The sequence below is a fragment of the Vipera ursinii genome, assembly GCF_947247035.1.
Source record: "Vipera ursinii genome assembly, chromosome: Z".
NCBI classification, from domain to species: Eukaryota; Metazoa; Chordata; class Lepidosauria; order Squamata; family Viperidae; genus Vipera; species Vipera ursinii.
Window position 1 is genome coordinate 64033427 of NC_139517.1, and position 144179 is coordinate 64177605.

Genomic DNA, 144179 nt, shown 5'->3' on the forward strand with positions numbered 1-144179 from the left:
AGGTATATAAGGAGGCCAGGTAGCCTCATTCCCCAGTTCACTTCCCCTTCCAATAAAGAGCTGAACTCACACACCGGCTGGCGTCTCTCTTGCGTCGGACCCACTACACAATAGTAAGAATTAGATCCAAAATGGCTAATCCCCTAGTTCTTTTCTCTACTTTTTGGGTGACAAAGTTTTCTGCTAGGTTTTTCAGGAATCTGTTTGATCTTCCACTTGGTGAAGACTTTGTCTCCCAGTTGATGTCAGGGTAGTTAAAGTCCCCCATTACTATTGTGAATAGGTTCAAAAAATGGAAAGAGGGGGACATAACCAAGGCAGAATACCAATAAATAGCCCACATTTGCAAAGATGAAGTCAAGAAAGTTAAAGCTCAGAATGAACTAAGACTTGCAACAAATGTCAAAAATAATAATGAAAAAGTTTCTTTCAACAAATATTGGTCCACTAATGAGAGAAAATGGCAAGGAAGTAAAGATAGTAGAAAAAAAGCAGAGCTGCTTAATTCATTCTTGACATCTGCATTATCTGTCTATCAATGCATTCTTTGCAACAGTAGTACAGCCCAACCTAACAAAAACAAAACTGTAAAAGATAGGCTATACAAATTAAAATAAATAATAAACTGGTAAGAGAGCACCTGTCTGCTCTACATAAGTTCAAATTACCAGGACCCAACTGATTACATCCCAAAGATCTAAAGGACCTGGCAGATGTGATGTCAGAACTATTGAACCATACCTTTCAAAGATTCTGTAGCACCGGGGAATTATCAGAGAACTGGAAAAGGTTTTGTTTTCCATCTTCAAAAAAAAGGGGGGGGGAACATATCCAGGAAACTACAGACAATCAGCCTGACATCAATATCTGGGAAGATCCTGGAAAAGATAATTAAGCAACACCTCAAAGCTAGCAAAGTTATAAACAGTAGCCAACTTGGGTTTGTCAGAAGCAGATCAAGACAAACAAATTTATTTAATTCTTTCACAAAGTGACTAAAGTATTGGAACAGCGAAATGTAGTGGACATTGTATACTTGGATTTCAGGAAGACGTTTGACAATGTAGACCACAACCTACCTCTTGGTATACTAAAAAAATGTGAGATAGACAGCATCACCGCCAGATGGATTTATAATTTACTGACAAATTGCACTCAATGAATAGTTCTTAATGGAATGACATCTACATGGAGGAAAGTAAGCAGTGGGATACTGCAAGGTTTCATTTTAGGCCCACTATTCTTAAACATCTTCATAAATGACTTAGATGAGGAAATAAAGGGGGAAAATCAAATTTGAAAAGGACACTAAGCTGGCAGGAATAGCCAACACCCCAGAAGACAAGCTCAGGATCCAAAAAGATCTTGACAGACTTGAACAATGGGCCCTATCCAACAAAATAAAGTTTAATGTGGAGAAAACAAGATTTTACACTTAGGCAGGAAAAACTAAAGGCGTAAGTACAGATTAGGTGCAACCCAAACCTGGCTCAATAGCAGTAACTGTGAGAGGAATCGTTGAGTCCTACTGGACAATCACTTAAATATGAGCTAGCAGTGTGCAGCAACAGCAAAAAAGCAAATGCAAATCTAGGTTGCATTAATGGAAGGATAGAATCAAGATAATGTGAAGTATTAGTATCACTTTATAAAGCCTTAGTAAGAGGTTTTAGTCTTATAAAGTCTTAGTAAGATCACACTTACTACATCCAGTTTTGGTCACCATATTGTAAAATAGATGTTGAGACTCTAGGACAAGGGTTCCCAACCAGGGGTGCGAGATGATATTCAAGGGGGTGTGAAAACTTGGGTTTTCAAAATTATAGTGTATATTATTATTATTATTATTATTATTATTATTATTATTATTATTATTATTATTATTATTATTATTATTATTTATTGAACTTTTATACCGCCCTTCTCCCGTAGGACCCAGGGCGGTTCACAAGGCAATTAAAACAACATTACAATACAAAAAGTTAATAACAATTAAAATAGATTAAATTATCCTTGATTAAAAATCTAAAACCCCTATAACTCTGATTTAAAAAACCCCAATTACAATAAGTTAAAAATTAAAAAAATTCTCAGTCCTGGCCGGAAAGCTCAAAGAGCCAGGTCTTCAGGTCCCGGTGGAACGAACAAAAATCAGGGGCATTCCTGAGCTCTACAGGTAACTGGTTCCAAAGGGCAGGCGCGCCCACAGAGAAGGCCCTCCCCCTGGGCGTTGCTCGCCGGCAATCATTGCTGGCGGCATCCTGAGAAGGCCCTCCCTGTGGGAGCGCACAGGACGAAGGGAACTTAATGCCAGCAGCAGGTGTTTCCTCAGATATCCCGGACCCAAGCCATTTAGGGCTTTATAGGTCATCACCAGCACCTTGAATCTCACCCGGAGGGCAACCGGAAGCCAATGCAGCTTGCGGAGCAGAGGTGTTACATGGGAGTATCGGGAAGCCCATATCACAACTCACGCGGCTGCATTCTGCACCAGCTGAAGCCTCTGAGTGGTCCTCAATGAATGGCATAATTCATTGCCATTTTTTCATACTTTGAAATAAGTATGAAATACTTATGTGTGAGATATATCAGAAGCATTCTAGGGTTGTGGGGTATAGAAAAGGTTGGGAACCACTGCCCTAGGAAGAGTGCAGAAAAGGACAACAAATATGCTAAAACATATGAAAAATGGTTGTAGGAATTGGGTATGTCTAGTCTCAGTGGGTTAGGATGCTGAGCTTGTCAATCAGAAGGTTGGCAGTTTGGCGGGTCGAATCCCGAATGCTGAATGAGTAGGAAACAACTAGCACACATGTGCGGGGGAACCTTTACCTTTTTTAGTCTAGTGATAAGGAGGAATGGGGTAACATGATAGCAGTGTTCCAATATTTGAACTGCTGCCACAAAGAATAAGGGGTTTATCTACATTCCAAAGCACAAGACAAGAAACAATGGATGGAAACTAATCAAGGAGAGAAGCAACCTAAAACTAAGGAGAAATTTCTTAAAAGTAAGAACAATTAACCATTGGAAGGCCTTACCTTCAGAAGTTGAAAATAAAATTTGCTTCCTATGAATGTTTAGAAAGCAGGAATAAGAATATGTACATTTTTATCTTTATATATGAATGGTTTTAAAAGTTTTAAAACACAATAAAACCTCCTGCAACCATTATATGGAAGTTTTTAAAAGTTTTAAAACACAAAAAATCACCTGCAACCATTAAACTAACTATAACTATTCAACTATTCAACTCTGAACAGATATAGAGGCTCAGAGATGACAGTGTCAATGCTGCTAACATTGGATGTTTTTGCATTGACAACAGATGGAAATGTAACTGTCTTTTTGCTTTCACTTTTAGAATTAGATGATGCTGGGAGGGGGGATGTGAGTGAGAATTTAGCTAGAGGAATTTTGTCCATGGGGTCACAATGGGTCAGACATGACTTCCGCAGCTAACAACAACAAACAACACCGAAGTTGACATGAGAATCAAGGTTGTTAAATTCAGAGCTGATAAAGAATTGGTGGGCTGAAGAGCCAGAGAGGAAGCCTGCGCTTCAAGCTAATTGGGAATGTGATTTATGACTGTTAATTGGAGGAGGGAATTGTGCTTTGATATTATGTGCCTAGGGGAGGGGAGTTCAGTTTTTGGCTTCAATTATGCAGTGCCAATGTTATGTTACTTGAATAAAAGATTATTTAAGGTAAACAATGCCTCAAAGTTCTTTTAAAGAGTTTCATCTGTCGGAACCATTGATGATAAGTTACAAAAAGTCTTTCATCACTTAAGTCTCAAAAACCAACTTTCTTCTTAACACTGTGAACTATTTTATTAAAACCTAATTTAAAGCCATGAATGGTAAAGAAATAATTATCTAAAGTTAGACGTCTCCTTGAGGATAAGTATTACACATATGCATATTAAAAAGAAAAATTAACAGTCCCCTAACAGTTTGCTAACTGCTAATTGGCAACTGAAAACTACATACATTTTTTTTTAAAAAAAAAACTGTTTTCCCAAGATGGATAAACTATAAATAGAGGAGGGAGGACAATCTGAGGAAATGTTATAAAATTGGAAATGTAGCAAATATTAATCCTAACAGCAATCCGGATGAGATTAAATCATGACTCCTTATATCTAATTTATTCTGGGAAGTACTTTTTTTTTACTAATTCCAAGATCCATGAAAATCTTTGTTGAATATGTGAAATTCATTGAGCTCAACTGAAAAGCTAATGATGACTAAAACTATTTTGTATAACTCACGATTGTCTGAGCATGATTGGTCGTGCCTATGTTAAACTAATGGATGCATTGGAGATTTAGATAACCAATGGTCTAAAGCTGAATCTAGGTATTTGGTTATCAGCTCCAGGAAAAAACCCAAAACTTTTCTATCCTAGATGAGGTTGTGATGTTCCTGTAGGATCAGGAAGTATTATAATAGTAAATCTATAATTACAGCTAAAGACCCATGTCATATTTACCAATATTTAAAAGAGCCTTGGTGGAGCAGTGGGCTAATGCCTCCTTAAGTAACACCAGCTGCCTGCAATTAGTGCAGGTTTGCATCCCACCAGGCTCAAGGTTGACTCAGCCTTCCATCCTTCCGAGGTAGGTAAAATGAGGACCCAGATTGTTGGGGGCAATTAAGCTGACTTTGTAATAATGCCGCTGGGGTGTGTGTGAAAGCCCTAATAAGCAGGCATATACATAGAATGAAGGCTACTGCTAAGCTTGTAAGCCACCCTGAGTCTTCGGAGAAGGGCGGGATATAAATGGAATTAAAATAAAATAAAAAAATAAAATAAAAATGTACACTTAGAATCATAGAATGGAAAGATGGGAAGACATCTTGGGGTTCAGCTAGTCCAAACAAAAATCCATTATTACAGCATTCACAATAGATGATAACTCTAGCCTGGTATAGTGGTTAAGGCATCAGACAAGGAGACAATGAGCCTTAGGCAGAAAATCAGCAGATTCTCTCTCAGGCCTACTACAGGTGGCAGTCACTGGGAGTCAAAACTGACTCAAAGGCACTTTTTTCTTTTGATTAACAAAACCTTCCAGCAAAGATGAGTTTGCTTTCTTTAGAAACAGTATGTTCTACTATTGAACAGCTGTTACTGTTACCAAATGTTTCACCTTATTTAGTTTTCTCTTCAAAGATGATCCATAAGTTAGACCTAAAATGCAATCACACACTAAGATGATCAAAGGCCTGGAGACTAAAACATATGAAGAATGGCTGCAGGACTTGGGTTTGGCTAGTCTAAAGAAAAGAAGAAACAGGGGTGACATGCTAGCAGTATTCCAGTATTTGAGGGACTGCCACAAAGAAGAGGGGATCAAATTATCCTCCAAAGCACCAAAATGCAAGATGAGAAACAATGGTTGGAAACTGATCAGAGAGAAGCAACCTGGAATTAAGGAGAAACTTCCTAACAGTGAGGACACTTAACCAGTGGAAAAGCTTGCCTCCAGGAATCATGGGCATTCCATCACTAGAGGTTTTTAAGAAGAGACTAGCCAGTCACTTGTCTGAAATAGTATAAAGGTAAAGGTATGCTAGTTGTTTCCAACTCTAGGGGCTGGTGCTCATCTCCATTTCAAAGCCAAAGAGCCAGTGTTTGTCCAAGGATGTCTCCGTGGTCATGTGGCCGGCATGACTAGATGCCAAAGGTGCACGGAACACTGTTACCTTCCCACCGTAGTGGTCCCTATTTTTCTACTTGCATTTTTATGTGCTTTCAAACTGCTAGGTTGGCAGAAGTTGGGACAAGTAACAGGTCAGGGCTTTTCAACCTTTTCACCCATTGTACCACTTTTAGGATATGTCAATATCCGAGTACCACCAGTCCCCTAGCAAGGTGTCAAAAACATGTTGACAAAAAAAGGAAAAATGTGATGAAGTACAGGTAGTCCTCAACTTACAACAGTTCACTTTGAAGTTAAAATGGCACTGAAAAAAGTGCCCCCCAAGCCACAGCCGAGCAAGACACCTGCCTGCCCGCCCAGCAGTGCTCTTCCTCCTGTCCAAAGTTTTCATTGTTGTGAGCATTTCTGTTGAGGATCAGCAGTGGGGGTGGGGTGGGGGGTGTTTGGTTTTTATTTTCCCCCACACTCTGCTGGATGGTTGCAGCAGGTTTTGGTCACTTCACATGATCCTGGGACACTGTGACCATTATAAATATGAATCAGTTGCAAAGCATCTGAATGTAAATCACAAGACCTTGGAGATGCTGCAACATTCCAGCTGATCAGTCCTTCTTCTGGGCTCAGCAGAAGTGCCAGGATCAGTGCTGACCTCCAGCTGGAGCCTGGCGCTGATCCTGGCACTTCCGTTGAGCCCTGACAGTCCCGAACAAGTGCCTGTCAGCTGGAAAGTGGCATTGATCCTGCCGCTTTCGCTAAGCCCTGACAGCCCTGCAGCTCCAGCCATCTCTCGCTCAGGCTTCAGCTCATTCCCCTCCCCTGCTACCACTTTTCTAGGATGGTCGTGTACCACCTGCCAGGTGCCAATGTACCACAGGTGGTACCCATACCACTGGTTGAAAAGCCCTGGTATAGGTTCACATGCTTGTGCAGGGGGCTGGACTAGAAGACCTCCAACGTCCCTTCTAATTCTATTCTATTCTATTCTATTCTATTCTATTCTATTCTATTCTATTCTATTCTATTCTATTCTATTCTATTCTATTCTATTCTATTCTATTCTATTCTATTCTATTCTATTCTATTCTACTTTGTTCTGTTCTGTTCTGTTCTGTTCTGTTCCACATGGTTTTTTTGCTCTTTTCTTAGCTATGATTGTTGAAAGAAATGTGATGGCTGCTGATTTTCTATTGAGCCAGAATTAATGTTTTGGTATTAACAACATGAATCTGAGAAATTAGTTTTCTCTTACTGATCTGCAGGGCTTCCTCAAAGACCTTCCTGGAACCATCAGTAATAATAATGTGACATCAACCAAGAAGACCATCTTTTTTGTTATGACATTTTCTTTCACTTGAATTTTCTTATTAATTTGATGTAATCAATAAAATTCATGTCATTATTACCTTTTTACACATCTTCATATAGTTGACATATTATTTTTTATCTATGTACAATGAGAACTCCTCATTAATAAACAAAAATCTTATTGAACTCATATATCTTATAGCAATGAAATGGATGAAATTTATTAAATACCTCATCTTTTGAAAAGCGAAAAAAGAAATTTCAGGTTTTCCAAACAAATGAATAGATAGAGTAGAAGATATATTATTGGTCAAATCTAACTGCATTTCACAAATAAAATAATTCTTCATTTATAAACATTTTAAAAGTATTTGTCAAGTGAGGGATGGGTTCAAAAGTTATGCAGGAGGAAAATGTTTTTTATAATTAGATGAGACTACTTCTGATGAATCTGCATTATCTCAACTTCCAAGTGATAATTAAATAAGAATAGAACAGAACAGAACAAAACAGAATATAATAGAATCTGGAAAGCACCTTGGGGATCTTCTAGTCCAGCCCCCTGCTCAAGCAAAAGAACATATACCATCTCAGACAAGTCTCTTCCTAAAAACCTCCAGTGATGGGGCACCCACAATTTCTGGAGGCTTTTCCACTTGTTAAGTGTCCTCACTGTTAGGAAGTTTCTCCTTAATTCCAGGCTGCTTCTCTCTTTGATCAGTTTCCAACCACTGTTTCTTTTCCTGCCCTCTGGTGCTTTGTAGAAAAATTTGACCCTCTCTTCCTTGTGGCAGCCTCTCAAATACTGGAATATTGCTATAATATCGCCCCTGTTTCTTCTTTTCTTTAGACTAGCCAAACCCAAATCCTGCAGCTGTTCTTCATATGTTTTAGTCTCCAGAACTTTGATCATCTTATTGCTCTTCTCTGAACATTTTCCAAGGTCTCAACATCTTTTTTGTAGTATGGTAACCAAAATTGGTTGCAGTATTCCAGGTGTGATCTTACTAGTACTAATATTTTGTGTCATCTTGATTCTATGCCTCTGTTTATACAACCCAGGATTGTATTAATTTTTTTGACTGCTGCTGCACGTTGGTGGCTCATAATCAAGAGATCGTTCACTAGGACACCAAGTCCCTCTCACAATTATTGTTTTTGAGCCAGGTCTCACCTAATCTGTACTTATATCTTTGGTTTTTCCTGCCTAAATGTAAAACTTTGTTATTCTCCACATTAAAACTCATTTTGTTGGATAGGGCCTACTGTTCCAGATTGTCAAGATCTTTTTGAATCTTGAGCTTGTCTTTTGGAATGTTGGCTATCCCTGCCAGTTTAGTGTCATCTGCAGATCTGATGAGTTCCCCTTCAATTCCCTCATCTAAATTATTGATGAAGATATTGAAGAGTACTGGGCCTAAGATGGAGCCTTGTGGTACCCCACTGCTTACTTCTCTCCATGTGGATGTAGAACCATTGAGGACTATTCATTGAGCATGGTTTGTTAGTCAGCTACAAATCCATCTAGTGGTGATGTTGTCTATTCCACCTTTTTCCAGCTTAACAAGCAGTACAATTCTACTTTGTCGAATGCCTTACTGAAATGTAAGTGTACTATGTCAACAATGTTTTACTGGTCTACTAATTTGGTTACTTTATTAAAGAATGAAATAAGATTGGTTTGGCATGATCTGTTTTTGGCAAATCCATGCTGGCTACTGGTTATAACTTTGTGTGCTTCTAGTTGTTTACAGATCTGTTTTTTTATTATGTTTCCTGGATCTTCCCAGGTATTGATGCTAGACTGATTGGTCTGTGGTTTCCTAGATCTGTTTTTTCCCCTTGAACATGGGAACCACATCATTCTCTTCCAATCATCAGGTACTTCCCTGGTGTTCCAGGAGTTTTGAAAGATATGGTGCAAGGGTTCTGAGATAACATCTGACAGCTGCTTCAGAACTCTGGGATATAATCTGTTAAGTCCCAGTGATTTATATTCATCGAGTTTGGATAGGTGTTCTCTTACCATTTCTTGCTTATTTTAATTTTTGTTTTTTTTTCTTTTACAGTAGTTTTTTTTTGTATGTTGGGCTATAATTTCTTTTTGTGTGAGGACTAATGCAAAGAATGAGTTAAGCAGTTCTGCTTTCTCCCTACTGCCTATTACTTTCTTGCCATCTTCTCTGTTTAGTGGACCTACAGTTTCCTTCACTTTTTTCTTGTTATTAATATGTTGAAAGAAACAAAGTATCAGCATGTACGTAGTTGAACCCAAGGCTAAAGTTCCCTCCCCTTGATATGAAGTAACAGGTTGCAATTCCCATCCCAGAAAGGCTGTCATAAATTACATTCACCAATTATTCTAAAACATGGGCTTTCCTCCAAACTTTGCAATCTGCCAAAAATTTATCTAACATTGACCTTGGTCCTCACCCAGCTGTAAATGTTATGGCTAACTGAAAATGCTCAAGCATTTCCCCCTTCCCCCCTTCTACATCTGAGAATCCCAAATAACAGAAAAAAGCACAAGGAAAGCAAACGGTAAAATGGCTATAATTTCTCAATCGTTGCAGCGCTGACATCTGGTCCCCCTTAACAGAAAGGAAAAGAAAATCAAGCAAAAGCAAATCAAACAAAAGCATAAATTAAGGATTTCCCCTTGGTTTGTTTGAATGTTTATCATAAAATTTATGAATAAATCTCTCAGCTTTTATATCAGTACACTTCACCCAAGTTGCCTCTGATAATGGGTAGCCCTTCCACTGCACTAACTATTGCAATATCCCCTTATGCAGTCTAACATTTACTTCATAATGAGTCTCCCTGGCCACCACAAAGGGAACAGGAGATTTCTTGGGAGGGGGTCTTAGAGTTGATTCTCTTAATGGTTTCAACAAGCTGCAATGAAATATGGGGTGAATCTTTCCTAAAAGTCAGGGGAGCTTTAATTCTACCGTAACTGGGTTCACAATTCACACTATGGGGAAAGGTCCCAGCTATTTTGGTCCCAATTTCTTGCTAGGCAATTTGAGTCTTAAATATTTCATGGATAGATAAACCTTTTCCCCACCCAAAATGACCTATGGGGTGCTCTTTCCTTATCTGTCTGTTTTTTATACATTTCTGAGGCTTTTTTTCAAAGATTTCTTGGTATTGTCCCACACTTTCTTCTTTGCTGACACCCATTGATCTAAAGTCTGAGAGGCAGTTGGTTCTTGGGGGTATTCAGGCATTGGAATGAAATCCTTTCTAGTAGTGATTTTAAAGCGCATGAATCCATTTCTCCTGTGGACAGTGTTGTTGTAAGCCAATAAAGGATGGTAACCCCTCCACAACGGACTCAGCATTGCAGCAAATGATGAAGAGGAGGCAGGCAGCACTGATGACTGACAGCAAAGGATTTGGAAACAACATGGACAGGGATGATGACAGCAAGAAGCAACAATGAGCTGAAACAGCAACATCGCATATGGAGATGTCAGAAGAGTGGCAAGATGACTGTGCATGTCAGAGTGCACACTCCATACTGGCAGATATTATTTTTTGTATTTTTCACTCAGTTGCTGTTTTTGACCATTAAACTTAAAACTACATCATAGTGGACAATCTACAGACTCAGAACTGTATGTGGCCACCACTAACAATCTTCTTGGGTTACGTGTTGTCAAAACAAACAAGATTGTAAATGCAGTGTTGGATTGCAAGACTGTCTCTTTTGTATTTGTGTGGCATCACACAGATTTATAGAAGGTATGGGGCTTGCATCACAATGAATATCCACCATTTCTTCACCCTTTGTTCCCAGACACTTCTCTCCAGAGCACATAGACACTTCTGGGATACCTTCTACCCAAGATAGATCTTTGAATTAATCAAGCACTAAATTTATATCAGAATATTACAAAATCAATTCAATTTGATTAATTTTTTTAAAAAAGCTATCTGTAATATATGGGACCCCTTCATGGATTACTGCCTTGTCGTGGCGAAGGGGCTTGCATAATTCAATGAAACTATGAGCTATGCTGTGCAGGGCCACCCAAGATGGACAGGTCATAGCAGAGAGTTCTGACAAAACGTGATACTTGGATATTGACATATCCTAAAAGTGGTACAAAGGGTGAAAAGATTGAAAAGCCCTGCTCTAGGTAACAGAGTTCCTCCTTTCCTTCCTTGCTTAGCACTTTTATAGTCCAAAATTCCATCCACTGTTGCATTAAAATCTCCCATTATACAGAGGTTTTGGTAGTTTAGATCTAATTTTTTCTTGTGGAGATCAAGATAAAATTGTTCTTCTTTGTCATTTGGTGCATATATTCCAATCATTGATATCTACTTTTGGTCCATCATAATTTCCACCATTAAGTTTCTCCCCTCTTCATCAGCGTAGATTTGTTTGGGAGTCATCTTTTCTTTGATATAAAAAGTGACTCCTCTTTTCTTTTGAGATGCCGATGCAAAGAAAAGTTTGCTAATTTTTGGTTGCTCTAGAATTTTAATCCCCTTCATGGATTACTGCCTTGTCATGGTGAAGGGGCTTGCGTAATTCAATGAAGCTATGAGCCACCCAAGATGGAAAGGTCATAGCAGAGAGTTCTGACAAAACGTGATCCACTGGAGAAGGAAATGGCAAACCACTCCAGTATCTTTGCCATGAAAACCCTATGGACAGTACCAAAAGGCAAAACGATATGACGCTGGAAGATGAGCCCCTTAGGTCAGAAGGCATCCAATATGCTACTGGGGAAGAGCAGAGGGCTAGTACTAGTAGCGCCATGTAGTTATCCCAGACTCCAAAAGACCTTTTTGATTCCTATATGGAAAGTTACAAAGTTCTGCATTCCTGTCTCTAGTGATAAATCTCTTTACACTTGTATATAACAAGACTTGTCTTTTATAATTGTCCTTGCTTCAAGATAAAACTTCTGCCTTCCCCCATTTACAATTATGAAGTCTGCATTCCTGTGATAAACCTTTGTCCCCTGCTTCATTTATAATTGTATATAACAAGACTTGTCTTTTATAATTGTCCTTGCTTCAAGTTATGCCTTTCAAGTTATGCATTCCTGTGATAACTCTTGTCTTCTCTGTTAGCGTTTGTATATGATAAGCTATGCTTTATTGTTTCCTGTGATGACTTTTGCCCTCTTCATTAGCAGTTGTATGCAATGAGTTATGTTTTCCTTTGACCTTCCATATGTTGCTCCCTCATGAGTGTACTTCCCCCTCCCTGATGAAACTGCTCAATAAAACAGTGCTGTGCAAAGCTGTTCGGGGGCAACACCATCCACCGGGCACTCTGTGCTCTCTCACCTTGAACAAACTTGTGTTGGTGCCTCAGTTTGTCCTAGGATCGTGTTCCTGCGCTATCGCAGTTCCCAAGTGTGACCGTTGGAACGTCCGGCACACTGGGTCGGTGGCAAAGGGCAAAATCCTCCCATATTCAAGGTGTTCACCCTTGCGAGGGTCCCTCTAAATTCTCACCCCTGTTACGGGGCTCTAACAGTTGAGGCCAGAACCCTGATCGGTCGCTCAGCACAACAGCGCCAGAAAGAATGAAGTGACTGGGCCAAAGCTGAAAGGACGCTCAGTTGTGGATGTGTCTGGTGGTGAAAGGAAAGTCCTATTTTTTCTCCATAGGAACCTGGAATGTAAGATCCATGAATCAAGGAAAGCTGGACGTGGTCAAACAAGAGATGACAAGACTAAACATCGACATCTAATGCACAGGATTGGATGAATTTAATTCAGATGACCATCAGGTATACTACTGCGGGCAAGAATCCCTCAGAAGAAATGAAGTAGCATTTATAGTCAATAAAAAAGTAGGAAAAGCAATACTGGGATACAATCCTCAAAATGACAGAATAATCTCAGTTCAAATCTAAGGCAAACCATTTAGTATCACAGTAGTCCAAGTCTATGCCCCAACCGTTGGTGCTGAAGAGGATGAAATTGACCAGTTCTATGAAGCTCTAGAGCATGTTATAGAACTAACACCAAAAAATGATGTCCTTATCATCATGGAGGATTGGAATGCGAAAGTAGGAAGCCAAAAGGTAACTGGAATAACAGGCAAGTTTGGCGTTGGAGTACAAAATGAAGCAGGGCACAGGCTGACAGAATTTTGTCAAGAGAATATGATGGTCATTGCAAACACTCTTTCAACAACCCACATGGACATCACCAGCTCTACACATGGACATCACCAGACGGTCAACCCAAAAATCAGATTGATTATGTGCTCTGCAGCCAAAGATGGAGAAGCTCTATATAGTCAGTAAAAACAAGACCAGGAGCTGACTGTGGCTCAGACCATGAGCTTCTTGTTGCAAAGTTTAGGCTTAAATTAAAGAAAGTAGGGAAAAGTGCTAGGCCAGTCAGGTATGAATTAAATCATATCCCTGTTGAATATACAGTAGAGGTGACAAATAGATTTAAGGAATTAGATCTGATAGACAGAGTGCCTGAAGAACTATGGACAGAGGTTCGCAACATTGTACAAGACGTAGCAACTAAAGCCATCTCAAAGAAAAAGAAATGCAAGAAAGCAAAATGGCTGTCTGAGGAAGCTTTGCAAATACCTGAGAAAAGGAGGGAAGCAAAAGGCAAGGGAGAAAAAGAAAGATACGCCCAATTGAATGCAGAATTCCAGAGAATAGCTAGAAGAGATAAGAATGCTTTCTTAAATGAACAATGCAAAGAAATAGAAGAAAACAATAGAATATGGAGGACCAGAGATCTCTTCAAGAAAATTGGAGAGATGAAGGGAATGTTTCATCTAAAAATGGGCATGATAAAAGACCAAAATGGCAGGGACCTAACAGAGGCAGAAGAGATTAAGAAGAGGTAGCAAAATTACACAGAAAAACTATACAAGAACAAACTTAACATCCATGATAACCACAATGAGGTGGTCACTAACCTTGAGCCAGACATCCTAGAATGCGAAGTGAAGTGGGCCTTAGGAAAGTTGAGCAACAACAAAGCTAGTGGAGGTGACAGTATTCCAGCTGAGCTATTCAAAATCTTAAAAGATGATGCAGTAAAAGTGCTACACTCAATTTGCCAGCAAATTTGGAAAACTCAACAGTGGCCACAGGATTGGAAAAGATCAGTTTACATTCCAGTTCCAAGGAAAGGCAGTGCCAAAGAATGTTCAAACTATTGCACCATTGCACTCATTTCACATGCTAGTAAAGTTATGCTTAAAATCCTACAAGCTAGACTCCAGCAGTATGTGGATCGAGAACTACCAGAAGTACAGGCAGGATTTCGAAGAGGCAGAGGAACTACAGATCAAATTGCCAACATATGCTGGATCATGGAGAAAGCTAGGGAGTTCCAGAAAAACATCTACTTCTGCTTCATTGACTATGCTAAAGCATTTGATTGTGTGGATCACAACAAACTGTGGCAAGTTCTTAAAGAGATGGGAGTACCAGACCATCTTATTTGTCTCTTGAGAAACCTATATGCGGGTCAAGAAGGAACAGTGAGAAATGGACATGGAACCAAGGCTGTGTACTGTTACCCTGCCTATTTAACTTACATGCAGAGCACATCACGAGAAAGGCAGGGCTAGATGAATGAAAAGTTGGAATTAAGATTCCTGGGAGAAATATCAACAACCTAAGATATGCAGATGATACCACTCTAATGGCAGAAAGTGAAGAGGAACTAAAGAGCCTTTTGTTGCTGGTGAAGAAGGAGAGTACAAAAGTTGTTTTAAAACTTAACATTAAGAAAACCAAGATCATGGCATCCAGCCCTCTTCAATTCCTGGCAAATAGATGGGGAAGAAATGGAGGTAGTGACAGATTTTATTTTCCTGGGCTTCAAGATCACCACAGATGGGGACTGCAGCCAAGAAGAAATTAAAATACGCTTGCTCCTGGGGAGGAAAGCCATGGCAAATCTAGACAGCACACTAAAAAACAGAGACATCACCCTGCCAACAAAAGTGCGTATAGTCAGGGCTATGCTTTTCCCAGTTGCAATGTATGGCTGTGAAAGTTGGACCATAAAAAAGGCTGAGAACCAAAGAATTGAGGCCTTTGAACTATGGTGCTGGAGAAGACTCCTGCGAGTCCCTTAGACTGCAAGGTGCTCAAACCGGTCAGTCCTAGAGGGGATCAACCCTGACTGCTCTTTAGAAGGCCAGATCCTGAAGTTGAAACTCAAATACTTTGGCCACCTAATGAGAAGGAAGGACTCACTGGAGAAGAGTCTAATGCTGGGAAAGATTGAGGGCAATAGAAGAAGGGAACAACAGAAAATGAGGTGGCTGGATGGAGTCACTGAAGCAGTAGGTGTGAGCTTAAATGGACTCCAGAAGATGGTAGAGGACAGGAAGGCCTGGAGGAACATTGTCCATAGGGTCACAATGGGTCGGACATGACTTCGCAACTAACAACAACAACACCAATGTATGGAATGAGTATAACTCCCTCTTGCATTCTCCCCATCCCCCAAAATTTTATTTAATTTGTAAAGTAATCTGAAACACAGATGGGTTAACCATTGTCTTCACTGAATCCACTAGAGAATCTATCATCATAAAAATGAGAAACATAGTTTTCAAACATACCTTCTCTGATGGTATTATTAAATCAATAATCATCCACAGAATCTTACTCTGAATCTGCAGACAATGTCAATTAATAAATAAGCAATTTTGCATGGAGTGGCAAAAATTATTGACTAGGGAAGATTGCTATCTGCCCAATGAAAAAGGTTACATATTAACTTTGCTCAAAGAGAAAAAAAAATCATGTACATAATAATGAGATGGCTGCCTTTTTCCAATCTGAAATATATTTTGCAAGCTAAAATTAATGTTTTATAAATTGTTCACTTTTCCTTAAGGGATATTTAGTGATTTTTGCTTTCCTTTCACATTGACATATGGTATTGATTGAAAGTAAAAATGCATTCTCATCTCTGTAAATAAAACTTCAGTGTCCCTCAGATATCAATAAAGTTTTGCCATCTCTTTATTGCAAGATTGTTACTGACAAATACTAATTTAAAATCTATGAATATTTTCTGAGATAAGAAATAATATTCAGCAAAAGAGATGAATACTACTTTCACTTCTTATTTGTCACTAACCTTTATATATTTTTACATTGATTATTATCATTTCAAGTGCTACAGGGATATTTCATGTTAAACAATATATTTACACAGAAAAGTTCCAAGCATAGTGGACAGAAATAATAAATAATGGTTGTAGAAAGTGTAGGGATAAAGCATATGATCCTGTTTGTAGGATGACACAAATCTTTGTCACATAATCAAGTTTAAAGATACTGGCCAAGTTGACTTGTTGACCAGTCACATTGTGCCACATTCATTATGCTGCTGCATGTTGTATTATCATGACCTTATAAAGAAGTAGTGGAATGTCACTGCACGTTTTTTTTTTGTTCGTCAGAAAAGTTCATTTCTAACTGTACATTTCCCCTGCTCTTTGCACCTGTTGTGATAACTTATCTGGTAAACATAGTGAATCCCATATGACTAGCTATGTTATGGTTTCAGTCTGTTTAGTGCGCATGTCTAGAAAAAGTTCCCAGAGTTATTTTCTGTATTGTTCTATTCACTTTGCTGTTGCTGTCTGTTACGTTAGGATGTAGTGAGCTAGCTCTCTTTATAATATATATTTAGTTTTTATATTTTTGTAAGTAAAAGGTATTTAGTAAGATTATGCGTCGTGGTTTTATTGCCTTCCTGCATGCACATCATGCATTCTCTGAAGCACGGTCCTTCACCCTCTACAAAGGTGATTTTTACCTTGACATTTTGGTAGTCGAGGATGGTTTGATTTATGTTTTAGAGATGCATGTTTCTGCGGCTGTTATCAGTTAGTTAGTGCTAGCAAGGCAGCAGTGATTAACTGCTGAAACATGTCAGGAAGGAAGCCATGGCTGAAACAGGAGGCCAGGAGCTTGTCTGTGGGGCATCTCCCTTCAACTTTAAGAACTCCGATTGCTTCAGCCACACGCCTTGGAGAAGACGCACCTGCTCCTGTCGACGATGCAAGGTCAGTCACTCCTTTTTCTACTTATCCAAGCTCCCTGGCAGCTGCTTTTGAAAATGTTCACACTCCAGGGGCTCAAGATGATTTTCAAAGGCTTGGAGCGAAACCTAAAGTTCAGCCGAAGAAAATTCCTTCTGCTCCTTCAAGCCCCAAGCAAACTATGCAAGATAGGGCTATGCAAGGCTACTGTGAACAAATTGGGGTTTTTGAAAAGTGTTTGCAGCAGGCAAAGGAATATGTGTCAATGGTTCAGCAATATGAGAGGAATTATGAGCATGAACCAGCCGTATTGCCACACCCACAAGAAGAAGCCATATTGCCTCCTTCTTCCCCAAAGCCAAAGTCACGCCCATCATTGAGTGCCATGCCAGACGAATGGGAACCGGAGGCTCCTATGTCACATGATTATGGGCTGTCCCAAAGGCCAGACAGAGCAACAGTGATGCCTGAAGCAAATGTTATAGCACCATCTACTGGTGAAGCTGCATTAAGACATGAATTGGAGCTCTCACTCTCGCAATTGTCTATGGAGGAATCTTTGCTCAGAGATACAAGTTTTCTGCCGTTATCTGAGGCTCCAGCCCCTGATGGTGCTAGGATTCCTGTTACTATTGCTTCTACTGTTAATATTGCTTCTATGCAAGTCCCTCTACCTGGCAGAACACAGCCATATTTAACCCACATGCAATTGCCACCGGGTTCTTATATGCGAAGGCCAGTGTCATCTGCAGGTTATGCTAATGCACCAGTCCCAGCGCCAGCGCCTCCTGCTGGCCAGGGTAGAATAGCAGCTCAAAGACAGTCACAGCCAGCACCAAGACTACCGGCAGCTTCAATGCAACTGCCGCATGTCCAGGCACAGACGCCACTGGTGCCCCCTGCAGGTTATGGTCAGATTGCACAACCTGCACAGTCAGTACCTCAATTGTATATTCCTCATCAAACACCTTCCATTGTACCACTGGCTGGTGATTCCAAATTAAAGAAGTCAGGACAGAATTACAGGGCATGGGTCAGTGAGGTTGGACTTTTGCTACGCAGAGAAGGTACTCACATGATGGTGTTTAATCCTCCTGCCCAGCCATGGACTCCTGACATATGGGGCTTGGATACTAGAGCATGCACAACATTATTTATGTCAATGGACACTGAATTGCAGCTCACATTTTCACATGATGCAACTGCCCAACAAATTTGGACTCAGTTAGAGACATGTTATCGGCCTACATCAATTGAGTCTACATGTTTGCTTTTGTCTGAGTTCCATGGTTCCAGATTAAAACCTGGTGAACATATTGGAGCACATTTGACTAAAATGAAAGGTATTAGAAAAGACCTGGGTGAAAAAGGCTATCCTATTGATGATTTTCAAATGATCAGCATTATCATCAATTCTTTGAATCATGAGTGGAAAGATGCTATTTCCAAGATTAATCAAGTGCCTATTGCTCAATGCACAGTGGATCATGTATGCAGGATTTTAGCCGAAGAAGAGGCACTTATGCAAGCTGCGCCACATTTAAGGGAACCACCTGCATCAAGAGCTTCAGCGAGGCGTGCCTTCCATGGAAAGACCTACGTTCCAAGGATGCCAAGATGCTACATCTGCAATCGTGTGGGACATGCCACCCGGGATTGTCCCCAACGAGTTCCAGCGCCCGTCACATACCAGCCCAGAGGAACAGATTCCAGAGGAGGCAGAGGTAGAGGCAGACGACAAGGTCGTGGTCGTGGTTCCAGGTGTGATCCACAAGCTCCACTTGTCACATTGGTTGTGACCAACGATCCACAGCCTCAACCAGAGTACGACAGACGACTTCTTTGGACTTTGGACAGCGGAGCAGCATTACATGTTACCTACAGAAAAGAGCTTTACACAGAGATGCACGAGCCTGTACCTGAACTTCGTGAACTTTACTCTTTTTCCAATCATCCTGTTCAGGTCATGGGAAAAGGAACTGTTTATATTGAAGAGCTTGGTGCTCTCATTCCAAATGTTTACTACGTTCCATCTGCCAGTAGTAATTTGCTTAGTCAGAGTCATTTGTCTAGGTTTTCTCATTTTCAGGTCCACCATCTTGAAAAAGCAAGTTATATAGTCAAAGATGGAGATATTGTTGCTGAAACCGTGTTGATTGGTGGTGTTTATTACTTAAAACCAAAGTCTAAGCAGCAAGAGCAGGCAAGTATACACGTTCCAAAAAGCACAGGCCCAGAGAGAGACGTCCCAGAGAGAGATCCTGTTGCTACTCCAAAGGTTCCTAATAATGATAAAAATACAAAAAAGACACAGGTTGCTCATAGCAAGCCTGGGGTTCCTAATAAAAATGCTAATGTTGAGAATTCACTAACAGGTAAACCTTTGCATTCCAGGTGTATCCATAAGTGGCACAGAAGATTGGGTCATGCCAGTTTCCGTGTTCTGAAGAAGATGCCAGAGTTCGCAAGAGGTTTGGATCTAAAGGGGTGTAAGGTGTTCTTGGACTGTGCTGTCTGCAAGAAAGCCAAATCCAAGACAGCAGCAATTCCAAAACGCGCTACACGCCTGTCAACACGCATTTTTGATTTGGTACACACTGACATAGTTGGTCTTTTTGCACCAACACTTGGTGGGAAAAGATATTTCTTGACAATCGTTGATAATTATTCTAGATATGGATATGTATATGCTATGAAAGAAAAATCTGAGACCTTTCAGATCTTTAAAGACTTTGCTAGTCTTGTCTATACCCAATTCGAGGTCAACATTGCCAGAATCCAGAGTGATCGTGGTGCTGAATTCATGTCTCAGCGTTTCCAGGACTGGATGCGTGAGAATGGGATAGTACATCAGACATCTGCTCCTTATACTCCAGCTGAAAATGGAGTGGCAGAATGCAGAAATGGGGTTCTGCAAACCATGATGCGTTGCCTTCTTGAAGATGCTAACCTCAGTCTTCCATACTGGGGTGAAGCTATCAAATATGCTAACCATATCATCAACCGCACTTGGAGTAGTGTGATAAATCAGACCCCTTATTTCATGTTGTATGGACACAAGCCTGATCTCTCACATCTCCATATTTTTGGTTCATATGCTATGGTTAATATTCCTTTAGCCCAAAGAAAGAAAGGGGGTCCTGCAGCAAAAAGGATGAGATTTATGGGTATTGATGATAATTCAAAATGGAGCAAATACATTGACTCTCATCATGTTATTGTGGTTTCACAATCTGCTACTTTTGAGGAAGATGCTGACTGATCCAGGATTCATTCTAACGATCCTGGAGTTTATTTTCCTAGAGATGATGTTGCTGATGCCACACAACCTGACGATCAAGATTCACAGGATAATGTTCCTTCCACGAGTTCTTCTCAACCTACTGTTCCGTCTTCGCAAGCCGCCGATGTTGCTGCTGGCGACAATGATGAAGATGAGGACGACACGGAAGAAGAATGGACGGTTGGCCCGAGACGTTCCAAGAGGACCACAAAGGGAATCCCTCCAAAACGGTATTCGTGGCAAGTAACAAAAACACCTGTACCTTTTGATTTGTAATGTTACACTTCCACCTGAGAAGTTCACACAGATCAAACATCTTCCTGAATCAGAACAAGATAAATGATTTGAGGCAATGCAGGCTGAAATGGACAGTCTAAAGAAACTCCAAGTGTTTACACCTGCAAGCCCTCCAGCAAACAAGAAAGTTATTGGTACTCGATGGGTCTACAGGATCAATAAGAAGCCGAATGGTGAGTCGTTGTACAAGGCCAGACTCGTAGCCCAGGGTTTCGGTCAACGTTATCCTGAGGACTATACAAATACATACTCACCCACAGTGCGGACTGAAAGTGTGAAAATTGCATTAGCCACTGCAATTATCCTTGGCCTGGAAGTTTTCCAGTTCGACGTTGAAACGGCTTATCTACACGCTGATCTTGATGAGGACATCTACGTGAAAGGTCCTCCAGGTTTCCGACAGCAAGAAGGGGATACCTGGTTTCTACACAAAAGTCTTTATGGTCTGAAACAGTCTGGTTTAATGTGGTACTTATGTCTTTCTGACAAACTAAATTCAATGGGCTTTATTAAGTCCGAAACAGATGAATGCATGTTTACTAAAAGATCCAGTAATAGGTATGAGATAATTCTTGTTTATGTCGATGATATTGTTTATATTGGTCCAAATAAGCAGATGAGTGAGGTTTTTGCTAAAGCTTTACAAAAGTTTTTCACATTGAAGTTGTTAAGGAACTTGTTGTGCAGAGGTCTCCTTGTGCTACCAAAGAGTTGCACAGACAAGGAAGGGCACTGAGAGCAGTAAAAGTCACACAAGAATACACTGAGTTATAAAAATAAAAAGTATTTTACTTTAAGGTGGTGTAAGAACAAAAATGCACAGTCAAAAATAAACAGTCCAGGTCATAAACAATAGCAACAGTACAAGGAGCAATCCAAACTACAAAGTCTTCTTACCAGTCCAGAGGTCAATACACAGTTCAGGTTTACAACAGTAGTAAACCAACAGCAGAGCAAAAACATTAATAGTAGAGAGCAGTGAATTCAGAGAGAGAGAGAAGCTACGTTCCTAGCTTCCTCTTATGGCCATGAGAACACTTACACACCCATTGGCCAATTAACAACTTAAAGACATAGCATTATGGTTAATATATTTTCAACTCAACATTGTAGGCTAACACCATATGCCTAACAGAAGTGTTTAGGATGTATTAACACTTATTTAGGTGTTCAAATTGCCAAAACTCATAAGGGGTTTAGTCTTACACAGGAAGAGAAGATTGAACAACTGTTACATCACTGTAACATGGAGGACGCTAAGCCTGTGAGTATACCCATGCAAACTGACTTTCACATTTTGGCACATGAACCAAGTCCTGAGTTCGAAGATCAAACACTATATCGCTCAGTCATTGGGTCGCTGCTGTATATTAGTAGTTGGACTAGACCCGACATTGCACTTAGTGTTAATCTGTTATCACGACATGTAGGCAAGGCAAAACAGTTTCATTGGACATGTGTTAAAAAGGTATTGAGGTATCTAAAACACACCAAAGACATGAAGTTGTTGTTGGAACCAACACATACTGACTATGCAGAGTTATGTTGTTTTGCAGATTCAGATTGGGCGAGTGATAAGAAGTCACGGAAAAGTACAACAAGTTACATGATGTTCTTAAATGGTTGTCCTGTTTACTGGCATGTGCGTAAACAGACTTTTGTTTCTTGTTCCTCTACAGAAGCTGAGTATGCTTGTGTGTCTGATGCATGCAATTCTTTAACCTGGTTTGATGCTTTAGTCACAGATATCTGGACACATCCGATTCGACCGATCACAGTGATGGAAGATAATGAATCTGTGGTTTATATTTCTGAAACACGTTTTACAGGTTCAAGGTCCAGACACATTGACATCCGATATCAAAACATAAGGCAAATGGTTAAACAAGGTTTTGTGACATTACAGTATGTGCCTACACGTGACCAAATTGCTGATATGCTGAACAAACCACTTCCTACAGCCCAGCATGAGTATCTGCATGAGAAGATGTGCCTTACTTGAGTCTTCACTTTGCTGACGAAAGAAGGGGAATGTCACTGCACGTTTTTTTTTGTTCGTCAGAAAAGTTCATTTCTAACTGTACATTTCCCCTGCTCTCTGCACCTGTTGTGATAACTTATCTGGTAACCATAGTGAATCCCATATGACTAGCTATGTTATGGCTTCAGTCTGTTTAGTGCGCATGTCTAGAAAAAGTTCCCAGAGTTATTTTCTGTATTGTTCTATTCACTTTGCTGTTGCTGTCTGTTACGTTAGGATGTAGTGAGCTAGCTCTCTTTTTTATTTTTATTGCCTTCCTGCATGCACATCATGCATTCTCTGAAGCACGGTCCTTCGCCCTCTACAAAGGTGATTTTTACCTTGACATGGAAGAAGAGATTACCCACCATCTATGACACTAATTAGGTTACAAATTGAAGATTATGCAAAACCTGAGGCCTTATCATCACATGTCCTTTAGAGATATCCCAGAGTTGTGATTTTGAATATTAAAGCATAGGGTAATTTTTAAATCTATTGTCAATTATCAAATTATCAATTTCTGGCAAATAGATGGGGAAGAAATAGAGGTAGTGACAGATTTTATTTTCCTGGGCTTCAAGATCACTGCAGATGGGGACTGCAGCCAAGAAGAAATTAAAATACACTTGCTCCTGGTGAGGAAAGCCATGGCAAATCTAGACAGCACACTAAAAAACAGAGACATCACCCTGCCAACAAAAGTGCGTATAGTCAGGGCTATGCTTTTCCCAGTTGCAATGTATGGCTGTGAAAGTTGGACCATAAAAAAGGCTGAGAACCAAAGAATTGAGGCCTTTGAACTATGGTGCTGGAGAAGACTCCTGCGAGTCCCTTAGACTGCAAGGTGCTCAAACCGGTCAGTCCTAGAGGGGATCAACCCTGACTGCTCTTTAGAAGGCCAGATCCTGAAGTTGAAACTCAAATACTTTGGCCACTTAATGAGAAGGAAGGACTCACTGGAGAAGAGTCTAATGCTGGGAAAGATTGAGGGCAAGAGAAGAAAGGGACAACAGAGAATGAGGTGGCTGGATGGAGTCACTGAAGCAGTAGGCCTGAGCTTAAATGGACTCCAGAAGATGGTAGAGGACAGGAAGGCCTGGAGGAATGTTGTCCATAGGGTCATGATGGGTCGGACATGACTTCAGAGCTAACAACAACATCATATGACCCATATAATGCTTCTGAAGAAATCAAATCAGGTTTATATTAGGTTGGACTTTTTTTCTAGCCTTATTCAATGCTTTTAGGAGTACAGTTCCTGGAATGGCCGTGAAAAGCCAAATGCAGTTTTCAACCTAGATAATCTTATGTGCTTCTGGTACATGAGGTAAGCCATACTTAATATTCTTGTTTCCATCCATTACGAAAGTACATGAAAGGACACTCTCTGTGTAAAAGATATATGCTTTGCTTGTCCAGTCATATCTGACTCTAGGGGCAATGCCTTAATCAAGGGAGTCAGCATTGCCCAAAGACTTTTCTGTAGTCATGTGGCCTGCTTGACTATATGCCAAGGTGCATGGAAGGCTGTTATCTTCCCACTAAAGTGGTACCATGTTTCCCTGAAAATAAGACCAGGTCTTATATTAATTTTTGCTGCAAAGACCCATTAGGACTTATTTTCAGTTGATGCCTTATTTTTTCCTGTATCTTACAGACATGTCAAACACAAGGCCCATGGACCAGATCCAGCCCATGATGGGCCCATATCTGGCCTTCAGGGCCATCCCAGAGATGGTGAGGAACCGACCCCCATTGCCCTGGCCCAGCCTAACCAGGCACTCCTCTGGTATACATACAGGAGATGGTGAGCTTGCAGGAGCTGACAGTGACCAACAGCAGCCACAGCCTCCTGGCCCCTCGGCTGGCACACTTTGGGGCTGCGCAAGTGAGTCTGAGTGGTATGACTATTAGGCCGGCCCTCCAAGTAGCAAGCAAAGGCAGATGCATGGGCAGGAGACACACAATACGGCCTGCTGAACATGCCATGTGGCCAGCTGCTCACTCCATCCAACTGTCTGTCTTTGCTTGCCAATGGCTGTGACAGAGCAGGAAGCTGCACAGTGTCCAGTGGGCTGGATCATGTGCCTCCACCTGTGTCTCTACTTTCACATGCTGCTGGTGCTACCGCTGTTAGGTGAGATGAGGCAGGTGGCATGTTGGGGGTGGCATCATGCCTCACCCTTACACACTCAGCCACTGCTATCCAATCTCATCCTCCAGCTCTGCTGCACACATGGGACAAGTCTCCCCACCACCCCATCTGCGACAGCCCCAGTGAACAGGAAGGGTGGGCAGCCCCCATCCCCAAAAGGCACACAGGAATTCCCTCCCTGGTTTGCCCCACCCAAACCCAGTCCTGGAGATGCCCGATGCACCCCATACTTGCACACCTCAGGGGCCTACATCCAGGCCACCTTGTCCCACTACCTGCTGTGCCTCATGGTGGCAGCATAAGCAGGAGTAGCCCCAGCCAGCAGGATCCATGCTTCCTCTCAGCCTCCCTCAACCCCAGCTCAGGAAGCCCAGCCTGGGCAAGGAGAGTGAGCATAGCACCCCTGATGTACAACAATCTATATTTATTCAAATACAGTCATGTCATCTTCTTTTGGAACATCGTTACAACTCTCCAAATCCTGAATTCTGGCCAGAATTCCTTGTGACTCCATTTCCTGTAGAACCATTGGCCCCAAGCTCTCATGTCCAGCAATAGAGCTCTCCTTAAATAAGCACTTCTTCTCCATGTAGCCTGTTCATAGTAATTGGCAATACAGCTGTCACTGATTTTATCCCATGAATTCTTCACCCAAGATAGGCTTCACAAAACTACCATGCTGATTTCTCCCCATTCTATTTTCAATGTAGTCATTTATTTCCATGTGCAAATGGACCTTGAATGGCTTATTTATTGCAATATCAAGAGTCTGGAGATAGGCAGTCATTCCTGTGGGAATCATTATTTGAACTATTCTTCTTTCTGCAAGGAAATTCTTCATGTCTTTAGTACTGTGAGTGCTGGCAAACAAGTGGCAGCATTATATTGACTCTCTTCCTTATAACTGCTTGTGTGCACCAGGCTTTTTTGGTTTCAAGAACATAAATGCCTGAAACATGTTCAACCTTATATTTCTTGTCCTTAGTGATTATTAGAGGTGGGGCTTTGTTTCCATTCAAACAAATTGCCAAGTTACAGGTAACACGTGCACTTTCATAACCAGTGGAGGGAATATAGATTGACAAGGCAACCCTCTGATCAATTATCATTTGAGATCCTTAGTCCATGAACACTGCAGTGTTTTCATCCATAGCAATCATGTTGGTATTTAGAAAAGTCGATGCCATCAACAAAGGACTTGAAGGCAAGCATGTTTAATAAGTTCAGTAACTTCCAGCTTGTTGTCGATCTTCTTAGAGAGAGTTCATATTGCTGAATGAAGCCATCCAGCCAGTGTTGTGATGCTTTGAATTCTTCTGGGGATATTTCTAACTGTGGTGCCATTGCAAGGGCAAATGCTTGAATATCAGACAAATTTATATTATAATTTTATAATTCAATACATCCATCATGTGTTGCAACAGGATGTACTAAATGCATCTGTCTGGCTGACAATATTTTTTTTATTAAAAAGTTTTACAATTTTTTTTTACAAAACATCCCCAAAACCTACCCACCCCAACCCCCCCTGCCCCCCACTTCCCAGAGCTGAATACAGGGTCATAAATATAATAATCCTATTCTAACTAAAATTATCCATTATAAAATTAACCAAATTCATAATGTGCTTTGACTCTAACATTGATACATTCAAATTATTAGAAACATAATAATAATAACTTAAACAAAATATAATCAATACTAATACTAAAATTAATAAAAATCTAAGATCTACTCATAAGCTAAATGGAACTTTTTAGTCCCATATTTATTCTGAATATAATCTATCCATCTCCTCCAAACTGAAATATATCTTTCTTGCGAATGATCCTTCAAATAAGCAGAAATCTTAGACATTTCTGCAAGATTCGATACCTTAAGTACCCATTCTTCTATAGAAGGCAAACTATCCTTCTTCCAATATTGTCCCATCAGTAACTGTGCTGCTGTTATCAAATTCAACATCAAATTAGTTTCTTTAGTGTCACAATCTACAACAATACCCAATAAAAACAATTGCAGAGAAAACTTTATCTTTCTCTTAAAAATCTTTTGAATGTTCCACCAAATTTTAATCCAAAAAGCTTTTATATTTCTGCAAGTCCACCACATATGAAAATAAGTAGCATCTAAACTACCACATCTCCAGCATTTAGACTGAAGGTTAGGATACATGTTAGACAACTTTTTGGGATCCAAATGCCATCTATAAAACATTTTATAAAAATTTTCTCTTAAATTTTGAGCCTGAGTAAATTTAACATTTCTAACCCAGATTACCTCCCAAGTATCCAATGGAATTGGTTCCTGTATGTTTTGTGCCCACTTTATCATACAATCTTTAACTAATTCCATTTCTGAGTCCAATTCAATTAATGTCTGGCTGACAATCTTAACTGGGGCTTATTTGGGGGGTAAGGCTTATATTATGAGCATCCTGAAAAAATAATGCTAGGGCTTATTTTCTGGCTTAGTTTTATTTTCAGGGAAACACGAAACCTACTTATTCACATTTGTTTGCACTGTTTGAAATTGTTCTGCCAGCAGCAGGATCTGATTGCTGGCACAGTGACAGGTTCTATTGAAAATCAGGGCTGTTTCCAAAGGAGGCAAAGGAGGAGAGGTCCCCAGATTTATGGAGCAAAGAAACTGGATGAGGCTGTCCCAGAGGAAGAGAGAGAGGCTTTTGGAGGAGTTGGAGGTGGCAGCCCCATGCTCCAGGGGAGAAAAGGAGAGAGGCCGCTTTGAAGAAAAGGCGGAAGAGACAGGATCAGAAAAAAGAAAGGAGGTGAGTTGTCATCCAGAAATACAAGCTAATTTGAGGGCTAATCCACATGGAGCTCCGTTTCCATCTGTCCTGTTTACCATTGTTCACTCTCTAGAGACTAAAATTGATGTTCTGAAACTTGAGTTGGCCACGAACAAGGAGTGTATATTGGAGGTGGTGACCCTTTGAGAGCTATATCCAATGAAATTTCATTTTTATGTATGCCAATTGGTGTACATTCAAAGTGACAATAAAGCTGTTGTTGTTGTTAGATAGAAAAAAAAAATCATTTGTGCATTCTTTTGGGTATGCAAACTTCTTTTTCTTCTTAGTTAAGAGTTAGGATTTTCTGTTCTTCAGTACCAATACAAAAAGCACAAAAGTTCATATATGTAACAGATAAAGGCACATTTTTTCCAAATGATTTATATTTATTTTACAGATAACAGGACTAAAATTGCATGGTAAGGTCCATTTTTTCTAAGACAAGCCACACCTCCATTATATTACTGCCTTTCAGGGTGAAGAATTTTATACTGAGTGCAGAAAAGGAATAAGAAATAGTAACCAAAATAAAGACAAAGCTTGAAATAAGAAAAATAAAAGGCTAATTTATACCATATACCTTTGCCAAACTTACTATCTTTGCAAATCATCCTTGCGTACATCACATGCCTTTTCTTCTGAAAATTTCTTATCCATTTCTCAGAATCTCATGAAATCCATCCAACCATTCTCTTACTTTTTATGACATTTTTGTTGATCAATGGCCCATTGAATCCAAATTATGGGCTACACCATGCAGTAACAGCAAGGTAACCTAAGGCATTAACAAAGGTTTTAGCTTTCTTTCACTGTTTTGCCTGTTTTTAGAACAGAAAACAGTCATCAAGACTAATAGTCACTGACAAGTCACTTCTTCATGAAGTTATCCCATTTCTTTTAAAATCATCTGAATTGGTGTCTATTGCCACAGTGGATAGTAGTTCATTTTACAGTTTATGTTGCCACTGTATGTTTTATATTTTTGTTACTGATTTAAAATATTTATATGGCTGCCTACCTTATAGCACAATTCTAAATAAATTTTAAAATGCTCCTTTTGATTAAATGTGAATCTCTCTGCATTTAATTTTAAGGAATAAACCTACATTAAATCATCCAAATTAGCTTACTAATTTTGTCAATATGTTTCATGATAAGAAACATATTTAAGTTCTTAAAGTCATTAGAACAGACAGTATGCAGACTGTATGTTACACTTAACATCATACATCAGATTGAGAAGGAGAAATGTTAGACTTTGCCACCCGTTGATACAATGGAACATTAACATGAAATTAGGGGGGCAGGGGTATTTAAACAAAAGAGGTGGGGTAATTTTAGAACCAATTTCAGGTATTTCCCTTGCTTAGAAGAAATACTTAATGGACATGACTTATAATCTATGCCTATGTAAATTGGTTTCAGGTTGAGTGTGAAATTGACTAAAAATTCATAGTGAAATGGGAAAGTGGCAAGTATTTGTATAGAGCAATAGGATATAGTTTAATTCTTTTAAATCGGTTTTGTTTAAAGATGGAGAATGGAGAATTTTACAGAATGGAGCTGTAAAAAATTGCAAATGTGACAAATTCCTGGCAACCATTTGCTCTCATGATATATGATCAACAGAATAACAGAATTGTAAGGGACCTTGGAGGTCTTTTTGTCCAACCCCATGCTCAGAGAAATGGTTGTCCAATCTCTTCTTAAAAACCTCCAGTGATGAAGCTCCCACAGCTTTTGAAGGCAAGCCATTCCAATGATTTTTTGTTCTAACTGTCAGGAAATTTCTTCTTAGTTCTAGATTCGTTCTCTTCTTGATTAGTTTCCATCCAATGCTTCTTGTTCTGCCTTCAGATGTTTTGGAGACTAGGTTGACTCCCTCTTCTTTGTGGCAGCCCTAAGATATGGGAACACTGCTATCATGTCACTCTTCATCCTTCTTTTCATTAGATTAAACATAACCAATTCCTGCAACCATTTTTCATATGTTTTCATATTTGTTGATCTTTTCTGCACTCTTTCTAGAGTCTCAGCATTGTCTTTATATCAGGTGACCAAAACTGGATGCAATATTCCAAGTATAATCTTACCAAAGCATTTTAAAATAGATCTTGATTCTATCCTTCTATTAATGCAGTCTAGGAATGCATTAGCTGTTTTTGGCAGCTGCAGCTCTCTGCTAGTCTCAGGATCCACTTCAATCCCACATCTCAAGAAGGCAGAACTCTTGGAAGCAATTTCTTTCAATAAGAAATTTTATTAAGAGAAGTTGATAGCGGACATAATAGACAGGATCTGAGATTTCCCATGCAGAATGATAGGTTAAGGTATCCCCAAGCAAGACCCCACCCCATAGTCCATCCAGCCAGTGTGGGATGGCCAATCCCCAATTATTAGGTCCATCGTGGTAAAAGGGGAGATAACATCGGCCTGTTCATGTAGCAATGTTCGACAGCTCTTCACACCTTCCTCTGAGAGTATAGAAATAAACCAGGCACCCTTGTTCTAGCTGACAGTTTAGGGAGATAAACTTCAGAAAGAGATATAATGCAGGAAAGCAAAATGTTACATTGTAGTGGATAGAGGAAACAGAGGCAATAAATGAAAGCAAAAGTTTACATTGGTGTGGATAAAGGAAGCAGAGGCAATAAACCTGCGGTCACATCCCCCCCCTTGGAAGTATGGCAGAACCCAGGGAAAGGTGAGGTTTGATTTTGGGTCAGAGGGGATAGATAGAAAGAAATAGGAATGGGTTTTGATAGCTGGCTCAGATTCATATTCAAATGGCTTATATTCATTGTTCACTAGGACTCCTAGATCCCTCTCATAGATACTACTTATTCTATATCATTGCATTTGGGTTTTTCTTGTCTAAATGTATAACCTTACTTTTTTTACCATTGAATTTCATTTTGTTCGATAGTGCCCAATGTTAAAGTCTGTTAAGATCTTTCTGTATCTTAAGCCTATCTTCTGAAGTGTTGGCTATTCCTGCCAGTTTGGTATCAGCTGCAAGTTTGATGAGTTCCCCATCTATCCCCTCATCCAAATCATTGATGAAGATGTTGAAGAGTACTGGGCCTAAAACAGAACCTTGGAGTACCCCACCTAATACTTCCCACCATATAGATGCAGCTCCACTGAGTGTGGTTGGTCAGCCATTTATGAATCCATCTGGTAGTGATGCTGTCTAACCCACATTTTTCTATCTTATCTAGCAGTAAGTAACGGTCTATTTTATCAAATGACTTACTGAAGTCCAAGTAAATTATATCAACAGCATTCTTCTGGTCCACTAATTTTGCCACTTGGTCAAAGAATGCAATAAGATTTGTCTGGCATGATCTGTTTTTGACAAACCCATGTTGACTTTGTTTGCCTCTAGGTGTTCGCTGATTCATTGCTTGATCATCTTTTCCAGGATCTTCCCAGGTATTGACGTCAGGCTGATAGGTTTGTAATTTCCTGGATTATTTTTTTTTCCTTTTTGGAAGATAGGAACTACATCAACTCTTTTCCAGTCCTCTAGTAGTTCTCCATTGCTCCAGGATCTTTGAAAGATATAGTTCAGTGGATCTGAGATCATGTCTGCCAGCATCTTCAGAACCTTGGGGAGTAATCCATCTGGTCCTGGTGATTTGAACTTGCCTATTTTAACTTGAATTCCTAATCTGTTTTTATGGCACTATTTTTGATAGGTTGGACAGGTGTGTTTTTTTATGCAAAGACAGATGCCAAAAACAAGTTAAGGATTTCTGCTTTCTCCCTGTTGCTTGTCACCTTCTTGCCACTTTCTCCCATTAATGGCCCAATAATTTCCTTAACTTTTTTTCTTGTTTTTTACGTGTTCAAAGAAGCTTTTTTAAAAATTGTTTTTTACTTAGTTCATTTTGAGCCTTAGCTTTCCTCAGTTCATCTTTGCAGATTTGAGTTATTTATTGATCATTCTGCCTGAGATACATGTCTTTTTTTCCACATTTTATACTTTTTTGTTGTTCAGTTTATCAGAGAGTAGTTTGTGAAGCCATTCTGGCTTCTTCAGTGAGCTCTTATTTTTCTTCTTCAGTGGTATTGTGCAGGACTAGACTTTTATAATCTCATTTTTCAAAGTTTCCCAAGCTTCTTGGGTTATTTTCCCTTTGAGAACTTCCATCCTTGAAACCCTTCCCAAGCACTCTCTAAGTTGTTGAAATCAGCTCTCTTAAAGTCCAGAATGCTAGTTTGACTTTGTTCTATTACTTGTGCTTGCACTATGTTGAGTTCTAATAATTCACAGTCACTCTCCCTCAAGATTCCTGTAACTTCAACCCCTTCTATCATTTCATCTCTGTTAGTGAGTTTAATATTGCTGACCCTCCAGTTCCCTTCTCTACCCTTTGGTAGGCAAAGTTATCTGGTAGGTTTGTCTATTTGATCTTCTACTAGGTCCAGAGTTTGTCTCCCAGCTGATGTTAGTTTGATGATTGATTGTGTTATATATCGTATATACTGTTACACAGCACAAAAAGTTCCACTGAGGGGAAAAGGCACGGCAGCCAGTTGACAGTTGACAGCTGTCAAAAGGCTGCCGCCCTCCCAATATGCACGCGCAGCGGCTGGCTGACAGTGACAGCTGTCAAAAGGCCGCCGCTAGCCGATCGCGCAGGCACAGCAATTGACAGCTGTCAAAGCTGCTGACCTACCACGCATGTGCATCGACCGCTGACAGCTCCGGGCTGTCAAAGACCTGCCACCAGCTGAGCGCAGAAGCACAGCTCCAGGCTAGGGCTCCTTAACTTTTATCATTCCTTCTTGCCCCAGAAAGTAACCATTGCTGAACCATTGTACAGATTGCTAGACAAAGGGGCCCCATGGCAATGGACCCAAACTCATGAAGACAATTTCAGGCATCTCAAAAAAATTGTTCTCTAACAATTCCACAATTACCCACTATAGAGAAAACAAGCCTCTATGTGTAGCTTGTGATGCCTCCCCATACAGAATTGGAGCAGTTCTGAGTCATTTGCATTCAGACGGGACTCAATCACCTGTCGCTTACTATTATGGAACTCTCTCAAAGGCAGAATGCAACTACGCACAAATAGACAAAGAGGCACTAGCAATCATGGCCAGTGTGAAAAAAATTCATGATTACCTATATGGTCGTCCATTCACAATTTTTACAGATCACAAACCCCTGCTAGGGCTCTTCACTTGGGACAAGCAAACCCCCCAAATTCTGTCCCCCAGGATGCTGAGATGGACCACATTCTTAGCGGCCTATTCATTTAAATTGGTACATAAACTGGGGAAGGAAATGTGCCACGCTGATGGCTTAAGCAGATTGCCCTTGCCCAGCACTGATTCAGACCCAGCACCAGCAGGCCACTTCCTTGCCATTCAGGAGCTGCCAGAATGCCCCCTGTCAGCTAAGGATACTGCCACAGCAACGAGCAGGGACAAAGTCCTTAGCGGAGTGCTAGCATGGGTCACATCAGGTTGGCAGGCCATCAGGCCTGGCCCAGAATTTCAGGCTTACTTAATTAGGTCACATGAATTGTCCTCACATTTGGGCTGCATTCTGTGGGGCAGCAGAGTTGTAGTCCCAGACCTACACAGACTAAAAGCATTACACACACTTCACGACGGCCACCCAGGCATAGTAAAAATGAAGGCATTGTCCCGGAGCTACTTCTGGTGGCCAGGCCTTGATAAGGATATAAGTTTAAGTTTATTGAATTTATATACCGTCCTTTTCCCGTAGGACTCAGGGCGGTTTACAAAGTATTTAAAAACATCAATATAATACAAGAGTTAAAAACAGTTAAAATTAAATTTGATCCCTGAGGGGGGAAAAAAAACTCTCAGCCTGGGCTGGAAAGCTCAAAGAGCCAGAGACATATAATTTAATTTAATTTTAATTTATTGAGATTTCTATACCGCCCTTCTCCCTAAGGGACTCAGGGCGGTTCACAGGGCATATATAAATAACAATACAAAAATTAAAAGAAAATTAAACCAATGCCCAATTAAAACAAGAATGATAAAATAATAAAAAACCTATAAAAACCCATATACCCCCATCAGGCCAGACCCGCTAGTTCAAATAAATGGGTCTTCAACCCACGACGGAAGGATCGGAGGTCCGATGCCGTCCGGAGCTCAACCGGCAGTTGGTTCCATAATGCCGGAGCACCCACAGAGAAGGTCCTCCCCCTGGGGGCCACCAGTCGACATTCCTTGACCGAAGGCACCCTGAGGAGGCCCTCTCTGTGGGCACGCACAGGGCGGAGGGGAGTCGACACCGGCAGCAGGTGGTCCTCGAGGTATCGCGGACCCATGCCATGTAGGGACTTAAAGATCATAACCAAAACCTTGAACCTTACCCGGAAGACAACTGGTAACCAATGCAGCTCACGGAGCAAAGGTGTAACATGGGAGTACCGGGAAACTCCCAAGACAACTCTCGCGGCTGCATTCTGTACCAGTTGGAGCCTCCGAGTAGTCTTCAAGGGAAGCCCCATGTAGAGAGCATTACAGTAGTCTAGGTGAGAGGTCACGAGCGCATGAGTGACCGTACATAAGGCCTCCCGGTCCAGATAGGGCCGCAACTGGCGCACCAGGCGAACCTGGGCGAAAGCCCCCCTAGTCACGGCCACTATATGATCATCCAAAGTGAGTCGTGAATCTAGGAGGACTCCCAAGTTGCGAGCCCTATCCACAGGGGGTAAGAGCTCACCCCCCATAGAAAGAGATGGAACATCCCGGGTGTCCCGGGATGCCGGAATGTACAGCCACTCAGTCTTGTCAGGGTTGAGTTGAAGTCTGTTCCTCCCCATCCAGACCCGAACCGCCTCCAGGCAATGGGACATCACAGCGAGGGCATCACTGGGGTGGTTTGGGGTCGAAATAAAAAGTTGGGTATCATCGGCATATTGATGATACCCAACTCCAAAACCACGAATGATCTCACCCAGTGGTTTCATATAGATGTTGAACAGGAGAGGCGAGAGGACCGACCCCTGAGGAACTCCACAAGCGAGAGTCCTAGGGGTCGACCTCTGCCCCCCTGCCAACACCGACTGCGAGCGTCCCAGGAGATAGGAGGAGAACCACTGAAAAACTGTGCCTCCCACTCCCAATCCCCTGAGACGCCGCAGCAGGATACCATGGTCGATGGTATCGAAAGCCGCCGAGAGGTCTAATAGGACTAGGACAGAGGAATATCCCCTATCCCGAGCCCTCCAGAGATCATTCACCAGAGCGACCAATGCCGTCTCTGTGCTGTGCCCGGGCCTGAAACCCGATTGGTAAGGGTCCAGATAATCCGCTTCATCCAGGACCAGAGGGAGCTGATGCGCCACCACACTCTCAACAACCTTCGCAAGAAAGCGAAGGTTGGAGACTGGACGAAAGTTGTTCAATACAGCTGGGTCCAAGGCAGGCTTCTTGAGGAGAGGTCTCACCACCGCCTCCTTCAAGACGGTGGGGAAATAACCCTCGCTCAAAGAAGCAGATATAACTGCCTGTAGCCAGCCTCGTGTCCTCTCCCTAGCTGCATAAACCAGCCAAGAAGGGCACGGATCCAATAAACATGTGGTGGAACTCAGCTTCCCCATAATCCTGTCCACTTCATCAGGGGTCACAGAATCAAACTCCTCCCAGATAACATTGACAGGACAGCCCGTGTCCTGATCGCCAGACTCTGCCCAGCTGGAGTCCAAACCGGTCCGAATCCGAGCGATTTTATCCGACAGATGTTGACTAAACTCCTCGGCACAACCCTGCAAGGGATCCTCCCTCACCTCCTGATTAAGAAGGGAGCGAGTCACCCTAAACAAGGCGGCCGGGCGATTATCTGCGGACGCGATGAGGGTAGAGAAGTAATTACACCTCGCCACCCTCATCGCAGCGAGATAAGACCTAATGTAGGTTCTTAACCGCAACCGGTCGGATTCAGATCGGCTAGACCTCCAGCAGCTCTCTAGGCCCCGTTTCCGACGCTTCATCTCCCGGAGCTCCGCGGAGAACCATGGAGCTCGCTGGGATCTGCACCGGGTCAGGGGCCGCAAGGGTACAACCCGGTCAAGTGCCTCAGTGGCTGCCCTTTCCCAGGCTTCCACTAAGGCATCCGCCGAGTTGTGAGCAAAGGAGGCAGGTGGGGACCCCAGCGCCGCTTGAAATCTATCAGGATCCATTAGGCGTCTGGGGCGGTACCATCTAATTGGCTCCGTATCCCCACGGCGGGGGGTGGCAAAATGGAAGACCAGCCGCAGGAGGTGATGATCGGTCCATGACAGGGGCATAATAAATGGAAAACCCCCACCAAGATCATCCAACCACCGTCCAGATAAAAAAATCAGGTCAAGGGTGTGGCCTCCCTCATGAGTTGGTTCAGAAATTACCTGCATCAGGTCCATGGCCGTCATGGAAGCCATGAACTCCCGAGCGAGCTCAGATGAGCCTCCCAGGGATGGTAGATTGAAGTCTCCCAAAACTATAAGTTTGGGGAACTCAACCACCAACCCCAAGAGGGTATCGAGCAGCTCGGGCAGGGCTGCCGCTGCGCGACTAGGCGAAATGTACACGAGCAGCAAGCCCAACTGCACCCCAGAACCAAATCTCACAAAGAGAGACTCACACCCGACTATCTGAGGAACGGTGGTCTCCCGCGGACATAAGGTCTCCCTAATGATCACCGCCACACCCCCACCCCTACCTTGAGCTCGAGGCTGGTGTAGCACCCGGAAGCCTGGTGGGCAAAGGTCAACCAAAGGGACCCCACCCTCTGGGCTCAACCAAGTCTCCGTGATGCAAGCCAGTTCCGCATGCTCACCCTCAACTAAATCCCTAACAAGGGGAGCTTTGTTAACCACGGACCTGGCATTCAGGTACACCAGTCGGAGCTCATGAGGCTGCACATCCTCGCTCCCGGAACCTCGGGAAAGAAGCAGAGGGTCGGAGCGCCTCACCGCTTGCAGATAGCGGAGACGGCCCTCCCGGTAATGATATGGCCCCCTGTCTATCCGCCTGCTGCCATTCCCCGTCGTGGGAATTGGTAATCCCACGACCCGCTCGTGAGCCCCGGAGACAACGACACCCTGTTCTCCCCCCGCGCGGTCAGACCCAAGTCTGGCCTGAGCTATGGTTGATTGGCCACCCCCCATAGCCAGACAACCCCCATCTCCCACCCCTCTCCCCAACCCCATAAAATTTTTTGATAAAAACGTAATCAGGGGCCTCTTATTAAATTTGTGTTGATGGCCCCTGCCCCTGCCCAGCCATCTCTCAGGGTCCCAAAACTCGGGCCCTTCATCGAGGTTAGGAGGATTTAAAGAGGCGGGTCGCACCCAGGCGAGGGGGGCACCCCTGAGGGCGAGCAAGTCCGTGCTAGTGTATTGTCGCATGTTAGTCTAGCAAGTCCAGAATCGGCAGTCCCGGAGGTGATCATGTCCATAGGAGGATCGAAGGCCGGAAAAGAAAATATCTGGATCCACACCCAACTGCACTGCCACTCAGTTGGGTGCCCCAGTAAACAGGCCACCCCCGCCCTCTCACGGCAGGTTGCAACTCTGTTCCTGGGGTGGTCAAAGATATACTCTGGGTAGGCATGCCCCATAGAGCTCCCACCAGTAGCAGCCAGCTACGTGTGTCTCCCACCATATAGAGACACACGTAGCTGGCTGCTACTTGTGCCAACAAACCAGACCCCCTCAACCACAGGCCCCGGTTCACAAGTGGGAAATGACTCGGAACCCCTGGTCCAGGGTTCACATAGACTATGCTGGGTCCTTCCAAGGACAGATGTTCCTCATTGTGGAAGACATCTTCTCTAAAATGGCTAGAGGTCATCCCAGTCTCCAGCACGACTTCAGCCGCCACAATCAGGGGTTTGAGAGGGGTTTTTGCAACACACGGTCTCCCGGACATCCTGGTCTCCAACAATGGCCCCCAAAGGCCACCAAAGACTCACTCCGCAAGATCATCACAGGAGACTGGCACCATCGTTTGGCCAAATTCCTCCTGGCCCAACACTCCACACCCTGCACGACCATTGGAAAATCTCCTGCAGAACTATGGTGGGGCCGCTGCCTGGTTACCAAATTGGACAGACTGCACCCGGACAGAGCGGCCGCTGAATCAGAACACCCCACCCTGCCAAGGACCTTCATCCCCGGTCAGCTCATCTGGGCAAGGAACTTTGGGGGAGGGGACAAATGGATTCAAGGACAAATGGAGCAAACTGGACCTATCTCCTATGTAATAGACCTTGGGTGAGGAAACCACATCAGGAGGCATGTGGATCAACTCAGGAACAGGGGAACCCCAAATCTCCCCCTCAACCCATCTCCCAGTTCAGACCCCAGCGAGCCACTGACAAAAGGAAATCCCCCCACACCTACTCCAGCATCAGAGGGTCACAGCCCCACCTCTCTTCCCCCGAATTCCCCACCACCCGGGGGACAGGGGACCGAGGATCCACCACCCTCTCCCGTTAGAGGGAAGGGGGACCAGGACAGGGAAACCCCCCTCCACCACTCTGGCAGGACTAGAAGGGCCCCTGCCTACCTAGCAGATTTCCAATGGGCCGGGAACGAACCCAAAAAAACAAAAGGGAGGAAATCCCATACAGCCCACAAATACCAATTGCATTCCATCTAAGTAAGGTGGGGGGAAAGGGGTGTTATATATCGTATATACTGTTACACAGCACAAACGTGTTAAAGTTCCACTGAGGGGAAAAGGTGCGGCAGTTGACAGCTGTCAAAAGGCTGCTTCCCTCCCAATACGCATGCATGGTGGCCGGCTGACAGTGACAGCTGTCAAAAGGCCACCGTTAGCCGAACACGTAGGCGCAGCAATTGACAGCTGTCAAAGCTGCCGACCTACCACGCATGCGCGTCGACCACTGACAGCTCCGGGCTGTCAAAGACCTGCTGCCAGCTGAGCGTGGAGGTGCAGCTCCAGGCTGTCACAGCCCACCGGCAGTGGATTGGCCGAAGCAGCCGCGATGGGAGAACTCACTGTTATGATTGGTTAGTTGTTTGACAAGTTTATTTATTTATTTATTTTATTATATTTATAAATAAGAGGTAATCCCTGGCTGTTCCCTAGTCCGGTGCCCTTTCTAAATAAAGCTTCAAGATTCAAGCCTGCTGTCTCTCGTGGTCCTTGCCTCATGCCAATTCAGATTGATTGATTGATTGATTGATTGATTGATTGATTGATTGATTAAATAGTAGATTTTTTCCCACTTTTATTTTGTACAACACTAGCACTATATGTAACATTCCTGCCTCCAATTTTATCCACAACTCTATGATGTAGGTTGAATTGACAATTGAGAGTTGAGAGTGGCCCAAATTTGCCTAGTTGACTTTCTTGTTTAATGGACAACTAGAACTCACAGTCTTTTACTTCCTAGTTCAATGATCTAACTAATGAATTAAACCGGCTTTCTGTTTGTTTGTTTTCAATGTCTTTTATTTACATATTCAAAGCAACAAATTCAACAAAATTGTCAAAGTGTTTTTGTTCAGCATCCCTTGTAAAATTTATTCTATCATGCAGATGGTTTGGCTTATATAAAATATTAGCAACTTCTCTATAGATCTACATGCTTTCTATCAACTTCACTGTCAGGCATTAGCAAATAAGAATTCTGATTGCCATGCTGGTGAAATGTCCACTGCAGATATTGCTTGCTAAAACATGTCCTTTGCCTATCCCACTGTTATGGAGGACATAAATGTAAAAAAAATCACATGTTTTAGTCAACTGGCAGTCTTAATAGTATCTATAATTCTGACTTAATTAATAATATTTGTTAATTTTATCTCCATCTTTAAAAATTCTAATTACTTACATACATTAGTTTTAATTTCCTGATAAGCAAAGCTCAGTTACATTCAGTCTTATTTCAACAAGGAATTAATTGGCAGCAAGCTGAAAATACACAACACTGGCTGCATTTGAGAATAGGAACATCCTATCAGTGGAGTTTAAATTATTTGCTTTACTTTCTAGGTAAGACCAGAAGTCAGAACCATTTCTTGAAATAAAGTATCACCCTAAATCTGAATTTAAAACAAAAATAATACAACTAAACTAACTAAAGCCATGAATATGTCATATTCTCCCATGGAGAGCTGGATTGGAAGGCAATCTAATGAATAAGTACTGTATATTCCATAAACATATCAATGTTCAAGTCCATCCAGTTTATTAATATTACACTAATTCCAAGCCATTTGCAATTTTTAAAAAATGATTTGTTTTTTTAAATGCTTGAAAAATTTAAAAGAAGTTGTAGGCAATTGTGGATTTTTTGTCCATTTTTCTCCTAATCTTTGTGTAGTTTATTAAGAAGCAGATTTTTTACTGTACAATATTTTCATTTTTTTTCTACATAAATCTATTTTAGTATGTACTATTTCATTTAATAAACAAGGTAATTATGAATTGCACATATTTTGTTATGAAATTATGTTCTGCACAACATATAAGTTCAAGAAAGGGGGATGTTTCAATCAGATAACAGGGAAAGAACAATTAGCATCCTTCTGATATTGTTTCACTTCTTTCCAATAGCTAGTCAGGAGTGAAATCTGTGAGTCAAGAAAATGTGATGAGAATATTAAGTGTACCTATTGAATCATAATCTGCTCCACCAACTCTTTTTTATGTATGTCTTTTTAATTATTTTATATATTGCCTTTACTGATCGTGAAAAGGGAGGGACGGAAGGAGGGAGGGAGGGAGGGAGGGAGGAGGGAGGAAGGAAGGAAGGAAGGAAGGAAGGAAGGAAGGAAGGAAGGAAGGAAGGAAGGAAGGAAGGAAGGAAGCTTCTACATGGATATATTCTTTGCTTTCATTTAGTAGAAATACTACATTGCTCAGATCACATTGTTATTACTATTTATTCCTGCTGCAAAACAATAAAAACCAAAGGCATCTATGCTGAGATTTCAGTCATCAAACAACCCTATCTACTGATATTTTAAAAAATTGTTATTCATTATATATTTCTCCCTGATTGTCATTATAGAGTATACTATCTGTTTATGGCTCTTCATAGGCCATTAGTACAAGCAGTCTAGCTAGCTTGTATGGCACTTAACAGCTAGAAAAATAATGATGAATTGACACCTCATCACTCAATATTTTCAGGACACCATTAGTAGTTAATATTTTAACACCCTTGTTTGAGACATGGAGAGCCAAGGCTGCGTGCTCTCTCCATTATTCTTTTTCCTCTATGCCAATGACTGCATCTCAAAGGATCCCTCTGTTAAAGTAGTTTGCAGTAGTCTGAAGTTTGCAGTGATTGGTCTCATTTGAGATGACTACAAATCTGCATACAGATGGGAAGTTGAACAACTGGCCCTGTGCTGGGGCCAGAACAATTTTGTACTGAACACACTCAAAACTAGAGATGATAGTAGATTTTAGCAGAAGCCCTCCTATTCTACCACCTCTTACAATACTAGACAACACAGTATTAACAATAGAGACTTTAAGTTTCTAGGTTCTATAATATCTCAGGACTTTAATATCTCAGGACTTAAAATGGATATCTAACATCAAAAACGTTATCAAAAAAAGCACAACAATGTACTTCCTATACCAATTCATAAAGCACAGACTGCCCAAGGAGCTGCTGATACAGTTCTACAAAGGAATTATTGAGTTTGTCATTTGCATCTTTATAACTGTCTGGTTGGGCACAGCAACCAAACTAGACAGATACAGACTTCAGTGGATTAAGACTGGGACACTACTTATCCTTTTTTTTTTCTTCTTACCTTCTGGGAAGAGGCTTCTTGGTATCTGTAGCAGAACATCCAGTTTCAGCCATAGTTTCATTCCATATAGCATTAACCTTGTGAACTCTCAGGTTTCCTCTTTCCATTATATATTCAAGATGGACAGTATTTAATATTTTCTAGTTATGTATATGTAAGGATGAGGGTCTATACATATGTTGTATATAATATGTTTTAGGTGTGTGTCATGTATGTGTTTCACTTTGAGAGCAGGCAACTAAATTTCATTTTTGATGTGTGCTGTTGTGCCCACAGTAACAATTGCCATCAGCCTGCCTTCCATTAAGGACCTGTATACTGCACAAGCTAGAAAGAGGCCTGTGAAAGTATTTACAAACCCCTCCCATCCTGGACATAAACTGTTTCAACTTCTTCCTTCAAAATGACACTATAGGGCATTGCATGCCAGAACAACCAGACACAAAGACAGTTCCCCCCGCCCCATGCTATCACTCTGCTAAACAACTAATTCCCACAACACTGTCTATGGCCCAGGATGTCAAACCACCCAGTAGGGCTGTATAACCTATTATCCTTCTCATCTTTCCTATTACCTATTTCCTTAGCTTCTTATGACTATAACGTTGTTTGCATCTATGATTGATGTTGATTGCCTTTAATTTAGTATCCTATTATGATTTGTGTTGTTTGCTTATTTAGTATCCTATGACTATCATTGAGTTTGTATCTTATAATTTATGATAATTGCATTTTATGATAATGATGATTTATCATTTGTTGCTTGTATGTATGTGGAGAGCTTATCTGCAGGAGATAAATTTCTTGTTTATCCAATCACAATTGGTCAATAAAGAATTCCATTCTATTCTAAAGAAGCCATATTATTATTATTATTATTATTATTATTATTATTATTATTATTATTATTATTATTATTGTTGTTGTTGTTGTTGTTGTTGTTGTTGTTCTTCTTCTTCTTCTTCTTCTTCTTCTTCTTCTTCTTCTTCTTCTTCTTCTTCTTCTTCTTCTTCTTCTTCTTCTTCTTCTTCTTCTTCTTCTTCTTGTTATTTGCTAATCTTCAATTCAATTCACAATCTGGTAAAAACTTAACAATTCAAGTCCTAACCAAGCACCTAAGAGCTGTTAAAGTAGTGTCTGAGTATATAGGCAGTTCTGAGTAAGGTGGTTTTTTGCAAAGTCAGGATATTCAGGTATAATAAGTTCAAAATTTCCATGTATCTAGGCAACTCTTTGAGTATTGCTCCAAGGGCTCCTATTTCTATTGGTACAACCATTTATTTCTTCCTCCACAATCGCTCAAATTCAATTTGCAAATCATGATATTTTGTTATTTTTCCAGCTGTTTCTCTTGAATTCATGTATCACCTGGTATTGCAATATCAATGAACCAGACTACTTCCACAATAGTGATGTCAGGCATGTTGTGGTCCAGTCTGTCTGTTTGGAATTGAAAGTCTCAAAGGATCTTGACCTGTTCTTTTTCAATTTGGTATTCCCAGTAATTTTTGCCGCATTCAAACCCAAACTTCTGGCAAAGTTTCCAATGTATGATTTTGGCAACTCGATCATGACATTGTAGATAATCAATCTGAGAGATTTTGATGCAGCCACTGATCCACTGCTTCATCTTTCTCATTGCATAAGTGGCATTTGCTGTTGTTACATAAATGTTGGATTTTTTCTTTCATGGAATTGATCTGCAGGGCTTGTCCCTGGGCAACAAAAATGAAGCCTTTGGTTTCTTTCTTCAGCACCCCTGATCTAAACCATCTCCTTGTTAGTTTTGTATCTACTTTTCCTTCAATATCCTTCAGGCATAGGCTTCTTTTTCCAGTTAGAAACTCAATGCTCAGTTGTTTCCTATAATTGGAATATCTGTGGAAATCTAAAAGTAATGGCTCTGCTGCTTGGAATGCAGCTCAAATATATCAAATGCTATTGTTACATGTGTCCGTGGGACAGTAGTGTAAGTGAGTTGCATTATATTTTTTTTAAAATGGCTACTCCAAAAGAATTTGGTTCCAGGACAGAAAAATGTGGCACATGAATCACTTCTTAACCCAACAAAATTATGTTTGCTTCTGCTTCACATAAAAGTGATGAACAAGGAAGATGAAGGTTTCATTATTTGAGATAGATGTTTCCAGGAGTAACTGATGCCAAGATTAAGGAAGGTATTTTGTTGATCCACAGATTGGATAAATCATCAGTGACAAGTGGTTCAGAGATCTGTCAATGGGGCCAAAGTAAAATCACCTGGAAAGCATTCAAGGATATTGAGAAATTTCTTGGCAACTACAGAGCACAAACTATGGTCAGCTGGTTGACAAACTTCTTATGGCATACAAGACCATAAAGTGCAACATGTCAAGGAAGATTCATTTTCTGCATTCACACTTTGACTTCTTTCTCAAAAATACAGATGCAGTCAGTGATGTGGGTGGTGAAAGGTTTCACATGCCACAATGGAAAACCAGTGTCAGGGCAACTGGAATCTATCAGTGCTAACTGACTATTGTTGGATAATACAGTCAAATGCATCGGACACTGAAAACAAATAAAAAGCAAAAGCAAAACACTTTTATACACTTTGAATTCATGCAGCATGTCACAAACATGCGATTAAATACATTATAGCCACTAAAAATTAATTTCATATTCTGAAATTACATTTATGTACAGTTTGAAGGACTCTATTCTAATCAAGAAGCAAAATTTTTGAATTTTTTTTTGAAAATGTTTCCAGAAGAAATGGGATGCTAGCCAAATTGAGTCCTTAATCTGCTGCAATGTTCTGATACAGCCTACATTACACAGGCAGATCTGGAAAATTAAACTATGGATGGTCCTGCTTCATAATAGGAAGGTTAAAATTAATAAATATAAAATGATTTGAAAGGTATATGAAGCTCAGGCCCATTCCTACCCCAATTTATTTAGAATACTTAGAATTATAATAAAATGTATAAATCTATCATTTCTGTCAATGTAGATTACATAGAATAGCATGTAATTTCTCCATTTAACATTGATTATGACTAAGCTTCATTTGTTCCATATTTTCAGCGTCAAATATTTCATCTGGCTTTGTGCTTGACTATTGACTATTGTAAAAAGCAACAGTGACAATGAATTGATTTGTTTGTGAAATCTAAATATTTGATAGTTTTATTCAAACCTACAACTTATAGACAGAACTAGCTGCAGAGAGGCAGTAGGCCAGATTGCATTTAAAACCATGGAATTAAAATCCTACATATATAAAGGAAAAGGAGATTTGAGCATGCTATGTATTGACTGTTTTGCCTTTTTATTTACAGCCTCCACTCTGCAGTTACCTACAGTTACTCTGCAGGATCAAAAAAATAATAATTTTATACTTCAAGTAGGGATAGAAAATAAGATCAATTAATGATGCACACTTGGCACCAGAAAAGGTATGGTAGTGTCTTTCTGCAGTGCACTCAGCTCATGATAATTTCTTAGTATATTTCTTAGTAAAAGTTCCTGCTTGGAAAAAACTATCTCCAAGAGTTCTGCTTTCCTAAGATGTGGGTAGAGTAGGTCCTGACCCATCACCGGCCAGGAGTTCAGGGAAGTCCCCAGCCAAACCAAAAGAACCTGCCCTGAGGGGGATAGAGGCTGTAGAGTCCTCAAACCCTGCCAAGGAATGGGAGGAAACTCCGGCCTACACCGCAGGGGCAGTGGACATCTTGGAGGACATCTCGAAGGGTGAACCCCTGGTAAGTAGATCCATTCCACCCATCCTCAAGACAGTAACTATATTAGCTCCTTCCATGCCCGAAGCTATCAAAGTGAAAGTATTAATAGACTCTGGCTGCACCCACTGCCTCATTAGCCTGACACTAGTGGGGAACCTGGGCATTCTGGTGAGGAGACTAAAGCAACAAATCTCATTTGGACAGTTAGATGGGTCCATAGTAGGGGGAGTGCCAGCTACCCTAGCCACTTTACCAGTCCACCCGTCCTGCAGTTTTTATTCAACTAATAAATGAAGTGCTAACAGAGCATATATTTAATGGGGTCCTGGTTTACTTAGATGACATCCTTATCTTCACCAAGACCAAAGAGGAGCATATTAACATAGTCAGAGCAGTTTTTAAAAAATTGTGGGCTGCTCACCTGTTGCGATGAGCGACCGGTCAGGGTTCTGGCCTCAACTCTTAGAGCCCCGTGACAGGGGTGAGAATTTAGAGGGACCCTCACAAGGGTGAACACCTTGAATATGGAAGGATCTTGCCCTTTGCCACCGACCCAGTGTGCCGGACGTTCCGACGGTCACACTTGGGAACTGCGATGATTAGGCAGAGTCCTAGGACAAACTGAGGCACCAACACAAGTTTGCTCAAGGTGAGAAAGAGCACAGAGTGCCCGGGGTAGATGTTTTTGCCCCCGAACAGCTCTGGACACCCTCTTTTTATTAGGCTGTTTCATTTGGGAGGGGGGGAAAAACACTCATGGAAGGTCAAAGGGAAAACATAACTCATTGTACACATCTGCTAATGAAGAGAGCAAAGGTCATCACAGGAAACAATAAAGCATAGCTTATCATTTACAAATGCTAACAGAGAAGACAAGAGTTGTAAAGCAAGGACAAATACAGGAGACAAAGGTTTATCTCTAAAGACAGGATAAATGGAGCAGGCAGAGGTTTATCACCAGAGGCAGGAATGGAATGCAGGAATGTGACTTTACAATTGCAGAAGTGTTATCACTAGAGACAGGAAGGGAGAATTTTGTAACTTTTCAAAAAAGGTCTTTTGGGAGACTGGAATATCTACAACTCCTCTTTTTCTGTTTTTTAAAGCCAATTACTGAGAAGGCCCCTCAAAATCCAAAACTTTCTCTTCTAGGATACTTACGCTAGAAAAAGAGAAATCCTCCGATACCTCCTGAGCCTGCGCCAATGTTCCTTTCAAAGAGTGTTGGTGTGAGGGTGCATCAGTCTCTGGGTCAGAAGTGAATTCTAAAAGAGGGTGTTTGTATTCACTGTCAACAGTGTGTTTCATCAACAGAATGTCATCGCTAATGCTGCTGAGCCTTCGTTGTAGAAAATCTAAAAGTTTACCCATAACACATGGGCCAATTGCACATGCCAGTAATAATAAAATTAAAGGACCAGCTATGGCTGAGAAAAGAGTGGTCAGCCAGGGAGAAAAGTTAAACATTCCTTGATACCAAGTATAATTCTGCCATGGAGTCAAGCACAATCAAAGAAATACTGTTAGTAATACTTCTGATAAAAATAGGCAAGACACAAGGTAAAATAATACATCCTAATACAATCATACTAATAAAAGCTACAATAGCTTGTAAACCAGGTACTTTGGGAAACCAGGAGCCAAGTAATTCCTGAAAGTGGAAACCATTTCAAGTTTGGACAGGAACATGAGCTACAGAGTTCACATAGATGATGATGGTAGACTCGTTGTTAACAACAGGTTGTTCCTTCTGGGTCCATGCGATGGGCAAAAACAGTGTGAAAAGAGCCAGTTTTGACTGGAACCAATGTCAAAGGTGTAAAGAACAGGATGGGATAGCTGGTGAACTGGAGTTGACGTCTGGGGTGAGCTTTCAGATGGAATTGTGTTTTAGTGGCATCAGTCAGTGGTGTTAAAGCTGAAAAAAGTCACAAACCATGCTGTCATCTTTAATGGGTTCTGCAGTTGTGTTTGTGGAGGCATGATACGGGTGAACATGGTGACCTGGGATCCACAGCACTTTGTCTGACAGTTGAGCAACTGCGTAGCCTCTTCCCCAAGTGAGAAGGTCTGCAGGGCCTTTCCAAGTTAGGTCTGGAAGTTGTTGGTACCAAACCTGTGGCTTAGGGAGATCTGAAGAAGAAGAAGAAGAAAAATGCTGCTCTGCAGCTGTGGTTAAGGGATAGCCAGTCAAGTTGGAAAAGTTTAGAGTGTAGAGGCAAAGATTTTGCACTGCTGGGAGGTTGGGGTTTCGTTTTCCCCTGTTCTGATTTTTATAATGATCTAAAGCATCGTTTCAAGGTTTGGTTAACCCTTTCCACCAAGGCTTGGCCTTGGCTATTATATGGAATTCCAAATTTGTGTGTTATTTGCCAATGATGACAAAATTTTGCCATGGCTTGACTGCTGTAGGCAGGGCCATTATCTGTTTTGAGTTCTTTTGGACATCCCAGCACTGCAAAGGTCCGAATACAATGATTAATGACATGTTTAGTGGCTTCACCCCTTAGGGGGGTGGCCATGATGAATCCTGAAAAGGTATCAATTGAAACATAGGAATGACTTTCCCAGGGGGTGAGGGGTTGCAAAGAACAGGCGGAAGGTCCGGAGGCAGCCTGATCTGCAACATTGTTTCCCTCTTGCAAAAAACCTAGAAAAGGCTGATGACTAGAATGTGAGCAACAAAAATAGGATGTTGGTGTTCAAAAAGCAAATTTTGCAAGGTTAAAAAAAGTTGTAACAAATCTGGTTGAATGGAGGGGGATAAATAAGATCCATAAATCACTTGAATTGTGTGATAAACATAAAAGCTATCCACAATAAGATTCAAAGGTTGAAAGGAAAAAAGTTGACAAGCCAAAATTGAAGCAGCCAGTTCAGCTTTTTGAGCTGACCGCTGGGGTGTTGTTTGCTTGGTTAGTGTGAACAATTTGCATTGCAAACGATCAATCAGCTAAGGAAAATTGCAATTCACTTGAGGTTTGAAAAAAATGATTCCCAAATTTGCAAAGACATAGGCACAAAAAGAGTGTCTATCTCCAGGATTTTAAAAATCAATTGAGCCAATTGTGCTTCTCTGGTTAAAATAGAAACTTTGGGCGTGTGGGATAAATGAATCCACTCAAAATTTTCAATTGGTTAGCACGTTGAACAATAGCAACAATAAATAGTCCAGGCGTGTTTAAAATAATCTACTTCCCATGTTTTCTCCCTGTCCATATTGCTATAGTACATTCTTGTTCCTTCAACATTCTAAGGCTTGTGTTAAGGCATACAATTCATGCATGCAATTCACAAATCTGTGCAAACCAACTTAAAAACCACATTTCTGTTTCTCCCTTCTATTATCTATTCATTCACTGCCCTTCTGCCATTCTGGCCTAACTTCTGTCTTTTCTGTCACTGCACGTTTTTTTTTTTTTTGTTCGTCAGAAAAGTTCATTTCTAACTGTACATTTCCCCTGTTCTCTGCACCTGTTGTGATAACTTATCTGGTAACCATAGTGAATTCCATATGACTAGCTATGTTATGGTTTCAGTCTGTTTAGTGCGCATGTCTAGAAGAAGTTCCCAGAGTTATTATCTGTATTGTTTTTCTTCACTTTGCTGTTACTGTCTGTTACGTTAGGATGAAGCTAGCTAGCTCTGTATAATATATATTTAGTTTTTATATTTTTGTAAGTAAAAGGTATTTAGTAAGATTATGCGTCGTGTTTTTCTTGCCTTCCTGCAAGTGTAACATGCATTCTCTGAAGCACGGTCCGTCGCCCTCTACAAAGGTGATTTTTACCTTGACATTTTGGTATCGAGGATGGTTTGATTTATGTTTTTGGAGAAGCATGTTTCTGCGGCTGTTATCAGTTAGTTAGTGCTAGTGAGGCAGCGGTGATTAACTGCTGAAACATGTCAGGAAGGAAGCCACGGCTGGAAAGGAGTCTTTCTGTTGGGCATCTCCCTTCGACCTTAAGAACTCCGATAGCTTCGGCCACACGCCTTGGAGAAGACGCGCCTGCTCCTGTCCACGATGCAAGGTCAGTCACTCCTTTTTCTACTTTTCCAAGCTCCCTGGCAGCTGCTTTTGAAAATGTTCACACTCCAGGGGCTCAAGATGAATTTCAAAGGCTTGGAGCGAAACTTAAAGTCCAGCCGAAGAAAATTCCTTTTGCTCCTTCAAGCCCCAAGCAAACTATGCGAGATAGGGCTATGCAAGGCTACTGTGAACAAATTGGGTTTTTTGAAAGGCGTTTGCAGCAGGCAAAGAAATATGTGTCAATGGTTCAGCAATATGAGAGGAATTATGAGCATGAACCGGCCATATTGCCACACCCACAAGGAGAAGCCATATTGCCTCCTTCTTTCCCAAAGCTAAAGTCACGCCCATCATTGAGTGTCATGCAAGACGAATGGGAACCGGAGGCTCCTGTGTCACATGATTATGGGCTGTCCCAAAGGACATACAGAGCCACAGTGATGCCTGAAGCAAATGTTATAGCACCATCTACTGGTGAAGCTGCATTAAGACATGAATTGGAGCTCTCACTCTCGCAATTGTCTATGGAGGAGTCTTTGCTCAGAGATACAAGATTTCTGCCATCATCTGAGGCTCCAGTCCCTGATGGTGCTAGGATTCCTGTTACTATTGCTTCTCCTGTTAATATTGCTTCTATGCAAGCCCCTCTACCTGGCAGAGCACAGCCATATTTAACCCACATGCAATTGCCACCGGGTTCTTATATGCGAAGGCCAGTGTCATCTGCAGATTATGCTAATGCACCAGCCCCAGCACCAGCGCCTCCTGCTGGCCAGGGTGGAATAGCAGCTCAAAGACAGTCACAGCCAGCACCAAGACTACCGGCAGCTTCAATGCAACTGCCGCATGTCCAGGCACAGACGCCACTGGTGCCCCCTGCAGGTTATGGTCGGATTGCACAACCTGCACAGCCAGTACCTCAATTGTATATTCCTCATCAAACACCTTCCATTGTACCACTGGCTGGTGATTCAAAATTAAAGAAGTCAGGACAGAATTACAGGGCATGGGTCAGTGAGGTTGGACTTTTGTTACGCAGAGAAGGTACTCACATGATGGTGTTTAATCCTCCTGCCCAGCCATGGACTCCTGACATATGGGACTTGGATAATAGAGCATGCACAACATTATTGATGTCAATGGACATTGAATTGCAGCTCACGTTTTCACAAGATGCAACCGCCCAACAAATTTGGACTCAGTTAGAGACATGTTATTGGCCTACATCAATTGAGTCTACATGTTTGCTTTTGTCTGAGTTCCATGGTTCCAGATTAAAATCTGGTGAACATATTGGAGCACATTTGACTAAAATGAAAGGTATTAGAAAAGAACTGGGTGAAAAAGGCTATCCTATTGATGATTTTCAAATGATCAGCATTATCATCAATTCTTTGAATCATGAGTGGAAAGATGCTATTTCCAAGATTAATCAAGTGCCTATTGCTCAACGCACAGTGGATCATGTATGCAGGATCTTAGCCGAAGAAGAGGCAGTTATGCAAGCTGCGCCACATTTAAGGGAACCACCTGCATCAAAAGCTTCAGCAAGGCGTGCCTTCCGTGGAAGGACCTACGTTCCAAGGATGCCAAGATGCTACATCTGCAATCGTGTGGGACATGCCACCCGGGATTGTCCCCAACGAGTTCCAGCGCCCGTCACATACCAGCCCAGAGGAACAGATTCCAGAGGAGGCAGAGGTAGAGGCGGACGACAAAGTCGTGGTCGTGCTTCCAGGCGTGATCCACAAGCTCCACTTGCCACATTGGTTGTGACCAACGATCCACAGCCTCAACCAGAGTATGACAGACGACTTCTTTGGACTTTGGACAGTGGAGCAGCATTACATGTAACCTACAGAAAAGAGCTTTACACTGAGATGCACGAGCCTGAACCTGAACTTCGTGAGCTTTACTCTTTTTCCAATCATCCTGTTCAGGTCATGGGAAAAGGAACTGTCTATATTGAAGAGCTTGATGCTCTCATTCCAAACGTTTACTATGTTCCGTCTGCCAGTAGTAATTTGCTTAGTCAGAGTCATTTGTCTAGGTTTTCTCATTTTCAGGTCCACCATCTTGAAAAAGCAAGTTATATAGTCAAAGATGGAGATATTGTTGCTGAAACCATGTTGATTGGTGGTGTTTATTACTTAAAACCAAAGCCTAAGCAGCAAGAGCAGGCAAGTATACACGTTCCAAAGAGCACAGGCCCAGAGAGAGACGTCCCAGAGAGAGATCCTGTTGCTACTCCAAAGGTTCCTAAAGATAATAAAAATACAAAAAAGACACAGGTTGCTCACAGCAAGCCTGGGGTTCCTAATAAAAATGCTAAAGTTGAGAATTCACTAACAGGTAAACCTTTGCATTCCAGGTGTATCCATAAGTGGCACAGAAGATTGGGTCATGCCAGTTTCCGTGTTCTGAAGAAGATGCCAGAGTTCGCAAGAGGTTTGGATCTAAAGGGGTGTAAGGTGTTCTTGGACTGTGCTGTCTGCAAGAAAGCCAAATCCAAGGCAGCAGCACTTCCAAAACGCGCTACACGCCTGTCAACACGCATTTTTGATTTGGTACACACTGACATAGTTGGTCCTTTTGCACCAACACTTGGTGGTAAAAGATATTTCTTGACAATCGTTGACAATTATTCAAGATATGGATACGTATATCCTATGAAAGAAAAATCTGAGACCTTTCAGATCTTTAAAGACTTTGCTAGTCTTGTCTATACCCAATTCGAGATCAACATTGCCAGAATCCAGAGTGATCGCGGTGCTGAATTCATGTCTCAGCGTTTCCAGGACTGGATGCGTGAGAATGGGATAGTACATCAGACATCTGCTCCTTATACTCCAGCTGAAAATGGGGTGGCAGAACGCAGAAATGGGGTTTTGCAAACCATGATGCGTTGCCTCCTTGAAGATGCTAACCTCAGTCTTCCATACTGGGGTGAAGCTATCAAATATGCTAACCATATCGCCAACCGTACTTGGAGTAGTGTGATAAATCAGACCCCTTATTTCATGTTGTATGGACACAAGCCTGATCTCTCACATCTCCATATTTTTGGTTCCTATGCTATGGTGAATATTCCTTTAGCCCAAAGAAAGAAAGGGGGTCCTGCAGCAAAAAGGATGAGATTTATGGGCATTGATGATAATTCAAAATGGAGCAAATACATTGACTCTCATCATGTTATTGTGATTTCACAATCTGCTACTTTTGAGGAAGATGCTGACTGGTCCAGGATTCATTCTAACGATCCTGGAGTTTATTTTCCTAGAGATGATGTTGCTGATGCCACGCAACCTGATCAAGAATCACAGGAGAATGTTCCTTCCACGAGTTCTTCTCAACCTACTGTTCCGTCTTCGCAAGCCGCTGATGTTGCTGCTGGCGACGATGATGAAGACGAGGACGACACAGAAGAAGAATGGATGGTTGGCCCGAGACGTTCCAAGAGGTCCACAAAGGGAATTCCTCCAAAACGGTATTCGTGGCAAGTAACAAAAACACCTGTACCTTTGATTTGTAATGTTACACTTCCACCTGAGAAGTTCACACAGATTAAACATCTCCCTGAATCAGAACAAGATAAATGGTTTGAGGCAATGCAGGCTGAAATGGACAGTTTAAAGAAACTTCAAGTGTTTACGCCTGTAAGCCCTCCAGCAAACAAGAAAGTTATTGGTACTCGATGGGTCTACAGGATCAAAAAGAAGCCGAATGGTGAGTCGTTGTACAAGGCCAGACTCGTAGCCCAGGGTTTTGCTCAACGTTATCCTGAGGACTATACAAATACATACTCACCCACGGTGCGGACTGAAAGTGTGAAAATTGCTTTAGCCACTGCAACTATCCTTGGCCTGGAAGTTTTTCAGTTCGATGTTGAAACGGCTTATCTTCACGCTGATCTTGATGAAGACATCTACGTCAAAGGTCCTCCAGGTTTCAGACAGCAAGAAGGGGATACCTGGTTTCTACACAAAAGTCTTTATGGTCTGAAACAGTCTGGTTTAATGTGGTACTTATGTCTTTCTGACAAACTAAATTCAATGGGCTTTATTAAGTCCGAAACAGATGAATGCGTGTTTACCAAAAGATCCGGTAATAGGTATGAGATAATTCTTGTTTATGTCGATGATATTGTTTATATTGGTCCAAATAAGCAGATGAGTGAGGTTTTTGCTAAAGCTTTACAAAAGTTTTTCACGTTGAAGTGTTTAGGATGTATTAACACTTATTTAGGTGTTCAAATTGCCAAAACTCAGAAGGGGTTTAGTCTCACACAAGGAGAGAAGATTGAACAACTGTTACATCACTGTAACATGGAGGACGCTAAGCCTGTGAGTATACCCATGCAAACTGACTTTCACATTTTGGCACATGAACCAAGTCCTGAGTTCGAAGATCAAACACTATATCGCTCAGTCATTGGGTCGCTTCTATATATTAGTAGTTGGACTAGACCCGACATTGCACTTAGTGTTAATCTTTTATCACGACACGTAGGCAAGGCAAAACAGTTTCATTGGACATGTGTTAAAAAGTTATTGAGGTATCTAAAACACACCAAAGACATGAAGTTGTTGTTGGAACCCACACATACTGACTATGCAGAGTTATGTTGTTTTGCAGATTCAGATTGGGCGAGTGATAAGAAGTCACGGAAAAGTACATCAGGTTACATGATGTTTTTAAATGGATGTCCTGTTTACTGGCATGTGCGTAAACAGAATTTTGTTTCTTGTTCCTCTACAGAAGCTGAGTATGCTTGTGTGTCTGATGCATGCAATTCTTTAACCTGGTTTGATGCTTTAGTCACAGATATCTGGACACATCCGATTCGACCAATCACAGTAATGGAGGATAATGAATCTGTGGTTTATATTTCTGAAACACGTTTTACAGGTTCAAGGTCCAGACACATTGACATCCGATATCAAAACATAAGGCAACTGGTTAAACAAGGTTTTGTGACGTTACAGTATGTGCCTACACGTGATCAAATTGCTGACATGCTGAACAAACCACTTCCTACAGCCCAGCATGAGTATCTGCGTGAGAAGATGTGCCTTACTTGAGTCTTCACTTTGCTGACGAAAGAAGGGGAATGTCACTGCACGTTTTTTTTTTTTTGTTCGTCAGAAAAGTTCATTTCTAACTGTACATTTCCCCTGTTCTCTGCACCTGTTGTGATAACTTATCTGGTAACCATAGTGAATTCCATATGACTAGCTATGTTATGGTTTCAGTCTGTTTAGTGCGCATGTCTAGAAGAAGTTCCCAGAGTTATTATCTGTATTGTTTTTCTTCACTTTGCTGTTACTGTCTGTTACGTTAGGATGAAGCTAGCTAGCTCTGTATAATATATATTTAGTTTTTATATTTTTGTAAGTAAAAGGTATTTAGTAAGATTATGCGTCGTGTTTTTCTTGCCTTCCTGCAAGTGTAACATGCATTCTCTGAAGCACGGTCCGTCGCCCTCTACAAAGGTGAATATTACCTTGACATTTTCTGCTTCCAGCTTCTATCAACTTTTGCATGAGCCAACTGTTTCTCTTAGCTATTAATCAATCCTCTACATTTCTAATCATATTTGGAGTCAGTGTATATGTTCCTCCTTTCCTGTATTAACAATCTCAGAGACTGTTGTAAGGTATAAAATCCACAGGCTAGTGCTGATTAAGGGAGGGAAATTCTCCCAGATATCACCTTCTATCAATGTGTCCTGCACACAGACACAAAAACAAGAAAACAAAAACAAAAAACAACTCCACAAAAAGATCAGAGTAATTTCTTTTGGGTGATGTTTAACTAAAACTCAAAGAATTCCAAAACTTCTTTTGGGTGATGGTTAACTAAAACTCAAAGAATTCCAAAAACTTCTCCAACAAAGAATCTCTCCTCTTTCGAGTAAAAAAAAATTGCAAGCTGAAACTGCAAGAGTGGGCATCAAGTTTCACATCCACCCCCCTTTCTCAGACTGGAATTCTAAGCAGAGAAAAAAAAATGGTTAAAAGGACCAGCCACCCCCCCTCCTTCTGGCTGTCTCTCCCTTTCTCACTCTTAAAGTAACACAGCAGGGTTGGGGGGGGGGGTAAAAGAAACTTTACAAAAATCTCACCACCAAAAAAATAAAAAATAAAAATAGTTTGCTCTCCTTTACATGCATTTTCTCTCACACATCATCCATGGCTTTTACAACAATAAAATCTGCAGTTTACTGTTCCTTTCACAGCTTGGGACGGGGTGGGGGGTGGTAGCTGGGCTTTACATATCAGCAAATTAACTCATTCACTTCCATTCTGACTGCTTGCATAAACAATTTCACATACAAAAATTTCATTTCATACTTTCTTCAGACAAACCATACATTACAAAATTTCCATTTCATACTTTCTCCAGACAAACCATACATTATTAAATAAGGCCTTTTTGTTTGGTGTTATCAGAGAGGATTTTGACCCTCTTCCAAGTCTTGGAAATAACACAGAACAACACAGACAGACATATATACACAGATACTATTAAGACAACATTTATTTAAAACAGAACAAAACACACATATAAAACAACATTTATTTAAAACAGAACAAAACACACATATCAATTTGGGGTTTTAGGTCAAAACAATAATCCAAAGAGCTAGATTAAAAGAAAAAGATAGAAGAAAAACTTGATTTTATTTCTTTTCTTTAGGTTTGCAACAACAACTACTTTCCTATTCTTTGATTTGGTAGACCAGAATTGTCAAATTAGTTTGGCTGGGAGCCTACAATGGGAAGCTAGACCCCAGAAAACTCCAGGCAGTTGAAATCAACAGGCGCGCCCCTGGACTTTACTGAGAACAGCTCGCCCCAAGAGGCTCTTTCAAGCCCCACATAAGCCAATTTTAACAGGAGTTCATTTTGGGCATATTCATTGTCTATTTGCCTTGTATTTTCTTCCTGCAATCTATCCACAAAGTCTGAATAAGCCTGATTGGGATCTTGATAAACTTTTGCAAAAGACATTTTAGCTTTTCCGTGAGGATATCTTGTGGAAAGCTGCTAAAGCCCCTTCAAATTAAAAGCCTCCCTTGGGCTTTCAGCCTGTTGGTCATTAGTAATGAATTGTCCTGTGCCAAATAATTGATCCCTATTTACTCCTTGAGGTAATCCAGCAAGAATTTTTTTCTCTATTTCTTTTTTATTTATATTCAGATTCCCAAACAAGATATTGTGATAGAGTAGCTTACCTATACTCATTAAAAATCCTTGCACATAGTTGATGAAGTCATGATGCAAGGGTGGATTGGTGAACCTCCGGCTGCTGGTGGTGGCAAAAAATTAACAGGATAACAAGATGACAAATCTTCCTCATAAGGAGGGGGAGGCGGAGAAACTGAAAAGGCTTAATGAAAAAGAGATTCAGTGAAAAGTTCAGATGGGTTAGAAGCATTAAGAGGAAAAGAAATGTCCCGGAGGCATGAGCCATAAGCATAGAGTGAACAAAAGGTGCCTCTTGAGTGAGGAGAGAGATTTGGAGAAGGAGGAGGAGGGAAGGGGGGGGTTTAATGGCAACAAGCTCAGAGGCTTTTTGCTCTTTGCCAGAGGGAGAGACAGGCACAGCAGGGCAAAAATAAAAGGCAGAAGGAAGATTCTCCGGAGGCAGAGCAGAGGGGGGGACATGCACAGCAATAGGAGGAAGTTTCTCTGATTTTTCATAGGGTGGGGGCGGCACGGATGAAGGCAGAAGATCAGAAGAGTGATCAAGAGGTTTAGAGGTAAAAGATGTCAGATCTAAAGGAGATGGCAAGAGTTTTAATGCTGCCATCATTGCTTGCCATGCAGACAGAATGTCAGCAGGCACCCTGGGATGACTGTGAAGATATTTACCTAGCTTTTCCCAGGTTATAACAGACAAAGTGCCTGATTCCGGATAAGCCAGACAATTTTTGTTAATATATTGTAAAAGTTTTGTTAAAAGTCTCTTTCCTACAAGATGGACCATGGTGCCATTGTGTTTTTGAACAAAATTAGCCTTCTGCATTATATTAAAAAGTTCGTCCCTATGACCTGACGAAACTTTGAAAAGTGAGGAGCCCGTTACTCACGAGTAAAAGCCTTCTCCGAGGTGCGTGAGAACAAGAATGCAGGCAGCACACCCCTGGACAGGAGTCGTACTGTGGAGTTGAAGCCGCGATCCAACGGACGAGCCCCCAGTTGTTGCGATGAGCGACTGGTCAGGGTTCTGGCCTCAACTCTTAGAGCCCCGTGACAGGGGTGAGAATTTAGAGGGACCCTCACAAGGGTGAACACCTTGAATATGGAAGGATCTTGCCCTTTGCCACCGACCCAGTGTGCCGGACGTTCCGACGGTCACACTTGGGAACTGCGATGATTAGGCAGAGTCCTAGGACAAACTGAGGCACCAACACAAGTTTGCTCAAGGTGAGAAAGAGCACAGAGTGCCCGGGGTAGATGTTTTTGCCCCCGAACAGCTCTGGACACCCTCTTTTTATTAGGCTGTTTCATTTGGGAGGGGGGAAAAACACTCATGGAAGGTCAAAGGGAAAACATAACTCATTGTACACATCTGCTAATGAAGAGAGCAAAGGTCATCACAGGAAACAATAAAGCATAGCTTATCATTTACAAATGCTAACAGAGAAGACAAGAGTTGTAAAGCAAGGACAAATACAGGAGACAAAGGTTTATCTCTAAAGACAGGATAAATGGAGCAGGCAGAGGTTTATCACCAGAGGCAGGAATGGAATGCAGGAATGTGACTTTACAATTGCAGAAGTGTTATCACTAGAGACAGGAAGGGAGAATTTTGTAACTTTTCAAAAAAGGTCTTTTGGGATATAGGAATCAAAAAAGGTCTTTTGGGAGACTGGGATATCTACACTCACCTATATACCAAATTATTGAAATGTGAATTCCATCAGGAAAAAATAGACTACCTGGGTTATTGCATATCCCCAAAGGGCATTGAAATGGACTCCGATAAAGTCAGGGAAATATTAGAATGGGCACCACCCCGCACAAGGAAGCAATTACAAAGTTCCCTGGGTTTTGCAAACTTTTACTGCCAATTCATCCCTTCATTCACCCAAATAGCCCTGCCCCTCACAAACTTGTTGAAAATGGGGGGGGGCAGTGAAACCCAGCTGGCTCCTGAAGTGGACAATGGAATGCCAAGTGGCATTTGAGAGGCTAAAGAGATTTTTTCTCCCAAACCCGTACTGAGGTACCTGGACTCAGATAAATCTTTTGTAATACAGGCAGACACAAGTGATGTGGTGGTAGGAGCTGTATTATCACAGGAAAATGACGAGGGGGCACTGCAACCATGTGCATATATATCCAGGAAACTCACGGAGACAGAACAATGTTAGGCAGTGTGGGAAAAGGAGGCTTACACTTACTTATGACTAGATTATCTAGACCCGTACCAATCGGGTTTCAGGCCCGGGTACAGCACGGAGACGGCATTGGTCGCTCTGGTGAATGATCTCTGGAGGGCCCGGGACAGGGCATATTCCTCTGTCCTAGTCCTATTAGACCTCTCAGCGGCTTTCGATACCATTGACCATGGTATCCTGCTGCGGCGTCTCAGGGGATTGGGAGTGGGAGGCACAGTTAATATTTTAGACAAAGAGAAATTAGCACAACAGATGAGAGGTATAAAACAGAACTTCTTTGAAAATGCAAACAAACCGGGCCGATGGCTTGCATATAAATTGAAAAAACAAAAGGAGAAAAGTTGGATTAGTAAACTATGTGATGATAAAGGGAGAATACCCTATCAAGAAGAGGAGAAAAAGATTATAGCTCAGGAATTTTATGAGCAATTATATAAAGATGATAGTCAGGAAATTGAGGAGAAAGTGGAGGATTGTTTCCAAAAAGCCAAACTACCCAAAGTCACAGAGGAAATTAGAAATATGTTGAATGAAGGAATTAGGATGTCTGAGGTGATAACAGCTATTAATAAACAAAAAATAATAATAACGCATCAGGTCCTGATGGCCTCCCAATAAAAATTTATAAGGAACAACAAACTATTTTAGTACAACACTTATTGGAGGTGTTCAATGCAGTCTTGGAAGAAGCAAGAATTCCTAAGTCATGGTCTAAGGCAAACATAGTCTTTATCCCAAAAGATAATGCTGATCATACATTAATTCAAAATTACAGACCTATATCTCTACTTAATTCTGACTAGAAGATATTTACAACAATCATAGCAGAGTGACTAAAAAGGTTCCTAAATGATTTTATACATGTGGATCAGAACGGTTTCCTTGCTAAAAGGCAAACTAAGCACAACATTAGGGTAATATTGAACACGTTAGAATATTATGAATCACATAGTGGACAACAGATGACGTTGTTATTCTTAGATGCCCAGAAAGCCTTTGATAATGTTAAATGGTCATTTTTATATCAACAACTTAGATATATGACTATGGGTGAAAAATTTACAAATATAATAAGGGCAATTTATACTAATCAGGAAGCAAAAGTAATTATAAAGTATCTAGGAAATTTCAAATACAAAACGGAACACAGCAAGGCTGTCCCTTATCTCCATTACTGTTTATATTGACATTAGAAGTCCTAATGAGGATAATTAGAAATGAACGGCAGATAAAAGGATTAGACATTAAAAAGAAAACTTTCAAACTTCAAGCATTTGCAGATGATCTGGTCTTTATCATGGAGGACCCACAACATTCGGGACTGAAATTGTTGGAAGAATTAGTTAAATATGGTGAAGTCGCTGGGCTGAAAATAAATAGGTGTAAAAACAGAAAGACAATTTAGCTGGAACTATGGACATAGAAATAGTTAAGAAAATAAAATATTTAGGAATCACCATCACGGCTACATGCACTTCACTTAAAGAAGACAATTACAATAAAATTGTGAAACAAATAAAACGTGATTTGGAAAGATGGGGAAACTTGAGTCTTTCACTACTGGGGAGAATTGCAGTGATTAAAATGAACGTCTTGCCTAAAATCTTGTTCCTGTTTCAAAATATTCCAATACAACTTGATTCAAAAAATTTTAGAAATCTGTATAAACTGTCATTAAATTTTATCTGGCAAGGGAAAAAACCAAGAATTAAAATGAAATATTTGCAGGATGCAAAGGAAAACGGGGGATTTGATTGCCAGTCTGGGAAATATATTATTATGCCGCAGCATTAAATTGGATTAGAGAATGGATAATTCTGAAGAACATAAGATTACTAACTTTAGAAGGCTATGATTTACAATTTGGTTGGCATGCTTTTCTATGGACTGAGAAACAAGGATTATTTCTACATTTTCAAAAACATCAGATTAGACAAGCATTATTCAATATTTGGAACAAAATTAGAAAGCAAAACTATACCAAAGTACCAGTCTGGCTGTCCACCCTCGAAGTGCTTGTTTATCCAAATCTGTTTAATTTGGGTAATAACATTATATACAAAGATACTATGGATAATGAGGGGGAATTGAAATCTAGAAGTGAATTAGAACTACAAGGGATAAAATTAGATTGGTGGGCCTATCTACAGATACAATCAAGTTTCGGGAAAGATAAGAAAGAATGGGGGATAAATATCCAAGAAACTGCTTTGGATAAAATATTATTGGGGCCAGATGACAAACAAATAAGGAAATTGTATAGTTTGCTTTTGGGATATAAAATGTTTGAGGAACAAGTGAAGGAACCTATGTTGTCTTGGGCCAAAAATTTGGGACATGGCATCGATCTTGACGTTTGGCAAATGCTCTGGGATAGAAATAAAAGGATAACACTGGCCTCAGCCTATAAAGAAAATTTATTTAAAATGTTTTACGATGGCATCTCCCCCCCAGCACGTTTAGCTAAAATGTACAAGACAATATCTCCTAGTTGTTAGAAATGCTCTGAATAAATAGGCACATATTTTCATGTATGGTGGTCTTGTAGTAAGATGCAAAGATATTGGCAAAGGATTTGGACTCAGTTAAAAAAATACTAGGATACAAAGTTGAGTTTAGACCAGAATTTTTTTTATTGGGCATAACAGATGAGAAATACTCCAAAGAAGAATTATATTTGATGATGATCCATATCATTACAGCAGCAAGAATGTCATTTGCCCAGAATTGCAAAAGGAGTGAAATACCAGAGGAATGCAAGGTGACAAATAAAATTTGGGCATGCACAGAAATGGACAAATTAACCCTGGAAATCAAGAATAAAGATCAATCAGGTTATTATAAAATCTGGAATAAGTTCTACTTTTGGTGGAAACAAAAGGAAGGTCTCCATTTGCGTTCATGGATTGGTTGATTGCTTTAAATATGGTATAATTGTATATAACTGATGTGTATATTATGTGTGTGTGTGTGTGTGTGTGTGTGTGTATCAAAAACAATGTAAAACAAGAAGGTATGTCAGTCCGTTCACATCATGTCCAATGTTTTAAACAATAAAATTTGAAAAATAAAATAAAATAAAAATAACTTAAGAACAATTCTGGATGTTTTAGAGTACTATGAAGCCCATCCAGGGAAACAGGTGGTGTTGATATTTCTTGATGCACAAAAAACATTTGATAATCTAAATTGGCAATTAATGTTTCAGCAACTCATTGAAATGGACTTCAGGGAAAACTTTATGAATGCAATTCATGCAATTTTTGCTAAACAGACTGCCAGAATAATTGTAAATGGAGGCTATACAGAAAGTTTCAGGGTTTTTTTTGTTGCCCAAGATGGCGGCGGCCGCAATCTGAGCTTCAGGCGCTCCACGAGGGCTCCAAATGGGTCAGTTCAGGGAGGCCCACCCACGGCACGGTACGATGGGGCGACTCCGGGGGTTGGGGGATGCAAAAACAGCTGCTGGGTGCTGTTCTCCGCGGCGCTGAGCCCCCCCTCCGAATTAGCGGCATTTGGAAATCGCCAGCCTGCCGACCTGCCAAGCAATGCTGCAACGCTGTGACAGCTCTGGACGCCCTTGCCTGCCTTTCCTCTTCTGCCCGCTCGCTGTGGATACCCTCTGCTCGTTCGGAGGGGCAGCGGCGATGATCCCACCGGCTGGAGATTCGCTTACGACCATCAGCTGGCAGGCGCTGTTCTCAGCGGCGCGGAGCCTTTTTCTCCTCCCGGATGATGGCAGCGGACTGTGGGCCTGGTCATCGGCCTCGGCGGACGTGTTGGTGAATGCCCGGACTTGAGACAGCTGCCGGGAATGCCTTTCTCCGCCGCTGGAAGACCGTTTGGACTGGTGGACGGGCGTTTGGGGGAGAGAATGCTTTTGCCCTCCCCCCCCCAGACTGGCGGCATTGGCCGGCGACGCGAAGATCGACAGAGGCCTGGCCTGCCTGCTTTTTGCTTTCTCTGCTCACAGGCAGGCATCATGGCTATCTCCATGCCTGGCGGGAACTAAGAGCCCCCCTATTGACAATCCAGTTTGGCTGGGACTTGACCGTGGTGGGAGGACGGTTTTGGACTGGTCATTGTCCACCTCACTGGTGTGAGAGACCAGCTGGGGTGGGCTTGGCTCAGGACTCCCTTTTCTCTCCACTCCAGATTGGACTCCTCAGCCGGAGTGAGAGGACGGCTGAGGCTTCCCTTTGATTGCCATCTCAGGTGAGAGCTGAGATGGTCCTGTGGATTGAGAGATATGCCTACTGGACTTCTTTTTCCATCTATACAATATCATTGAGCTACCCTTTGGACATATTTATAACATCTGCCCTATGTGACTATTTTAGCGCTGTATGGTTTACCTCCGTTACTCCGAAGCTGATCTGTATGCCCTCAGGGGGGTTCCTGCCTCCTGGGCACGACCTACTACCTGTTTCCACACTCCCCTTAATGACGAGCCCAAGTGTTGGGACTCCAAGAGGTGGCTGGGCTTAGATAGGGGCCTCGAGTTGAGACATGCTAAGAGGCCCCTGATAAAATTTTTAGCCGGTTATTTTAAAAGGTTAGGGAGGGGGAGGGATAGGGGGGTAGGGAGGGAAATTTTAACCGGCACTCAGTCTGGACCTGTTAGAGGTCCTGACGGGACGGGGCGGGGGAGGTGGCTGCTGGTTTTGGGAATGTGGGGGTGGGGCTTCAAATCCCCACGGCGATAGGGAATGGCAGCAGGTGCTCGCACGGAGGGCCATATCAACACCCGGGATCGCGCCCCCGCTATCTCCGAGCAGTGGCGCACTCCGACCCTCCGGTTAGCACCCTCTTACCCGGGGATGAGGGTGATCAGGTCCCTGAGCTCAGGCTGGTCTATTTTAATGCTAGATCCATAGTTAACAAAGCTCCCCTCATTCATGATCTGATCGAGGAGGAATGTGCGGATCTAGCGTGCATCACAGAAACTTGGTTGGGTTCGGAGGGAGGGGTGCCTCTTACCGAGTTATGCCCTCCAGGTTTCCGGGTGCTGCACCAGCCACAGGCTCAGGGCAGGGGTGGTGGGGTGGCAGTGGTTATTCGGGAGACTTTGTGTCCCCAGGAGGCCACCATTGTCCAGATGGCCGGGAGTGAATCCCTCCTCTTGAGATGTGGTCCTCGGGCTCAGTTGGGCTTGTTGCTTACATACCTGGCGCCCGGCTGTGTGGCAACAGCCCTGCCCGAGCTGCTCGACACTCTCTCAGGGTTGGCGGTAGAATTCCCCAGGCTTATAGTCCTGGGTGACTTCAACCTGCCGTCACTGGGGGGGTCGTCAGAGTTAGCTCAGGAGTTCATGGCCTCCATGATGGCCATGGGCCTGACCCAAGTTATTGAGGGCCCGACTCATGTGGGGGATCATACTCTCGACCTGGTGTTCCTATCTGGACAATGGTTGGATGATCTGGGAGGGGGTTCCCCGTCCATCACCCCTCTGTCATGGTCAGATCACTACCTCCTGAGGCTGGTTTTCCGTTATGCCACCCCCGCCACTGGGCGGCGGAACCGACCAGGTGGTTCCGCCCCAGGCGCCTAATGGACCCGGATCGGTTCCAGAGGGCGCTTGGGCCTATACCCATCACCCTTACCCACAGCCCAGTCGATGCTCTGGTGGATGCCTGGGAAACGGCTGCCGCCAGGGCACTTGACTGCATTGTACCCATGCGACCTCTGACCCGGCGCAGATCCCATTGGGCCCCATGGTTCTCTGTGGAGCTCTGGGAGATGAAGCGTCGGAGACGAGGTCTAGAGAGCGGTTGGAGGTCCAGCCAATCTGAATCCGACTGATTGCAGTTAAGAACCTTTATAAGGTCTTATCTTGCAGCGATAAGGACGGCGAAGTCTAACTACTTTGCTGCCCTAATCGCGTCCGCAGATAATCGCCCGGCCGCCCTGTTTAGGGTGACTCGCTCCCTCCTTAACCAGGAGGTGAGAGAGGATCCCTTGCGGGGACGAGCCGAGGAGTTTAGTCATCATCTGGCGGACAAAATTGCTCAGATCCAGACCAGTCTGGACTCTGACTGGGCAGAGTCTGATGTGGAGGAATTGGGCGGTCTTGAGCACGTTATCTGGACTGAGTTTGACCCTGTTTCCCCTGATGATGTGGACAGGATCATGGGGAGACTGAGCACCACCACCTGTTTGTTGGATCCGTGCCCCTCCTGGCTAGCTTATGCGGCCCGGGAGGGAACACGAGGCTGGTTCCATGCAGTAATAACTGCTTCTTTGAAGGAGGGTGTCTTCCCTGCCGCCTTGAAGGAGGCGGTGGTGAGACCCCTCCTCAAGAAGCCTACTTTGGACCCGGCTGTTTTAAATAACTATCGTCCAGTCTCCAACCTTCGCTTTTTAGCGAAGGTTGTTGAGAGTGTGGTGGCGCATCAGCTTCATCTGTTCCTGGAGGAAACTGATTATCTGGACCCATACCAATCGGGTTTCAAACCCGGACACAGCACAGAGACGGCATTGGTCGCGCTGGTGAATGATCTCTGGAGGGCAAGGGACAGGGGTTGCTCCTCTGTCCTGGTCCTATTAGATCTCTCAGCGGCTTTCGATACCATCGACCATGGTATCCTGCTGCGGTGTCTCAGGGGGTTGGGAGTGGGAGGCACCGTTTTACGGTGGTTCTCCTCCTACCTCCAGGGCCGCTCGCAGTCGGTGTTGATGGGAGGGCAGAGATCCGCCCCGAGGCCTCTCATTTGTGGAGTCCCTCAGGGGTCGGTTCTCTTGCCTCTCCTGTTCAACATCTATATGAAGCCACTGGGCGAGATCATTCGTGGTTTCGGGGTGGGGTATCATCAGTACGCTGATGATACCCAACTTTTTCTTTCCACTCCGAACCAACCCAGTGATGCCCTCGCCGTGATGTCCCGGTGCCTGGAGGCGGTCCAGGTCTGGATGGGGAGAAACAGGCTTCGTCTCAATCCCGCCAAGACTGAGTGGCTGTGCATATCGGCATCTCAGGCTAACCAGACTATTCCACCTCTAACGATGGGGGGTGAGGTGTTACCCCCCGTTGATAGGGCTCGCAACTTGGGCGTCCTCCTGGATTCATGACTTAATTTTGAAGACCACATAGGAGCCGTGACCAGGGGGGCTTTTGCACAGGTTCGTCTGGTGCACCAGTTGCGTCCCTATCTGGACCGAGATGCCCTACGCACAGTTACTCATGCGCTCGTGACCTCCCGTTTGGACTACTGTAATGCTCTCTACATGGGGCTGCCCTTGAAGACCACTCGGAGGCTTCAACTGGTGCAGAATGCGGCCACGTGAGTTGTAATGGGGGTCTCCCGATACTCCCATGTAACACCTCTACTCCGCGAGCTGCATTGGCTTCCGGTTGCCCTCCGGGTGAAATTCAAGGTGCTGCTTATTACCTATAAAGCCCTACATGGCCTGGGTCCGGGGTATTTGAGGGAACACCTGCTGCCGGCATCAAATGCCCTTTGCCCAGTGCGCTCCCACAGGGAGGGTCTGCTCAGGGTCCCACCGGTAAGAGATTGCCGGCGGGTGATACCCAGGGATAGGGCCTTCTCAGTGGGGGCGCCTGCCCTCTGGAACCAGCTGCCAGTGGAGCTGAGGACTGCCCCCGACCTCCGGTCATTCCGCCGGGGCCTGAAGACCTGGCTCTTCGAGCTCTAGGGCCCAGGCTGAGGAGTAATTTATTTTAATCGGGGTTTTAATTGCACAGGGTTAGTTTAATCTTTTTTAAATGGGTTTTAACTTTTGTATTGCTGGTTTTTTAATTCCCTGTAAACCACCCTGAGTCCTCAGGGAAAGGGCGGTATATCAATGTAATAAAATAAATAAATAAATAAATAAATAAATAAATAAATAAATAAATAAATAAATAAATAAAGGCACAAGACATGGATGTCCCCTATCCCCACTATTATTCATATTAACCTTGGAAGTACTGAATAGAAATATTAGACAAGACTGTGAGATTAAAAGATTAGAGATTACGGGTGAAAAAAACAAATTGGAAGCATTTGCAGATGACTTGGTTTTTATATTAGAAGAACCTTTGAAAACAAGCACAAAATTGTTGGATACAATAGAAAAAGATGGAGACATCACAGGCCTGATGATAAATAGAGAAAAGACTAAAGTTTTGACAAAGAACTTAACAGAATAACAGAAAACACAACTTATAAGAAAAACAAATCTTCAAATAGTTAAAAAAGTTAAGTATTTGGGAATTTATCTAACAGCAAGGTGTATAACAGTAAAAGAGGATAACTATATAAAGTTATTAAAACAAATAAAACTGGATTTAGAAAAGTGGAAAAATATCCAACTGTCAATGCTAGGGAGAATAGCTATAATTAAAATGAAAATTTTACCAAAATTACTTTTTGTATTTAAAACCATCCCAGTAAAATTAGAAAAAGCCTTCTTTGATGGACAAAATACTACAATATTGAAATTTATTTGGCAAGGAAAAAAAGCATGAATCAAAGTGAAAATGCTACAAGACATTAGAGAAAGGGGAGGATTTGGACTCCCAGATTGGAAGTTACATTACCAAGCAGCTATTTTAATGTGGATGAAAGAATGGATAATACTTAGAAATAAAAGACTATTATACCTGGAGGGGCATGACTTACAGGCATGCCTTCTTACGGTATGGGAAGAACAAAGCATATAGATACTTCCAGAACCACATTATAAGAAATGTCCTTCTTTTAGAATTGGAAAAAAATAAAAGAACAAATTTATATTAAGATACCTGAATGGCTTTCAACAATGGAAGCCTTCGCTTACCCATATTTGATTAACTACGAGAAACTTGTAACATACAAAGAATTATTGGACAATGAAGGAAAATTGAAATCTAGACAAGAGCTACAGCAACAACAACCTAGCATGGTGACCAAACCTACAAATTCAAATAAGATATGAATAAGACGTGAAAATAATGGCATTTTACAAGGAACAGACAGAACTGGATCTTATATTGTCAAAAACAGATGAAAAGCTGATCAAAAAACTCTATAGACTTTTACTTAATTTAAAGATGGAGGAAGAACAAGTCAAAGAAACAATGATAACTTGGGCAAAAAATATCGGACATTCTATAGAGCTTGAAGAATGGGAAAAATTATGGGACAGAAATATTAGACTAACTAAACCTGCATCGTATAAAGAAAATTTGTATAAAATGTTCTATAGATGGCACATGACACCAGTGAGATTAGCAAAAATGTTCAAAAACACCTCAAATGTTTGTTGGAAATCTGGTGGACATGTCCTAAAGCTAAAAGATTTTGGTTTAAGATACATTTATGGCTGGAGAAGATGATTAAAAAACAAATAGAATTCAAACCAGAATTGTTCTTGCTATGAATGATAGGTCCTAACTATGACAAGGAGAGCGGTTATTTAATATTACATGTATTAACAGCAATGAGAATTATTTATGCCCAGTACTGGAGAAATGAAAATTTATTTATTTATTTATTTATTTTATTTATTATATTTTTATACCGCCCTTCTCCCGAAGGACTCAGGGCGGTGTACAGGGCAATAAATATAAAAAAGCGGAATACAAAAGTTAAAAAACCCGATTAAATATTTAGCCCAGTTTAAATCAGTATTAAAACATATTAAAACCCCAACCCTAACCCATCAGACCAGGTCAGACTGCTCAAATAGATATGTTTTTAAGTCACGCCGGAAGGAGCGAAGGTCAGGGGCCGTCCGGAGCTCAACCGGCAAGCGGTTCCATAGGTCTGGTGCGCCCACAGAGAACGCCCTCCCCCTGGGGGCCACCAATTGGCATTCTTTGATCGGAGGCACCCTAAGGAGGCCCTCTCTGTGGGAGCGCACTGGACGGAGGGAAGTTGACGCCGGCCGCAGGTGTTGCCGTAAGTAATCCAGACCCATGCCATGTAGGGCTTTGTAAGTCATTACTAACACCTTGAATCTCACCCGGAGGGCAACCGGCAGCCAATGTAGCTTGCGGAGCAAAGGTGTAGCATGGGAGTATCGGGAAACCCCCAGCACAACTCGCACGGCTGCATTTTGCACCAGTTGGAGCCTCCGAGTGGACTTCAAGGGCAGCCCCATGTAGAGAGCATTACAGTAGTCTAGACGAGAAGTCACGAACGCATGAGTGACTGTACGCAAGGAATCCCGGTCTAGATAGGGTCGCAACTGGCGCACCAGGCAAACCTGGGCAAAGGGCCCCCTAGTCACAGCTCTGATATGCTCTTCTAAAGAGAGCTGTGAATTTAGAAGGACCCCCAAGTTGTGCGCCCTATCTATGGGGGGTAATAGCTCACCCCCCATGGCCAAAGATGGAATAATCAGGATTTCCCGGGATGCTGGCACGAACAGCCACTCAGTCTTGTCAGTGTTGAGTCGAAGCCTGTTCCTCCCCATCCAGACCCGGACCGCCTCCAGACAGCGGGACATCACGTCGAGGGCATCACTGGGGTGGTTTGGGGTCGAAATAAAAAGCTGGGTATCATCAGCATATTGATGATACCCAACTTCAAAACCATGAATGATCTCACCCAGCGGCTTCATATAAATGTTGAACAGGAGAGGCGAGAGAACCGATCCCTGAGGAACTCCACAAATGAGAGGTCTCAAGGTCGATCTCTGCCCCCCTGCCAACACCAACTGCGAGCGTCCCAGAAGGTAGGAGGAGAACCACTGGAGAACTGTGCCTCCCACTCCTAACCCCCTGAGACGTCACAGCAGGATACCATGGTTGATGGTATCAAAAGCTGCTGAGAGGTCTAAAAGGACTAGGACAGAGGAGTAGCCCCTGTCCCGAGCCCGCCAGAGATCATTCACCAGCGCGACCAATGCCGTCTCCGTGCTGTACCCGGGCCTGAAACCCGATTGGTACGGTCTAGATAATCAGCTTCATCCAAGAACAAAGGGAGCTGTTGCGCCACCATGCTCTCAACAACCTTCGCCAGAAAGCGAAGGTTGGAGACTGGACGAAAGTTGTTCAATATTGCTGGGTCCAAGGCAGGCTTCTTGAGGAGGGGTATCACCACCGCCTCCTTCAAGGCAGCGGGAAAGCTACCCTCACTCAAAGAGGCAGTAATCACTGCCTGGAGCCAGCCTCGTGTCCCATCCCGGGCCGCATAAGTCAGCCAGGAGGGACACGGGTCCAACAAACACGTGGTGGAGTTCAGCTTCCCCATGATCTTGTCCACTTCTTCAGGAGTCACAGGGTCGAACTCTTCCCAGATTACGTCGACAAGGCTGCCCGTATCCTCATCGTCAGACTCTGCCCAGTCGGAGTCCAGACCGGTCCAGATCCGAGCGATTTTGTCCGACAGAAATCGACTAAACTCCTCGGCTCGACCATGCAAGGGTTCCTCCCTCACCTCCTGATTAAGGAGAGAGCGAGTTACTCTAAACAGGGCGGCCGGGCGATTATCTGCGGATGCAATGAGGGTGGCAAATTGGTTAGACCTTGCTGCCCTCATCGCCGCGATATAAGTTCTCATAAACGACCTTAGTCGTAACCGGTCGGATTCGGCTGGATCTCCAAAGAGCTCTCTAGGCCCCGTCTCCAACGCTTCATCTCCCAGAGCTCCATGGAGAACCATGGAGCCCATTGGGATCTGCACCGGGTCAAGGGCCGCATGGGTACAACTTGGTCAAGTGCCTCTGTGGCTGCCCTTTCCCAGGCTTCCACTAGGGCATCGACCGAGCTGTGAACAAAGGAGGCAGGTAGGGGCCCAAGCTCTGTCTGGAACCGCTCAGGGTCCATCAGGCACCTAGGATGGAACCATCTTATTGGCTCAGCAACCCCACGACGGGGAGTGGCAAAACGGAAGACCAACCACAGGAAATGATGATCGGTCCATGACAGGGGTGTAATAGTTGGGGAAACCCCCCCCCGAGATCATCTAACCACCGTCCAGATAGAAAAACCATATCGAGCGTGTGACCCGCCCCATGAGTTGGGCCCTGAATAACCTGCATCAGGTCCATGGCCATCATGGAAGCCATGAACTCCCGAGCTAACTCAGATGATCCCCCCAGGGATGGTAGGTTGAAGTCACCCAAAACTATAAGTTTGGGGAACTCAACCACCAAACCTGAGAGGATATCGAGAAGCTCAGGCAGGGCTGCTGCTACGCGACTAGGCGAAACGTACACCAGCAGCAAGCCCAACTGAGCTCTAGGGCCACATCTCAGGAGGAGGGACTCACACCCGACTATCTGGACTATGGTGGCCTCCCGCGGACATAAGGTCTCCCTCACAATTTACCATCTGAAAAAGTATTAATAAAGAAAATACTAGATTGTGCAGAAATGGATAGATTAACTTTAGAGATTAATGAGAAAGAGGATTCAGTTTATTGTAGAACAGTTTTCCTCATTTCTTCACTTTATATAATTAACAATGTTAATACATGCATTTGTAGAATGAAGAATATGACCCATTTCAACTCCATTCAGTTCCTGCAGATCAATTTCAGTTTCAAATTGATGGAATAATTGATTTTCCTTTGCTACTTTACATGCAGTTCAAAACTTTTTGCAGTTATTACTTTGTTGTGAGATAATGACATTAAAAAAACATTCTCAACAGTCATTTTTTTCACTTTCAGCAACTATTTTTAATGCTGCTTTATGTGTAGCAGATTCTCTGTGATCATTTATTTTAAATGAGCTCAACTGTTGCTTCCTATCTTTGCCAGAATAGGTTACCTCATTGTTGGTCCATTCTTTGGAAAGTTTCATTCCCATTTTCGTTTCAACTCCAAGAGTTCCAACTGTACAAGGCATACAGCCAAGTTTCAGACCCTCAACCTGTGACTTATGGTAGGGCTTAGTATTTCCTGAATCCTAGTAAAATAGGTTGCTTACTTGGCACTCAAATTTGAAGCCAAGCACATTTTGCAGAAAATATCATCCTATCTTTCTGATCCTACATAGGAAGGGTTCTATGTTTATGTCATTGCTCACTATCTGGAGTTTTGTAGTTTCCTTTTGCAGCAGCAAAAGCCCAAAGGAGATTTCGTGCAGGTGCTATTTAGAAATTTATTCTAATATTTCTAGTACCTTGAATTGTCAGAGTGGCCTCTGAAGACAGGCAAAGCAAAGCAACATAAATTTTATTTATTGTATTTATTTTAATCCCATCCTTCTCCGAAGACTCAGGGCGGCTTACAATCTAAGCACAAATCAAATGTGCTTAGCAGTAGCCTTCATTCTATGTATATGCCTGCTTATTAGGGCTTTCACACACACACCCCAAGCGGCATTATTACAAAGTCAGCTTATTGCCCCCAACAATCTGGGTCCTCATTTTACCTACCTCGGAAGGATAGAAGGCTGAGTCAACCTTGAGCCTGGTGGGATGCAAACCTGCAATAATTGCAGGCAGCTGGTGTTACTTAAGGAGGCATTAGCCCACTGCTCCACCAAGGCTCTTAAATGCTTTAGTCTTAGAAGCCAAGGGTCACACCACTTCACAAAACTGTTGAGTAGTTTTGCTTCTGACTTTCAAAGGCCCACAGAGCCATAATAACTAGATCTGAATGTTTTCAGGCTCAGTATGACTTTAGTCAATCCGAGTTCATTTCTGATGATCTGTGAAATTTAATTTTTTTCTGACCCAATTCACTATTTCTACAATTGTGATTATAAATCCTCTTCTGATCACAAATGTAAGTCAGTTTTTGCCTCCAGCATGCTGAAGTCTCAGTCAACAGGATTTGAAAATGGAAGGTGTGACATAAAAGATAAATAGATATTAATAGAGTAGGAATTGAATGAAGAAATAACAAAAAATTACTAAATGAGGCTCCATACAAGAACAACCTAGGGAATGTTACTTGTGATAATAATGTTCAGATGTGTTTGTATATAAAGGATCTGATCACTGAAAAGTTTTAAAAATAGCAGTTTAAATTCTGCAATGTTATGTTTAGAGTGTGAACATAATTTGTTGAAAAGAATTGAAGAGAATTTAGAGGGGGAAAAATATGCTGTTTAACTTCTGTATACTATGCATGCGCAGAAACCTCCGTTAACCCAAGGCGAGAAGCACATGTACAGAGAGGTTAGAGAAAGTGACATAATTGTTGTGATGTTGAAAGTTGATTGGTTAAAATAACATTATAAAAGAAAAGTTTTGTGAAAACAAGAGGTGTGGTTTTCCTTTCTCATGCTACTGCTGCCTGCATGTGAGGAAATACACCCAGCTGCTTACTCGGCTGATTAAAGAGCTGTTTGTCAGGACCCACCTCAATCCACATCTTAGGAAATAAGAACTCTTGGATGCAAGGTTAGTCCAAAAGGAAAATGTTTACTAGGATGGAATTGATTGTGGCAATACAAGACAGAATCTAACAGAGTTACATTTCAATCCTATATAAAGCATTCCCATTTCAGCCCCTCCCCTCATCCATTTGGTCAGCTCCCATCATCTGCTTAGGTGTCAGGCCCTTCCGTGGGAAAGGGAACTCTCCTTGTTTTTATTGTTATTGCTTCTTCCTTTTTCAGTTGTAAATGAAGATGCGATCCAGATCTGTGTCTCCCCCTCCCTCCCCCAGTTCAACCATTTCCCTGTTGTTTGAAGATCGCCTTAAGTAACCATCCTCTCCCCCCCCCCCGGAGAGATGGCAGAATCCCCAGAATAAGCACAACATTCTACCTATATATTTATGAAGTGTGATATAAATGGATTCTGACACTGTTAATGGAAGCCTCCATCTGAGTTTCTTGATTGGATCATATAGAGCCTCAGATTTCTTTATGCCAGAGGACACTTGAAATAACCTTACAGAATGAATACAAAGTGTAAAGAAAGGACTTTGAGAATTTGGATCATATCGTGAACATAAAATCAAGTTGTGAGGAAATCCATTTCCATTTTCATCAAGTTTATATTCTTTTATATTAGAATTTAAAATTAATTTAAAAATACAGAGTTTAAACATCAGAATGAATATAATTGCAAGAACTGGCAGTTTTTTTAAAAAACACACAAAAGAAAATTCTCTTTCTTAAATGGCCCATTTCTTTCAAAGACCTACCCTATCATGAATTTTGTTTTCCCCAGTTTTTTTCCGTTTCATTATTATTATTATTATTATTATTATTATTATTATTATTATTATTATTATTATTATTATTATTATTATTATTTAAAGTTCATTGATGCATTGTTTCATCATTTGCCCTGTCACCCACCACTCCTGGTATTTTGTAAGTATCTGAAGACCTGGCTGTGCTGAGTCACTTGGAGCTCGCAGAAATGGACATACAACCTTGGGGCTGATTACCACCTTGGAGGCCTTTCCCCTCCCCTTTTAACTTTAATTATTCCATTCTTGTTTTACTTGTCTCCTAGTGGAATATTCAGTAATATTTATATGGTTTTTATGTTTTTAATTGTATACTGCAGGATCCAATCTGGGTCAGTCATGGCACCAGAAGTTTAGCTTTCCAAGCTTTTGGACTCATACTGGAGCCCATCGTCAGGGAACTTCTCTCTGGCAGAAAGTATGTGCTAGAGAACTTCTGCCAGAGAGGTTCCCTGAAGATGGGCTCCAGTAAAAGCCTGAAAGCTCTTGTCCCAGTGATTAGATAGATAGATAGATAGATAGATAGATAGATAGATAGATAGATAGATAGATAGATAGATAGATAGATAGATAGATAGATAGATAGATAGATAGGCAGGCAGGCAGGCAGGCAGGCAGGCAGGCAGGCAGGCAGGCAGGCAGGCAGGCAGACAGACAGACAGACAGACAGACAGACAGACAGACAGACCAGCTGAAGAAGAGTTCTGCAAAGGCTGCTGAAGCTGAATTCCCACTGAACATCACCCGTGAGTCACAATCTCCTGATCAAAAAGGTGCTAAATATGCAGCACCTTGGGATGAATCAGGTGAGTGGAAATACTTGACAGCCATTGGGAGCCAGTCAGTTGAGTGCTTAAAAGAAAAGTTTGAAGGGCTGGATATAGGAGGAAAAGAGCAGGTTACCCATCAGTTACTTTCCAGTGAGCAGGATGACAGATGCCCCCAAGACCATCCCCAGTCTAGAAGAAGCCCCAGTCCCATAACCAGGGCTAGAGCTGCCTTCCTACAGCCCAAACCACCAGCTCTAACTTTGAGTTCAGTGCGGGGTTGAAGCCCAGACTGGCATCAGCATTGAATTAGCCCCAACCATCATTGGTAGCCATTGAGTCATGATCATCATCAACACTATACCAGTCCTGATCATCGTAAGTGGTATGTTAGCCCTGAACTACACCATCACTATGCAAGCCCTGACCAGTACTGGTGCAGAGCAAGCCCCAACCATCTCTGAGACCCTGACAGCCGTGACAGGTACCCACAATGGGCTAGCCCAGATTGCTACTGGTACCAGGCCAGGCCAGACCATTGTCTTTGCAGTTAGCCCCGAGCCACTTTCTTGATGATTCTGTCCTAACCGCCATTACTGATGCCACACCATTCCAGAATCCCTGCCAAGGGTTGATTGGATGGTGGGGTACCAAAATTGCAGCAGTATAGGTGGCTGCATGCTCTCTTAGGCAGACAGAAGCCTGTGGCAGCTCTCCCTTCAAACCTACATTTGATGGTGACACTGAGAAATTAACTTTCTTCTTGAACCAAGTGTGCTCTCACATGAACAGAAATGTCAATACCTATCCCGACCATGCCGCCATGGTCGACATGATAGCAGCAAACCTAGAGAGGCAGGTAGCAGAATGGCTTAACAGTTTGTACAATAAGCAAGCATCTGAGCTATGGGACTACAATCTGTTCATCCGAGCTTTAAGAACCAAATTTGAGGATGGATTTACAGCTTTACAGGCTGAAAAGGATATCCATGAAGTAAAGCAGAGAGGTCGATTAGCAAAAGAATAAGTGGGTGAATTCCAACGAGTGGCTGGCAGAATTGAATAGTGGCCTGAACAATCCCTCTATGTCCCTTTTCATCTTTGGCACCAAAATATCTTTTCACCAGATGGAGAGTTTTTACAAACCCAAAATGTCCCGCTGCCTTTGTGTCGTGACTTTGCTGTAGGACTGAAGTCCTTGGCTGGTTGGGACGTAGATTTTACTTCCCTTCCATGCCAACTACCTTTATTGCCAGCTTGTCCTTTTGCTGCTGAAATCAGATGTTGCCCTCCAGGGCCTCCTTTAGTGATCATATCAGGACTGAGGTGGTTTGTTGGAAGAGTGCCTCATGGTTACTGACTCCACAAAGTGGTTGGATGGGATAATGGAATTGATTACCTCCTCCCAAGTACTATTCTACTGTGACATGCAAGAGAAGGCATCCACTAAAATGTTCTTTCCCCCTCCCCACCGCCCAATAGGTATAGGAGGGTGAAGTTAAAGAGGATTGAAGTAATCAGCCCATAGGACCTGTTAAAGGGACAGCTTCCATGGCATCTGCAGTGCTTCTAGGTTCTTGTGATCTGCCCTTACTTCAAAGGGGATTTTGCTACCTTCCAAGAACTGCCTCTAGGTTAGGAGAACCCATTGGACCTCATGGGCTTCCTTTTCCCAGATGGACAACACTTCTCAGTTTCAGATAATTTGTGGGATGTATAGACACAGGGCTGCAGCTTCTCTTTGGCATTCTTCTGGAGTAGGACTGCCACCACAGCCACCTCACTTGCATCTGCTTGTATTACAAGCAGTTCATCTTGGTCAAGGTATTTCATAATTGGTTCCACAGTGAAGAGGCATTTAAATTTTTCAAATTTGGCTTGGAACTTGGGGACTGCCTCGGCTTGGGCTTTGTTCCTCCCCTTCCTGTTTTAAGCAGGTTGGTTATCGGCAAAGCTATCTGAGCAAAGGTGGGAGGGAATTGGTGGTAAAATTTGCAAACCTGAGAAAACTTTGTAGCTGCCTCCTGCTTCAGGGAGCCTCCAATTCCAGTATTAACTTCACCTTGCTGGAGTCCATCTCTACCCCTTCTTTTGAGATTCAGTACCCCAGGTAGTCCAGGCTGGGCTTGTAGATATTGTATTTGGATAATTTCACATAGAGCTGGGCCTTTTGCAGTTTTCTGAACACTCTTCTGACCAGATTCATGTGCTCCTCTGGAGTCTTGGTATAGATTAATATATCATCTAGGTACATCAAGACCCCCTTGTACAGGTTGTTCATGCAGAATTTCATTTATTATCTGCATCGACACTGCTGGTGCCCCCTACAGGTCAAATGACATCTCCCTGAACTGGTAGCAGTCCAGTCTTCTGCTCATTCCCCTCTTTGATCCTCACTTTATAGTATGCCTCCCTGAGGTCCAACTTGGTGATTATCCTCCCCTTCACTAAGTACCCCAGTATGTCTCTCATTAGCGAGAGAGAGTTCATGTTCTTTACACTGATGCATTCAGACTTCTATAATTTCCCCACACATTCCAATCATACCCCTCCCCCCTTTGGTGTTTCTTTATCAAGCTATGAGCAGAAACAGTTTGCAAATCAACCTTGATAGTACTCCTGTAATCATAGTTTTATTTAGATTTCCATTATTAAATCTAGTTCAGTTTCCCATCTATAGTTCTGTGAAAAACTATTCATCGCTTTTAGAGCTTTCTGAAAGTTTATATAGTTTTGCTATGGAATGTTATCAGAGCTTTGTGAAGGGTTTCATCATTCTAGGTTCAAGGAGGACAGAGTACTTTATTGGCTTAGACACAAAAAATATAATTTTGCCAGATTAAACCTTTCATAGTCTCTCTGTAACAGATTTACCCTGGGAAATTCTGAGACATAACTCTCCTTATTCTATTCCTCTGATTCCTATCCATTTCTGGGCTATGCTGCCTCTTGTCTTGCTCCTCTTTCAGGATGTGTTTCCTTCTTGAGAAACTGCCAGTTCACTCTAGTCCATAACACCAGCTCTTGCTTCTTGGGCACTATCTTTTACAGTCCTGGTAAGGGAAAGACAATGAAGACATAATATCAAAGTTTGTGTTTGTTTCATTCATATTGTAAGCAAAGTCATTTGGCAATTGATAAATCAATGGGGAAAAGTAATTATCCCTGAAATAATCTAATCAGTCACATGGATAACTAGGAGCAGTTGGATGAAGTTGTCATACAATTACTAGCTATTGGGACCAATCCTACCCTGTATAAATACCACAATTTTGGCTCCAATTATCACAGTATCCTTTATCTGGATTTTGGAAACATTCATGTCCCATTAAAACTAAATTCCCAAGAACCTCTCTAAAAAGTTGATGGCTGTCAGATGAAGAAAAAAATTATAAAACCATTTTGAAAGTTCTGGATCTCCCTGAGTAACCATCAGAAAATCTGAAATTTGGAGAGGTGTTGGAGGCAGTGAGTTTTCCAAAAGTAATTCTGTCAAAATCACTGCAAAAACACAAAACAAAATCATCCAAAATCACCTTTACAAAAACAAAGAAACATCCAGGGAATTGCAGGATTACCGTGTCTTGGCTCAATTCATCATCACAAACATAAAAGTGCTGGATAAAAATAGGATTCATAGTTTAATATCAAAACAGAAGCCTTTTCTTAATAAAGAAAACATTGAAGTTTGAGTTGTTGGTTTGATCTCCGAGCTTGGCAATTTGGCTGCAAATATTTCATCCCCATTGGGGGGACATCTTCAAAGTGCACTTCAGATGCCCCCCATACCCGAATGGAGACAAAACATTTGCAGCCAAATCTCCAAGGTTGGAGATCAAACCAATAGCCCAATTACAAACCCACGTTACTAAACATTCAAACACATCTCAACCACATTGAAGTTTGCCAAAAAGCAACTGGATCACAGAGCTTTGAAGGAATGTTAGATGGACAAAAAGTTAAACGTTGAATGTTTCAGGCTAATGAATGATATTTTTCCCTAAAAGGAGTCAAATATTCTGCATTAAGACCCTCATACAATCTATCACATACTGTAAAGAGATTGTATTGTCATGGTTTGGGAATGGATGGTGTCTCAGTATCTGGGCAACTTACATCACTGAAAGAAACTTTTTTTAAAACTTTATTTTTTAAAACTTAAAGAATTCTACAGCTGATTATCAGGTCTGTCCATCAGTTTAAGCAGATGTAGGTCATGCAGCAACATGATCAACCCAAGAATACAAACTAGTCTAAAGTATAATGAGCAATGAGAAAGAAATGTAAAGTCTTGGAATACTTTAAGTCAAAGTTCAGACCAGAAAACCATAGAAATGTTCTAGCATAACCTGAAATGGAGAAAGCCATCAGTTGTTACTGAGTATAAGAGCTTAACATGGGTGAATTTTTGCATAGTGATGTGAAAGACTAACTTTATGTGATTTATCTATCTATCAAGTAGGATCCACATGGAACTCTGATAGCATCCAGGGACAAAAATATGCCAATATTCAGAATATTCAGAAAGAGCAAATACTTTTACACAGAAGTGGCTATGGATTTCTAGAGTTGACCCAAGACATTTTCTATCTGCAGGGAGCAGTGAGTGATGTCTCCTATCTATCCAATTACAGTAGTACTAAAAGTCTGCCAAGTTATTTTAGTACTTAACATTTAAAATTCCTCTCTCTATTTCTCCCAATCCTTGGCAGACAAATAATTAAATTAAATTTTAATTTTAATTTTAATTAAATAATATGCTGCCTGAACGTCTGTGTCAGTTTTAGAACTAAATGTATTTCTTTTGGAGATAAATTATTCTTTCATTTGAAATGTATGCTAAAATACTAAAATATTTTAATTTCATTGTCCTTTTTTCTTCCCTATATCCCAGGTATATTTCTTGCTTCTTTAAACATTTTCCAATAAGATATCTGTATCAATACCTGTAATGCACTTGTTTATATTACTGAGACTGCTTAGCCAGAGAGAAGATGCAATAATTGCAAATAAGTTTAATATAAGTAAAGAAGGGGTTCTACTAATTGTTTTCACCCCTGTAATTTAGTAAAATTATCCAATAGATTAAAAAGTAGATTTGCCTAAATGTATAGTATGTACTAATCATTATTTCTAACCTCATGACACAATGAGTGCAGGTAAGATCCAAGACATTAGTTTGCTTCTAAAATAATTGCATTATGTACAAAGTATAGTGTGAGTTTAATCACTCCACTATGACAATTAGGTATTCTGGTAGGTATATTAACCTTTAACCATTAATTGTGAGATGTTATTGCATTTGGAAGGTATATTGTTATTCAGTTTTAACCCACATTAGCACAGGTTTCATGCATATTATTATCTACAATTGTGAAGCTACGTTCATCCAACACAACAGAGGTGAATCACAAGTACCCTTGTCATAACTGCTTCCTTTTTTCTTTTTTACTGATCTACTATTCTATTAACCCTGTACAAATTAGAAAAGCTGAAAGGAAATATCAGATGTGTCAGGACCCACCTCAATTCACATCTTAGGAAATAAGAACTCTTGGATGCAACTTTAGTCCAAAAGGAAAATGTTTACTAGGATGGAATCGATTGTGGCAATACAAGACGGAATCTAACAAAGTTACATTTCAATCCTATATAAAGCATTCCCATTTCAGCCCCTCCCCTCATCCATTTGGTCAGATGTCAGGCCCTTCCATGGGAAAGGGAACTCTCCTTGGTTTTATGGTTATTGCTTCCTTTTTTGTTCAAATGTTCCCTGTTGTTTGAAGATGCCTAAAGTCTATCCTCTCCCCCCCCCTTTGGAGAGATGGCAGAATCCCCAGAATAAGCACATTGTTCTACCTATACATTTATGAAATGTGATATAAATGGATTCTGACATTCGGCTCTCCTTTCAGAAAAAAGATGAGTCCATCTGTGGGGAAAGAAAACATATAAATGTTAGCCTGGTTTGTTTGGATATTCTGTATGAAACCTCTTAAGCAACTTAGGTGCTTTAACATGGAGTTTGTTAACCCACTCATTTTCTGAGGAGGGGAGGTGTTTCCATACCACTAAATATTGTATTGTTCCATGGTGTTTTCTGGAATCTAAGATTTCTTTCACTTCAAAATGTTGTTCTCCTTCCACCATGATGGGGGGTGGTGGTGGTGGGATTTTTGCTCGTAGTGGTGATTGTTGTTCTCTCTTTAATAGACTGCAGTGGAAGGTTGGGTGTATTCGTCTAAGATTTTTGGGTAGTTCTAATTCAACTGTTACTGGGTTTATGATTCTTTTAATTGGAAAGGGTCCAATATATTTTGGTCCTAGTTTTTTACAGGGTTGGAGTGATTTCAGGTATTTTGTGGATAAATATACCATCTCTCCTACCCTAAATGGTGTGGGATCGGTTCTTTTTTTGTCTGCCTGTGTCTTGTATGCTTTTCTGGCATCTTCCAATGCTTTCCTAACGATTGGCCATGTATTTTGTAATTGAGCAATCCATTCCTTCAGATCAGGGATAACCGGTTCTTTTGGGGTTAGTTCTGGTATTGGGTTGAAACTCTAGCCTGTAGCTACTTGAAAAGGAGTGTAACCTGTGCTTGAGTGGACTGCATTATTATATGCTACTTCTGCAAAAGGCAGTAGGTCCTGTTAGAGATTAAACTTGATTTGGGTGACAATATTATATAATGGAGTAAAAGCACCTTTAAGGAGTTAAACGGCCTAAGGGTGTGGCTGTAATTATTCCACATAAAAGAGAGTTAGATGTTACACATAGTTGCTCTTGTATATGTGTTTGATGTTAGTGTTTGGATACCTCTTGTTCTCTTGTTTGCTAACTTGATATTTATTCTCTCAAGAATCAACTGCTTGCTACAGTGTATATTGTTTTTGATATTGGTAAGCAGCTTTTGTATTTTGATACTATGTTTTTATGGACTGACTTTTATGTGCATGATACTGGATTGATACTTGGACTATTTCTTACTGTGTTTCTTTTTGTTGTCTGAGTAAAAATAAGTTATAAAACTCGTGTTAGTGCATTACTGTTTGCCTAAAAGTCCCAGTACAACTTCCACTGTGTATTAATAATACTCTGTTAAACAAACCATTTTTCCAACAACATATTCTAACAATGGTTATGGGCCCAGATCCAGTGTGGTGCTGAGGACAGGCACAGTATTGTATTTTTATTTCCTAACTGAGTTTTCAAATTCAGACAATGGCACAAGGACTATTCAATCCATTCTGCATTACCCGGCTTAATGGGTCAAACTACGTATCCTGGTCTACACAATGTAGTTGCTATTACAAAATCAAGGTCTTTGGAAAATAGTCCATAATCCTCCTGATGTAACTGCCTGGGATCCAACTAATGAAGAAGATAACAAGAAGATTGTAGACTTCAATAAAGACAATGATAAGGCTTTATCTATCATTGGGCTAACATTAGGAGACCAACAGCTAGTCCATGTGCGTGGAGAAGAATCTGCTGCTAAATGTTGGGCTAAGTTGAAAAAGATTTTTGTTCGGGACAGTGTTGGTGCTCATATAAATCTTACCAGAAAGCTATTTAGAGCTAGACTGGAAAAGAATGGCGATATGTTAGCTCACCTTAACTTTATAAAAGCAACTTTGTTGGAACTGCAAGAAAAAGAACTTATTTTCTCAGAGCTTCACCAGGTTTACATCATTTTATCATCATTGGATGAGAGCTATGATGCCTTTGTATCGTCCTTGGAGGTTTTGTCCAAAGAAGACCTAACTGTTTCTTCAATAACTGGAAGGTTGTTGGAAGAATCAAGATGTCGTATGGAGAGAAAACAGTTGAGAGAGCCATTGCAACAAGAAATAAAGAAGACTGAATCTGCTTATATTTTAAGGAAATGCTTTAATTGTGGGTTAAAGGGACATATTGCTAAGTTTTGTCAGAATAGTAATTGTCAGAGAAAGGAAAGCCATAGAAATAATAAAAAGCTGATTAATGTAGCTGTAGCTAATAGAACTACTAATAACCACAATTGGTGGGTGGTAGATAGTGGAGCTACACACTGTATTTCAAAAATAAAAAGGGATTTTGAGAATATAAGGTCTAGTAAAAATATATTTCTATGGCTAATGGCTGGAGAGTCAAGGTCTCTGGAGAGGGTAAGGTTTACTGTTCATTTTTAAAACAAAATTTGGAAATGCTATATGTTCCCAGATGTGATTATAATCTATTATCAGTTAAGGCATTATTGGAAGCAGGTTTTAAAGTTACTTTCCAAGGGGAGGAATGTCTTATTCAAAAGAATGAAGTGAACTTAATAGCTAATATGAAAGACGGTTTGTTTGTAATTAGCAATGATCCTATTATAATGGCTACTACTTGTACAAATCAAAAACCACATGATGAATGTATTCATTTATTACATAGAAGATTGGGTCATGTGAATTTTAATACACTAAAAAGAACTGTAGCTTTGTCTAATGGGTTTAAGTTAAAGGCTTGTAAGAAATATCTGCAGTGTAACGTATGTGGTAGAGAAAAGAGCAGGGCAGCACCAGCTAATAGGTTAGATGGATTTAAAACCACAACTCCATTAGAACTGGTATTTATGGATTTGATAGGTCCTATGAAACCCAGTTTAGGGGGTGCTTGCTACATATTAAATATTCTAGACCATTATAGCAGATATGGGTTCTGTTATCTCCTTACGTCAAAAACTGAAACTATACAAACAATATCTAATTGGCTCAAGTTTGTACAAAGGAAAACTCAGTTAAATGTAAAAACCATAATAACAGACAATGGAACTGAGTTTGTTAATAAACAGTTCAATGAGCTGTTAGTTTCAGAGGGAATAGAGCATAGACGTACAGCTCCTTATAGACCTCAGCATAATGCATTTGTTGAACGGAGGGGCCAAACATTGCAAGCTATGATTAGATCTATGATTGAAGATTCTGGTTTACCTGATAGCTTATGGGGAGAAGCAGCAAAATGTGCTAATCATATTTTAAACAATGTGGTTAGTTCAGCTACAGGTAAAATTCCTTATACCTTATGGTATAAGAGAAAACCAAATCTTAGTTATATTCACACATTTGGGACACCTGCTTGGGTACATATTCCAAGTTCAATAAGAAATAAAGGAGAACATAGAGCTAAACAATTATTTTTTGTTGGCTATGAGTTAAACCATAAGTCTTATCGGTTCTGGGAGAAAGGTACTAAAAACATTTATTGTAGTTCTAGCGCTGTTTTTCAAGAACAGTCAGGCTGGGAAAGGGTAGAAGATATTGTATATATTCCTCAACAAGATTTAACTAACTCATCAAATGAAAGTGATAAAGAAGAGGAGGAACCTGCTAGAGAGATCAAACAAGAACCACTGATAGTGGAGACAGGAGAGGAAGAAGATAATAATGTAAATGTACCTATAAGTCCAATAATTCTCAGAAGGTCTAACAGGGAAAGACGACAGCCTGATCGTTTCGAGGCAGGTTTAATTTGTCAAATAGACATTGAACCTTCTAATGTTGAAGAAATAAAAATGTATCCTGAGAATGAAAGAAAGAATTGGAAAGTAGCTATGGATAAAGAAATAAAGTCTTTGCAAGATCTTAATGTTTATCAAGAGGTTAAAATACCTAAAACAGAAAAGTTAATTGGATGTAAATGGGTTTTTAAACTGAAAGAAAGTGTTACAGGAGAGGTAATACATAAAGCAAGATTAGTTGCTCAAGGATTTGCACAGAATAATAGTGATTATGATGAAGTATTTTCCCCAACGTTAAGAGCTTCCACTCTTAGGGCTGCTTTAGTTTGGGCAGCAAATAAGAATTATAGTATAAAACATGTAGATATTGAAACTGCTTATTTGCATGCAACATTAAACCATGATATATATATGAAAGTTCCATCAGGAATAGAAAGTAAGGTAGGGTACTGTTGGAAATTGAATAAGAGTTTGTATGGTTTAAAACAGTCAGGTTATGAGTGGAATAGATGTTTAGTAAAAGAGTTAAATAGTTTGGGATTTAAAGCTAGTATTTCAGATCCTTGTTTATTTATAAAACAGCAAAATAGTGAATTATCATTGTTATTATTATTCACTGATGATATTGCTATTATAGCAAAAGATGAAACAGAAACTGAAAGAATAATTTCAGGGTTAAAAAGAAAATTTAGAGTAAAAGATCTAGGAGCTATTAGTCATTATCTAGGGCTGGATATTGTCAGGACTAGTAAAGGATTTAAACTGTCTCAAGCTAAGAAAATTAATGGTTTGCTGAAACGTTATAATATGGAAAACTGTAAACCAGTAAAAACACCTATGGTTCAAGGTTTTGAGAGTTCAGCAGATAACAGCAATGTCTTTGATAAAAAGATATATCAATCATTAATAGGCAGCTTGATGTATTTATGTAACTGGTCAAGACCTGACATAGCATTTACAGTTAATCATTTAGCTAGATATTGTGAGAATCCTACAACCAGATGTTGGCAAGGTGCGAAAAGAGTTTTAAGATATTTGAAGCACACCATACATTATTCTCTATATCTAGAGCCAACAAAGGAATTGGAACTAAAAGCATTTGCAGATGCTAGTTTTGCATCTGATACTGTAACCAGGAAATCCACTTCAGGATTGGTTGTATTATTGGGAAACGCTTTAGTAGGATGGAGGTCTAACAGACAGAAGCATATAAGCTTATCAACAACTGAATCTGAATTTTCTTGTTTATCTTTATTATGTACTGAGCTATTGGTATGGAAACAATTATTGTTTGATATGGGTTTAAATTGTAATGAACCAATAAAAGTGTATGAAGACAATCAAGCAGCTATAAAATTAGCAACTAATGCTGCAGTGAAAACTAGATCAAAACATACGAATCTACGGTATCTAAATGTCAGACAATGTGTTAAAGATAATTTGATTAAACTGGAATATTGTGCAACTGAAGATAATATTGCTGACCAGTTTACTAAAGCTCAGGGTGCTATAAAGCATAAATCTGTTTGTGATATGTGTAATTTGAGATTGTAAAAATATATGTATAATATGCCACCCAAAAGGGGAGATTGTTAGAGATTAAACTTGATTTGGGTGACAATATTATATAATGGAGTAAAAGCACCTTTAAGGAGTTAAACGGCCTAAGGGTGTGGCTGTAATTATTCCACATAAAAGAGAGTTAGATGTTACACGTAGTTGCTCTTGTATATGTGTTTGATGTTAGTGTTTGGATACCTCTTGTTCTCTTGTTTGCTAACTTGATATTTATTCTCTCAAGAATCAACTGCTTGCTACAGTGTATATTGTTTTTGATATTGGTAAGCAGCTTTTGTATTTTGATACTATGTTTTTTATGGACTGACTTTTATGTGCATGATACTGGATTGATACTTGGACTATTTCTTACTGTGTTTCTTTTTGTTGTCTGAGTAAAAATAAGTTATAAAACTCGTGTTAGTGCATTACTGTTTGCCTAAAAGTCCCAGTACAACTTCCACTGTGTATTAATAATACTCTGTTAAACAAACCATTTTTCCAACAACATATTCTAACAGGTCCGCCCAGTTGGACTGCTGAAAATTAATAAAGCATCTCAGATATTGTTCAAGTATATTATTAACTCTTTCAGAAGCTCCATCTGTCTGAGGATGGTGACTAGATGACAGTCCTCGGGTGGTTCCTAAGAGGGATAAAAATTCTTTCCAAAATGCCGATGTAAATTGCACCCCTCTGTCAGATATGATGCGTTGTGGTACCCCATGCAATCTGTAAATATGCTGTACAAAAAGTTTTGCTAATGCTTTTGTGATCGGGATGTTTTGGCAAGGTATGAAATGTACTTGCTTAGAGAACAGATCAGTGACAGTCCAGACTACGGTGTTTCCATTACTTTCTGGCAGTTCTACAATAAAATCCATGGCTATTTCTTTCCATGGGGCTGAGGGGTTTGCCACTGGTTGTAACAGACCTGGCGGTTTCCCTTGCAGTCTTTTGGCCATAGCACAAATTTGACAGCTACCCACATAGCATTCTATGTCCTTTTTCATAGATGGCCACCAAAATTGCCTTTTAGTTAAGTGTAGGTTTTTTACAAAGCCAAAGTGTCCTGCTGATTTTGTATCATGGCACAGTTGCATGAAATTGATTCTCTGTGTGGCCAGTATATATAGCTTCTCCCCCACCCATGGCAATCCATCTTTAATTGTGCACACATGTTTATTTTTCTGGAACCATTCATCACTTTCCAAAGATTTCCTGAATTCTATTCCAGTTTGGCTATCTACCTTCAGCTTCATTTTTTCTTGTGCCCTGGTGGTGACTGGTGCTGGCAGTTGTTGTTCTGGTACAAGTGGTTTAAAGTCAGTAAAGTTTAAAGTCAGTAACTCTTGTGCTGTTATATTGGGGCATGCATTCCCCCCCCCACGGTAAGTGTTTGAGAGTGAAATTGAATCGGTGAAAATGTTGGGACCAGCGGGCTTGCTTAGGAGTGAGCTTCCTGGGTGTTTTTAGTGCTTCCAAATTTTTGTGGTCTGTCCAGACCTGGAAAGGTATTTTATTTCCTTCTAAAAATTGGCGCCATGTTAGTAATGCCCACCTCAACGAGAATGCCTCTTTTCCCCATATTGGCCAGCGTTGTTCTGTTTCTGTGAGTTTTCTGGATGTGTATGCGCATGGTTGCAATGTCCCCCCAACATTTTCTTGTAATAGTACAGCTCCTACCGCTACATCACTCGCATCTGCCTGTATTACAAAAGGTTGGTCGGGATCTGGGTGTTTTAGGACAGGTTCAGCAGAAAAAAGTCTCTTTAGCCTCTCAAATGCTGCTTGACATTCCATTGACCATTTCAGAGGCTGGCTGGGTTTCACAGGTGACCCCCCCTTCATTTTCAACAAATTTGTGAGGGGCATGGCTATTTGGCCAAATGCGGGGATGAATTGGTGGTAGAAATTTCAAACCCCAGGAAACTTTGTAATTGCTTCCGTGTGTGGGGGGGTGCCCACTCTATGGACCTTCTCAGGGTCCATTTTGATGCCCTCTGGAGATATGCGATACCCCAGGTAGTCGATTTTTTCCTGATGGAATTCACACTTCGATAATTTAGCATATAAATGGGCAGCTCGCAACTTCTTCAGGACTGCTCTGACTAGTTTGATATGTTCCTCTTTGGTTTCTGTGAAGATAAGGATGTCATCGAGGTAAACCAGGACCCCCTTATATAGGTGCTCTCTCAGCACGTCATTAATTAATTGCATAAAGATTGCGGGGGGCCCTTGCAGTCCGAATGGCAATACTTTGAATTGATAGCACTCCATTGGGCAGTTGAATGCAGTCTTCCATTCATCTCCTTCCTTAATCCTAATACGGTAGTATGCTTCCCTCAGGTCTAGTTTGGTAAAAATCTTTTCTTTTGATAGGTGGGATAGCATATCCTTCATTAGGGGAAGGGGGTACAGATTACATTCACTAATTGTGTTCAAATTTCTATAGTCCACAACCAAGCGAAAAGACCCATCATTCTTCTCCCTGAACAGAACCGGGGCGGCCACTTTGGGTTTGGCAGTCTCAATAAATCCTCTTTCTAAGTTTTTCTTTATGAATCTTTCCATTTCTGCCATTTCCCTTGGGCTCATGGCATACATCCTGGGTTTTGGGAGTTTTGCCCCAGGTTTGAATTCTATGGTGCAGTCTGTGGGGTGGTGGGAGGGAAGCTCATCTGCTCTTTCCTCACTGAAAACCTCAGCCAGGTCCCTGTATTCTTCCGGTATCTCTGGTAACCCCTTCTCTTTCCCCACCGCTGCTGTCTCCTCCCTCTGGGTTGGGGGGTGCTTTTGGAGTCTAAGTTCTTCTGCCCCCCCCTTTGGGAAATTGAGTTCTACTGTCCTCCAGTTTATCCCAGGGTTCCATTTCTTCAGCCATTCCAGTCCTAGAATCATTGGGCATACCATGCCTGAGGCCACTATAAACATCATGTCCTCCTCATGGGGCCCCAGTGATAGGTGGATTGGTAAAGTGGCTAGGGTGGCTGGTCCTCCCCCTGCTATTGTCCCATCTAATTGACTAAAAGAGATTGGTTGTTTTAGCTTCCTCACTGGGATGCTCAATCTCTCCACCAGCGTTGGGCTGATAAGGCAGAGGATGCACCCAGAATCTATCAGAGCTTTTCTTTTGGCTGCTTCAGGCATAGGGGAAGCTAATATAGTCACTGTCTTAAGTATGGGTGGAAGGGGTCCACTTACCAATGGTTCTCCCTCTGAGCTGTCTTCCGAGTTGTCCACCATCCCTGCGGTGCAGGCCGGAGTCCAATCCCAGTTCCTGGCAGGAATTGTGGACTCCACAGCCTCTGTCCCCTTCATGGAAGATTCTTTTGTGTTGCCTTGGGGCTTCCCCGGCTTCTTGGAGGATGATGCCTCTGGTTTTCATGGGGGGGCTTTTGAACAACATTCTGCAGCACAGTGGCCCTCTCTCCTGCAGTTGAAGCCACCTGTTGATTTTTTGGCTGTGGCTGGTGGTTTTTCCCCCTCGTGTGTTTGCTCGGGTGGCAGGTGGCCCCATGGTTTTCCTCTGTGGTGTCTCTTCAGTAGGTCTATTTCCACTTCCTCCTCCAGGATGTACCAGTCATCGAGATGGGGTGGGTCTCCTCGAGGCAGGCAAGCGTCATACAGGTCGTAGTTTAGACCGTCTTTGAAGTGGCTGAGGAGGATGTCTTATGGCCAGTTCAGCTTGATGGCAATGGCTTGGACTTCTTGGGTATAATCAGCCACTGCTTGCCTTCCCTGCCTCACCGTTTTGATTCTCTCCCGGGCCTTACGGTCAGCCAAAGGATCCTCGAACTGCCGCCTCAAAGATGACATGAATCGGTTGAAGTCGTTGACTTCTGGGGCGTTGGAGTCATGCAAGTTCACCACCCAGTCTGCAGCCATCCCGTCCAGGGCAGATTGCACAATTCGGATGCATGCTTTGTCACTGGGGATGTCCCGTCCGTACTCTTCCATGTAGCTGAGGACTTGGGTTAGGAAAAATCCCAGTCGTGATGGCTCCCCCTTGAATTTGACTTCCAGGGGTGGGAGTCTTTGGCTGGAGCGTTGTCTGCGCCGGGGCCGGTATCGCTCCTCATCCTGGTCCCCGTCTGTGGTTCTGGGGTGGGTGGGTACTGCTGAGGCAGCAATTCCTGTTCCATTGGACGGCCCTGGGGTTTCAGGTGTTGGATCCCCTCCGTTACCTTTCCAGTTACGTCTCCAGGCGCTGCCTCGGTTGCGATTTTCAGCTCTCTCCTCCCTCAGTGAGCTCAGGGTTGCTTTCATCAGATCAATGGCCTTTTCCAGGATCCACTCCTCCTCACTGGCGTGCAGGGAACTCTCCATCTCTTGCCTCTATTCCGGTTGGTGGTTACTCTGCCTCAGGGTCGCTTCTCCCGAAGCCTTTTCCCACTCACGTTTCCTTCCAACGCCCATCGACCATTGGGGTTTTCAGTCGTACTGCTCCACCGCTTCTTCCCCGGGGGAATATGCTGCTTCAGCTTCCCATTTGGGGGGAAGACTCCCCCTCCATGGGGCTTCCCTCCTCTCTTGCTTCGTCACCAGACATTGTATTTGTTGCAAAGTCCCCTGGTAAGGTTTTCCCTTCCAGGTTGACTCTTAAAGCAGATTCCGTCTACTGTCAGGACCCACCTCAATCCACATCTTAGGAAATAAGAACTCTTGGATGCAAGTTTAGTCCAAAAGGAAAATGTTTACTAGGATGGAATTGATTGTGGCAATACAAGACGGAATCTAACAAAGTTACATTTCAATCCTATATAAAGCATTCCCATTTCAGCCCCTCCCCTCATCCATTTGGTCAGATGTCAGGCCCTTCCATGGGAAAGGGAACTCTCCTTGGTTTTATGGTTATTGCTTCCTTTTTTGTTCAAATGTTCCCTGTTGTTTGAAGATGCCTAAAGTCTATCCTCTCCCCCCCCCTTCGGAGAGATGGCAGAATCCCCAGAATAAGCACATTGTTCTACCTATACATTTATGAAATGTGATATAAATGGATTCTGACAAGATGGAATAGCCATGCACAAGAAACCCACAGTATATCTCTATATAAGGCAAATGGATTCAGAAACAGCAACCAGACCATTTCAAATGCATCCTTACTTTTCCCCCTAAATAATGTTAATGTTTTCCATTCAAAATTATATAGTAATATCACTGGCTAAATTTTAGAGCTGAAGAGCATGTTTTCTTTGTCCTTTCTATACTACTCTATACAAGGATTTACTGTAAGAACATTTGTATTCTGAAGAGTTAGTACTTTTTTTGCTTTTTCACAAGGTTTCCAAATAAATAAAGCTCACATGAAATATTTACATAAAAGAGATAGGTAAATGTTTTTCGCTTACTAACCATGACTTTGCAGAAAGTGTTTTCCTTCTTCCTCACAGAGGTAATGCTTTTATTACTCTTTTAACTCCATCAAAAGACATAAGAAATATAACAGCAAAACTTTGACTTATATTATTTAAGAGTTTCTTCATCTCTTTCATTAGATGCTATCTTACATATTTCAGGTATTTGTGTGTGTTGGCAGCATTGGGAATTTCCTCTCTAAGCTTTTTTGTTTTTAATGTTTTTGGTTCTTTCAAAGAACAACCTCAGCAATTGAATCTGATTGCTCTTTCTCCCTGAACTAGGCAGAATTAATGGTCCCAACCTTACTACAAATATACAAGTAGAGCAGGCATGTCAAACTTGTTATGTCACATGTCATTGTGTGACATATCATGCTGGCTATGGGGTGGGCACAGTTTTGGTGTGACACATCCAGCCCGTGGGCTGGCAGTTTGACATGCTTGAAGTAGAGTATCACAAGAATTGGACATTTATACATCTAGGGAGATATTATCAGGGCTACTGAACTTTGAATAGCTCCTCTAATATGCTTTGGAGCTCCTTTAGACTTTTCTAGAACTTATCCTATATGAAAAGATTGACAGGAGCCTTCTTGTCTAATCAGGATCTTCCAGGGTAAGTAGTGGACCTACTAGAGCCATCTAGCATCATTCTTAACAATTGAGTCCAGTACATTTTTCTGGTTGCCTACAGACCTTTGGGATTAGTGGCTGGCAAACACTTTGAAGAAATCAATGGCATAAAATGACCTTCTGGCCCTAAAAACTACCACCAAGAGGGAATATTAGGCAAACTAATTTCAATGATTGTTTGCTTTTTGTACTGCATTTGTCCAAGCTCGGGCCCTTTTGCCCACTATTTAAACTAACTGGAACGGCAACTTCTGACAGTGCTGCCGCGCCGAATGGCGGCGTTTCTGAAGCCGCCCGATCTTGGGATGCGTTAGAGCGCCCAGAGGCAGTGAAAATCAGCTGTCCCATGGCGCCGAAGTCTCTCCCTTGGGAGAAGAGGGAGAGGCGAGTCTGTTTGGGTAGATGTAGAGCTCCTCTGTGATTCCCCCAACGAGTTTGGGGGCTAACAGAGTGAGTTCCCTCTGAGCCCAGGCTTTCTCCGCTCCCAGGATGCTTTCACTCCATAAAGGAGTGGAACTAGACGCGACAACTACATCTGCTGCTTAGATGGGACTGTGAGTATTTTTTTTTCTTTGAGAAGCAGGCAGAGTGAAGCAGGAGGATTTGAATTTTCAAGTTGGATTTTAACTTTATCTCAGACTCATTATCTTCTTCAAGTTTTAAGCTGATGGAAATGGAGTAAAAATGGTGCTGGAATGTTGCTTTCTTGTGTGAATTGACTATTTTGGGAAATTGTTATATTTTGCAACATAGCAAGAGATACAATTTGCAACTGATTCTACCCAGTACCGGATTTTGTGTATTTGGAAGCTTGTCCTTTTTTTATTGAAGGATAAGGAAATTTGGGAGAAAAACTTTTATTTTTTTCTCCCTTCTCCTTTCTTTTTTTCTCTTTTTGAACTTTGATTTTGCTAGGAGAAAGAGGAAATCAAAACCTAAGAGATGGCTTCAAGGTGTGGGGAGGTCCTACAATCTCTAAAAGTGTTATTTCTTCACCTTTACCACAAGCTGCAGGGCAAATTACAACTAAACCTACAGTACAACCACCTTCCCCCCCCACCTGCATTTACATTGGCAGACATTCAGCAAGTTGTGATGCAGTCAACATAAGTATTAACACAAGTATTACAGCAAGAAATAAAGGAAACAAAGGAAGAATTTGTTAATCAAAACAAACAGATGAGGGAGGATATAGTGCTTGCACTCCAGGGCTTGGCTGCACATATTGAATGCCTGGATGTTCGTGTGGATTCAGTTATGGAGTATGTGGAGAATCTGGAAAATAAAATCATCAGTGCTGAAGAGAAAATAGATAGAGCAGAGGTTAAAATTGATGAAGATGAAGTCATCATATCACAATATAGAACCATGGAGTTTGCTTTGTGCATCAGAGGCCTTAAAGAGAATCCTAAAGAAGATTTGGAATGGGAAGTGGTACAAGCAGTGGCTCCTGTCTTGAAATGTAAACCTGAAGAATTACTTAAAGAAATGGATAAGACATTTAGGGTTAATTCCTGGATTGCTAGACAGAAAAATTTACCTAGAGATGTAGTGATTTACTTTTCCAGGAGATCAACTAGAAATTCTATTATCCAGGCTTTTTATTGGGAAAGATTTCAAATTGCAGGCCAAGATATTATAATTTTAAAGGAGATACCTCCAAAAATTCTTAGAAAAAGGAAAGATTTCGCTTTTCTGTCTGATGAGCTTAAGAAGTGACAAATTCAGTTTAGATGGGAAATACCCAATGGAATTGTGGTGAATTATGCAGGGACGAGGTACATGTTGAATACAATTTTAAAAGCAAAAGATTTTTATACTAAGGTCCTTAAAGCAGGTTCACCACCGTCTCCTCGAGTTAAAAGAACAGAAGTAAGACAAGAAGATAAACAATTGAGTGAAGGGGCAATGTCATTGCCTCTTGAGGAGATGTAGCAGGCTGAGATTATGGAGCAGAGTTTGGCATTAAAGGAGGACCCAAAAGAACAGAGGATGACTAGGGCTGCACACAAGCGTATGGAAAAAGAGCAAAAACAGAAACTTGTATCTGGTCTAACTACGCAAGATGCGGTTGTTTCAGAGCCTGTGGGAGGAGCACATCCGAAGGCTCATGGTCACCAGAGATGGTGAAGTTCCTGACATGGAATGTTAATGGCTTAAATTCACCACAGAAAAGAAAGAATTTTATTATTTGAAACAACATAAAAATGACATTGTTTGTTTCAAGTGACACATATTGCATTAAAAGACCAAAAGTATCTGGCTAATTCCCGATTGGGAACACATTTTGCATCTTTTGCTCTGGACAAGAAGACTGGAGTGGTCATCTATTTAAGAAAAGATTTTTCGGCTAGATTAATTGAATTGGACAAACAAGGGAGATATGTTAGTATTGAATTAATGCTACAAGGAAAGAAAGTTCTTCTTATTGGATTATATGCTCCAAATCAACAACAGCAAAAGTTATTCAAATTTTTACATCAGAGACTAATTGAATTGGATTACAAATCTGTTATTATGATGGGGGACTGGAATGGAGTTTTGGACCCATCTGAAGACAAGAAGGGATCCTCCAAAAACTTTTCTAATTCATAATTGCCTAAAGCTTTTTTTTTTTTATTTGAAGGAGGATCTGGAATTAAGAGATGTATGGCAGGAAAGGAATATGAAAGACAGAGATTTTACTTTTTTTCGGATAGACATAAATCTTTCTCTAGGATTGACTTTATTTTAATTACTACTGATCTTTTCTCTAGGGTTAAGAGCGTTAAGATTTTTCCTAGGACATTGTCGGATCATAGTACTGTTTGGTTGGAGTTTTTTGCTGAAGATGGTAGTAGAAGATCCTGGAGACTGAATGAAAATTTATTTACAAATGAGGTGTTCTTGCAGAAATGTAGAGAACATGTGAAAGAATTTTTTGTTATAAATATGCATAAAGGTACATCGATGGGAATGGTTTGGGATGCCAGTATAGCTTATATGAGAGGGGTCTTGATTTATATGAACAATGCTTATAGGCGTAAGCAAAGGCAAAAACGTATAGATCTTGAGGAAGAGATTAAATCTAAGGAGAAAGACTTTATTTTGAATCCATTGGATAGTAATTTAAGGATTTTGATACATTTATTGAAAGAACAATTTAGTATGCTATTGGCTGATCAAGTAGCAACTAATTAGCATTATGTTAGACATAATACTTTTTGTAATGCTAATAAGCCTGGTAGGTGGTTGGCTTACCAATTAAGGAAGAAACAGAAATTACGTACTATACATAAAATAGAATATAAAGGAAAAGAAGTCTATCAACAAAAGCTGATTAAGAGGAGTTTTTTAGATTTCTATTCAAAATTATATTCTAGAGAAAACATACAAGCTTTAGATATAGATAAGTATTTACAGGAAGCTCATTTTCCGAGACTTTCAAAAGAACAACAACTTGAGATGAATCGCCTAATAACATCAGAGGAAATCTCTTTAGCGATTAAACAGTTGAAAGTGGGCAAGGCCCCAGGAACAGATGGACTAACAGCAATTTATTATAAAATGTTGTTGGTTGAAATGATTGAACCTTTAAAGATCTTGTTTAATGAAATTCAGACTGGAGGAGCAGTTCCTCCATCTTGGAGGACAGCTTTTGTATCATTGATTCCAAAGGAGGATCAAGACCTTACTCAACCTAAAAATTATACATGGTTGAAGATACAAAGGGATTTAAATAATTGGAAAAAATTACAATTATCTTTACTGGGAAGAATCGCACTTGTTAAAATGAATGTTCTGCCGAAGTTTCTCTTTTTGTTTCAAATGATACCTAAATTTACTCAGGCTCAAAATTTAAGAGAAATTTTTTATAAAATGTTTTATAGATGGCATCTGGATCCCAAAAAGTTGTCTAATATGTATCCTAACTTACAGTCTAAATGCTGGAGATGTGGTAGTTTAGAAGCCACCTATTTTCATATGTGGTGGACTTGCAGAAATATAAAAGCTTTTTGGGTTAAAATTTGGTGGAACATTCAAAAGATTTTTAAGAGAAAGATAAAGTTCTCTCCACAATTGTTTTTATTGGGCATTGTTGTAGATTGTGATGTTAAAGAAACCAATTTGATGTTGAATTTGATAACAGCAGCACGGTTACTGGTGGGACAATACTGGAAGAAGGATAGTTTGCCTACTATAGAAGAATGGGTGTTTAAAGTATCGAATCTTGCAGAAATGTCTAAGATTTCTGCTTATTTGAAGGATCATTCACAGGAAAGATATATTTCAGTTTGGAGGAGATAGATAGATTATATTCAGAATAAATATGGGACTAAAAAGTTCCATTTAACTTATGAGTAGATTTATAATAATAATAATAATAATAATAATAATAATAATAATAATAATAATAATAATAATAATAATAATAATAATAATAATAATATAAAGTTGGAAGGGACCTTGGAGGTCATCTAGTCCAACCCCCTGCTCAGGCAAGAAACCCTATACCATTTCAGGCAAATGGCTGTCCAGTCTCTTCTTAAAAACCTCCAGTGTTGGAGCATTCACCACCTCTGGAGGCAGGTTGTTCCACTGGTTAACTGTTCTAACTGTCAGGAAGTTTCTCCTTAGTTCTAGGTTGCTTCTCTCCTTGACTAGTTTCCATCCATTGCTTCTTGTCTTGCTTTCAGGTGCTTTGGAGAATAGCTTGACTCCCTCTTCTTTGTGGTAGCCCCTGAGATATTGGAACACTGCTGTCATGTCACCCCTCACCCTTCTCTTCATTAAACTACACATACCCAATTCCAGCAACCGTTCCCTATATGTTTTAGCCTCCAGCCCCATAATCATCTTGGTTGCTCTTCTCTGTACCCTTTCTAGAGTCTCGACATCTTTTTTACATAGTGGTGACCAAAACTTTCGACTAAGAACCCATATTAGGTCTTATCTCGCAGCGATGAGGGTGGCGAGGTCTAACTACTTCGCTGCCCTCATCGCGTCCGCAGATAATCACCCGGCCGCCCTGTCAGCCAGCTACGAATCCATCTGGTGGTAATGCTATCTAACCCACATTTTTCTATCTTATCAAGTAGTAGGTTGTGATCTACTTTATCAAATGCCTTACTGAAGTCCAAGTAAATTATATCTACAGCGTTCCTCTGGTCCACTAATTTTGTCACTTGGTCAAAGAATGTAATAAGATTTGTCTGGCATGATCTGTTTTTGACAAACCCATGTTGACTTTTAGTGATGACTTTGTTTGCATCAAAGTGTTCGCTGATTTGTTGTTTGATTATCTTTTCCAGAATCTTCCCAGGTATTTAGGTCAGGCTGATAGGTCTGTAGTTTCCTGGATCTATTTTTTCCCTTTTTTGAAGATGGGAACTACATCAGCTCTCTTCCAGTCCTCTGGTAGTTCCCCAGTGCTCCAGGATCTTTGAAAAATATAGTTCAGTGGTTCTGAGATCATGTCTGCCAGTACCTTGAGAACCTTGGGGTGTAATCCATCTGGTCCTGGTGATTTGAACTCATCTAGGCTGGACAGGTGCTCACGTACCTATCTTAACTTGCATTTCTATTCTGTTTTTTATGGCACTGGTTTGGGTAGGTTGGACTGTTTTTTCCCTTTGTGTAAAGACAGATGCAAAAAAACAAATTAAATAGTTCTGCTTTCTCCTTATTGCTTGTCACCTCCTTGCCACTTTCCCCCACTAATGGACCAATCATTTCCTTAACTTTTTTCTTGTTTTTTATATGTTGAAAGAAGCTTTTTTTGTTATTTTTGACTTTGGTCGCAAGCCTTATTTCATTTTGAGCCTTAGCTTTCCTCACTTCATCTTTACAGCCACGGGCTATTTGCTGATATTCTGACTTAGTTATGTGCCCCTCTTTCCAATTCTTATACTTGTCCTTTTTATCTTTCAATTTATCAGAGAGTTCTTTATGCAGCCATGCTGGTTTCTTTTGAGAGCTGTTATTTTTCTTTTTTGTTGGTATTGTACTAGACTTGGCCTTTATTATCTCACTTTTCAAAATTTCCCAAGCTTCTTGAGTTGTTTTCCCCTTTAGGATTCTCATCCATGGAATTCTTACCATGGTCTCTCTAAGTTTATTGAAATTAGCTCTTTTAAAGTCCAAGACTCTAGTTTGGCTGTGTTCTATTGCTTGTGCCTCCAGAATGTTGAATTCCAATATTGCATGATCACTTCCCCCCAAGGTTCCTGTGGCTTCGACACCTTCTATCATTTCATCTCTGTTAGTGAGAATTAAATCCAATATGGCTAATCCCCTAGTTCCCTTCTCTACTTTTTGGGAGAGAAAGTTGTCTGCTAGGTTTGACAGGAATCTGTTTGATCTTCCACTTGGTGCAGAGTTTGTCTCCCAGTTGATATCAGGGTAATTAAAGTCCCCCATTACTATTGTGATGTGCTTCTTACATACCTTAGTTAGCTGACTAGCAAAAAGTTCATCTATTTCCTCTGCTTGGTTGGGCAGCCTATAGTATACACCTATGGCAATGTCATTTTCCCCCCTTTTATATTGACCCAAATGCTTTCAGGTTTACAGTTTTCATCATTGTTGTGCTTTATTTCTGTAGAGATAAAGTTATTTCTTATATAAAGAGCAACTCCTCCTCCTCTTTTGTTTAGTCTGTTTCTTTTAAATAGTTTAAATCCCTCTAGCTGTGTGTTCCATTTGTAGGTTTCATCCCACCATGTTTCTGTAATGGCAACAATATCATATCTGCCCTCATTTACCTGAATTTCTAGTTCACCCTGCTTACTGTTCATACTCTGTGCATTAGTGTATAGACATTTGAGTCCTTTATGACTGACGCTGTGTTTACTTGCTGCATAACTTGTGTAGTGCCTGGCTTCCCCTATTTTCTTAGATTGCCGGGGACAGTGATGTACTGTATCAATTAACTCACTATCCCCATTATTTAGTTTAAATGTTCCTCCAAAAAAGCTGTGATTTTATTGCCAAGTAACTCAGTCCCTTTCTTCGATGGATGCAGACCATCTCTTTTGTACATTTTTTCATTGGACCAGCTACAGACATCATGACTAATATAACCAAAGCCTTCTCCTTTACACCACTCCTTTAGCCACATATTAACTTCTGCTATACGCTGGCCTTTTCCATTTTGCTCCTTATACACTGGTAAAACCTCTGAAAAAGTAAGCCTACAGCCTATTCTGCTAAGTTCCTGCCCCAAGCTCTGGAAATCATTCTGCACAGAGAGTACATCTTTTTGGGACAGATCATTAGTGCCAAGATGTACAATAGCCTCCACATCACAGTCCTTGCTGGCATTCTTGATTATTTTGGAAATACGCTTCTTGTCCCTACTGGCAGTAGCACCTGGAAGACACCTGACCTCTTTCAAAACTTCTGTGTCCTTTCCTAAATTTACATCCCTTATAATTGAATCACCAACCAGAAGGTGGCTTCTCTTTTTGGATGCCTTTCTGTTCTTGCATGACTGGTGTGTAATACCAGATTCACACTTCTCCCTGTCGAAAACAAGTTTTTCATCTTGGACCACGATCCCCTGCTTATTTGAGTTATTATCACAGATACCTTTACCTGTCTCCTTAATGTCCTTATTAAGGTCAGAAAGGGCACTGTATCTGTTATGCAGGGACACAGCGAAAGCTTTGGGTTTATGGTTCACAGATCTCACCCTACCAGATCCCACGGTTGTCCACACTGCCCTTCTCCTGCAGGATCTTTGTGGTAGAGGGGGCTGATAGCACGGAGGCTCAATAGGGTAGAAGGGCTGAACTGGACACCTAATTAGAGGGATATTGTTATTAATTTCAGTGTTAGTATTTTGTATGTATCTATGTTAAAGGGGAGTTAAAGCACATTATGAATTTGGTTAATTTTATATTATGGATAATTTTTAGTTAGAATATGATTATTATATCTATAACCCTGTATTTAGCTCTGGGAAGTGGGGGGAAGGGGGTGGTTTGGGGTGGGTGGGTTTTGAGGATATGTATTGTAAAATCTTTTTTTGTAAAACTCTTTAATAGAAAATAAACTAACTGGAACATTTGGATTAGGCTAGAGTAGTTGGCTCATTTTACTATTGGATTATAGCGTAAGGCAGTTGGCTTTTTTTATCCTGTTTTTTTCCTTGTGGGTTTACAAAACTCAATTGAAAAATGAGTACAACAAATCTCACTAAAATAATGAAGAAAAAAAAGTCTTCTGCACCCTCTGTTGGAACACCTAGTTCAGCAAGTCAGGGATCTATTGAGAAAATGTTGCAGAAAGAAAAAATAAATACTGCTCAAACAGAGATGCACATGCACTCCCTGCTCACAGCTCGGCGGATGCCTTAGTGGAAGCCTGGGAAAAGGCAGCCACGGAGGCTCTGGACCGAGTTGTACCCCTGCAGCCTCTGACCCGGCGCAGATCCCAGCGAGCCCCATGGTTCACCGCAGAGCTCCGGGAGATGAAGCGTCGGAGACGGGGCCTAGAGAGCTGTTGGAGATCCAGTCGATCCGAATCCAACTGATTGCGATTAAGAATCTTCACCAGGTCTTATCTCGCTGCGATAAGGGTGGCAAAATCCAACTACTTTTCCACCCTCATCGCGTCCGCAGATAATCGCCTGGCTGCCTTGTTCAGGGTGACTCGCTCCCTACTGAACCAAGAGGTGAGGGAGGAACCCTTGCAGGGTCGAGCCGAGGAATTCGGTCAATATCTGTTGGATAAAATCGCTCGGATTCGAACCGGTCTGGACTCCAACTGGGCAGAGTTGGAAGAACAGGACATGGACAGTCTTGTCGACGTCATCTGGGAGTTATTTGATCCTGTGACTCCTAAGGAAGTGGACAGGATTATGAGGAGGTTGAGCTCCTCCACATGCTTACTGGACCCCTGCCCTTCCTGGCTGGCTTATGCGGCTCGAGAGGGGACACGAGGCTGGTTCCTGGCGGTCATCTCTGCTTCTCTGAGTGAGGGTCACTTCCCCACTGCCTTGAAGGAGGCGGTGGTGAGACCTCTCCTCAAGAAGCCCACCTTGGACCCATCCTCATTGAATAACTTTCGTCCAGTCTCCAATCTTCGCTTCCTTGCGAAGGTTGTTTAGAGCGTGGTGGCGCACCAACTTCCTCAGGTCCTGGATGAAGCGGTTTATCTAGACCCGTGCCAATCGGGCTTCAGGCCAGGCTACAGCACGGAGACGGCATTGGTCGCTCTGATGAATGATCTCTGGAGAGCCCGGGACAGGGGCCATTCCTCTGTCCTAGTCTTATTAGACCTTTCGGCGGCTTTCGATACCATCGACCATGGTATCTTGCTGCGGCGCCTCAGGGGACTGGGAGTGGGAGGCACGGTTCTGCGTTGGTTCTCCTCCTTTCTCCAGGGTCGCTCGCAGTCGGTGCTGGCAGGGGGACAGAGGTCGACCCCGAGGCCTCTCGTTTGTGGAGTCCTTCAGGGGTCGGTCCTCTCGCCTCTCCTGTTCAACACCTACATGAAACCGCTGGGTGAGATCATTCATAGCTTTGGAGTAGGGTACCATCAGTATGCTGATGACACCCAGCTTTTCATCTCAACTCCAAACAGCATCAGTGATGCCCTCGACGTGATGTCCCGCTGCCTGAAAGCGGTCCGGGAATGGATGGGGAGGAACAGGCTTCAACTGAACCCGGACAAGACTGTATGGCTGTACGTACCGGCAAGCCAAGATACTCAGAGCATCCCACCCCTTAACATCGGGGATGAGTTACTACCCCCTGTTGATAGGGCCCGCAACCTGGGTGTCCTCCTAGACTCGCAGCTATCCCTGGAAGATCACATAGGAGCTGTGACCAAGGGGGCCTTCTCCCGGGTTCGACTGGTGCGCCAACTACGGCCTTATCTGGACCTGGATGCCTTACGTACAGTCACCCATGCCCTTGTGACCTCTCGCCTAGACTACTGTAACACTCTCTACATGGGGCTGCCCTTGAGATCCACTCGGAAGCTTCAACTGGTGCAAAGTGCAGCGGCACGGACACTTTTGGGAGCCTCCCGATACTCCCATATCACACCTCTCCTCCGTGCACTGCACTGGCTTCCGGTTGCCTTCCGAGTGAAGTTCAAGGTGCTAACAATGACATACAAAGCCCTACATGGCATGGGTCCGGACTACCTACGGGAGCACCTTCTGCCAATGTCAACACCCCACCGTCCTGTGCGCTCCCACAGAGAGGGCCTCCTCAGGGTGCCACCGCTCAAGGAATGTCGGCTGGTGGCCGCCAGGGGGAGGGCATTCTCAGTGGGTGCGCCAGCCCTCTGGAACTGCTTACCAACTGAAATCCGGATGGCCCCCGACCTCCACACCTTCCGGCGTGAATTAAAAACTTACCTGTTCCAGCAGTCCGGCCTGGCCTGATAGCTCTAATTGGGGTCCCAGTTTGTTTTGACTATTGTTTTTCAGTATTGTTTCATTATGTTTACCTACCTTACTCTGTAAGTCCCTCGGGAGAAGGGCGGTTTATAAAAATAAATAAATAAATAAATAAATAAATAAATAAATAAATAAATAAATAAATAAATAAACCACATTACAGTTAATTCAAGAATCAATACAGAAAAATCATGAAGAGACAAAAAGCAAACTTGACAAGTTAGATGAACAAATGTTGGATATAAAGACACAGTTTGAGGCCCATCAACAAACGATTACTAAAAATGAACAGAGAATCCAGAAAATGGAAAATAAATTGGAAGATATTGATAAAAAATGGAGACATTAATGTAAGAAAATGAAAAACTAGAACAAATCAAAGCCTAGAAGGAGCAGTTGCAGCCTTAGAAATGGAGGAAGCTGTACAATGTCCAAAAAATACCTGAAGATAAAGAAGATATAGTGGAAGTGATTATTAATTTATTGGCAGAGGCCTTAAAAACAGATAGAGCAGAGATACAAATGGAAATATATGAAATATTTTGAATGAATTCAAGTTATGCAAGGAAATACTAATTGCCCAGAGAATTCCATGTAAGATTTATAAGAGATGAGATACTGAGAAGAGTTAGAGATGAACCATTACAATACAAAAAATAAAGAAATTGTGGTGTTAAAGCTAAGAGAATAAGAGATACCTGAAGACAGTATCACTTTTTGACTGCAAAGTTAATTGCAAAAAGTATAAACTTTAGATGGTTAATGCCAGAAGGGATCTTAATCAATTGGAACAATGCAAGATATTGACTGGATTCAGTTTGGAAGGCAGCAAACTTTGATGAAAGAAATCAAGCATTCCTAAATGAAAGAGCACAACATCAACAAGATGAGAGAAAAGACCAGAAACAGACAAAACAAACAGTAGAGGAAACAGCTTTACAAACAGAAGAAGAGAAAGAGAAGGCTGATCAAGAGAGTGAGGGAATAGCAAGGGAGCAGAGGATCACAAGATCAACAAAACCTAAATATAAGTAAGCAAAATTGAGAAAGAAAATGGATTTTTTTTTCATTAAACATAAATGGACTGAATTCTCCATCAGAAAGAAACAAAATCTTCAAAAATTACAGAAATTAAATATTGATATAATTTGTTTGCACACATATAAAAAACAATATTATAAACTCTTGGAATACCCAAAAATTGGGGAACTCTATTATGAATTGAGGGACGCGGTGGCTCAGTGGGTTAGGACGCTGAGCTTGTCGATCGGAAGGTTTGGCAGGTCGAATCCCGAATGCCGTATAGCAGATTGAGCACCTGTTACTCGTCCCAGCTTCTGCCAACCTAGCAGTTCGAAAGCACATAAAAAGGCAAGTAGAAAAATAGGGACCACTACGGTGGGAAGGTAACAGCGTTCCGTGCGCCTTTGGCGTCTAGTCATGCCGGCCACATGACCACGGAGAGGTCCTCGGACAAGCGCTGGCTCTTCGGCTTTGAAACGGAGATGAGCACCGGCCCCTCGAGTCGGAAACGACTAGCACGCATGTGCGGGGGAACCTTTACCTTTACCTTTACCTTTACCTTATTATGCATTAACACATCAGAAAAAAAGAGTAGCTGTATATGTTAAAGAGACAATAGATTCTAAAATGATTTAGAAGACTTGTGATGGTAGAAATATTTCTACATCAAAAACAAACATTTTTGGTAGCAATATGTGTACCAAATAATAAACAAAAAGAATTCTATCAAAATCTCCATAGAAAAATAAGAGAAATAGAATACCAAAATATTTGTTTAATAGGAGATTTCAACACAATAGTACAGGGGTCAGCAACCTGAAACAGTGAAAGAGCCACTCGGAACCGGTTCCCTCACAAAAGGAAAAACTGGGAGCCGCAAGAAATGTGTGCACATGTGCGTACATGTGCGCATGCGCAGAACAGGGTTTGACTGAAGAGTGGGAGCCAAGGCGAGATATGCACTTACCCTGCATATTTGAATTGATTGGTTGAACTTTTTTAGTCCCACTTCTTTTTTGGGACTGCACATGGCAGACGACTGGGAGCCGCAGGAGATGGCTGAAAGAGCCACATGCGGCTCCGGAGCCACGGGTTGCAGACCTGTGCAATAGTAGATGGGACACTGGAGTATAAAAGCAGTAAAATAGGGAAAGTGGAAGAAAAAGACTACCTAAGACTTTTTTCAATATGATAAAGGAAATTGGGGTACAAGATATTTGGAGGGAAGCTAATACAAAAAACTTACAATATACATTCTATTCAAATAGTCATAAATCTTGGTCCAGAATTGACATGATTTGGATGACACCTGACTTAAGGACCAATATGCAGGAAATTGAGATAGAATTAGGTACATGAGCAGATCATAATCCTTTAAAAATGACATGGAAAGGAATACAAAAAAAATTAAGATGGACATTGAATCAATCCATTTTAAAAGAAAAAGAATTCATAGAATTAGCAACAAGAGAAATGGAGTTCTTTTTTTAAAGAAAACAAAAAAGAAGATACAACATTACAAAATGTATGGGATACAGTCAAAGCATACATTAGAGGCATAGCTATAACATATACAATGGAAAAAGAGGGGGAAAAAGACAACAATATATACCATTAAGAGAAGAATTAAAAAACTAGAATTAGAATTACAAATAAATCCACAAAAGAAAATACTGAAAAAACAAATGGAAATAAGAAAACATAAATTAAATTTAATGGAATAAGAAAAATTGGCACAGCAAATCAAAAGAACAAAGCAATTTTTTATGAAAATGCAAACAAACCAGGAAGATGGTTAGCCTATAAACTTAAACAGCAAATGGAGAAAAACTGATAAATAATTTAGTAGATGAAAAAGGCTCTTTACAATTTAAAAATGAAGAAATAAAAAGACAACTAAAGAATATTATGAGAAACTGTATTATTATTATTATTTATTATTATTTAATTAAATTTTTATACCGCCCTTCTCCCGAAGGACTCAGAGCGGTGAACAGGGCATATCATAAAACTACAAAAATACAAAAGTTAAAAAAGAATTAAATTATTGCCCACAGTAAAAACGATAAAATATATATATAAATATTAAAACCCTAAGTAATTCCCCATCAGGCCAGGCCAGCTTGTTCAAATAAATGGGTCTTTAACCCGCGCCGGAAGGAGCGGAGATCCACTGCCATCCGGAGCTCAACCGGCAGCTGATTCCACAAAGCCGGAGCGCCCACAGAGAAGGCCCTCCCCCTGGGGGCCACTAGCCGACATTCTCTGACTGGAGGCACCCTGAGGAGGCCCTCTCTGTGGGAACGCACGGGGCGGAGGGGAGTCGACGCCGGCAGCAGGTGGTCCCCGAGGTATTCCGGACCCATGCCATGTAAGGACCTAAAAACCATCACTAAGACCTTGAACCTCACCCGGAAGACAACTGGTAACCAATGCAGCTCGCGGAGCAAAGGTGTAACATGGGAGTACCGGGAAACTCCCAAGACAACTCTCGCGGCCGCATTCTGTACCAGTTGGAGCCTCCGAGTGGTCTTTTTTTTTATTGAAAAGTTTTATCATACATTTTATCTTTAACAATCCCCCCTACCCCTCCCCTATCCCTCCCTCCCTACCCCTCACCCCTCCCCTCACCCCCCGACTTCCCAGAGCTAAGTACAAGGTATAAAAAACCAAAAAAAACAATCATAAACATCCATATGCTAACAACCATAAACTCTAAAATCTATCTCTCTCTAGCTCATATAGGATAACTACAAACACTATTAATATAAAATATATAAAAAAAGAGAAAAGAAAGGAGAAAAGAAAGGAAGACTTATTCAAATGCTACATGAAACTTCTTAGTCCCATATTTGTTCTGGATATACTCAATCCATTTTCTCCACTCCATAACATAACGTTCTTGCGAGTGATCTTTCAAATAAGCCGAGATCTTTGCCATCTCTGCCAAATCAGAAACCTTTAAAGTCCATTCTTCTATAGTCGGCAGCTCCTCCTTCTTCCAATATTGACCTACTAAGAGTCTTGCTGCCGTAATTAAATTCAACATCAGCTTAGTGTCCACAACCGTAGCATCTGTAATTATTCCCAACAAAAAAAGTTGCAGACAAAACTTTATCCTTTGCTTAAAAATCTTCTGCATGTTCCACCAAATTTTTATCCAAAAAGCCTTAACCTTTTTACAAGTCCACCATATATGAAAATATGTTGCATCTTCTTCACCACACCTCCAGCATTTAGGCTGATAGTTCGGATACATACTTGCAAGCTTTTTAGGATCTAAATGCCATCTGTAAAACATTTTATAAAAGTTCTCTCTTAAATTTTGAGCTTGTGTGAATTTTACGTTCCTCACCCAAATCCTTTCCCACGTGTCCATTGTAATAACTTCTTGGATGTTTTGGGCCCATTTAATCATACAATCTTTAACAAGTTCTGTTTCTGAGTCAATTTCTATCAAAGCAAGATATATCCGTTTAATATGTGCTGGACCCTGATTTCTGATTTGCTTTATCAGATTTTCATCAATCATTGTAAAACCATTTTTCTGATCTTCTTTCCACCTGGCCCGTAGCTGAGTATATTGAAACCAAGTTTGAACAATCTTCTCATCTCGCAAGAGGCTATATGGTTTCAAACACCAGACATTTCTTTCCAAGCTTAAAATCTCCTTGTACGTAGTCACATCATGTTTAAAACCAACATTTATATTTTCTATTGCATGTTTTGGGATTGCCCACAATGGTATCTTACAATCTAGCTTATGTCTGTACTTCTTCCAAACTCTCAACAATGCCTGTCTTAAAATATGCACTCTAAACACATTATCTACCTTCTTATCATACAACAAATATGCATGCCAGCCAAACAACAAGTCGTGGCCCTCAAGATTTAATAATCTCTCTTGTGTCAAATTGATCCAATCACTTATTCCTGCTAACGCAGCAGCTTCATAATATAATTTAAAATTAGGCATTTTAAGACCACCTCTTTCACGAGTATCCTGCATAATCTTAAGTTTAACTCGTGGCCTTTTCCCTGCCCAAACAAATTTATTGATACCTTGCTGCCATTCCTCCAAATTAGAATCTTTCTTAAGAACCGGTATCATTTGAAATAAAAATAAGAATTTAGGCAGGACATTCATTTTCACTGCTGCGATTCGCCCCAACAAAGACAATTGCAATTTTTCCCAGCTCTCCATTTCTTTTTGAATTTTCCCCCATAATTTTTCATAGTTATTTTTATATAACTTTGTATTAGAGGGCGACAGAAGCACCCCCAAATATTTGACCCTTTTAACAATCTCAAATCCAGTTAATCCTTCTAAGAGAGCCTTTTGCGAAGCTGTCATATTTTTGGCCAGGATTTTAGTTTTTTGTGTATTAACTTTAAATCCAGAAACCTTCCCATATTGTATTATTATCTCCATCAGGTCCACAACAGAGTTCTCCGGCTGGGTCACTGTAACAACCAGATCGTCTGCGAACGCTCTCAATCTATAATCCTGATCTCTAATTTGTATACCCTTAATTTTTTCCAAATTCCGTATTTTAACCAATAATATCTCCAATGTTAACACAAATAACAAGGGCGATAACGGACACCCTTGCCTTGTGCCCTTCTCAATATTACATGCTTCTGTCAGGCTATTATTAACTATTATTCGGGCAGTTTGTTTTTGATATAATGCCCTAATTGGTTGCAAAAAATTATCCCCAAAATTCATTTTATCTAAAACTTTCATCAAAAATTGCCAATTCAATTGATCAAAAGCTTTTTCAGCATCTAAAAAAATTAGCGCCGCAGGGATCTGGTTGTTCCTTTCCAAAAACTCTAACACATCAACTATATGCCTCACATTATTTTTCATTTGCCTACCACTAATAAACCCCGTTTGGTCCTGTTGCAGAACCCTCATCAGTCTATTAGCCAACACCTTAGCAAATATCTTGTAGTCTGTATTTAAAAGTGATATCGGTCTATAATTTTTAACTTGAGTAGCATCTTGGTCTTCCTTCGGAATCAAAGAAATAAAAGCAGTTCTCCAAGACGGAGGCACCTTTCCCCCCCTCTGAATTGTCTGGAACAGTTCCTTTAAAGGTTTTATCATCTCTAATTGTAGATTTTTGTAATAAGCCTCAGTCAAACCATCCGTACCTGGCGCTTTATCCACCTTCAATTCCTTAATTGCTATAAGAATTTCTTCTTCTGTTATCAATTGATTAATCCCCTCTTTTTGTGCTTGCGTAAGAACCGGGATGCTAGCATTCTCCAAATATACATCAATGTCTTTTTCATTAATCTTCTCCTTAGCATATAATTTAGAATAAAAATCCACAAAAGCTTCCTTAATAAGATCCTGTTGAAACACAACCCTTCCCTTATGCTCAATTTTCTCTATATTAGAAGCCCTTTGCTTTTTCCTCAGTCTATAAGCTAGCCATCTACCTGGCTTATTAGCATTGCAAAAGGTGTTGTGCCTGGCAAACCATAAATTGGTTGCCACTTGATCAGCCATTAATTTATCAAATTGTCCTCTTAATAGCTTAATAACCTCCTTAGTCTTCACATCCGCTGGATTCAAAATCAAAGCCTTTTCTTTTTCCTTAATTTCATTCTCCAATTCTTTCCTCCTGGCTTCCAAAGTACGTCTGTGTTTATTATTCATATATATCAACACCCCTCTCATATAGGCCTTGCTAGCATCCCAAACCATGTCCATAGAAGTATCCTTATTCATATTAATTTCAAAAAAATCCTTCATCCGCTGTTTACATTCTTCCACATTTCTCTGATTTCTAAGCAAATTCTCATTTACGCGCCACGAGCGCCTATCTCTATTCTCCTTATTAATCTCTAGCCAGACTGGGCTGTGATCAGAAATAGTTCTTGCACATATCTTCACCTTCTTAATCCTAGAAAAAAATTCATTAGTCAGCAAAATAAAATCAATCCTGGAAAAAGATTGATGTCTGTCAGGAAAAAAAGTATAATCCTTTTCATGCAAATGTATATCACGCCAAATATCTCGCAGTTCCAAATCATCCTTCATTTCAAAAAAGGATTTAGGCAGTCTAGCATGACTTGGAACGTGCTTAAAAGAACCAGCCTTGTCCATCTGTACATCCAAAACACCATTCCAGTCCCCCATAAAAATAAACGATTTATAATCCAACTGAGTAAGCTTTGTGTGAAGTAAACTAAAAAAATCAGCTTGTTGTTGATTAGGAGCATATAATCCAACTAAAAGCGTCTTTTTGCCTTCTAACAGCAACTCTATCATAACGTATCTTCCATGCTTATCTGCTTCAATTAAGTCCGCTGTTAAAGCACTTTTAACATAAACAACCACTCCATTTTTCTTATTCATTGCAGAAGCAACAAATTGCGTGCCCAACCTTGAATTCGATAAATACTTTTGGTCCATAACCCTAATATGCGTTTCTTGCAAACATATAACATCTATCTTGAATTGTTTTAAATATTGAAAAAACTTTCTTCCTCTTCTGTGGTGAATTTAGTCCATTAACGTTCCAAGTTAAAAATTTAGTCGCCATGCATGTCATCCCAAAGCTGTTGGAGCACATCTTTAATAGGCCCACTATCTCCTTTGGGCCGTGGTCCTCCCACTGCTTGGCTGTAAGTACGTTTTGAAAGTTCCATAAACTTCTGCTGATCTTGTTCTTTTATTTTTTTTTTGCTCGTTTTAAAGCGGCACGTGTCACCCTCTGCTCTCCAGGATCAGCCAAAGAAGTTATAGCTTGATCTCCTCCAGCACCATTCTCCTCTGTCTGTCCAGCTTCAGCCTCTTGAGGTTTTCCTTCTCCAGATCCCTTTGCAGCTTCCAGAAGTGGTAGTGGGGTTGCTTTTAAAACATTATTGTAAAAATCACGCGCCTGTGTCACAGTAACCAGACGGTACCTTTTGCCTTCATGCATCGCCACCAATCCAACTGGAATCTCCCATCTGAACCTTATATCACGTTGTTTGAGTTCCTGCACAAGAAATGCAAAATCCTTCCTTCTCCTTAAAATCTTTGGAGGAATTTCTTTTAAAACCAAAACTTCTTGGTCAGCAATCACAACTTTAGTATCATAGGCAGCTTGAATAACTTCATCTCTAGTTTCCCTCTTTGCAAAATAAACCACCACATCTCTAGGTAGCTTTCTCTGTCTAGCAATCCATGAATTTACACGAAACACTTTATCCATGCATCCCTTTATTTCAGATGCTGGCTGACCCAATACTGCTTCCAGAGCCTCAGAAATCAGCTGCTTTAGGTCTTCCTTAATATTTTCTTTTAAGCCTCTGATTCTAACAGCATACTGCATCTGATGATATTGAACAAGACTCAGTTCTCTGTCCATTTTGTCTCTTAAATCTTCATTCTCCAGTACCTTTACTTCTAATATGGCATTCTTTTGAGTCAGGTCTTCCACTTTTTCATCCAGATCTTGCACACATTCAGCCACACTATGCACTGTAGACAAAATGTCTACCCTCATCGCACTGAACTTCTCTTCCATCCTCTCTTCTATTCTCTCCTCCAATTTCTCCAATTTCTCCTCCACCTTTGCCAGTTTATCACCCAGTGATTCCAAAATTACCTGGGCTTGTTTTTCAAGAGCATCTTGTAAATCCTTCGATGTCAATGCAGCAGGAGGAAGCAAAGCTTGCAACGATGTCTGTTGCACCGGGGAAGTTCCAGCACTCTGAAGAGTTTTTGAGGGAGGTTTAGCCGCCATCTTTTTACTTTCACTTGTTGCGCACTTTCACTTTAAGTTTATAAAGTCCATTAAGCTAGAGAGTAAAAATAAAAGTCCTCTTCACCTTATCCTCCTGTACCGCTCTGTCTGCTCCTTTTATTCCATGGTCTTTCCTTCTGGCAGGGGTGGTCGCAAACGCCTGGCTCCACTCCAAAAATCCCGGAGCAGAGACGCTGAACAGCTGGGAGCAACCCAGGCTACGGGGGAGTTCAATCCTTCAGCCGCCCAAGCTTTAAGCTCAGGCGGCCCCAGAGAACTCAACCCCTACCTGGGGCCTCACCCCCTCCTCTTCTCCCGAGGAGGGGGCTTCCAATCCACCCGAACAGCTGATCGGCGCTGTTTCGGGTGAAAACAACACAGCTGAGCCGCGGGCAGCCCGAAAAGGCTGTCTCTGGCGCCGCACCGCCACCAGAAGTCCCGAGCCTCCGAGTGGTCTTCAAGGGAAGCCCCATGTAGAGAGCATTGCAATAGTCAAGACGAGAGGTCACGAGCACATGAGTGACCGTACACAGGGCATCCCGGTCTAGATAGGGCCGCAACTGCCGCACCAGGCGAACCTGTGCGAAAGCCCCCCTAGTCACGGCTACTACATGATCTTCTAAGTTAAGCCATGCATCTAGGAGGACTCCCAAGTTGCGAGCCCTATCTACGGGGGGTAAAGACTCACCCCCCCATAGAAAGTGATGGAACATTTTGAATGTCCCGGGATGCCGGAATGTACAGCATGTATGATATAGCAGAAATTCTACCGGAGAAAATGATTCAATATTTGGAAAACAATAATTTACCAAAAATTTCAAAAAACTTTAAAATCATGTTAAATGAAAAACTAACAATGATGGAATTAACAGAGGCTATAAGAAAACAAAAAAAATGAAAAAAAACACTGGGACCGGCAGAGTTATATGAATGCCTACAAGACACATTAAGTGCACCGTTGAAAGCTAAACTTCCAAGTCCATGGACAGAAGCAAATATTACTTTAATACCAAAATAAGATTCAGATTTGACTCAGATAAAAAATTATAGGCTGATATATTACTAAATGTGGATTATAAAAAAATTACTTCAATTACTAGCAGAGACTGAAAAGATTTTTAACTGAATTTATACATCCAGATCAAAATGGATTTTTACCAAAGAGACAAATTTAAAAATAATTTAAGAGTTATAATGGATATATTGGAATATTATGAACTGCATCCAGGGAAACAATATTTTTAGATACCCAAAAGGCATTTGATAATGTTTCCTGGCAATTTATGAGTCAACAACTAAAAATAATGGACTTTGGACAAAATCTTATAAATGTGATTGAAACAATATACAACAAACAAACAGCAAAAGTGATTGTGAACGATCCTACACAGAAAATTTTGAGAAAAGAAAAGGTACAAGAAAAGAATATCTATTATCTCTGTTTTTATTTATCTTAACTTTGGAAGTTTTAAACAGAAATATTAGACATGATACAGAAATTAAAGGACTCAAAATAAAAGATGAAACTTATAAATTTCAAGCATTTGCAGATGACTTGGTATTTATTTTAGAAGAACCTTTAGAGATGATTCCTAAACTATTGGAAAAGATAGAACAGTATGGAGAGATAGCAGGTCTGAAAATAAACAGAGAAAAAATTAAAGTGATAGTTAAAAATCTCACAGATAAGCAAAAAAAACCAAACGTCAGAAAAAATCAAATTACAAATAGTTAAAAAGGTTAAATAATTGGGAATATATTTAACAGCAAGATGTTCAACGAAAAAAGAAGATAACTATATAAAACTATTAAATCAAATAAGATTGGACCTGGAAAAATGGAAAAACTTGCAATTCTTGATGTTGGAAGAATTGCTACGGTGAAAATGAATATACTACCAAAAATATTGTTTCTATTTCAAACGATACCTATAAAACTAGAGAAATATTTTTTGGAGACTTAAATTCATTAATTTTAAAATTTGTTTGGCAAGAAAAGAAAGCTAGAATTAAATTGAAAATGCTACGAGAAGCTAAGGAAAATGGAGGTTTTGGCTTGCTAGAGTGGGTTTTATATTATCAAGCACCTGTATTAACATGGGTAAAAGAATGGATAACTCTCAGAAACAAAAGATTGTTATATTTGGAGGGACATGACTTACAACTTGGTTGGAATGCTTTTTTATGGTACGGGAAAAATAAAATGCATAAGTACTTTCAAAACCACTATATAAGAAATGCATTGCTATTAACATGGGAAAAAATAAAATGTAAAATATATTTGAAAATACCAGGATGGCTTTCAACAATGGAAGCATTTATACATCAAAATTTAGTTAACTTTGAGAAAATATGGACATAGAGATATATTCTAAATTCTCAAGAGAATTTAAAATCTAAGCAAGAGATGGAAAATCAGGGTGTAGATCTATCATGGTGGACATACTTATTAATACAAGATAGATATGATAAAGATGTCAAACTGTATGGATTTTATAAAAAAAACAGGCCACACATGAGCCGGTCTCGAAACGCTCGTCTAGGTTGGAAAACCTGCAGAGGTGAGTGGCCTGGCATAAGGCTGTGATGAACTCTGATGCAGTTTCTCCAGGGCATTGTACTCTGATTGAATCTGAAACGCCAGGCCATCTCCCACATTCTGGGTTTGAAGTGTGCATTCAGCTTCTGTTTGAGATCAGCGAACGAAACGGATTCAATTGGTGTCGGGGCGAATAGACTTTCGGCCAGGTCGAATGTTGCAGGCCCGCTTATGCAGAGTAGAGTCGCCACTTTTAGGCCATCTTCTGCGATCTGGTTCGCCTGTAAGTAATTTTCTATTTGTCCAAGTTGCGACGGCCACTGCTCAGGGTGACGGATGTCGAATTCATGGGGCTGGCTGACTTTTGGCATCTTCTTTCTTCTGAGTTTGGATCCTGCTCCACAGGTTCAGACAGGTGATTCTGAGCACGTGGCCACTAGCATGCTGATCTAGCCAGCCAATAGAGAAGGGGGGAAAGATGCCTCTTTCCTCTAGCACATAAAGCCATCCCCTCAAGACTTCAGCTCTATGGTGAAGCAGGATCCCACCTTCATCGCCACTATTATGTATCGGGTTCTGAAATGTGAAGACGCCAGGCAGATTAGTACAAATGAACAGTTGCTTTATTGGCAATCATATCTGTACTGGGGGGTTAGGGTGTACATGCATTCTTATATACCTTCATACAACCAATCAGATTGAACCCAACAATCCCGCCACTTTAGTCCCACCAGAACTGTTAGAGTTCAATACAAGTGCAGGGGAACTGTTAGTTCCCAGTATACATGTGAATAGATGTTTCCCAAACCTCAATACATAACAATTAGTATGGGATATGGATTAGCAAAAATGGTTTTTCATGACAGATTTCAACCATGGTTCTATAGGTAAGTCCATAACTTTATAAACAGCAAGAGGCTAATCTGTGGACTTTTATGGAAAAACACTGGCTCTTTCTATGCATCAGAAAGAGAAATTACTCAAATTTGGTCTGATTACTGAGGCCTATTCTAAAATATCTTTCCATGTCACCCATATACCTACATCTTTATTTTTAAGCTGTCAATTATCCACTTCAAAGTTCCCATTAATTTATTTTGGCACAATTCCATCCAGCTTGCTTTTATGCACAATTAAAGGTCTCCCTCTTAACCAGGATTCTAGTTCTCTATAGTATATCAGCCTGTGGAATAAATATCCAGTGTTAACCCCTCAGAGGCCAACAAAGCCCAGGCCCTCCAGCCCCACTCCCCTGTGTCACACTCTGCAGCTGTGCTCTCAAGTTGTTAGTAAAGTGTCTCTTCTAGCAGAAGCTCATGTGAAGTGAGGAGGTGGCAGACTCTTGTCATCAAAAGGGGGGCTTTCAGGAACAAAGCTGACCAGCTCCTAGCCCCAATAGTCAATGTGTGATGGTGTTTAACAGCCCCAGGCAGTCATGGCAGCAATAGTCAATGATTTCACTGGATTATCGGCAGGAAGGACAAGGGAGACGTGTCTTCATTAACAGGTTGTTTATTCAGTAGCCCGGACGGCCAGAACAGGGAAAAACATGCCTTATATAGGCAGCTGTCAAACGGGACAGCAAATCAGCTGGGCGCGTTTTCCCACCAAGAACGGGGGCCAATCGGTCAGCTGTTAGGGCAGAATCTCCCCAGAGACAACGCTAGTGCGTTAGCCAGGCAGGGGATCCCGTCAGCTGGTTTTGGCGCGCGGCCGGCGTTTTGACAGCTCGCCGCTGCTACTGCGCATGCGCTAACTTTGACAGCTTGCAGCGGCCGCCGGGGGCTTGCCGCAGTTTTGACAGTTCAAGTGGTAATGCGCATGCGCGCCGTTTGACAGCTGTCAAACGGCCGCGTGTGCTTGTAGGCCGCGTGGGCGGTTGCGCATGTGTAGTCCTTTGACAGCTGTCAGTGCGGCCGCGTAAAACGGCCTATGACAGCTGTCATTATGCTTTTGAATATAATGCACCCCTTTCCCCCCCCCTTGAACTGAACACATAACTTGGAGTAACTTTCAACTGGTGTTGGAACTGTTCGGCGAACTTCCGGCCCATTCAAAATCCGCTAAGTATGCTGGCGGCCTCTTCTGACGAGTGGATCTGCGGAGTGCAGGTGCTTCTATGGTTTTGGGGGTCTCTACGGGGGAAATGGGCGGAGGGTCTATGTGGCACGGGATTTCTTCCGGGTAGTTGGTGCTGGGGGGTTCTAAGTTTTCTGCCGCCACTTCTGGCGTGGTGGAGTTGGGGGGTGACCGGGGGCGAAGCTGGTCTGCGTGCCTCCTAAATGTGAGTCCCCCGCCCACGTTAATGGTGTATGACAGGGGGCCGGTTTGATCGAGAACCACCCCCTGGGTCCATTTATCCCTTCCCCCATAATTTCGGGCCCAGACATTTTGTCCCTTAGAAAATGTTTTGTGTGGCAAGTTGTTGGTTTTTTCGGCCGCTCGCCTGTCTGGGTGCAGTCTGTCAAGTTGAGTGACCAGTCGGCGACCCCATCTTAGTTCTGCTGGAGATTTTCCGGTGGTGGACACGGGAGTGGTGTGGTGTGCGAGGAGGAAGCGGGCGAGTCGACGGTGCCAGTTTCCGATGATCATTCTGCGCAGAGAGTCTTTGGTGGTCTTCACCATGACCTCTGCGAGGCCATTACTGGACGGGTGGAACGGGGCCGATGTTGCGTGTCTAATACAGTTCCTCCTCGTGAAGATCTGGAAGTCACGGGAGGTAAATTGAGGCCCGTTGTCAGTGATTATGACATCTGGAAGACCGTGGGTGGCAAAAACTCCCCTTAATGCTTGAATGGTGGCCTCTGATGTGGTGCTTGAAACCGGGAGAACCTCCAGCCATTTAGAGTAACTATCTACAATGATTAAAAAGGTTTGTCCCTGGAATGGTCCTGCGTAATCGAGGTGGATGCGGGACCAAGGATTTGAAGTGGTTTCCCATTTGTGAACTGGGGCGTGCGGAGGGGAGGGTCTCGTTTGCTGGCAGAGATAGCAGCCGGCTACATGCTGCTCGATGTCCCTGTCTAAGGATGGCCACCAGACATAACTGCGTGCCAGGGCCTTCATTTTTGAAATGCCAGGGTGGCCCTCATGTAGTGTTTTGAGAACTTTTGCCCTGTGGCATGAAGGGATTATTACTCTGTACCCCCAGAGGATGCAGCCTAAATGTGTTGAAAGCTCGTGTCGTTTTGCAAAATATGGTTGGATGGGGGAAAAGGGGCAGGATCATTGCCATCCTGATGTGACCCATGAGAGTACCCTGCTGAGGGTGGGGTCCCTGGTTGTGGCGTGTGCGATGTCTTTTGCTGTTACTGGGCATTCTGCGAGTTCTTGTATGGCCAGGACTTGGCCGGCTGGGGCTGGGTCAGGGTCTGTTTGAGGCAGTGGGAGCCTGCTGAGGCCGTCTGCATGGGACATTTCCTTTCCAGGCTTGTAGATTAATTGATAAGAGTAAGCAGATAGGAATGTCGTCCAGCGAAGCATTCGCGGGGATAAAACTTGCGGGGTCTGGTGGTCCCATGTGAATATGCCCAGGAGGGGTTTGTGATCTGTATAGATTGTAAAGGGTCTGCCATAGAGGTAATCGTGGAATTTCTTAATTCCAGCTACTATAGCCAGGGCTTCCTTATCTATTTGCGTGTAGTTGCGCTCGGTTTTTGAAAGTGTCCTAGAGTAGTATGCGATTGGGGCTTGCATGCCATCGTTAAGGGAGTGGCTGAGGACTGCCCCGATGCCATAAGGTGAAGCATCGCAGGCGATGCATAGAGGTTTGGTTTCGTTGTAGTGCGATATGGTTGTATTGCTGGAAAGTAATTGTTTTAGCTGTTTGAAGCTGTCATTATGAAGTGGGGTCCACTGCCAGGGAGCCCCTTTGTCCAGGAGTCTATGAAGAGGTTCTGCTATTGTGGCTTTTCCGGGCAAAAATGAATGGTAAAAATTTAGGAGCCCTAGGAATGCCTGGAGCTCCGTTTTATTTTTTTGGGGGGTGCGGCTTGTATTGCTTGTATTTTTGCATTGGTGGGGTGAATGCCTTTGCCGTCTATTTTGTACCCCAGGAACTCTGCGGAGGGTACTCCGATTGAGCACTTCTCCCGTTTTAATTTTAAGCCAGCTGCGCGGAATCTTGAGAGGACTTCGTGCAGCCTGGTTGCTAGGGAGTGGGAGGAGTCGCCCGCGATGAGGACGTCATCAAAATACGGGCAGACTCCAGGGATGCCTTTAAGAGTTCGTTCCATGACTTCCTGGAATATTCCAGGTGCCACGGAGATGCCAAATTGGAGGCGGTTCACTTTGAACGCCCCTCTATGCGTCACTATGGTTTGGGCTTCTGCGGTTTCCCTGGTTACAGGGAGTTGCAGGAAGGCATGTGCCAAGTCTAATTTGGCAAAAATGGAGCCGGACCCTATTTCTGAAAGAACATCTCTGACTGAGGGGACTGGGTACGCATGCGGATTGAGTGCGCGGTTGAGGGTCGCTTTATAGTCCGCGCAGATTCTCACTTCACCATTGGGTTTGACAGGTGTCACTATGGGGGTTTCCCAAGTTCCGCTGTCAGTGGGTTCTAGGACTCCTAGTTTGAGCAAGCGGTCTAATTCCCTGTCTATTTTTGGTTTTAGGGCGAAGGGAACTTTCCTGGCTTTTATTCTAATTGGTCCGACCTCCGGTTTGAACTTGAGGTCGATGGGGGGGCCGTTGTATTTGCCCAGTGAGCCGTCAAACACATCCGCAAATTTTTTGCAGATATTTTCTAAGGAATTGGTTTGGATGCGGTTTGTCCCTTCGAGGCGAATGCCTAATGCCTCAAACCAATCTAATCCTATTAAGCTAGTTCTTGGTTGCTTTGTTATTTGGGCTGTTAAGTGGCCTGAGAATTTTTTAAATTTGACTTCCAGGACGGCTTGTCCCTTTAAATCTATCTGCGCCCCTTGAAAATCTGCCAGCATGACCCTGGAGGGTTGGATAGGAATGCGGTGATTTGTTTTGTTGGCTATTTTCTGGAGGGTGTCCCCTGACAGGATGGAAATGGAGGATCCTGAGTCGACCTCCATTTCACAGGGGATTCCCTGTATTTTGACCCACGTTCTAACCTTGGCTCTGGGGATGTTGTTAGCGAGAGTTTTTGTTAGGGAGCATACGGACCCTACAACCCTTGGGGGAGGGCGGGGAGGGGCGGTCCTACCTGCGGGGATCTCGTCAAGGTCGTGGAGGGTCTCCCGGTTTAGGCTGCGACAAGCTGATCGGATGTGGCCGGTCTTGCCACAGCCGTGGCACTTCGCGTTCCTAAACCGGCAGGTGGCTCTGGCATGGCCTCTGCCGCAGCTTGCACACTTCGCCCTGGCGTTGGACTGCGGTTTCTTCGTGTTGGGGCCCGTCTGTCGGTCTTGGTTGCGGTTCCTTTCCCTGCCGGGGGTCATCCGGTTGAAGCGAGAGAGGATCGCATCGACCCCGGATTCGGGCTCCGGCGGCCCTTGGTCGAGCTCCCTGGCCTGATGGACAGAGTTGCCTGAGTTTTCGCCAAACGTCTCGGTTTCGTCGCGATGGCTGTCTTCGAACGCCATTATCTCCAGCGTGAGCTCTGCGAGGTCCATTGTGGGCTTTGCCACAAGCTTCCTCTGCAGACGCGCGTTCTGGAGACCGGCGATAACTTGATCGCGGATCCGGTCCTCCAGGTCGGGGAAATGGCACTTGCGGGCGGCGTGCCTGATGGTTGCGATGAAAGCGGTGGAGGTTTCACCAGGCTGCTGCTTCCGTCGGGCGAAATAGAGCCGCCAATACAGTTCTGACCGCCTTGGCATGAAGTGTTTGCTGAGGCGGTCTGTGAGCTCGGCCTACGGAATGGTGGCGACCGGGTCCGGGCTGCAGAGGCCAACGGCGACATCGTATACCGCTGGCCCGCTCAGGCATAGGAGCGCGGCGGCCTTGTGGTGGTCCTCCGTGATTTTATTCACAAGGAGGTACCCCTCGACCTGGCCTAAATGCGACTCCCATCCTTCGGGGTGCCGGACGTCGAACTCCCTTATGTGTCCTAGGGTTGCCATTCCGGGTCCGCGGTACTTCGGGCACCTGGAAGGTTGGCTTGTCCGGTCGGTGACTTAGCTAGTGACTTCAGCGGTTGACCGGACAGCAACGCTCCTGGCCCGTGACTTCAGCTAGTACCGGGATCCCATCCTCGTCGCCAGGTGGATTATCGGCAGGAAGGACAAGGGAGACGCGTCTTCATTAACAGGTTGTTTATTCAGTAGCCCGGACGGCCAGAACAGGGAAAAACATGCCTTATATAGGCAGCTGTCAAACGGGACAGCAAATCAGCTGGGCGCGTTTTCCCGCCAAGAACGGGGGCCAATCGGTCAGCTGTTAGGGCAGAATCTCCCCAGAGACAACGCTAGTGCGTTAGCCAGGCAGGGGATCCCGTCAGCTGGTTTTGGCGCGCGGCCGGCGTTTTGACAGCTCGCCGCTGCTACTGCGCATGCGCTAACTTTGACAGCTTGCGGCGGCCGCCGGGGGCTTGCCGCGGTTTTGACAGTTCAAGTGGTAATGCGCATGCGCGCCGTTTGACAGCTGTCAAACGGCCGCGTGTGCTTGTAGGCCGCGTGGGCGGTTGTGCATGTGTAGTCCTTTGACAGGTGTCAGTGCGGCCGCGTAAAACGGCCTATGACAGCTGTCATTATGCTTTTGAATATAATGCATTCACAGTGACCGTTTGGAAACAAGTGGGGTGGGGAAAACCCTGGCTCCAGGCAGCGATAGGAACATGAACAAGGTAGTCACCATTCTGCAGTAACAGCTCACTCTGCAAAGGCAATTCCCCACAATGTCTATAACTTGCACAAGTAACAATAATCAAAGTTTGGATGGCTGCTAGTCTCCAAAGCAGTAATGACCAGCCTCTCCTTCTCTTCTGCCATTGCTCGCAGTCTCAGGTTGGTGTCAAAACCCCTCCCCACTGTCCTTTATTATTAAAATCTGAATTTAGCAACCCCAACAACTCTAACTCTCTCTCTCTCTCTCTCTCTCTCTCTCTCTCTCTCTCTCTCTCTCTCTCTCTCTTGCCTCCACTTGGGATATCCCCCTTGTGAAAGAAAGCAGTAAAATTCCACCTTCTCACTCTCTCACACTCTCTCCTTCCCTCTCCTTCACAGAAAGGGATTAGCTTAAAATTTCAAATCCCTCTTCGGCTTCACCTGGTCTCTCTCCAACAATAGCAACAGCAACCATCCCCTTTCTTTCCTCCTTTTTCTTTTTTTCCGCCTGATCCACACCCACCATGCCCAAAACTGGCAGCAGCTGTCCAAGTTCCCCTCTCCCTGGGCAGGCTCCTGCAAAGCCCTTCAGCCAGTTCCACTACACACTCCCCCCACCTAAGCAGTTTATTTGGTCCCCTAAAGAATAGGGAACTTTCTGCTAAGCATCTATATTATCCAGGAGTGAATCAACCTTCATTACACACTAAGCACCACTCTCTCTATGCTATGGCCCGGGGCATCATATGTTAATCTCTTCACTGGGTGTATCACCCCCCCTTGGTCTCTGCACTTTAAGCTCGGCAATATCACAGGTGCCGTCCTCTCGTAACTCCCCACCCCCGGAGGTACCCGGGACTGGTGACCCCTCCTCTAATGCTGGTGATAGTGGACCATGTGAAGTGACCCAATCCATTTCTAATGGCTCCCTTAACTCTGTGATCTCCGGGGTCAATGACCCCTCCTGTCCCAATAACCCCCCCAGGCTGATCCCCTAACTCATATCTTTGAGGAGTCCTCTTCCTTTTGCAAGCTCTAGGCATGGGTTCCAGAATGTCAGGCCCAGATTGTTCTAATTCCACCTCACCACTCACAGTGTGTGTGGGGAGGGGTGTGTGATCCCAATATCCCCCAATGACCACAACCAACCTTTACAATTCTTTTCTTCTTCAGAGCTGTCCGAGCTTCCGTCTCCCCAGGCAGGCTCCTGCAAAGCACTTCAGCCAGCCCCACTACAAATATATTTCAAGATGATAGTAATTCATTTTTTTCAATATTCAATAAATTGTTTCTTCTATCAAATTTGTGGATTAATGCTGCATTGCATGTCCCATGTTTTGACTTTTATGTCAGCCTTTCATCTCTCAAGACCTGGAAATGATTAGTGTCTATGTATCCCAACCAATAAATTTCCAGGTAGCTGAACAATAGTTTGTTTCTTTTCCCAAAATAGTATTTTAATTGTGGATTAGGAACAGTTAGAGAACTTGTGTTTGTGTATGTGTATGTATGTGTCTGCTAAGATTCACTATATGATATGTAATTGCTTCTACAGTATTTGTAGTATTCAAATTGTGTTAAGCTCTCTTTTATGGTAACAATTGAGATTTCAGTACTATTGGAACTTTTCTTATAGTTTTTTTTTACCAATTGACCAGGATCTGCATCATGACTTAGAGGAGCTTATATTATGAGAACTCTGGGAATGAATAATATTTGGAAAGCCTCCTAAACAATGTTACTGCTAGACAATAACAACTGCTTCACCTTCTAAAAACAATGAGCAAACATTATTGTGCTTCCTTTTCTCTTTCTAGGCCATTTGGAAGATGTAAGAAATTCTGCATTTTGATATAATACAAAAGTTGTATTCTTAAATTGTCTCTGTCCTAAGAAGTCTGAGTGGACCAGCATGATACTTCCTCAAAAAGAACTCTCAAATATATTTTCATTTAATAGTTTTCTAATTAAAATTAGCCCCATTAGTAGTAATAAAGAGGGATTCAACTCAATATAATTTTCTGACTGGCAGACCTGTTACATCAAAGAGTATATCACTTGAATGGGAAAAACAATGGTCAGTCTCCCCTCAAAAGCATTGTATAGAATTGTAAAAGTGGGTGCTATTTGGAAATCAGATCGAAGAAAGGTTATCCAACAATATTCAAATGGGAGTTTCTTTCTGTTTCTGTCTCTCTCACACACAGAGACACACTCATAAACAGAAAGAGAGAAAGAGAGAAAAAGAGGAGGGCATACATGCTTTTTATACTGAATTCAGCACTTCCAAAAACTGGTTTAAGCAAATAATATCTAACAAACCTGTACAAATCATTCAGAACTGCTCCAAATCCATTATTCAATAGTTATTCTATTGAATGTTATTATTCAGTAGTGTCCTGGAAACACTGCTTAATAGGATGTCCTAATATGTATCCTTACATAAAACTAGGAGAAGGTTTTACATGGTTGTATCAAGCTTTTCTGGGAGATGACTAGGCTGAGCCTAAGGGTGGAATCAAATGTGTCATCAGTTTGGAATCACTGCATTCCCATAAGAGACCTAGGCCCAGCCTCCCCCCTGCCCCCCCACTTGAATTCTCTAGTGCCAATTTGCCTTGACCTTTAGTAGATTAGATTCTTATGTACAGTTAGCATGTAATAAACTTGAACTGCTTTGAAGTAAACTCCTGTTCCCAGTTATTTGCCCCTGACATCAGTTGCCTTGACACTTCAAACTATTGGTTCAGATTTGCCCAGTTTTAGTATATTATCAAATTAATCAGATTGGTATTTTTATTTTTATTTGGAATTTTGTGTTCTGAATAATATTGTTGCCTTTCCTTGTCCTTTCTGTTTTTCCATTTGCTCATTTGCTTTCCTATTAAAAAGCCATAGAGACAAAGATCTATTTCTTTCTTCTGTTTGAAGACACTTTATATTTTAGGGAAATAAGAAAAAATCAGTTTCAAAATGTCCTGAAAATGCATTCACTACTGTGAAACTGTTTTTATTCATCCACAACTGGTAATAAGTGCTTTGAAAAGGAAGAAAGAGAGGAAACATAGACTGACCATAGGGGATAAGCATTCAAGCATTTGTATGTTAAATACAACTTTACTCTTGAGTTGCTGGCACAAGACATTATAGAAAACAATGAACTGAATGCTCAGTCAATTAAATCACATGCAATGATATTTGTTACACTTACTATATCAGAAGGCAGGAAATGGCAAACATCACCTTTTTAAACTCTAAAGCCATTTTCGTTTATGCAAGTATTGATATTCTTCTCCACCATTGTCTAACTCTCAATCATCAAGTGTTTGCATTAGCCCCAGTACAAGTTCAGCCTACAAATAAAACATTTATTTATTTATTTATTTATTTATTTATTTATTTATTTATTTATTTATCGGACTTATATCCCACCCTATCTCCCGAAGGACTCAGGGTGGCTAACAACAATAACATATAATAAATACAGAAATTAAAATAAAATTAAAATTAAAAGCCTCTGTACAATAAATTAAAATTAAAAATTAAAATAAATTAAAATTAGAGTTAAAAATTGTAAACATAATTAAAATCCCTGTCAGTCCAGGTCAGCCAGGTGGAAAAGGAGTGTTTTGAGGCCGCGGACTGGAGATCTTGAGCCATCCAAAGCTCAGGGGGGAGCTGGTTCCACAGGGCTGGCGCTCCCACAGAGAAGGCTCTTCCCCTGGGGGTCGCCAGCCAACATTGTCTAGCCGACGGTACCCTGAGGAGGCCTTCTCTGTGTGAGCGTACGGGGCGATGGGAATTCGTTCCCGGCAGCAGATGGTCCTGCAAGTATCCCGGGCCTAAGCCATGTAGGGCTTTAAAGGTAAGTACCAGCACCTTAAATCTCACCCGGAGGGCAACCGGTAACCAATGCAGCTCACGCAGGAGGGGTGTAATATGGGAGTATCGGGTGCTCCCATCACTACCCATGCAGCCGCACTCTGACTGTACGTAGGGCATCTTGGTCCAGAAAGGGGCGCAACTGGTGTACCAGGCAAATCTGGGCAAATGCCCCCCTAGCCACAACTCCAATATGATCTTCAAAACTGAGTCGTGAATCTAGGAGGATGCCTAGATTGCATGCTCTATCAACGGGAGGTAACATCTCTCCTCCTATAATCAAAGATGGAACCTCTTGGACTAAATGAGATGTCGGTACGTAAAGCCACACAGTCTTGGCCGGGTTGAGCCGGAGCCTGTTCTTTCCCATCCAAATCTGTACCGCTTCCAGGCAACGGGACATCACATCAAGGGCATCACTGGGTTGGTTCAGGGTGGAGATGAAAAGCTGGGTATCATCAGCATATTGATGATACTTCATCCCGAAGCCACGGATGATCTCTCCCAGTGGCTTCATATAGATGTTGAACAGGAGGGATGAGAGCACCGACCCCTGAGGCACCCCACAACTAAGGGGCCTAGGGGTTAACCTCTGCCCCCCTGCCAATACCGTCTGCGAATGGCCCAAGAGGTAGGAGGAGAACCACCGCAGAACAGTGCCTCCCACTCCCAACTCCTCAAGACGACGCAGCAAGATACCGTGGTCGATGGTATCGAAAGCCGCTGAGAGATCTAATAGGACCAGGACAGAGGAATAACCCCTATCTCGGGCCCACCAGAGATCATTCACCAGCGTGACCAATGCTGTCTCCATGCTATACCCGGGCCTGAAACCCGATTGGTACGGATCCAGATACTCAGTTTCCTCCAGGACCAAAGGGAGCTGCCATGCCACCACGCTCTCAACGACCTTCGCAGGAAAGCGAAGGTTGGAGACAGGACGAAACTTGTTTAAAATAGCTGGATCCAATGCAGTTTTCTTAAGGAGGGGCCTTACCACCGCCTCTTTCAAGGTGGCAGGGAAGTACCCTTCACTCAGTGAGGCATTGATAACTGCTAGGAGCCAGCCTCGTGTAACCTCCCGAGACGCATAGACCAGCCAGGAGGGACACGGGTCCAACAAACACGTGGCGGCACTTAATTTCCCCATGACCCTGTCCACTTCATCCGGAGTCACAGAATCAAACTCTTCCCAAATGTTCTCGGCCAAACTCATCGTTTTCCTCTCGTCAGATACTGCCCAGTCAGAGTACAGACCAGCCCGAATCTGAGCAATTTTGTCCACCAGATATTTACTAAATTCCTTGGCCCGTCCTCGTAAGGGGTCCTCTCCCGTCCCTTGATTTAAAAGGGAGCGGACCACCCTAAACAGGGGGGCCAGGTGGTTATCTGCGGATGCAATGAGGGTGGTGAAGTAAGCCCGCTTTGCCACCTTCATTGCCACAAGATAAGATCTAGAAAAGGATCTTAACTGTGTTCGGTCAGACTCAGACCGACTGGTTCTCCAAATGCTCTCTAGGCCCCTTGTCCGGCGTTTCATCTCCCGCAGGTCCTTGGAGAACCAAGGAGCGAGTCGGGACCTGCGCCGGGTCAGAGGACGCAAAGGCACAACGCGGTCAAGAGCCTCCGAAGCAGCCTGTTGCCAGGCATTAACTAAGGACTCGACCGGGCTGTGGGAGAGGGAGGTAGGAATCAATCCAAGTGCCATCTGGAACTTATCTGGGTCCATCAGGCACCTGGGGCGGAACCATCTGGTCGGTTCTGCCTCCTGACAGCGGGGGGGTGACGTGACAGAGGCCCAACCGCAGGAGATAATGGTCTGTCCATGAAAGGGGTTGAGATGTTGGAGTAACCCCACCCAGCCCATTAAACCACTGCCCAGAGATAAAAATAAGATCAGACATGTTTCCCCCCTCATGAGTCGGGTCCTGAATAATTTGGGTCCGGTCCATAGCCATCATGGAAGCCATGAACTCTCGGGACACCTCCAATGCACTGCCCAGGGAAGGCAGATTAAAGTCTCCCAGAACCATAAGTCTGGGAAATTCAACCACCAATCCTGAGAGGGCATCAAGTAGCCTGGGTAGAGCTGTTGCTACGCAGCTTGGAGAGAGGTATACCATCAGTAGGCCCAACTGACCACCAGGACCCCACCTTAAGAGGAGGGATTCACATCCGTCTATCTGAGGGGCAGTGGCCTCCCATGGACGGAGGGTCTCTCTGATAACGACCGTCATGCCACCTCCCCTACCCTGAGCCTGAGGTTGATGCAGCGCATGGAAACCTGGAAGGCATAAATCAATCAGAGGGACCCCTCCCTCCATGCCCAACCAAGTTTCCGTGATGCACGCCAGGTCTGCGTCTTCCTCCTCGATCAAATCATGGATGAGGGGAGCTTTATTCACAACAGACCTGGCATTAAAATAGATCAGCCTGAGCTCAGGTGTCTGCCCTCCCTCTAACCCAGGACAGCAGGTGAGAGCCAGAGGGTTGGAGTGCACCACAGCTCAAAAATAGTGGGGGCGTGATCTCAGATTACGATATGGCCCTCTGCTCATCCATCTGCCGCTATTCCCAATCACCATGGGGATCGGTATCCCTACCCCATCCCCCTGGGTCCCAAGACTCTCCCCGGCCCCCATATTGCCGCGGCCATTGGCCAACCTAGACTGAGAAATGTCCGGTAGAATCTTCCTCTCATTCTGCCGGGCCTGACCCTCCCCCCTCCCTAACCCTTCAAAAAAATTTAAAAGAAAACCCAAAAGCCTCTTTTTAGCACCATGCCACCTCTCGGGGTCCCAAGACCCATCATTAAGGAAACGGCGGCACAGGTTGGAAGGCCACATCTGAGAGAGGAAGGAAGTTCTCAGGGTAAGTAGCTCATTTCTGGTGTAAGCCATCAAAAGATAGAAATAAGAGCAAAGAACGAGTTGGCTGGAACAAACTGCATATTAAATCCACAGAGCTGAAACAGTGGTTCCTGAAAACATGGTCACCCTCTCACAGTGACCAGGATCTCAGGAAACCATTATCCAGCCCTGGATAGGTCGCAGGAGGAGAGAAAGTCCGATGGCTGGTAGAATAGTCTATTGGTGGTGAACTTCGCAGCTCTGGTGATGAACGGTGATAATTCATCCATCTCCATGTCCTAGATATTATCACGACCAAGGGGCTGTAATAAGTCTCTGGATAAAGAAAATGGAGGAGGGTTATCTCAGATTTCAAGTATGACCCCCGAGGAGATAACCACTATTCTGGGTGCCATCCGGCACGTCCCACCTCCATTTTTAGCTTCAAGTGGTCCCAGATGTTCCCACCCTCCAGACCAGTCCAGGAGGGTTCTAAATGGCGCTCAAACCATCGGATGGCGGCCTTCACCATCCCAAAACCTCTGTCGGGGGGGAAGCTCGCTGATCTAACAGATGGGCAGATGAGGTCAGCAGCCACAAGTCCAGGAGCCTCGCCATCCGGACCACCTTTCTAGGCTGCCCCAGGTCGTTACAGCTCCACTGCAGGCGGCTGCAGGACCAGACTGCTTCTTCAAGCCGTTGCAGGTCCGTTGCAGGCCTCCGCATGCCGCGCGCCATAGTAGGCTGTTTACCGGCTGATTTGCAGGCTGCTGTAAGATGCCATCCGCTGCCATCAGCCATTGTATGTCCTCTGCCAGCCCGAACGAGCCAGCAAAAGCCCCATGCCACATGTTGCAGCCGGCCTATCGTCAGCCGCTTTACGGGCTGCCATGGGGTGCCGCCGGCCGCTGCCAGCCGTTGTAAGTCATCCACCTGCCCGACCAAGCTGTCCCATTCGGCTATTTGATGTCTGGGAGCCTTACCGCCTGGCTGCCTTGCCGCCCCCTCTAGCACCGTCCCGCCATCATCTCCAGAGCTCCTACGGGCTCCACCGAAGCCTCGGAGGGTCCTGTCACCCATCCGGGGTAGGGAAGAACAGCCCCATGCAGGGCCCCATGCCAAACTTGCTCCCCTCGATCTCCGTGATCAGCTGCAAGAGGCCATCTTTTCTGGAGGCGTGGCTAAAACATGGAAACTTTAGGACAAAAATTAAATTTCATTTACTTTTAATTAAAATGGAATGAACTAAGCAAAACTTGTACAATAACTAGCCAGTCATTGGCTTAATAGTTTTTGTTTCCTATCCCATTATTTTGGTGATAGAATTTGTTGGGCAATATTAAGGAATACAAATGTTAGGAAGCTATGTCTAGCTCCGGAACTTTGTCAAAGAGGTTGTCAAATCTGATATGTATGGATCAAGCAAGTGCCTGTCATTGATTGTAAACCATATTTAATCTCATCTATTTCTCACTCACTATGGCATAATTGTCCCAAAATATGTTATTTAGGGGCATCTCAAGATTTTTCTAATTGAATTCTATGATTTAGCATAAACATAGTAGTAGATGTGAAACTAAGGACAGAAATTGCTTTCGGTAACTGACTTCCATTTTGACAGCAACACGAAGGAGGCACTTTATGATCCAATTAGTGTTTTCAGGAACTCCCAAATCACTTTATAAAGCATTAAGCATAGAAGGACAAAAAAGAATCAGAGGATGTAATTTGTTTTATAAATATGTGTAAATATTTTTTTTCATCATTCTGCCTTCTCACAGGGAACTCAGTAGAGAAAAGCCTTTCCTACTGTTTTGTAAGGCACTGTTATACAAGTGTACCTTTGAGAACTGCCCAAAAATACAGGAAACCACATTATTTATCCCCACTGGAAAACATTTTCCCCAAATTTCTTTAGTAAACTCTTCTACTTTCCTAAAGAAGTTTCCTGTCAGAACAATTTTTCCCCAAGCACAAGACCAGTGCCAGAAACTATATTTCTATCACATTAATTTTCTTGACCAAACCAAATTGTCATATTTTAAAGTTACTTTGCAAGCTATGTTGTGTGTCAATTGTTATGTACTCTGGTACCATTATCCTTCTCCCTGCATGCTGAATTATTTTATTCTCGTATAAAGCAGTTTTATTTCAACCTAATATAAAACAACATTATTACCACTAGTTTTACAAGTTATTTGTTTAAATTGGATTTTATTTTATTTTACTTTATTTTTATTTTAACTTTTTAACCTCTTTTAATATTGTATTTTAACCTACCTCTTTTAAACCTTTTAAACCCATTTTTAACCCATTTCAACCTTTTAAACCATAGTTTTAAACTTATTTTTAAACCTGTTTTAACAAACCTGAATGGGGAAAAGAAGGAAGAGACAGCACTCTGCAGCAGAAAGTATATCCAAGCCTTTGAAGCAGCAGAAAATGGAGGATTATATTGCAAACAGACAGTCTGCTCCAGTAAGTAACTCATTCGCAGGGACCTTATCAGATAAATTTAATTTATGTGACTCATTGGAATGGGACTTACAAACCGAACTGGAGAGCAGACAGCGTGTGGAGTTGTCCTCCTCCCTCTTGGAGAATGGCTCCCCTCCTTGGAATCTGGCAACAGCCTCTTTTACACAGGAGGGAGATGTAGCAAATTTGAAGGGGGAAAATGTGACAGACTTCCTCTCTAGAAAATGTTTGCTTACAGCTCAAACTGTAAACTCAATATATAATCTCTTGTCAATTGTCATGGATAAGGTCGATTGCCTGAAAGAGTCTTTTGCAGAGTTTGTTAGGAGCCACCCAAATACTGTGGAAGGACTTGGGAGGATAACCATGGACAGACATGGGATGGCTAACTCAGAAGGTGAAAGTAGAGAAGGACCTTGTTCTCCTCCCAAAAATTTGAACACCTACAGAGAAAACACTCAATCAGGCAAAGGTCTAAGAGATGACCAATATAACTACAGTCTGCAAACTAACCAGGTTAAATTGCAAATTTATGACAAGAGAGTAAATAGAGGGCATTGGAGCAATAGCAAAGCTATTAGGCTGTCCCTGAGCCAGCTGCTCCGCTGTGAATTCACTCTGATAGATCTACTACATGCAGAGTGGCTGCCAGCAAGAACACAATGTATGAGAATTCTCCTATCATTCAAGCAGCCCACAATTCCCTCCATGCTCTTCAGAATGAAGCCCTTTCTGAGCTTTTTCTCAATATTTCCAATAAGGGTCTTTTGCTCAGAAAAAGTGTGCCCACTCCTGAAACAGCGTCACCAAGAGGGAACTGTCGCTTTAAATCTAGGCTGCAACAGCTCTCACACTACTAAGCCTGAGGCTGCTGCAACTGAACTGACCCTGAGAAAGCAAAGAAGCAATATACGAACTGTGTTACCCACAGCTGCAGGAACTGCTGAGGATGTGCCAGAGGAAATGTTGATTGACCTATTCAGTGCATTGCCAGAACCTGAGCAAGTTAACATCATTCAAAGATTGGACGACCTAAAAGAGGCACTGACAACAACCCAATCTACAGCAAAGCCTCTATTTAATTTGGCTCCACTAACCACACAACCTTGTGACAAGATATTTAATCAACAATCTGCCTTTACCTCAACAGTAAAAAAAGGTGTTGTCACACAGGCTGAGAGTGGAGTAACTGCACTGACTGACCCAGCCTCTGAGAAACAACTGAAAGACAAAGGGCTTCATCACACAGTGCCCCCTAAGCTGACAAACACTAAGGACATAATCCAGCTTACATCCTCATTTGATTTAGAAGTTCCCACAACATCTTTCCACAAGATGAACCCTCAGCCATGCCCCTCCAAAAATGGACATAAATCTACATTTATAGACTTAAGCCAGAGTACCTGCTCTTTGGAAAAAAAATCATTTTTGGAGCAAGAGCAGAGGCACACTGGCAACCGAGATAGAGAGGAGCAACAACAAGTTCTGCAACCCACGAGGAGAAATATCGAACCTCACAACAACTGTGTTTATATGGGAAGCTTAGATGATATTGACCCAGCTCCATTGTCAAGTTGACATCTGGCATTTCCACCATCTAGCCAATCAACCAAGTCATACCACCTTGCCTCTGAGAACCCTATACAGTTGATGACCTGGAACATAGCTGGCTGGAAAGGGATGGTTGATAGTGGACTAATGAGCTTTCTCTCTAGATTTGACGTAATAGCCTTTCAAGAAACCTGGCTAACCGAAGTGGATGAACCAGTACAATTGCCAGGCTTTCAGGGATGGGCCTCCCCAGCCCTAAAAACAAAGAACAAAGGGAGACCCTCTGGTGGGCTATGCATTCTTATAAAGGAAGAGTTGCAATGGCAGGGAGAGAAATTATATAACGAAGATAAGTATCCATACTTTCTAGCTGTCAAATTTGAATATGACCAGTTTGAGTTAATATTGGTAAATGTGTACATTCCTCCAAGCACATCCCAGCACTATAATTTTGAATATTGGATGGGCTTGGAAGTTATCTTAGAAGATATATCTATATGGTACCCTCAGTCCATAGTGGTATTATTAGGAGATCTGAACGCTAGACTGGGTCCCTCTCTGTATGAGCTTGCCCAGAAGAAGGGAATCCCAGGGGAGTTCTTTGATAACCATCCTCAGTGGCTCTCGAGAGACTGTAAAAGTAATGCCGCTGGCCTGCTCCTAGTCTCCTTAATTTTTAAGGGTAATCTCCAAATTTTGGGAGGTAAGGACAAGAATTATACATACCCTTATACATACCACTCAGCCAATTCAAGTAGTGTAGTGGATCTCTTTTGTGTGTCTAGAGATAAGGCTGACCTCTTCTCAGAGGTCACAGTACACCTTAGCGTCAATAGCGACCATCAGCCTGTAAGTGTGACATTGCGAGGCCGCTCAGATTTAAGACCATATAAGATGGCTGACAGATGGCTCACCAAAAAGGTAGAGGTGACCCAAAATAAAAGGTTAATTTGGGCCAAAGTTGATACTAAGGCAATATTAGAATGCCTTAAAACAGAGAATGCTACTAAGTGGGCTAGAACAATACAGTCATCTACTACTGACTGGATGTCAGCCTTCAATGCATTCTCCAATCTTTGTAACATACTGAAGAAACACCTAACAGCTAAACCTACTACAAAAAGAGCCCAAGTGGGTAGACCTCGCTGGTTTGATCCTGATTGCCAGTGACAGAAAAAGAAATGGAAGGCAGCCATGAGGCTTGCCCAGAGGAATCCTACTGCCCATATACAAGCTAAGATGCTGCACACAAGAAGGGAATATAAAAAAACTATAACATTAAAGAAAAAACGTTTGCCATTTCAATCTGGTCAGAACTTGAGTTGGCTGCCAGAAGTCATAATTCAGTATTATTTTGGCACTCTGTAGCAGGTATCCTGAAGGAACAGAGATTTGCATTTGACATACCAATCTCTGCTGCGGACTGGGAGAATTATTATAAGTGCTTGTTTGCCCCCACCGAAGCGGTAAAGAAATTATTTTTAAACAGTGATTTGGTAAATCCTAGAACTCTCCCCTCTTGGCCACCAGTCTCAGAAAAGGAGATACAGTCCATCATTAAAAGCTTAAAGAGCAATAAAGCCCCAGGCGAGAATTTTTTACCAGCAGAATTATTTAAGAAATTTCCCAACTGGTGGGGCCCTGTATTAGCAGGTCTTTTTACACACATAAATAACACCTGCCATATACCAGATGGGTGGAAAATGGCAATAGTTGTCCCTATATATAAAAAAGGGAATAAAAAGGGACTTCCGGTGGTGACGCGACGCTGAAGACAGCCGGGCTGTCCGCTCCGTGGCTTTGTTGAATTGCTGAAAACAGCGCCGATCAGCTGTTTTGGTGATTCAGAAGCCTCCTCCCGGGAGAAGAGGAGGGGGTGAGGCCCCAGGTAGGGGTTGAGCTCTCCGGGGCCACCTGAGCTTTAAGTTTGGGCAGCTGAAGGATCGAGCTTGGGTTTGCTCCAGGCTGTGCAGCGCCTCTGCTCCATGTTTTTTGGAGCAGAACCAAGCGTTAGCAACCACCCCTGCCAGAAGGAAAGACTCTTGAGTGTGAAGATTCAGGCAGAGCGGTACAGGAGGTCAAGGTGAAGTGGACTTTTATTCTCTAGTTCAATGGACTTTATGGCTTTCAAAAGTGAAAGTGCGCAGTAAGTGAAAGTGGGGGAAGATGGCGACTAAAACTTCTAAAGTTCTCCAGAGTGCGGGGGCTTCCCCGGTGCAACAGACCTCGTTGCAAGCTTTGCTTCCTCCTGCACCTGCTCCGGCATTGATGCTTAAGGGTTTACAGGATGCCTTTGAAAAGCATTCACAATTAATGTCAGATATGATGGAAGAAAAGATGGAAAAGCTGGAGGAGAAACTGGAGGAGAAGTTTAGAGCAATGAGGGCAGACATTTTGCCTGCAATTGAAGGTGTGGCTGAATGCGTTCAATGTTTGGATGAAAAAATGGAGGATCTTAGTCAAAAAAATTCCATATTAGAAGCAAAAGTATTAGAGAATGAAAATATAATGGATAAAATGGATGGAGACCTGACCCTCGTCCAGTACCATCAGATGGAGTTTGCTATCAGAATCAGAGGCTTAAAAGAGAATCCTAAAGAAGATTTAAAGCAGTTGGTCTCTGAGGCTTTGGAAGCGGTACTGGGACAGTCAGCAGCTGAAATTGAGGGAAGTATAGACAAAATTTTTCGTGTGAACTCATGGATTGCAAGGCAGAGGAAGTTACCTAGAGATGTGGTGGTTTATTTTACAAAGAGAGCAATTAGGAACGAAGTTATTCAAGTTGCTTATGATACTAAGCTTGTGGTTGCTGAGCAAGAAGTTTTGGTTTTAAAAGAGATTCCTCCAAAAATTTTAAGGAGAAGGAAAGATTTTGCTTTTCTGGCACAGGAACTTAAGAAATGTGACATCAAGTTTAGATGGGAGATTCCAGTGGGCATGGTGGTGATGCATGAAGGTAAAAGACACCGTTTGGTCACAGTGATTCAGGCACGTGATTTTTACAGTAAAGTTTTAAAAGCAACCCCTCCACCACTTTTGGAATCTGGAAAGGGAAATGGCGAGGGAAAGCCTCAAGATGCTGAAGGAATACAGACAGAGGAGAATGGTACTGGAGGGGATCAAATTACAGTTTCATCGGTAGTTGCTAGAGAGCAGAGGATGACGCGTGCCGCTTCAAGACGAGTGAGACAAGAGCAAGAGCAAGATCAGCAGAAAGTTATGGAACCTCCAAAGCGTACCTATAGCGAAGCTGTGGGAGGGGCGGGGCCTAAGGAAGTTAAAGGGGTCCTGGCAGACGTGCTCCAGAAGCTTCAGGATGCCAAGAATGGTGACTAAGTTCCTAACCTGGAATGTTAATGGATTAAATTCACCACAGAAGAGAAAGAAAGTTTTTCAATATTTAAAACAATTTAAGACTGACGTTATTTGCTTGCAAGAAACGCATATTAGGGTTATGGACCAAAAGTACTTGTTGAATTCAAGGTTGGGTACGCAATTTATTGCTTCTGCAATGAATAAGAAAAATGGAGTGGTTATTTATGTTAAGAATACTCTGACAGCGGAACTAATTGAAGTAGATAAACAAGGAAGATATGTTATGATAGATTTGCTGTTAGAAGGCAAAAAAACGCTTTTAGTTGGACTGTATGCTCCAAATCAACAACAAGCTGACTTTTATAGTTCACTACATATAAAGATTACCCAGTTGGATTATAAATCTTTTATTTTTATGGGAGATTGGAATGGTGTCTTGGATGTACAGCTGGACAAATCGGGTTTTTTTAAACATGCCCCAAGTCATGCTAGACTGCCTAAATCTTTTTTTGAAATGAAGGATGATCTGGAATTACGAGACATCTGGCGTGAAACGCATTTACATGAAAAGGATTATACTTTTTTTTCTGATAGACACCAATCTTTTTCTAGGATTGATTTTATATTACTGACTAATGGTTTTTTTTCTAGGATTAAGAAGATAAAGATCTGTGCAAGAACTATATCTGACCATAGTCCAGTCTGGTTAGAGATCAATAAGGACAATAGAGATAGGCGCTCCTGGCACGTAAATGAGAATTTGTTTAGAAATCAGAAAAATGTGGAAGAATGCAAAAAGCAGATGAAAGACTTTTTTGAAATTAATATGAACAAGGATACTTCTATGGACATGGTTTGGGATGCTAGCAAAGCTTATATGAGAGGGGTGTTAATATATATGAATAATAAATACAGACGTAATATGGAAATTAGGAGGAAAGAACTGGAGAATGAAATTAGGGAAAAAGAAAAGGCCCTAATTTTGAATCCATCAGATGTGAAGATTAAAGAGGTTATTAACTTGCTAAGAGGACAATTTGATAAGTTGATGGCTGATCAGGTGGCAACTAACTTACGGTTTGCTAGGCATAACACTTTTTGCAATGCCAATAAACCAGGTAGGTGGCTAGCTTACAGGTTAAGGAAAAAACAAAGGGCCTCTAACATAGATAAAATTGAACATAAAGGCAAGGTTGTGTTTCAACAGGATCTTATCAAGGAAGCCTTTGTGGACTTTTATTCCAAATTATATGTTAAGGATAAGATTAATGAAACAGATATTGATGTATACTTGAAGAATGCTAGCATCCCAGTTCTTACACAAGAACAAAAGGAAGAGATTAATCAATTGATAACAGAAGAAGAAATTCTTTTAGCAATTAAGCAATTGAAGGTGGACAAAGCGCCAGGTACGGACGGTCTGACTGCGGTCTATTACAAAAATTTACAACTGGAGCTGATAAAGCCATTAAGGGAATTGTTCCAGATAATTCAGAGGGGAGGAAGGATGCCTCCGTCTTGGAGAACTGCTTTTATTTCTTTGATTCCGAAGGAAGATCAGGATGTTACTCAAGTAAGAAACTACAGACCAATATCACTTTTAAATACAGACTACAAGATATTTGCTAAGGTTTTAGCTAATAGATTGATGAGGGTTTTGCAACAGATGATTCATGGGGATCAAACTGGGTTTATTACTGGTAGACAAATGAAAAATAATGTGAGGCATATAGTTGATGTGGTGGAGTTTTTGGAAAGGAACAACCAGATCCCTGCGGCGTTAATCTTTCTAGATGCTGAAAAAGCTTTTGATCAATTGGACTGGCAATTTTTGATGAAAGTTCTAGATAAAATGAATTTTGGGGATAAATTTTTACAACCAATTAGGGCATTATATCAAAAGCAAACTGCCCGAATAATAGTAAATAATAGCTTGACTGAAGTATGCAATATTGAGAAGGGCACGACAAGGGTGTCCGTTATCACCTCTATTATTTGTTTTAACATTGGAGATATTATTGATAAAAATACGGAATTCGGAAAAAAATAAGGGTATTCAAATTAGAGATCAGGATTATAGATTGAGGACGTTCGCAGACGATCTGGTTGTTACGGTGACCCAGCCAGAAAATTCTGTTGTGGACCTGATGGAGATAATAATGCAATATGGGAAGGTTTCTGGATTTAAGGTTAATATACAAAAAACTAAAATTTTAGCCAAAAACATGACAGTATTGCAAAAGGCCCTTTTAGAAGGACTAACTGGATTTGAGATTGTTAAAAGGGTTAAATATTTGGGGGTGTATTTGTCACCCTCAAATGCAAAGTTATATAAAAATAATTATGAAAAGTTATGGGGAAAAATTCAAAAAGAATTGGAGAGTTGGAAAAAATTGCAATTGTCTTTACTGGGAAGAATCGCAGCAGTGAAAATGAATGTCCTGCCTAAATTTTTATTTTTATTCCAAATGATACCAATTCTTTAAAAAGACTCTAATTTGGAAGAATGGCAACGGGGTATCAATAAATTTGTATGGGCAGGGAAAAGGCCACGAGTTAAACTTAAAATTATGCAGGATACGCGTGAAAGAGGTGGTCTTAAAATGCCTAATCTTAAATTATATTATGAAGCTGCTGCATTGTCAGGAATAAGTGATTGGATTAATTTGACACAAGGGAGATTATTAAATCTTGAGGGCCACGACTTGTTATTTGGCTGGCATGTATATTTGTTATATGACAAGAAGGTAGATAATGTGTTTAAAGTGCATATTTTAAGACAGGCATTGCTGAGAGTTTGGAAGAAGTATAGACACAAGCTAGACTACAAGATACCGTTGTGGGCAATCCCAAAACACGCAATAGAAAACATAAATGTTGGCTTCAAACATGATGTGACTACCTACAAGGAGATCTTAAGCTTGGAGAGGAATGTCTGGTGTTTGAAGCCGTACAATCTTTTGCGAGATGAGAAGATCATTCAAACTTGGTTTCAATATGGTCAATTTCGGGCCAGGTGGAAAGAAGACCAGAAAGTTGGTTTTTCAATGACTGATGAAAATTTGGTAAAGCAAATTAGAAATCAGCGTCCAGCACATATCAAAAGGATTTATCTTGCATTGATAGACATTGATTCAGAAACAGAACTTGTTAAAGACTGCATGATAAAATGGGCTCAGAATATTCAAGAAGTTATTACAACGGACACTTGGGAAAAGATTTGGGTGAGGAACGTAAAATTTACACAAGCCCAAAATTTAAGGAAGAACTTTTATAAAATGTTTTATAGGTGGCATTTATATCCTAAAAAGCTTGCAAGTATGTATCCGAACTATCAACCTAAATGTTGGAGATGTGGTGGCGAAGATGCAATGTATTTTCATATATGGTGGACCTGCAAAAAGGTTAAGGCTTTTTGGATAAAAATTTGGTGGAATATGCAGAAGATCTTCAAGCAAAGGATAAAGTTTTGTCCGCAATTGTTTTTATTGGGCATAATTACAGATGTTACTGTTGTGGACATTAAATTGATGTTGAATTTAGTTAAAGCAGCAAGACTATTAATAGGTCAATACTGGAAGAAGGAGGAACTGCCGACTATAGAAGAATGGACTCTAAAGGTTTCTGACTTGGCGGAAATGGCAAAGATTTTGGCTTATTTGAAAGATCATTCGCAAGAACGTTATATTATGGAGTGGAGAAAGTGGATTGATTATATCCAGAACAAATATGGGACTAAAAAGTTTCACTTAGCATTTGAATAAGTTTTTTTTCCTTTTTTCCCTTTTTTATGTAATATTAGTATTGCTTGTAGTTACTTCATATGAGCTAGAGTGCGATAGACTCAATTAATAGTTTATTGTTATTAGCATATGGATGTTTATGATTGTTCTTTGTTTTTATACCTTGTACTTAGCTCTGGGAAGTCAGGGGGAGGGGGGAATGGGGGGGAGGGATAGGGAGGGTTAGGTAGGGGTGGGTGGAGGGAGGGGGGATTGTTAAAGATAAAATGTATTTTAAAACTTTTCAATTTTAAAAAAGGGAATAAAAAGGATCCTAGTAATTATAGGCCCATCAGCCTGATTGACATTGTAGCAAAAATATATGCTAGGTACCTTTTGAACAGAATTGAAATCTGGGTAGAGGAAAACAACATCCTCACAGAAGAACAAGCAGGTTTTAGACAGAACAGATCTACTATTGATAACTGCTTTGTTTTGAACCATCTAATTGCCAAATATGCCTATAAGAGGAGACCCCTGTTTGCTGCTTTTATAGACCTTACAGCAGCATTTGATATGGTAAATAGAGACATACTATGGAGTAAATTGACATCTCTTAAAATAGAACCCAGACTCCTGGCTTTGATTAAAGCCCTTTACACAAGTACCTGTTTGAGGGTGCAGTATGGGGTTAATGGGGCCCTGACTAACAGGATTCACACAAAGAAAGGGATAAGGCAAGGGTGTATCCTGGCCCCATTATTATTTAATTTATATATCAATGATTTGCCAGGGTTAATGAAGGATACCATGGTACACATGCCGATGATCCTAAATACTTACTGTAACAGCTTGCTTTATGCTGATGATATGATTTTATTATCATACTCACAAGTAGGATTACGTAGGCTATTAAGAAGATTCAGCTCTTATTGCCAGGATAACTCCCTAATTATTAGCAAATCGAAATAAAAAATAATGGTGTTTGGAAGAAACCATCAGAGACATAAGTAGCAATTAGATGGTGAACCAATTGAGCAGGTTAATACCTTTGTATATTTGGGAGTAACTTTTTCCAAGACTGGATCTTGGGCCTGCCATCATCAACGAAGTACATTTAGAGCAAAAGCCCGTTTGAATTTATTGCTCAAACTAAAGAACCATAGTTACCCAGGGTCCCTAGCTCCACTACTCAAAGTTTATAAGGCTAAGGTTACGACAATGCTCTTGTATGGAGCAGAAATTTGGGGTCTTTATTCAACCACAGCTTTAGAACAAACACAGTCCCAGCATCTGAGATGTATTTTGGGTGTAGATCCAAGAACATCTGCTGCAGCAGTTAGAGCAGAATTGGGAATTCATACAATTCAGGCATTATCTAAAATTAGAGCTTATAACTACTGGTGCAAAGTTAATGAAATGGAGACTGATAGACTCCCCAAATTATGCCTACTAGAGCAAATAAAACTGCAATCACAAATCTCCTGGATCACCAAACTAACAAATTTTGTAAGAAGCTGTGGCCTTCCTGTTTCTTGCGTAACAGGAGAACAATCTAAAAAAAGAGTTACCCAAAGAATTAAGGATATAGAAGCACAAACTGATATAGCTATCCTTAGTAAGGTGGGTAACTTGAAATGGCTGAGTAAATACAAATGTACTTTTCAAGTGGACAGTTATTTGAAGTTACAACTCCCAAAACATCTTAGGGACATATTTACGAGAGCGAGATTCGAACAGCTTGATACAATGGTCAGATATGGGAGATTTCATGCTATATGGTACAATGAGCGTCTCTGCATTTGTGGAGCGGCAGAGGTAGAGGACCTGGATCACATCCTATTTGACTGTTGTCTGTATAAGAGGGTGAGAGACAGGTATCTTGGTCTATATACCAAACGAATGACCCATTGGGATCCCCATATCAAAATAACTTACCTTATGTCCGGCCAGAACTTGAAAATAACATTCAACGTAGCACAGTATTTAAACAAAATGATCCAGTTAAGATCTGCATATGTGGGACTGATTGGGGTAGATTGTAAGGGCGACTCCGAAATATAATGTTATCATATTTTATCTATATCTTAAATTTGTATTTTATTACTATTTCAACTTAAATTGTATTTTAATTCCATTTTAAATTGTATTTTATCAAATTCCATTTTGGATTGTTTTTATCAAGTTTTGGTGATGGTTTGTTGCTGGAACTTTGTACTTTGATATGGCCCAAGGGCTAATCAATAAAGTTATTGTGTATTGTGTTTAAATTGTATTTTTAGGGTTTTCTGGTTTAAGGAAAATGTTCTGTCAAGCTGATTTGACAAATGTCCGGTCAACTACTGATTTCATAAGAACATCCTTACAGTTTAAAAAAAATGTCCAGGAAGAAGGAAATTATATAGCACTTCTACTGCAAAGAAATGATTTGTGGGTTAGGATGCTGAGCTTCTCGATCAGAAGGTCGGCAGTTTGGCAGGTCGAATCCCGAATGCCGTATAGCAGATTGAGCACCTGTTACTCGTCCCAGCTTCTGCCCACCTAGCAGTTCGAAAGCACGTAAAAATGCAAGTAGAAAAATAGGGACCACTACGGTGGGAAGGTAACAGCATTCCGTGCGCCTTTGGTGTCTAGTCATGCCGGCCACATGACTACAGAGACGTCCTCGGACAAACGCTGGCTCTTCGGCTTTGAAATGGAGATGAGCACCGGCCCCTAGAGTCGGAAACAACTAGCACGCATGTGCGGGGGAAACTTTACCTTTTACCTTTTTAAGACACTTTTAATACTATCCTGGTTGGATTCTGCTTAGTTTATAAGCCAGGTTCTGTTGATGATACATCTAAAACTATAGTGTGAAAATCAAGCAAGTTGTGTTTGAGCCTTGATAAATATGCTGAGCAAAGAATCCAGTTTATGGTATTCTATTATTTCCCTGAGCCATAGGAGTTAAATCTCCTAGAGTGCTGAAAGGTCCAAATGCATCCATTTTGGGTCAAATTATTAACTAGCTAGTTTAAAACATTAATGCATTATTTTCTAAAGTAGAGGACGTCATTTTGATAATTGTTATGTATTGAAGTAAATTATATGGGCCGTTATAATTGAATAACAGCTGTGTTGTCTGAATGTTAATTGCCTGTCTGCAAGTTTGCAAGCTTGTGTTTTGGGTGGGAGAATTGCTTTAATTTCATTGGTTGCCACCTATTGGTGGTTTGTATAAATAGATGTCAAGGTGTCTGTTAGAGCTGCTTCTGTGTTAACCTAATAAAAGTTCTGTTACTTTCACTTTCGCCTCATCAATGCCTCAAAGATCCCAGTATATAATAGTGGCGACAAGGATGGGATGTGCTGCTAAGGAAGAGAGAGCCAAAAGTCACTAGGGATAAACCAAGCATCAGCGCCCTGGTAGGAACCATGTTCCCCCCTTTCTGCCTGCCAGCAAGCCACGCTAGAGGCATTCACATCCTAAGGGACCCATCCCTAGGATCAACACAGAAGTCCTTAGCAGCACAAGGCATTGAGAGATCAGTAACAGCAAACCATGGCCAAGGTCAGCAAGCTATCAGAGTTCAACCTGTCGCACCCAGAGAGGTGGAGCTCTTACATTTCATGAGTTGAGAACTACCTAAGAGCAAACCAAGTTAGTGAAGATGGTTTAAAGGCTGCAATGCTGCATATCTGGTACCTGTAGTCAGCCATATCTTGGCATCACTACAGGAAGGTTGTGTATTCACCAGATTGGACCTGGCACAGGTGTACCAGCAACTGCCCGTGGATGATGCCATGGCAGAAGCTCAAAACCAGTGACCCATAGGGGGGCATTCAGGGTTCGTCACCTACAGTTTGGGGTCACTGTGGCCCCAGGTCTTTTCCAGAGTTTGATGGAATGCATGCTCAAAAATATTCCGGGTATTCCTCATAGCTGGGGAGTCAGTAGAAATATTGGCTAAATGGCTCAAAGCCGTCGTTCAGCGTTTCCATGAAGCAGGGCTGAAGCTCAAGAGGGACAAATGTCAAATTGGTGTGAACTCCACAGAGTTCCCCCTTCATGGATTACTGCCTTGTCGTGGCAAAGGGGCTTGTGTAATTCAATGAAGCTATGAGCTATGCCGTGCAGGGCCACCCAAGATGGAAAGGTCATAGCAGAGAGTTCTGACAAAACGTGATCCACTGGAGAAGGAAATGGCAAACCACTCCAGTATCTTTGCCATGAAAACCCTATGGACTGTACCAAAAGGCAAAATGATATGACGCTGGAAGATGAGCCCCTCAGGTCGGAAGGCGTCCAATATGCTACTGGGGAAGAGCAGAGGGCTAGTACTAGTAGCGCCAGAAAGAATGAAGCGACTGGGCCAAAGCCGAAAGGACACTCAGCTGTGGATATGTCTGGTGGTGAAAGGAAAGTCCGATGCTGTAAAGATTCTGTCTCCATAGGAACCTGGAATGTAAGATCCATGAATCAAGGAAAGCTGGACATGGTCAAACAAGAGATGACAAGACTAAACATCGACATCTTAGGTATCAGCGGACTAAAATGGACAGGAATGGGTGAATTTAATTCAGATGACCATCAGGTATACTACTGTGGGCAAGAATCCCTCAGAAGAAATGGAGTAGACTTCATAGTCAATAAAAAAAATAGGAAAAGCAATACTGGGATACAATCCTCAAAATGACAGAATGATCTCAGTTCGAATCCAAGGCAAACCATTCAATATCACAGTAGTCCAAGTCTATGCCCCAACCACCGGTGCTGAAGAGGATGAAATTGACCGGTTCTATGAAGCCCTACAGCACCTTATAGAACTAACACCCAGAAATGATGTCCTTATCATCATGGGGGATTGGAATGCTAAAGTAGGAAGCCAAAAGATAACTGGAATAACAGGCAAGTTTGGCCTTGGAGTACAAAATGAAGCAGGGCACAGGCTGATTGAATTTTGTCAAGAGAATACGATGGTCATAGCAAACACTCTTTTCCAACAACCCAAGAGACGGCTTTACACATGGACATCACCAGACGGACAACATAGAAATCAGATTGACTATATGCTCTGCAGCCAAAGATGGAGAAGCTCTATACAGTCAGTAAAAACAAGACCAGGAGCTGACTGTGGCTCAGACCATGAGCTTCTTGTTGCAAAGTTTAGGCTTAAATTAAAGAAAGTAGGGAAAAGTAGTAGGCCAGTCATGTATGAATTAAATCATATCCCTGTTGAATATACAGTAGAGGTAACAAATAGATTTAAGGAATTAGATCTGATAGACAGAGTGCCTGAAGAACTATGGATAGAGGTTCGCAACATTGTACAACAGGTAGCAACCAAAACCATCCCAAAGAAAAAGAAATGCAAGAAAGCAAAATGGCTGTCTGAGGAAGCTTTGCAAATACCTGAGGAAAGGAGGGAAGCGAAAGGCAAGGGAGAAAAAGAAAGATATTCCCAATTAAATGCAGAATTCCAAAGAATAGCTAGAAGAGATAAGAATGCCTTCTTAAATGAACAATGCAAAGAAATAGAAGAAAACAATAGAATAGGGAGGACCAGAGATCTTTTCAAGAAAATTGGAGAGATGAAAGGAACGTTTCATGCAAAAATGGGCATGATAAAGGACCAAAATGGCAGGGACCTAACAGAGGCAGAAGAGATTAAGAAGAGGTGGCAAAATTACACAGAAGAACTATACAAGAATGAGCTTAACGTCCCTGATAATCACAATGAGGTGGTCACTGACCTCGAGCCAGACATCCTAGAATGTGAAGTGAAGTGGGCCTTAGAAAAGCTGAGCAACAACAAAGCTAGTGGAGGTGACAGTATTCCAGCTTAGCTATTCAAAATCTTAAACGACGATGCAGTAAAAGTGCTACACTCAATTTGCCAGCAAATTTGGAAAACTCAACAGTGGCCACAGGATTGGAAAAGATCAGTTTACATTCCAATTCCAAAGAAAGGCAGTGCCAAAGAATGTTCAAACTATCGCACCATTGCACTCATTTCTCATGCTAGTAAAGTTATGCTTAAAATTCTACAAGCTAGATTCCAGCAGTATGTGGATCGAGAACTACCAGAAGTTCAGGCAGGATTTCGAAGAGGCAGAGGAACTAGAGATCAAATTGCTAACATACGCTGGATCACGGAGAAAGCTAGAGAGTTCCAGAAAAACATCTACTTCTGCTTCATTGACTTTGCTAAAGCCTTTGATTGTGTGGATCATAACAAACTCTGGCAAGTCCTTAAAGAGATGGGCATACCAGACCATCTTATTTGTCTCTTGAGAAACCTATATGCAGGCCAAGAAGCAACAGTGAGAACTGGACACAGAACCACTGATTGGTTCAAAATTGGGAAAGGAGTCCGGCAAGGCTGTATACTGTCACCTTGCCTATTTAACCTATATGCAGAGCACATCATGAGAAAGGCAGGGCTAGATGAATCAAAAGTTGGAATTAAGATTGCCAGAAGAAACATCAACAATCTAAGATATGCAGATGATACCACTCTAATGGCAGAAAGTGAAGAGGAACTAAAGAGCCTC